General features: G+C 33.8%; 24 protein-coding genes and 1 pseudogene across 28 annotated transcripts; 12 read left to right on the plus strand and 13 right to left on the minus strand.

Annotated features, from left to right (window-relative positions):
* Positions 1–8,949: 8,949 nt before the first annotated feature.
* LOC9327047 (E3 ubiquitin-protein ligase RNF14) lies at positions 8,950–11,678 on the minus strand. The gene is made up of 7 exons (XM_002893673.2): positions 11,044–11,678; positions 10,889–10,963; positions 10,315–10,822; positions 9,848–10,233; positions 9,531–9,757; positions 9,275–9,440; positions 8,950–9,188 (listed from the first exon to the last, which is right to left on the minus strand). The coding sequence occupies exons 1-7, from the start codon at positions 11,599–11,601 to the stop codon at positions 9,060–9,062; spliced, it is 2,049 nt and encodes a 682-aa protein (XP_002893719.1). The 5' UTR covers positions 11,602–11,678; the 3' UTR covers positions 8,950–9,059.
* A 613-nt stretch (positions 11,679–12,291) lies between these two features.
* LOC9329781 (ubiquinol oxidase 3, mitochondrial) lies at positions 12,292–13,832 on the minus strand. The gene is made up of 4 exons (XM_002893674.2): positions 13,347–13,832; positions 13,055–13,248; positions 12,588–12,882; positions 12,292–12,486 (listed from the first exon to the last, which is right to left on the minus strand). The coding sequence occupies exons 1-4, from the start codon at positions 13,743–13,745 to the stop codon at positions 12,427–12,429; spliced, it is 948 nt and encodes a 315-aa protein (XP_002893720.1). The 5' UTR covers positions 13,746–13,832; the 3' UTR covers positions 12,292–12,426.
* A 4,812-nt stretch (positions 13,833–18,644) lies between these two features.
* On the plus strand, positions 18,645–21,112 carry LOC9329782 (zinc finger CCCH domain-containing protein 12). Its single transcript, XM_002890939.2, has 2 exons — positions 18,645–19,917; positions 20,592–21,112. The coding sequence occupies exons 1-2, from the start codon at positions 19,050–19,052 to the stop codon at positions 20,879–20,881; spliced, it is 1,158 nt and encodes a 385-aa protein (XP_002890985.1). The 5' UTR covers positions 18,645–19,049; the 3' UTR covers positions 20,882–21,112.
* A 52-nt stretch (positions 21,113–21,164) lies between these two features.
* LOC9327048 (RING-H2 finger protein ATL81) lies at positions 21,165–22,529 on the plus strand. The gene has a single exon (XM_021013558.1). The coding sequence runs from the start codon at positions 21,301–21,303 to the stop codon at positions 22,300–22,302; it is 1,002 nt and encodes a 333-aa protein (XP_020869217.1). The 5' UTR covers positions 21,165–21,300; the 3' UTR covers positions 22,303–22,529.
* Positions 22,530–27,008: 4,479 nt separating this feature from the next.
* Positions 27,009–28,666, plus strand: LOC9327049 (tobamovirus multiplication protein 2B). The gene is made up of 5 exons (XM_002890941.2): positions 27,009–27,267; positions 27,843–27,908; positions 27,990–28,054; positions 28,208–28,298; positions 28,388–28,666. Exons 1-5 carry the CDS (start codon positions 27,127–27,129, stop codon positions 28,391–28,393), a joined length of 369 nt encoding a protein of 122 aa, XP_002890987.2. The 5' UTR covers positions 27,009–27,126; the 3' UTR covers positions 28,394–28,666.
* A 2,789-nt stretch (positions 28,667–31,455) lies between these two features.
* Positions 31,456–34,230, plus strand: LOC9327050 (ribose-phosphate pyrophosphokinase 2, chloroplastic). Its single transcript, XM_021014260.1, has 8 exons — positions 31,456–31,869; positions 32,284–32,448; positions 32,535–32,783; positions 32,887–33,030; positions 33,120–33,287; positions 33,388–33,457; positions 33,652–33,733; positions 33,824–34,230. Exons 1-8 carry the CDS (start codon positions 31,726–31,728, stop codon positions 34,002–34,004), a joined length of 1,203 nt encoding a protein of 400 aa, XP_020869919.1. The 5' UTR covers positions 31,456–31,725; the 3' UTR covers positions 34,005–34,230.
* A 1,361-nt stretch (positions 34,231–35,591) lies between these two features.
* On the minus strand, positions 35,592–37,858 carry LOC9327051 (tobamovirus multiplication protein 2A). Of its 2 annotated transcripts, none has more exons than XM_021013731.1 (7): positions 37,745–37,858; positions 37,125–37,443; positions 36,945–37,044; positions 36,695–36,775; positions 36,508–36,612; positions 36,086–36,295; positions 35,592–35,999 (listed from the first exon to the last, which is right to left on the minus strand). In XM_021013731.1, exons 2-7 carry the CDS (start codon positions 37,361–37,363, stop codon positions 35,892–35,894), a joined length of 843 nt encoding a protein of 280 aa, XP_020869390.1. In that variant the 5' UTR covers positions 37,364–37,443; positions 37,745–37,858; the 3' UTR covers positions 35,592–35,891. The 2 variants fall into 2 exon arrangements, with proteins under 2 accessions (XP_020869390.1, XP_020869391.1); XM_021013732.1 differs by lacking the exon at positions 37,745–37,858 and adding an exon at positions 37,548–37,641.
* A 979-nt stretch (positions 37,859–38,837) lies between these two features.
* LOC110225169 (vacuolar protein sorting-associated protein 55 homolog) lies at positions 38,838–40,809 on the plus strand. Of its 2 annotated transcripts, none has more exons than XM_021014188.1 (5): positions 38,838–38,981; positions 39,541–39,662; positions 39,754–39,793; positions 39,981–40,065; positions 40,367–40,809. In XM_021014188.1, exons 2-5 carry the CDS (start codon positions 39,564–39,566, stop codon positions 40,563–40,565), a joined length of 423 nt encoding a protein of 140 aa, XP_020869847.1. In that variant the 5' UTR covers positions 38,838–38,981; positions 39,541–39,563; the 3' UTR covers positions 40,566–40,809. The 2 variants fall into 2 exon arrangements, with proteins under 2 accessions (XP_020869847.1, XP_020869846.1); XM_021014187.1 differs by having other exon boundaries at positions 38,839–38,981; positions 39,534–39,662.
* Positions 40,810–41,553: 744 nt separating this feature from the next.
* On the plus strand, positions 41,554–43,900 carry LOC9329783 (pentatricopeptide repeat-containing protein At1g32415, mitochondrial). The gene has a single exon (XM_021014185.1). It carries the CDS (start codon positions 41,565–41,567, stop codon positions 43,842–43,844), a length of 2,280 nt encoding a protein of 759 aa, XP_020869844.1. The 5' UTR covers positions 41,554–41,564; the 3' UTR covers positions 43,845–43,900.
* A 75-nt stretch (positions 43,901–43,975) lies between these two features.
* LOC9327052 (putative F-box/kelch-repeat protein At1g32430) lies at positions 43,976–45,165 on the minus strand (the record flags this gene model as incomplete). Its single annotated transcript, XM_021014186.1, is given in 3 exon segments — positions 43,976–44,326; positions 44,328–45,072; positions 45,074–45,165. Coding segments are annotated over 3 exon segments (1,173 nt in total), but the record flags the coding sequence as incomplete, so codon positions are not given.
* A 2,702-nt stretch (positions 45,166–47,867) lies between these two features.
* Positions 47,868–50,294, minus strand: LOC110224400 (annotated as a pseudogene).
* Positions 50,295–51,025: 731 nt separating this feature from the next.
* On the plus strand, positions 51,026–52,946 carry LOC9329784 (putative F-box protein At1g32420). The gene has a single exon (XM_021010787.1). It carries the CDS (start codon positions 51,054–51,056, stop codon positions 52,218–52,220), a length of 1,167 nt encoding a protein of 388 aa, XP_020866446.1. The 5' UTR covers positions 51,026–51,053; the 3' UTR covers positions 52,221–52,946.
* A 77-nt stretch (positions 52,947–53,023) lies between these two features.
* LOC110224564 (putative F-box/kelch-repeat protein At1g32430) lies at positions 53,024–54,627 on the minus strand. The gene has a single exon (XM_021010786.1). It carries the CDS (start codon positions 54,436–54,438, stop codon positions 53,203–53,205), a length of 1,236 nt encoding a protein of 411 aa, XP_020866445.1. The 5' UTR covers positions 54,439–54,627; the 3' UTR covers positions 53,024–53,202.
* Positions 54,628–55,539: 912 nt separating this feature from the next.
* Positions 55,540–57,598, minus strand: LOC9327053 (putative F-box/kelch-repeat protein At1g32430). The gene has a single exon (XM_021014121.1). The coding sequence runs from the start codon at positions 57,074–57,076 to the stop codon at positions 55,859–55,861; it is 1,218 nt and encodes a 405-aa protein (XP_020869780.1). The 5' UTR covers positions 57,077–57,598; the 3' UTR covers positions 55,540–55,858.
* Positions 57,599–58,435: 837 nt separating this feature from the next.
* LOC9329785 (plastidial pyruvate kinase 3, chloroplastic) lies at positions 58,436–61,561 on the plus strand. The gene is made up of 12 exons (XM_021011987.1): positions 58,436–58,906; positions 59,037–59,312; positions 59,393–59,558; positions 59,650–59,784; positions 59,881–59,991; positions 60,078–60,166; positions 60,259–60,321; positions 60,402–60,577; positions 60,674–60,773; positions 60,860–61,008; positions 61,107–61,215; positions 61,311–61,561. Exons 1-12 carry the CDS (start codon positions 58,679–58,681, stop codon positions 61,428–61,430), a joined length of 1,722 nt encoding a protein of 573 aa, XP_020867646.1. The 5' UTR covers positions 58,436–58,678; the 3' UTR covers positions 61,431–61,561.
* A 107-nt stretch (positions 61,562–61,668) lies between these two features.
* LOC9327054 (protein NRT1/ PTR FAMILY 7.3) lies at positions 61,669–66,384 on the minus strand. Its single transcript, XM_002893678.2, has 5 exons — positions 66,150–66,384; positions 65,308–65,425; positions 63,434–63,651; positions 62,769–63,340; positions 61,669–62,689 (listed from the first exon to the last, which is right to left on the minus strand). Exons 1-5 carry the CDS (start codon positions 66,177–66,179, stop codon positions 61,780–61,782), a joined length of 1,848 nt encoding a protein of 615 aa, XP_002893724.1. The 5' UTR covers positions 66,180–66,384; the 3' UTR covers positions 61,669–61,779.
* A 35,120-nt stretch (positions 66,385–101,504) lies between these two features.
* On the plus strand, positions 101,505–102,585 carry LOC9329787. The gene is made up of 2 exons (XM_021012377.1): positions 101,505–101,708; positions 102,146–102,585. The coding sequence occupies exon 2, from the start codon at positions 102,162–102,164 to the stop codon at positions 102,438–102,440; it is 279 nt and encodes a 92-aa protein (XP_020868036.1). The 5' UTR covers positions 101,505–101,708; positions 102,146–102,161; the 3' UTR covers positions 102,441–102,585.
* A 50-nt stretch (positions 102,586–102,635) lies between these two features.
* On the minus strand, positions 102,636–103,718 carry LOC9327055 (glycine cleavage system H protein 3, mitochondrial). The gene is made up of 4 exons (XM_002893680.2): positions 103,437–103,718; positions 103,250–103,338; positions 102,995–103,165; positions 102,636–102,917 (listed from the first exon to the last, which is right to left on the minus strand). The coding sequence occupies exons 1-4, from the start codon at positions 103,546–103,548 to the stop codon at positions 102,789–102,791; spliced, it is 501 nt and encodes a 166-aa protein (XP_002893726.1). The 5' UTR covers positions 103,549–103,718; the 3' UTR covers positions 102,636–102,788.
* Positions 103,719–103,784: 66 nt separating this feature from the next.
* Positions 103,785–105,307, plus strand: LOC9329788 (putative isocitrate dehydrogenase [NAD] subunit-like 4). Its single transcript, XM_021012375.1, is given in 2 exon segments — positions 103,785–104,621; positions 104,623–105,307. Coding segments are annotated over 2 exon segments (927 nt in total). The 5' UTR covers positions 103,785–104,361; the 3' UTR covers positions 105,290–105,307.
* A 94-nt stretch (positions 105,308–105,401) lies between these two features.
* Positions 105,402–113,053, minus strand: LOC110224853 (pre-mRNA-splicing factor ATP-dependent RNA helicase DEAH1). Of its 3 annotated transcripts, none has more exons than XM_021012371.1 (28): positions 112,929–113,053; positions 112,559–112,660; positions 112,330–112,460; positions 111,978–112,172; positions 111,807–111,875; positions 111,562–111,648; positions 111,197–111,230; positions 111,020–111,074; positions 110,646–110,705; positions 110,485–110,556; positions 110,192–110,255; positions 110,013–110,092; positions 109,822–109,889; positions 109,659–109,713; positions 109,449–109,506; positions 109,290–109,361; positions 109,041–109,109; positions 108,631–108,720; positions 108,210–108,296; positions 107,993–108,108; positions 107,845–107,911; positions 106,709–107,749; positions 106,543–106,605; positions 106,306–106,429; positions 106,110–106,210; positions 105,953–106,015; positions 105,751–105,823; positions 105,402–105,664 (listed from the first exon to the last, which is right to left on the minus strand). In XM_021012371.1, the coding sequence occupies exons 2-28, from the start codon at positions 112,653–112,655 to the stop codon at positions 105,618–105,620; spliced, it is 3,138 nt and encodes a 1,045-aa protein (XP_020868030.1). In that variant the 5' UTR covers positions 112,656–112,660; positions 112,929–113,053; the 3' UTR covers positions 105,402–105,617. The 3 variants fall into 3 exon arrangements, with proteins under 3 accessions (XP_020868030.1, XP_020868029.1, XP_020868031.1); XM_021012370.1 differs by having other exon boundaries at positions 112,923–113,044; XM_021012372.1 differs by lacking the exons at positions 112,330–112,460; positions 112,929–113,053 and having other exon boundaries at positions 112,559–112,647.
* A 75-nt stretch (positions 113,054–113,128) lies between these two features.
* On the minus strand, positions 113,129–115,487 carry LOC9327056 (protein ABCI7, chloroplastic). Its single transcript, XM_021012374.1, has 3 exons — positions 114,403–115,487; positions 113,802–114,061; positions 113,129–113,716 (listed from the first exon to the last, which is right to left on the minus strand). Exons 1-3 carry the CDS (start codon positions 115,276–115,278, stop codon positions 113,422–113,424), a joined length of 1,431 nt encoding a protein of 476 aa, XP_020868033.1. The 5' UTR covers positions 115,279–115,487; the 3' UTR covers positions 113,129–113,421.
* A 2,222-nt stretch (positions 115,488–117,709) lies between these two features.
* On the plus strand, positions 117,710–119,433 carry LOC9329789 (NAC domain-containing protein 86). Its single transcript, XM_002890948.2, has 4 exons — positions 117,710–118,182; positions 118,273–118,568; positions 118,674–118,877; positions 118,966–119,433. Exons 1-4 carry the CDS (start codon positions 118,026–118,028, stop codon positions 119,152–119,154), a joined length of 846 nt encoding a protein of 281 aa, XP_002890994.1. The 5' UTR covers positions 117,710–118,025; the 3' UTR covers positions 119,155–119,433.
* Positions 119,414–120,488, minus strand: LOC110224854. The gene is made up of 2 exons (XM_021012376.1): positions 120,097–120,488; positions 119,414–119,988 (listed from the first exon to the last, which is right to left on the minus strand). Exons 1-2 carry the CDS (start codon positions 120,293–120,295, stop codon positions 119,468–119,470), a joined length of 720 nt encoding a protein of 239 aa, XP_020868035.1. The 5' UTR covers positions 120,296–120,488; the 3' UTR covers positions 119,414–119,467.
* A 106-nt stretch (positions 120,489–120,594) lies between these two features.
* LOC9327057 (MND1-interacting protein 1) lies at positions 120,595–123,800 on the minus strand. Its single transcript, XM_021012373.1, has 3 exons — positions 123,696–123,800; positions 121,896–123,537; positions 120,595–121,304 (listed from the first exon to the last, which is right to left on the minus strand). The coding sequence occupies exons 2-3, from the start codon at positions 123,525–123,527 to the stop codon at positions 120,789–120,791; spliced, it is 2,148 nt and encodes a 715-aa protein (XP_020868032.1). The 5' UTR covers positions 123,528–123,537; positions 123,696–123,800; the 3' UTR covers positions 120,595–120,788.
* Positions 123,801–133,700: 9,900 nt separating this feature from the next.
* LOC9329790 (protein LOL1) lies at positions 133,701–136,096 on the plus strand. The gene is made up of 6 exons (XM_002890949.2): positions 133,701–133,906; positions 134,098–134,334; positions 134,647–134,769; positions 134,847–134,960; positions 135,462–135,571; positions 135,714–136,096. The coding sequence occupies exons 2-6, from the start codon at positions 134,256–134,258 to the stop codon at positions 135,750–135,752; spliced, it is 465 nt and encodes a 154-aa protein (XP_002890995.1). The 5' UTR covers positions 133,701–133,906; positions 134,098–134,255; the 3' UTR covers positions 135,753–136,096.
* The last annotated feature ends 1,379 nt before the right edge of the window (positions 136,097–137,475 follow it).

A 137,475-nucleotide genomic window follows, 5' to 3' on the forward strand; every position in this document is an offset into this window, starting at 1 on the left:
TGGCGCATAAAATCTGTCGTAAGGTAATTTTGACTTTTTTTCCTAACAAAGTAAAAAGGGTATTATGATCATGAAAATAACTAGATTAATCTTTACATTTTATGAGTTAGTTTAGTAATTAATCCCTATATTTGGGTCAAACTAGTTTTTTTGCTAAAATAAATTGTCAATTATGATTGAATTTCCAATTTAATCGTAAACTTTTATTGACTTTATCAAATAAAACACATCATCAAAGCGACATAATACGTTAACAGGATCAAGTTTTTGGTGAAAGATTCCGTTAAACCAAAAAAAAACTTTGGTTATATTAAAAGAAAAAAAAATATGGACTCGAACTATTTTTTTGTCACAACTTTTAATTAAAACTCAAAAGAACCATTCCTGAGGAATGTTGTTTACATAAGTGATTTGATGCGGTACAGTACACTTTTCGTGACAAATTATCTGCTTTTACATTTACACTTCGACGGATTTAAGATAAAGAGAAACTTAAAAATTCCTCTTTGTCGCTCTTAAAATCTTCCAAATACACTGAAAAGGCCGGTCATTCGGTTGACGAATATACCAATTTCACCAGGTCTGAACAGTCTTTATAAAAAGCTACATCTTGGTTGTCGGCTCCAACCATACACTTCATCGCCCAAAGAAGAGCTTTCACTTTTGTATGTAATGGAGAAAGACTTCTTCGGATGTTGGCATTTCCCATGGTTGGCGTCTCTGCATTTGATAATGTGCAGAACCATTTATTTCTAAGAAAAATCAAATCTTGACTTAACCACCTAAGCTAAAGTGTTGTATTGCTAATTTACACACACTAATACTTATCAGATTCATAAATCTCCATCTAAGACTCATTTAGCTCCTGTAAAGATCTACTAATAATCGTAACTACAAACTGATCAATAGCCTTCAAAGAAATAAAAAATATGGTAACAAAAAGTCTTTTTGTTAAATAAAACTACAACATAGCTATATATATGTGTGTTAGAGAGAGAGAGAGATTTTTGGTGACTAGAGAGAGAGAGTAACAAGAGTATATATGAAGCTTTTATTCAACGTTCTCTACAACTTTGATTACACATATTTATAGTAAAGTTTACAAGATTAGAGGTTGACACATGGATAATGATGAGGTTATAACCTCTTAATATAGAGAAGACATGTGTATGGTGATGGGAATTTGTCTTACAAAGACAAGTGTGATGATGATTAATCATACTTCACAATACTCCCCCTTGATTAGTCATCATTATTGTCGTGTTACGTATTGCCTCGTTAAAAACCTTATCATGGAAAAACCTTGTGGTATAAAAACCATGATAAGGGGAAAAAAGTACAATAACGTAATCACCCCCTGGAAAATAGATGTCATCTTTTCTTCATAATTCTCGTAGACTACGCATCCCAATGTTGAAGTGGGAAGCGCTTTTGTAAACAGGTCTGCTGCGTTGTCACTTGAGCGGATATATTGGATATCAATTTCTTTGTTTTTCTCGAGTTCTTGAGTGTAGGAGAAAAACCTTGGAGGGATATGCTTCGTTCTGTCGCTTTTGATATAACCTTCTTTAATCTTCGAATAATGTTGTCGGCTCTTTACTAGAGGCTATTCCACTTGCTTCTTGTATGTGGTTGGTCATAGATCTAAGCCACATACATTTTCTAAAGGCTTCATGAAGCGCAATCATTTCTGCATGGTTTGAAGAGGTGGCGACCAAAGTCTGTTTCTGAGAACGCCACGAGATTGCAGTTCCTCCGATTGTGAAAACGTATCCAGTTTGGGACCGAGATTTATGCGGATCCGATAAATAACCTGCATCTGCAAAACCAACTAGACCAAACGCAGAGTTTCTAGGATAGAATAATCCTAGGTCAATCGTACCTTGAAGATAGCAAAAGATGTGTTTTATCCCATTCCAATGTCTGTGGGTAGGAGATGAGTTGTATCTCGCAAGTAGATTAGTGGCAAATGCAATATCTGGTCGAGTGCAATTTGCAAGATACATAAGTCCACCGATAGCACTCATGTAAGGTACTTCGGGACCAAGTATTTCTTCGTTATCTTCACAAGGTCTGAATGGATCATTATCAACATTCAGAGATCTATTGACCATTGGAGTACTCAAAGGATGCGCTTTATCCATATAAAAACGCTTAATGATCCTTTTGGTATAGTTTGATTGATGTACAAATATTCCGTCTTGGAAATGCTCTATTTGGAGTCCAAGACAAAATTTTGTCTTTCCAAGATCTTTCATTTCGAACTCTTCTTTCATATTAGTTCTCGCAACATCAATCTCCTTTTGAGTTCCAATTATGTTTAGTTCATCAACATATACAGCAATGATCACAAATCCCGATGAAGATTTCTTAATAAAGACGCAAGGGCATATTTCATTATTAACATACCCTTTCTTTAATAAATAATCGCTTAAACGGTTATACCACATGCGTCCGGATTGTTTTAATCCGTAAAGTGATCGCTGTAATTTGACCGCACATATTTCATTAGACTTTGAGTCTAATGCCTCAGGAACTTTAAATCCTTCTGGGATTTTCATATAAATATCATTTTCCAATGATCCGTATAAATATGCTGTTACTACATCCATAAGGTACATTTCTAAATTCTTAGAGGCCGCTAGGCTCATTAAGTACCTGAATGTAATTGCATCAATGACCGGAGAATATGTTTCTTCATAATCAACTCCAGGTCTTTGAGAAAAACCTTGTAAAACAAGTCGGGCTTTATATCGTGTGATTTCATCTTTCTCATTTCTTTTTCGCACAAATACCCACTTGCAGCCAACAGGTTTTACATTTTTAGATGTAGTGACAAGAGGTCCAAAGACATCTCTTTTATTGAGGGAGAGCAACTCAATTTGCATTGCAGTTTTCCATTTCTCCCAATCAGGCCTTTGTTGGCATTCTGATACGGACTTTGGATCTGGATCATCATTTTCATGATCGATCTCTTTAGATACAGAAAAAGAAAATATTCCATCATCATCATTGATTTCATCTCTAGCCCATAATTTTCCATCTTGGGCATAATTAATGGAAATCTCATATTTTTCTGTATTGTCCTCATATTTTTCTTTATTGTCCTGAGGATTTTTCTCTTTATTAGGTTCTTCTTGAACCTTTTCATTTTCATCTCCCATTTTCTTTTTCTTTCGAGGATTTTTATTTTTAGAGCCCATTGGCCTCCCGCGTTTCAATTGAACCTTAGGTTCATTAGCTTTGTTCCCATCGAATTCCTCTCCAGGAATTTCAACTCTTTATGGGACATTTGCAGCGGGAATGTATGATTTTGTCACCCTTTTTGTATCTGTAAACGCATCTGGTAATTGATTTGCCAAATTTTGTAAATGTATAATTTTCTGAACTTCCAGCTCACGTTGATTTGTAGGAGGATCAAGATATACCAAAGATGGTGTAGACCATGTAATATCTTTTGGTACTTGTTTAATTCCTCCCCCTAACGCTGGAAATTCATCTTCATTGAAATGGAAATCGGCAAAACGTGCCGTAAACATATCACCAGTTTGCGGTTCAAGATACCGAATTATACTCGGTGATGCATAACCGACGTATATACCCAATCTCTGTTGTGGCCCCATTTTTGTTCTTTGTGGTGGGGCTATAGGAACATAAACCGCACACCCAAAAACACGGAGATGGGCTACGTCTGGCTCTTGACCAGACGTTAATTGTAAAGGGGAATATTTATTATATGCGCTTGGTCGTATCTTGACCAACGCTGCAGCATGCAATATAGCATGACCCCATATAGAAATTGGGAGTTTTGTTCTCAATATTAACGGTCTAGCAATGAGTTGCAACCGTTTAATTAAAGATTCAACCATGCCATTTTGAGTATGAACATGAGGGACTGGATGCTCAACATCGATTCCCATTGACATACAATAGTCATTAAAGGCTTGTGAAGTGAATTCACAAGCGTTATCAAGCCTGACTTTCTTTATGGCGTAATCAGGAAATTGTGCTTTCAACCTGATTATTTGGGAAATGAATTTCGCAAAAGCCGTATTTCGTGTTGTCAATAGACACACATGTGACCATCTACTGGATGTGTCATTCATTACCATAAAGTAACGAAACGGCTCACACGAAGGGTGGATAGGTCCACATATATCACCATGTATTCTCTCTAAGAATAATGGAGATTCATTCCCAATTTTGCTTGGCGATGGCTGAATTATGAGTTTTCCTTGAGAACATGCATCGCATGAAAACTCATTAGATTGAAAAATCTTTTGGTTTTTCAATGGATGGCCACTAGAATTTTGCACAATTTTTTGCATCATGACTGAACCAGGATGTCCAAGTCTTTCATGCCAAATCTTAAATGTACTAGTAAACTTTGAGTTTACTGTAACATATGATGCGAACATATTTATTTTTGTGCAATATAATCCAGAGGATAACATTGGCAATTCTTCTAGTATGTGTTTCCCCTCGGATGTAATACAAAGATATTCAACGCCGTTCTTATTCATAGTCTCTATATGATATCCATTTTTTCGGATATCTTTGAAACTTATTAAGTTTCTATGAGACATATGAGAATATAATGCATCAATTTCAAATTTCGTTCCCCTTGGCATTAAAAAAATGGCTTTTCCAGAGCCCATAATGATCTTTGCATTACCAGATATGGTACTCACGCTTCCAGCGGAGTCCTTTATTTTGAGAGAGGAGAAATATTTTTTATCTTTAAGTATCGTGTGCGTCGTAGCACTGTCTGCCAGACATATATCTCCATCCTCAATCTCAAAATTTGACATTTTCTGAGATAAAGCATTTATAAAATATGCATTAATAAATAACATAAAGACTTACAAAAAAACTTTATTGTATATTACAAAGAAACCATTATTCAAAAAGACTTTTAAAACAAAAAGTGCATTAAAACCGTAAAATACATAAAATACTAGTAGAACCATATCATGTCATAACGATCTTATTAGCCTGATTTCCCGTTTTCATGATCAACGAGAAAATCTGCGATATCAAGATGAGTTTCATCATTAAGGCCATGGAACGAAGGTCCTGCTTCATCAGAGATGAGATTGGTCTCAACATCTATTTCTTTTGCTTTTTGAGATGTTTGATACAGATCAGCCAAATGTTTTGGTATACGACAGGTCTGGTACCAATGTCCTTTCATTCCACATCTGTAACAAGTACTTTCATCTTGTTTCTTCAAAGTGTGACCAACTTCATTCACTTGAAGATTTTTGTTGGTTTTCTTGCCGTTAAAATTATTAGGAGGGAGACCCCTTCCTTTTCCTCGTCCACGACCTCCTCCACGACCGCGACCACGGCTATGACCGCGTCCGCGTCCTCGCCAATTATTATAACTGGATGAAGCAACATTCACTTCTAAAAGTGGAGCTGATCCAGTTGGACGAGTTTGATGATTCATCATCATGAGTTCATTATTTTGTTCAGCAACAAGAAGGACTTGCATTAAGTCAGAATATCGAGTATATCCTCTAGCTCGATATTGTTGCTGCAGGATTACATTTGTAGGATGAAATGTTTGGAAAGTTTTCTCGATCATATCATAATCGGAAACAGTCTCTCCGCATAAAATCATCCTGGAAGTGATTCCGAACAAAGCGGAATTATATTCACTTACACTTTTGTAATCCTGAAATCGCAGATTTAGCCATTCATGTTTGGCTTTTGGTAAGATCACATATTTCTGGTGATCAAACCTATCTCTGAGAGAGACCCAGAGATCTGTGGGATTTTCTCTTGTGATGTATTCATCTTTTAAACTATCGTGGAGATGGTGACGTAAAAACATCATGGCTTTTGCCTTTTCTTCCTCTAACGTCGTTTCCGACGGATCGAGGGTTTTAAGAAGCCCATTTCCTTTCAGATACATTTTTGCATCTAATGCCCATGTCATATAATTTTTTCCAGAAACATCAAGGGCAGCGATATCAAGCTTTGCCAAATTCGACATGATAACTATAAATAATAAAGCAATTTGTTAAATATAATTTTTTTTTTGAAAAACTTTTACAAAATCTTGTTTTAGAAATAAAGCAACATAAAATAAATTTAGAAATAACTATATACTATAAGCAATAGTAAAAGCATAAATTAAAACAATCATTTTAGGAGGCATAGCTATCCATATGATTGTATAAGAGGCATAGCTTTTCATAAGATCGAGGAGGCAGAGCCTACCATTTGATCCAAAAATATAGATCTGGACATATGATCGAGGAGGCAGAGCCTACCATTATGATCAAAGATGTAGATCTTATTATACGATCAAGGAGGCAGAGCCTACCATTATGATCGGGAAGAAAGCATAGCCTTTTACTTCGTAAATTAAATAACATATAATAACATGTATATAAATCTAAATAAATTTAACATTATTTAAATGTTACCTCAAAAACGATGACGGATCTAGAGTCGCTCGTGCTGATAACGTGTTAAATAAAACTACAACACAACTATATATATGTGTGTTAGAGAGAGAGAGATTTTTGGTGACTAGAGAGAGAGAGTAACAAGAGTATATATGAAGCTTTTATTCAACGTTCTCTACAACTTTGATTACACATATTTATAGTAAAGTTTACAAGATTAGAGGTTGACACATGGATAATGATGAGGTTATAACCTCTTAATATAGAGAAGACATGTGTATGGTGATGGGGATTTGTCTTACAAAGACAAGTGTGATGATGATTAATCATACTTCACAATACTTTTTAATTTATTTTTTATCAAACTATCAATTTATAAAAAAGGGTTGACGAGCAATTTCTCCACCAGAATTTTTGTATCAAGCCGCCAGATAGAATCCATACTATAACTCCGATCTATATTTCTCCGAAATTTGTTATTTATACCTATTTCTCCTAGAAACAAAAGTTTTGTATATAATCTTCACGAATCTAGATTACATCGGTTTGTACTTTAAATCCAAAGTAAACCGAATACCAAACCACTAAATTTTGATTCTAAACTGAATTAAAATAAGACCCAACCCGTAAATGATCTGATCTAATCCGATATCTTCTTCTTGTTCACTCGATTCTTCAAACAACAAAAATGATTTTGATAAATTTGATATCAAAATTACAAAATTTCATTAGAAAAATTCATTGTAATAACCAATAATCAAATTCGATGGTAATTAATTTCCACTTTTCGATTTCACTCCCTCCGCCGTCACCCTCTCTGACCATCACCGCTATCTCGACCTGTCTCTCTCTCGTGAAGACTCGCTTTTCCTCGACTCAACTCTTTCTCCCTTCAACCGTCACCACTTCGCTGAGTCAAATCGGTTGGAACACCTTTTCTACGACTCGAACAAACAACTGCAGTGGAAGAGACGTCAACAATGAAGCTGTTTCCATCTCCCTCCCCTCCTCTTCCCGTCGCAAAACGTCCAAGAAGCTTCTTCACTCGTCTCTTCTTCAACAACCTCCGGATCTCCGACGACGTCTCTCGTTTTTTTTATCCGATTGAATTTGTTCTTGATTGTTTTACAAAGTAGAGAATTTGCTTTAGATTTTGATTTGAATCATCTTGAACTACTAATTCGGGAAGATGTAGATATAGAACTTTCGTTTCGAGCAAAAATAGATATAGAACTTTTGTTCGGGAATATATAGATTGGAATCATAGTTTAGACTTTATCTGGCTTGATGCGAAAGTTCTCGTGGGAAAATGGTTAGCTTCGGCAGAGTTGGAGTATAATCGGTTTCTTAAACGAAAGAGGGAAAGGGAAGAAGAAATGGGGAATTCATAAAACATACGCTTAGGAGAGAAATCCACAAAATCCCAACAGACTTCTACCCCATCAATTTATTTTCAAAAGAAATTATAATTAATGTCACAATATGTTTTTTAAGTTTTCTAAAAGTTTGAGCCAAATAAATTATAGGATTATATTTATTTATGTATACAATTGACCAAAAAAATTAGATTTATATCCATGGTGATTTAAAAAATAGGTATATAGGAAAGAGAAAGAAAGTGTAAACCGAAAATATTCTTCTTTTTTAGTTGTGCTTCAACTAGTATAACTTTTTTTTTTTTTGACAAACTAACTACTAGTATAACTTAATAACAACAATCGAGCGATAGTATAGTAGAGATTTGAGTTTGATACCACTAAGAAGAATATCCAGGTATATGCATTTAGTAATCTTCAAATACAGTCAGTTTTATTGAGATTCCTAATATAGGAAATGTAAGAACAATTACGTAATGATTATCTTCAAAAAATGAACCAAAACCATCAATGTTTTTATACCCTGAGCAAATGAGAAGACACAATAATGACAAAGTATAATAATATTGAAACGGCAATCGAAAAAATCGAAAGACACAATGGCTTGCAGTCCACGATCGTCTCGCAACAGGAGATCGTATGCTTAAGTGGAACAGCGGAGCATCAGGGGATTGTGTTCTATGCAGCCATTGTATCGAATCACGGAATCACCTGTTCTTCGCTTGTGACTATGCCTCCGAGGTTTGGGCTGCGCTGGGCAAAGGAGTTCTTAAGACTCACTACTCCAACGACTGGTCTCAGACCACCGTCAAAGCCGTGTAGATAGCTTCCTTCTAAGATACACATTCCAAGCCACCGTTTATTCTATATGGAGAGAAAGAAATGGAAGGAGGCACGGTGAAGCATCTAGAACTGCAGGTCAGCTTATTAAATGGATTGATACTCAAGTGAAGAACCAAATATCAATGATCAGAAGAATTAAGGATCGCCGATATGAAGCATGCTTTCAAGCTTGGCTTCAAAGCCGATCCTAATCTCTTATCTATTTCAAGTTTATTCTCAGTTTTGGGTTTAATCACTTTCAAATTCACATTGCACTTGTTGTAAAAACGTTATTTTTTCTTTGAATATAATTTAACATTAAATTCAAAAAAAAAAAAAAAAAAAATGAACAAACTTATCAACATTTCTTTGGACCTTAAAACAAATGACAAACTCTGGAAAAGAAAAACAGAATCTATGTTTGATCTTTGCAGACATGCCTTTACCCATCTGTGTGTTGCTTGCAACCCTTTGGTCCATAATGCTGAGCAGATTTCTTCACCACTTTCTTACAAAGATAACAGAAATGTGCTTGACATGCCCAGCAAAACAAGTGATTGTTGTTTCCCGCCTACACAATAGCCAACTCAAGAATCATCTCATGAACCTCAAAAAACGGTAAATCTTTGGCTTGACAAAACCAAATAAGTTTCTTACCTTTGCATTGAACTGGCGGCAATTAGGACATAACTGACCGCGCTGTGGGAACTGACCGTGTTGTGCAAACAGTTGAGCTTGAATTTGTCCAATGACTTGTCTCTCATTCATCCTCTCATTCCATTCTTGGATCGCCTCTTGTGGGAACAGATCACATGTTCCCTCCCTTTTCCAAGAAAAAGACAGGATTTATTTAGTTTCCAAGATATATACATAAGTATCTATATTTTTTTTCATATATGTAAACATCACTAACCTGAAATGTTCATAACCAGTGATAGCTTTGTTGCAACGGTAACAAAAGTATTGGCCACAGTTATTGCAGACCATTTTGTTACAACCTCCGGTTCTTGAGATGGCTATTTTGCACGACGGACATTGTTTAGCGCTTTTCATTATCACCTTCACACTCATAATCTCATTGATCATTTCTTTTTCTTTCCGCCTTTGTTCCTCTCCAAGACGAGAAGAACCCTGACGCTCCTGAATAGAAATTTACATGTAAGAAAGAATCAACGGTTTAAGATCCTTTGGAATATAACAAAGAGAAGATCAAAGGCACAATAATGATACCTGCAAGATTTGAAGCCTAAGTTCCGGACTCATGCAAGCCACACCCACATGTCTCTTTTCCTTACAAAGTGTACAGAAACTGAAGTAGCATTTGAAGCATAAAGCAAGCTGTTCCTCGTCCTCAATGCACGGGGTTTCACATCTAGGACAGTAAGCGACGTCAGTCATGGATTCCAGTGTTTTCTGTAACATAAGAGTTTCCCAGCGCTCATACGCTTCTTCGCCCAACAATCTCTTCAATATACCTGGCGGAACAATTTCTCCACATTTCGAGTCTGGACACATGAGTTTGTTAACTGTGCCTTCAGAGACATGTATATCTGTATAGGTCTTCATACATTTCAAACAAAAGAAATGCTGGCATGGTAACTTAACAAAGTCAATACCTGAGAATAAATATCACACAGCTTGAATTCAACCAACCCACATTACTAAAGAAAACAGCTATGAAGAAGAACAAGTATTACCTGCAGACTCAGTGAAACATATACAGCACTCATGCAAGCTCTGAAGGAAGCTTTCATGACGTTTCTCATCGTCATAACTCCTAATATAAGGAATATCTGAATCCGGGGAACGACTTCCAGACACAGCACGTTTATCTCTTGAACATGTAACCCCATAAGGACCAAGAAAAATCTCCTTATCAAAGCCAAGGTGAGAAATTGACGAGTTCTGTAGCCAATCCGTCCATAGGTACAAGACTTCTTGTCCTGGCTGTTCCATCCATATAGAGTCCAGCATTGAGCAGAGACTTGAAATCTTATCAGGATTCATCCACTGAACACTTATTAAGAAATAAGGCGGTAAATGGCTTGGATAAGCATTTGGTAATAAACATGTCAACACAATCGGCGGAAGGTGTTGCGCCTTGAATGAGTACAGGAAATCCTCTGACTCTTTGCTTGAATCCGCTTGTAACTTAAGCTTCGCAGAGATATTATATTCACTAGTAGCTTCAACGTTTACATGAACCTGCACAATCAATACTATTAGAACATTTTGTTATGTCACATTATCGATACGAAACATGTCACTGACCTGAAAGTATCGCATATCTTTATGCCGATCAAAGATGAACATGTTTCCTCCATATATGTACCCCAATGCCAAAAGCTGCAAGAATTCTTCTATGAATAAATGTCCTAAAAGCTATTGAAACATCACAAAGGTCAAAACTTTATAGCTCCATTTACCTCATCTTCCTGCAATTGATCATTCATCTTTAGTTGCTCCTCTGTTAGCTCTGGCTCAATGACACTAGATGTCAAATCCTTCAGAATTGTCAACATAATATCTTCATTCTTCTCATACTCATCAGCACCATCAGCAATTTCTTCAATTTCAGCTCTCTTCACCTCCAATTCCTCACAATTCGAATGATCACCAGAACTGTGATGAAACTTTTCCTCCATAATCGAATTTGAGCTCTGTTTCACCTTTAAGCTACTTAATTCATCAGCTAAGCAATCTACAGCATCGGATTCAGCAAAATTCACCTCCGATTTCTCCACGGGACGAGGTTTTGAATTCGATCCACGGCTTCGCCGATTCCGGTGAGATTTCGAAGGTTTTGTAGGATGATCGAGGTTTTGGAATGGCTGAGAAGTAGACGGAAAAGCTGCAGATGATGAATCAGTGGAAGTCGTGTCTTCCGATTGTGTATGATCGTTAATTGGATTCACAATCCCAGCGTCGCGGCGGATGTAGCGGCGGTCGTGATTTCTTCCACTGCCTCCGTGGGTTCGTCTCATGACGGTCTTGCAGCGAAGTTGGGTCAAGAGAGACAACTCAACAACACTGTTAATGTACTTTTTCTGTTTATGTTTTTGGGTTTTTGATGGGTTGTGTCCGAAAATTTCCATGTTTGGTTATTTGATTGGGTATTGACCGGTTCGATGGAGGAACCGAATCCCAAATACCATGATTGAACCGGAGAAAACTTGGTCAAAGAGAAGAATAATTACGTTTGCATAATTATGGCTGTGGTAACATTATCACATAAATTACATAATGACATTAATAACATAAGAATATGATGAAAATTCGCAGAATAATCATATAAGGACATAAATCAATAATAACATTATGACATAAATCGCATTATTGCAATTATAAAATTTGTAAAATAAAATAAGCAACTATATTCACTTATTTGCATAATGAGTTTTTACTTTTATTTTTAGGCAAAACTGCAAATCATGCGTTTTAAATTTTTGATAAATATTTTGTAAATTTTCTTGATCGGTAAATTTTTTGCATAATCGCATTAAAAAATGTCAATTTGCCATTGTTCGTGTTACCTATCGAATTTTAATAATGTTTCCATGTTTTTAGGATCATTGATGGATTAGTATGATCTTTTACACACAAATAGTGTTACATAACATTGTTAAAATTCTATGTTCATAACATATAAGAGATATTTTAATAAATATACTAAATACATATATTACCAATATTGAACTAGTAATAAAGAATAACAATTCTAAATAAATATAAAACATAAAATAAAAATATCATGGAGATCAACAACATATTATGTTCATACATGTATACAAAGCTTTGTCACATGATCTTTAATGATATCCAATAGGAGCCGGAGCTTCCTTGAGTTCATGTCCTTTAAATTGTATATCCTGCACACATAAAATTTCATATTGTAACGAAATTTACATTCATACCAATATCCCAATTATATTGTTATATCATTTTGACAAACAAGTATACAACTCCTTACCGAAGCATAGTGGTTAATATCTCGGTGGTGAGCTTCGTCAGCTCGGATAACATAAACCACATCCCTAAGCGTTGCGTCTTTAGGCAACCGCCAGTAATCAATTGCGATGGCTGGAGCTGGCGAGTTTTCGAATTTTCCGGCATCAATGTCTTTGAGAAATTCGGTGTAAGAATTCACAGCCTCTTCTTCTAGGTATCCAGTGATACGATGAGCAAGTTTGGGCGAAATTACATAAGCTAAGAAATATGCGTTGAAGAAAGCGCCTTGGACCGTGAACACAATCGCCCGTTCATACCTTCAAAAACCGGTTCAAATGATAAATAAATTACACAATTCCAAAAATTTTATGGTTAGAACTTAGAACTTTGTCAATTAGATAACCGATCCACGTTAAACCAAACTTGATTAACTTAACCAAAATGTTATCCATGCCATTTAGAAATTATGGTATATGCACGCATACTTACCATTTGGGTTGTGAAAGTTCGATGAAAGTCATGAGATGCATACGCTCGTTCTCGGCTTCTTCGAGCAAAGCTTTGATCCATCCGCCGCTATGTTCGAATCTCCGGAGAGATTTCAAGTGCAAAAGCATCCCTCCGACCATTCCCGGCACCGCCGCCACCGTCTCCAGCAACATCGCATGGCACATGTGCTTCCTCTATATTCAAAAATAAATTATTCATTTTTTGAAAAAGGTTTCTTAATAAAAGTCAATGAACAAATGAAAGAAGAATTACAAATTTATGATTAAATTACCTGAAAAAATAGTTGAACCGGTATTTTCAGAGTTTGAACGGTCCAATATGCGAATTTGTCAGTGAAATTGGAGGGTTTATGATGCTTGGTTACATCAATGGATACGTCCGGTTTGTATGAATCCCATGGCTGAAAACAATTCCACTTCCAAGCTGAACCGTCCGGTTTAGTGATCTTAGCCGGAGGTATACCCCAATAAGTGGACATGACTTTGCCGTCTGCCGTTTGGACAGGCTTTTCCGGCTGGTTATTCCCACTTGCCGGAGACGACGTGTCAGAACTCAAAAATCGAACAGTGGACAAGTGGCTGATGACATGTCCTCTGATTCCTGGTCCAACACCTAAACCGGAAGACGATAGCACCGGTCGAAGAGTACGGTACATCAATTTGGAGGACATGAGTAATAAGAATTAGGGTATGAATGTAATATCGATGAATTTTTGATTATTTATTGATCTTCAGATTGGTTATGTGGCAAATGAATTGTGATGAAATGGATTTATATATGCGAGTGATTATTACTAATCTCGGTCAAGTTCAAAGTTTCTTGGAGGATGAATAAGAATGGAGGAAATGTTTGACACGTTTCGTTACTTTTTATGTTTGTGGAAAAGTAAAAGAACATGTGAAATTACTTAAGGATTGTATTTGTCACAATCAAATTATTTCTAAAATAATAATTGAATTGTTCAATAATTCATATATTCACATTACTACAATTTATCACGAGACAAGACCACCAACTATATTAACAATAACACACACCATGAAATTACAAATTCGGATCATGTTACTATCATACTAAGTAAAGAAGCATTAAACTTTTCTTATATTTAGTATATCCTTTTGACAAAAAAATAAATAAAAAAATTTAGTATATCCTTGTTATATTTTTAAACATGTTAACTTGGAGTCTATACTATACTAATAATTAATAATTTAGAAGAGTTTATAGCAAAAAAAAAAATGTGGTTCTCTCGATTCAGAATGAATTGGTACTGTATTAAAAAATGATCAGTTGTTTAAAGTTTGTTTTGGTTTTGATCCAAAAAGATGTAGGGATAGAAAGAAAGAAAAAATCTGGATTTAAACATTATTTTTTTTCTTTAATTATCTTGTATTTGTTCATGTATTTTTTTAATAATTTTGTGAATATATATAATTGACTCACAAATCCACTATTAGTCTATTAGTTTACGTTTATTAAGCAAATACAAATATTTGGCGAACTACTCACTGTACTACTAGTCTTACGTTGCCATATTTTTTTAATGTTAATAAGATTCAAATAAAATCATCCCGAAGAATCCAGAGATCTTGAACGTTGAGTATATTTAGGTTTTAATCACTGGCAAATTTGCGAACCACAAAAATTAAAAAATCCGTGTCTAGTTTTTGAATTATTCACTGTTCATATTACAAACTGGAGAAGCGAACTCGTTTACATCAAATACAAAAAAAAAAAAAAGAGATATTTTAGAATATCTCATATGGTTATAGGTCACTCTCATGTTCTTTGCTTCTTCTATCTCTCTCTCTCTCTTTAATGCCCTGCTCGAGTCTCGAACTGATCATACGTTGCACTAGTGTGTGCCTTCGCTGACCGATAGAGCTACAAGAGTTAGGCGCCACTTTCTCATCATGTAACAATAAGTATACAAAATAAGCTAACATAAACTTGAATAAATACAATTTTTATATATAAAATTAAAAGTAAAAACTAGTGTACAGAAATCTTCACATTTTTAGTCAACTAATTTCTCCAGTTTTTTTTGGTCAATTGTTGTTTTTCAAAACTGTTTCTGAATATTTTCCCACAAAATATAACGTTTAAAGGATTTCAGTTCATTAACCTTTTTACATCTAAATTTCATTATAATAAATAATCGTTGTTTATGTATATTTATTTTCAACTCTTTTAACGAGAAAAATTTAGAATGTTTGGGAAAACTGGTACTAAGAGTGAAATAACTTGTACGATATATACGAACGATAAATAATTAAAATAAAAATATACTAGTATCTTTCGAAAATACCTCGATGCTCAGTTAATTAGTATATCTTTTTTTTAAGGTGAATTTGTATGTAATAGGTTTTCTTATGAATGTGTTTCAAGATGCTTTAACTAGTTATTAACATATATCTATATTATATGGGATATTATTTATGTGGTTTATCAATAAGTTAAAAATGTCGATAAGATTCTTATAGATGAATTGGGATGTTATAATATAAAATGGTTCGTGGTTTGTGAGATTTTATGATATTGTTGTTGACATGGTTTATGAATCTAACATATGTTTGTAAACCAAAAAACATTCGCTTTAGAAAGATTTAGGCAAAAATTTCATCTGAATCTGATAATATCACGAGTTAAATCGTTTTAGCCTCAAAAACAGTAAATACTCCAACAAGAGTAATTAACAGAATTTCTTCCAAGATTTTTTTTCAGCCCAATAATTTAGCTTTATTAGATTTTATAGTATCAACGGAGCCAATAAAAATGTGTATATACAGAGATAGATATTAAGGTTTAGAGCTCAAGAAATTTAGGAAAAAATGGGAAAAAATCAGATCAATATCCATTGAATTGAATGAGCAACAGTCATTTCATATGGATGTCCAATGATCATTTAATTTAGTGTAAGAAAGTTTAAAGTTTTCAGATTTTAATTCTCAAATCTATAAAGCTATCTTCCTTCTTTTATTACAATGTCTTTAAATTGTATTTTCACCAAATATTACCAATTTTTTTTTTTTTTTTGCTAAAGATAGTACTAATGTTAATTACTACTTGTTTGCTGCTCAGCTACAAATAAATTATTGTCCTAATAAATAATTAAAAGATCGTATCCAATGTCCCACTCCACAGGTTTAGTAGTATTTTTCTCCATTTACAAAAAAAAAAAAAAAGATATTTTAGAATATCTCACATGTGGATATGGATTCGTCATCTTCTTCTCATGTCTCTCTCTCTGTCTCTTTCATGCCTTGCCCGAGCTCGAACCAATCAAGCGTTACACATTAATGTGCCTTCGCTGACCAGCAGAGCTACAAGAGCTTGGCACTGTTTATTCAGAAAATAAAGAATACATTAATTGGTGTTGTCAGACAAAAGGAATTACTTGGCTTCAAATTAGCTAAAATGTTTATAGAGTAAATAAATAATGACACATCACAAAATATTATTTTGCATGGAGTATGATCAAGAAGACAAATTGAAAATCTATATATAGTATGTGGTTAGTTTATCGAAATTATATATATATATATATATACTACCATCAAATTAAAATTTGATGTTATATTATAAAGAAAACTCGTCTATAAACAAATTTTTTAATTTATTTAGGCAGGGCCGTACTTGAGCACAGCCAGGTGAAACAATTGTTTTGGGTCCCCAAAATTTTAGACATTTTTATTTTCAAAATAGATGCCCTAATTTATTTTACTTTTGTAAAAAGGTTCCTAATTTTAGAAACTACTATAAAATCTTTAAAACTTTTTTACGCCTCCAAAATTTCAGAGCCGGCACTGAATTTAGGAAAACTAAAATTTGCATTCAATTTTTTTCCCCAACAAACATTATATGTTTTGGTGAAATTCTAAACCTTAAAAAAATGTTCCCATGCATTCTACTTCTTAGATTATCTGTTAAAATTATTTTAGTAGATGTTAACATGTTTTTTTAGACCCAAAAAAATTCACGAAAATTACTTTTAAACAAAATACTCCACTGTAACTTTATCGATTGTTGACCACTAAAACAGTTACACAAATTGTAAACGATTCTTTACAAAAATCGAGAAATTTTTTGGCCTATAGTCTTTAATTCTTAAAATCATCAATACAATTTATAACTAGTCTATTGGAAATAAACGTTTAAAATAAGGGTTTTGTGCAAAACAAACATCCAACTCGCCCATTTTTGCAACTTTACTCTTTATCTCCGAAAAATGCAGATTAATACTACGAAGTCCCAAATAATGTGCAATATAACCCTTATTCATTACCGTCAAGTTCGTAAAATTTTGACAAATAATATATCAAATCGAAGCCCTCGCGATGAAGAGTTCAACTCTACTTTTAGAATTTTAAAAAACCAATGTATGTGACCGAACAAACGTTTACAATATACGAATAAGGGTTATATTGCACATTATTTGGGACTTCGTAGTATTAATCTGCATTTTTCGGAGATGGAAGGTAAAATTGCAAAAATAGGCGAGTTGGAGGGTTTTTTTTGCACAAAACCCTTAAAATAAATATGACTTTATTTAATTAATCCTTCGATTTATAATTATCAGATTCCATGTCAACGTACACCTTTAGGAGGGGTTATTTGTTCATGGATTTATAAGGAATTAGAAATCCAAACAAAAATCATTTGTTATTCAATCATTGAATTTAAAATCCTAATTAAAATCATGTGTTATTGGTTATATGATTTATAAATACTAATTAAAATCTTATGTTATTCGTTTAGTCATTTGTTTTTGGATTTGAGAATCCAAATTATGTTTTAAATGGATTTGAATGGAATTGAAAGAAAAAAATAGAAGGATTCAAATCCATGGGTAAACACATGTTATTTCAAAATCCATATATCTTGATTTTATAATTAATAGAGATTTTCAAATCCTATATGGATTTACAAATTAATAAACCAATAACACCCTCTTATTTCTCACATTATAAATTAGGAGATACAGACAAAAAAAAAAAAGGATATTTAGAAATACCTCTAATGTTTACATGATGACATATTGACATCGCAAAGCTCTCGACTGCTGCGCTGCTTCCACTGGCTCACTCTGTTTCTCTTTTGCCCAGCTCGAGCTTCGAACTCATCACACGTTGCACACTAATGTACCATCGCAGACCAGTGAGCTACAAGAGCCAACCTCTATTGCAACTTTTAACTTAATTAAACATATTTGGTCACCTATATAACTTCAAATTTTTGTGTTTATTTTAGGGTGAAAAACATAATTCACTCCAATTAACTAAAGCTTATTCTGAGTTTTTATTTTATTTTATTTTTTATCGTCTGGATTTATTATTTATTTTATTTTATTAAAACAGAAAAAAATAAAAATTACATTTATATCTATTAAAGTTTTCATATAGATACCGAGTGATCATTAAATTCACTGTAAGAGCATTTAAAGTTTTCTGATTCCAAAATTCTCAAATCTTTTTATTACAGTGTCATTCATTTTCACTTTTACCAGATAATTACCAAATTTAGTTACTTGTCTGCTGTTCTGTTTTAAATAAATTATTGTCCTAATAGAGATCTTATCCTATGTCCACACGCTTCGTATTTTTTTTTCCTCCTTTATATTTCTCGGAATATTCTTGTTCGGTTTTTTTTTTTTTCCCCGAACATGATCTTTCAATCTCAACGACGATTAATGAGTGACTAAGTACCAATCTTTATACTTCTTCTTCTCTATCCATCATCATCTGTGATCTGTATATCTGTGTTATCTGTTCATTTTCATTTTTTCGTTTTCAATTTTTTAAATTTTTTCTTGGGTTTCTCAAAATTTGTCGTTAATCGATGAATTTGATTGTTTTCAAGATAACCCATCTCTGGAATTCACGAAATTTCTCAGCTTTTCCGTGATTTTTGGTGGAAATTTGTGAACTTTCACAAAATTAGGGTTAAGGTTAAAGCTTCTTCGAGTTTTCACACGATGAGTCATCATCACCGGCGAGATTCCGGCGGAGATGTAGTTCATGTGATACCCACAAACAATCCTCCACCGGATAATTGGTTTCCGAATCTCGGCGATAGTGCCGTTTGGGCGACGGAAGATGATTACAATCGAGCTTGGGCGGTGAATCCCGATAACACCTCCGGTGACAACAATGGTCCACCGAACAAGAAGACTCGAGGCTCTCCGTCGTCTTCATCAGCCACCACTACTTCCGCCGCGAGCAATCGTACCAAAGCGATTGGGAAAATGTTCTTCAAGACGAAGCTTTGTTGCAAGTTTCGTGCTGGGACTTGCCCGTATATAACTAATTGTAACTTTGCTCATACGGTGGAGGAGCTTCGTCGTCCACCGCCGAATTGGCAGGAGATTGTGGCGGCTCATGAGGAGGAGAGATCTGGTGGTATGGGAACTCCTACTGTTGCTGTGGTTGAGTTGCCACGGGAGGAGTTTCAGATCCCGTCTTTGGTCTCATCGACGGCTGAGAGTGGGAGATCTTTTAAAGGAAGACATTGTAAGAAGTTTTATACTGAAGAAGGATGTCCTTATGGAGAGAGTTGTACGTTTCTGCATGATGAGGCTTCGAGGAATAGAGAAAGCGTTGCTATTAGTTTAGGACCTGGCGGTTATGGAAGTGGCGGTGGTGGTGGTGGAAGTGGCGGTGGTTCTGGTGGTGGTGGTGGTGGTAGTAGTAGCAATGTAGTGGTGCTTGGTGGTGGTGGTGGAAGTGGAAGTGGAATTAATATTTTGAAGCCTTCAAATTGGAAGACAAGGATTTGCAACAAATGGGAGATTACTGGGTATTGTCCATTTGGTGCTAAGTGTCATTTTGCTCATGGAGCTGCAGGTAAAGATTCCGCCTTTTGTTTCAATTTGGTTTGCTTTATGAATGGAATGGTTAGGCCTGAAGATAAGGACTGGATTGAGTTCATAAGTCTCTAGTGGTTAGCCAAGTTTTTAGTGACTTTTCGTATGTTATTTAAAGTTTAAACCAATCTTGCTTGATGAATGGGCTAAATGTAATTAGATATTGGACGCTGAAGCTCTAAGCTGAGTGAAATGGTTAAGCCCAAATGACTAGCTTATTCGCTGACCCTGTCAGAGTGTCGGGTTTTGTATTTTATGACTCCGCTATCTTTGGGTTTTTGTTTGTCTGTGGTTGCCATTTAGTCTGTCAGCTATTTGTTAGTTAAGATAAAGAGTATAGGAGACTAACTAATGGATTGAGTGCTTGTATCAGTTCAGCTCGCTGCAGGGCTATTGAAAAGCCCTTTTTTGTTCATTTTCGGTCTGGTATTGTAATGAATCAGACGAGTCGTTGAATCTTAGGCTCAGGGTAGAGTTATAGGTTGCTTGAAATCTAGAAAGTTTGATGCTAATCTGTCTTACATTGTGAAAAAAGGGAAAATGTAGAATCTTTAATAGTTTCTTATGGGAAACAAACTCTTAGAATTGTTGAACTTTATGACCTTAGATCCGTAGTCGTGTAGCTTTAAAGTTTTGAGTCTTTATGATTAGCAGAGTTACATAGATTTGGCGGAGGACTCGTAGAAGAAGAAGGCAAAGACGGAGGATCACCCAATCCTGACACAAAGCAAACAGTACAAAACCCGAAAGGACATGCAGACACAACAACACTTCTATCTCCAGGAGTTCCTCATCATGCAGATGCCGGTTACCACAGTGGAGTCGCATTGCAACGAGCGTCTAGCGCGGTTACACAAAAGCCTGGAGTCAGAACTCATCAGAAGTGGAAAGGTCCAGCGAAAATCAGTCGGATATACGGTGATTGGATCGACGATATTGAATAAAGTTATCGCTGTCTTTTTTCAACAGATTTAGATAACTGCTAAGAAAATTACAATCTCGCTTTTTTCTTGATGTTTGGGTTTTAGTTTACCGGTTTCAAAGTCCGGTGATGATGGTACATTTTGTAGAGTTTGTTGTATATGTGTAATCCTTGTATCTCCTTTTGTTGTTGTTGTTGTTGTTGTTGTTGTAGATTATGACTTATGTTGAAATATCATCTTTCTTTCTTTGTATCTTTTCCAAATTTGATCTTTTTAATTTTCATAATTTGATTATAAAGCCATGAATTTTGATCATAACTAGAAGATCTATCACCTTGAACTAGAATGTAAAATTAAATAAAAATAAATTAATTGGTCATAAAGATAACACGTAGCTTCTCTTACCAAAGACTCGCTCAAAACTCTAAAAGCTTTGGCATATGTATGACCTTACCTTTCTCCTCATTTCTCTCTTCCCCACTGACATTACCCTTCCCACACGGCAACCTCAGAATAAACCCTTTCTTCTTCCTCAAGCTACCTATGAAACCAGTCACAATATTTCTGATCCGACCGTTTCACTACACGGTCTCAAAATGTCTTTATCCACGACCGAGACAGACAATTTCAAACCAGTACACACCCTCGTTTCCTCCCCGGTCACCATAGTTTTGACCGGTAGTCTTCTCTTCATCATTTTCACCGGTTTCTTCTCCTTCTTCTTCTGTGGATGTTTATTTAGGAAACTCATGAAGATTTGGAATAACCATCGAAACCGAAACCGAAACCGTCCTAGTAACCTAATCCAACCGTCTAATCCACCCGAAAACCTCGGTCTCGACTCCAAGATCATTGAATCCTTCCCTGAGTATCCGTATTCGGTGAAAGATCATGGGACGGATCAATGTTCCATTTGTTTAACAGAGTTTATGGATGATGACACCATTAGGCTCATTTCTACTTGTAATCACTCCTTCCACACAATTTGCATTGATCTTTGGTTTGAAGGACACAAGACTTGCCCGGTATGCAGGCGTGAGCTTGATGTAGAAGACCGGACATCGCTAGAAAAGCCGATAGAAGCTCCTGAAATCGATCTAGTTAGATCTGAAATCCACGACGAGCCTTTGCCCCGTGACACATTGACAATCATCGTTCACGAGGAGCATCCTACTACTACTATTGGTAGTTTAGAGCATACAGATGAAATCGAAAGCTATGAAAGACGAATGAAAGCATCGAATTTACGGTTTTGGAGGTCGCATTCTACTGGACATTCTATAGTAGTTAAGACCGAAAACGAACAAGAAGAAGAAGAAGAAGAAAAAGATGAGATTAAGATACATATTGAGATTTCTGGAGAATGTCAGTTTGAAGATCACAAGATGACTTTACCAAACAGAAAGTTGTATTGCGTTAGGGGAACTTACTCTGTAGGATAGAGCCTGCGAATGTGAATTGTCTTGGTTGATATATCATCCAATAGATCAAATTAAAGACCGGAATTAGATTCTAGTTTCTGATATATTCTTTGTTTCAGCTGTCCAATTTTGTAATTGTTTGATACTATAGGTTATACATATAGAAGATGTTGAAGATTGTTGTAATATTTGTACTTAAATTCTCATTATTCCATTCTATACTTCAATACAAATCATACTTTCCTTTTCCATTTTTGGACTTCATAAAATTCTAAAAATATTGCTAAATTTATGTCAAATATAACATAATTTTTTTAATTTGCATTTATAAAAAATGATATAATTATATATCAAATTTTCATGTTTATCACGGAAAGATAAGTGTGTTGGCATCGGTGGAGAAGTTGTATAATGGTTTGATAACAAAAAGTAAACATAATGATATTATCCAATAAATTCAATTTCTATTTGGGAATGGGTTATAAAAAAAAAAAAAAAATTGACAAGACGTTCTCACGGTATTGTGACTAGTTATATAACTTATAAGTAATGTAGTAAACATATAATGAGAATGTTAATCTTTAGTAAATGATGTTTGCACATTTGTAAGTAATCATTGTGAAACAATTTTTGTGAGAAAATGAAGAGTATTCATTTGACTATTTTGAAAATTATGACAATCCAAAATGAAGATTTCCATGTTCACATATATACAGAAATGTGTTATTTTTCATTACCGCTTTGCCAATCTATTTTCTCTGTTTGCGTAAAGCAAATTCTGAAACTAAGTGAACATTTTGTGATCACAAATCCAAAAAATGAAAGGACCAATTCCATGAATCGACAACAAATAAAATCAAAGAAATTAAAAACAATGTAAATTTGTACTAATAAACTAAATTACCGATTACTAAGACAATTGTTAAAAACAAATAAAATTAATTTTTGGTCATTTACCGAATTATTAAGAACCTAAGGAAATGTGATTTTGTACTCAGGAACTAAATTATTGATTAAAGAATGTTAATTACCAAATCTGAAATTATAAAATTATTAGAAACTATGAAATAAAAGAAACCATAAATTATCGAAAATAAAATCCGAGAAACTAAAAAATTAATAAAAAAAACAAATTCGAATTACTGACATTAAAATTTTCATTTTGGAAATCAGTTAGCAAGTCTAAAGTTAGTGAATCATCTATTTGGCGTGGTCAATGCAAACACTCAAAAATAGCTAAGTAGTTACCATATATTATGAATTCACGTAAAACCTGACTGTAAATTATCAAAGTCGCATTACTACCATCAAAAGTGTCACATTGAAATTATGTGCGGGATGCTCAATAATATATATAAAAGGCCACCACGTTCACTGGCTCGAGTTGTGGGGTTAGTTAAGCTATCTAGCTAGTTTCTTAATTAGATTGTTGGACATGTGCTTTTTTATATGATCGATCAGGTTCAAATTTTTTGAATTCACGTCCAAAAGGCCAAATTTAGATATTATGGAAACAATATATGGTATTCACTTTGGAGTATTAACAAGAGAAACACACAATATAAACACTTTATACAAAATACAAACAAGAGTAATCCTAGGTAAAAAATTGGAAGCTTAAGCAAAATTCAAGATAGAAAAAATAATACAGAATATATGTGAGACATTTTCTAGTTCAATAGAATAAAATAAAAAAACATGGATATAGTTTTGTGATTGTACATGGTATGAACATAGTCCATTAGTCATGCTAACACAAATGCTAAAAATTACGGAGTGATTATAAATTTTAATTCACTTGTTAGTATATATTAGTATATAAATTATCCTTTTTTAAAACAAATTATACGATCTAAATTGACTAAGAAAGTACAAACTGACTAATTAGATGTTCAAGTCATGTATTTATCATCAACTGATCTCATGATATGCAATTGAGTGGGTGATTGGGAAATGCTTTAACGGGTGTTATTTTTTAAAAAAGTTTTAAAAGCCAAAAATTTACCGATCACAATTTATCCATTTCTTTTTTCTTTACGTTTAATTTTTTAAGTCACAAATATGAGACTTTCAAACAAATAATAAAGATTTTAAATAAATAATAATTAAAAACTTTCTTTTTTCTTCTCCCCATAATAATTAGAATCTATCTACATGTTCACATATATTGTTTCACAAATATTTTTTAATGAATTAATTATTATCATTTTTCAATCTTTCTTTTAATATCTATTTCAATAATAATCATTTTATTTTCATAATTACCATTAATATTGGTATAAAAGAGTTTATAAAATAGTATTTTTAATAAAACATATATTTTCATATATGCCATTCAATTATTTCATAAATTGCTGCATCATTAATATTTTTATTAATTTTTGATTACTCAAAATTATACAACTACTCCACAAAAAAAAAACATTCAAAACACTATAATTAGCCATAACTATTATACCCTCGAAGACACGCACTGCACAGAGCATCAAAGTATATCGAGCAAGAAACGTAAGCCAAGAACGAATTAAGCCAGCAACGTTCATCATCAACAGCGAAGGACCGACGCCGCGACCATGGAACAAGTGGGCAAAGGATGTTGACTCCACCGCACCGGGACCAGTGTTCTGCGAATATCACAAAAGCAAAGCACACGCGACTGAGGACTGTCGTTATATGCAGAATCTTCTCATGGCCAAATATAAAAACGGCGGTATCACTATTGAATGCGACCGCGTCCAAGGAAGCAACAAAAACTAACGACGCAACGAAAACACAGCTTGGCAATTTCTACATAAGTATTATGCTCAAGAATCATTCAAGATAAGTATTTTAACTATTTCTACCTTCTAATTTATTTTTCAAATGCTTATTTGGTATGTTAGCAAAATTTTATGTTGACTAGTTTACCAAAATAATTATCGTAAAACATATTTTAAATATTTAAAGATCAAATTTGTCTACAATTAATCAAAAAAATTTCAGAACAAATAGTTGCATACTATTTTTAGAAGATCACTTAAACCATATTTTATTTCTAAACCTTTGTCATTATTTTAGTTAAATATTTTATTATTAATAATTTGATTTTTAGTTTACCTACTTTTTAATGCAATGTTTGGATATTAAAAATGAATGAATAATACATATTTTGTTTATTTATTGAAAATATTTTTCTATTCATTTATTTATGAATTTTTGTATTTTTCTAGATTCTTATCATTAATAAAATTATGGGGCTTTTGCAAAAATGCCACTTTTTCAATGCCACTTTTCAAAAATACCCCTTTTTTAAAACCTTATAAAAAATGCTCTTAAAAATATAAGACTTACCCAAATATGTATGTAATATTATTAAAACATACACAAACTACATTTCTATGTATCTAAAATCTTATAAATACTTTATAAATACCTTATAAATGCATTTTAAATACCCTTAAAAACCTTTAAAATATCTTGTAAAACCTTTGAAAAACCTTTAAAATCCTTTAAAATAACTTGTAAAACCTTTAAAAACACCTTATAAAACCTTATAAATACTTGGATCGAGTCTTCAAGTAGTAGTTACAATCCATAAGTACCTTATAAACCTAATAAAACTTTATAAAAATTTTAGATTTAAAAAGGGACATTTTTGAAAATGGACATCTAAAAAAAACATTTTTGAAAAGGGGCACACCAAAAAGGGTGGAGAGAGTGCCATGTGTCACATCGACATATTACTTTATTATTTTATTTTATTTAATTTAGAATTTAAATCATGCATTAATTTTTGCTTATATGAAAATTGATATATTTTAACTTATTAATTAAGTAATTTTAATTTGATTAGTTACAAAAGCATATCAAACTCATATAGAAATTAAATTATTTAAATTTAGATGTATAAATTGTATAAACTTATGCATAAACATAAAATCAATAAATTTTTTACTAAATTTTAGATTTATTAACGTATAAAAATTAAATAATATGATATTAGAATTTATTTCATGTTTTTATATACTATAGTATATGTAGGATTAGTGACAATGAATATTAGTTGAATTTATGGTTTATTTTAAGACAAATATAAGATACTAAATCAAAACTACTTTTTCGTTTATTTAAAATTACTTTAAAGATAACAAAGTGTATATATATATATATATATATATATATATATATATATATATATATGTTTTTAAGGTAAGTAATTGTAAATAAGTGTTAAACAATGTATCTAAAAAATATAATGAACTATTTACTCGAGAGTTAGAGAAATACATCAAATTGTTAGTTATTAGAAAAAACACCAAAAAGATAATTTATCAAATTAATTCAATCGATGTAAATTGTTATAACTAACAAATTATGGATGAAAAACCCGCACGTTATGCGGATATTAGCCTAGTATATATAATTTTTAAAAAATAATCGTCACATCTTATACAACTTTGTTCTACCAATCAGATTTTAACAGCCAAAGTTTCTACAGCAAAAGTTTATGCAGTCAAAGGTTTTTCAATCAAAGTTCTTAAAACCGAAGCTTTTACATCCAAAACTACCAGCCCTTACCAATCACCCAGATATCATCTTCTTCTCATTATTATTCCATACTATACTTGAATACAAATAAACTTCATTATTCGGTTTGGTTTACATGTACCGGATTGTGAACACCAATCTAGTCCCGGTTTGATATGAGGGCGTCAATTTCATAGAAATAAAAATTATTGGGAATAACTTGGTATCAATCAAAAGTACAGGGCCGCGAAGAAGAGTTTCTATATTTACAAGGGAAGACCTATATTTTCCCATTTATTGAAAAATAGAAGTGAACAAAACCAAACTTTGGAAAGAGAAATGGCGACGTCATCGGAAAATTCAAGAGGAATCGGCGGAGGTGATCGAACGGCGAAAGCAATCGTCGCCGATCAAATCTCACAAGCCGTGAATTCTACTGCTAACCTTCTACAACTGATGCGTCAATCGTCTTCTTCTCAGGTACCTTCTTCAAACACGTGCTTGCATAGTCACCGATGAAGATCGTGCGATTGGATGAAATACGTTGAATACATTCTGATTGAGCTTGTGGGAGCTATGAGTTTTGTAAATTCTCGAACCTGTGATCCAATTTGCATCCTTCATGTGTTATGTCAATATCTTTAGAGGTTAAAAATTTTAATCTAAGTTAGTGAAGTGAGGATGAGATTTTTGGTGACTTTGGCCACAAGTAGGCAAGTAAGTTTTGCTCTAGGATTGGTTTTATTAGTTTGTTTGATTATAGTCATCTTCTTCTGTATATTTTGGCAACAATGTTGGTTTGTTGGTGGTCTTTGGGTTGATTCTGATGATAGAAACTGGGGAATGTTATCTAGTATCTTACGAAAACACAGACGAATGAGTGGATGTTAACTAGTCTGCGACAGTTTCGTTGTTGTTCTAAACATAAGATGCCTTGTATTTCATTGGAAACTCGTTATCTCCTCCCGTTTTCATGTAAAAATTACTACAATGAAACATTGTGTAAGGTTAATAACAGATGTTTTATCTCGATTTTTGAATATGGCTATGTGCAGGCCCAGTTGGCAAAGCTCCCGAAGAATCTGTTGGCTAAAGCTTCGCTGACTAAGTCCACTGGACAAGTATGTATGTTATGGTGTAGAATCTATGATGACATAAATAAGGACTTGTGTGTCTTATGCATTTTTTTCCATTTTTTTAAGGCGTTGGCGCAGCTTCCTCCGGTGATTTCATCTCTGGATGCTCATATAGAAAGCGGATTGCACAGGTTTTATCTCCTTTGACATGCACTCATCAAATCTTGTATCACTTGTAGTTGAATTCTAATAGATTGCTTTAAAACCAATAACTCCCTTTTATAATGAAGAGTGCATGTTTGTAGCTCTTGTGTTCTGACCCAAGTTTCGTTTTCTCGATACAGCGGCGTTCATCTAAACACAGTAACCCAGTTACTTGAAAACATGGAAAGCACACAGCTTCGTGCTCTTCGACAATCTAATATTTCCCCTGTGGTATAAACTCTGATCTCTTTGTTCTGTTACATTTTTCCAGCAAGCAATTGAGATGATCATAATTTATTTCTGTGATTTTTTTTCGATAGGAGTAGGACAATCAATCCTCCAGCCCATTTGAAAATTTCAGACAAATGACAAGTAATGGTCTCCAAAGATAGACACATACGGCGTATCCTACTTCGTTGTTCGTTGTTCGTTCATCTTCTTCAAACGAACACGCTTCCCTAACGTTTCCTCGATAAATAATGTAAATTTTTAGGGTCTTGTGTTTCATTTTTTGGATTTTTTCAAACAAGTTATAATCGAATTTACAGTAAATGATGCATTGTATTAACAAAAAGCTATAAGGGAAGATGAAAACACACCTGAATCTTAGAACTAGTATAATAATGTTTTACTTGGGTTAGAACTTGAAAGAAACCCTCAAGTTAAAAAAAAACATTTCAACTAAATTATTTATAAAGAACCTTGGGTCTTCAACAATTGGTTTGTAGCAGTTCAGCGTTGGGAAGATTTTCCGGATATAGATTTCCTCACTACAATTAGATTTGTGGGTTCAAAGGAAAAATAATTTAACGAACTGCGGCCGTGCTGGAATGAACCGAGTGCAGTTCCTGAATGTCTGTTAACGAGTCTTGAAACTCTCCAATGGGTAAAATATGAAGGAACAGAAGAAGAGAAAGAAGTAGTGGCATTCATCTTAAGAAGCGGAAGCTGTTTAAAGAAGGTAACTATCTCCTCTAAATCCACTGACCGGGACAAGAAATTTGAGATGCTCAAGGAGTTGTCATTGTCGTTCAGGCGTTCACCTACATGTCAGATTGCATTCGACTGAAGTTTGTTTGGTTCAGTCTTTTTCAATAGTCAAGTTGGTTTGTGTTTGATCTGAATCTTATAGATGTTTGAAGCGCTTAGTAATTGTGTTTTCTCTTCTTGATGAAACTAGTTTTCTTTAGAAACTCATGTTCCTCAAGTTTTAATCTTTTGACTTTTAGATTGTGTTTTCTGATACCCTTTTGTGTTCTTTTCTTCTTTAGTTCTGCTTCTCTCTGCATATTCTTCGACAAAGCGAAGAATGGTGTTTTCATAATTTAATTTTCATGATAATTTTACTTTAACTAGTTGTTGAACTAGTTGTCAAATTCCTAAGGGGTCGAATTAGGCAAGCATGATAATCACCCTAGTTGAGATAGAAAGTTTCAAACTCGAAAGCAATGAGCTGAAGACACTATGCGTCTAGTGGAGGCTATGAGTTAAAATGGTCAATGAACTTAGAGACATTTTGGTCAATGCGTCTACCTAAAATCCGTTATGAGCTTGGTTTTAGGTAGATGGAAATATGATTGACCACATGTAATCATATAGAGCAAAATGATACTGCAAATGTTCTAATGGACTCGGATACGCAAGAGGTCGTGGCAATGGCTAATCACATCTCCTTATATATTTAATGTGTTATATGAACTCAAAGGGTTCAATAGGTCTTTTATCATTATTATTCTAAGCCGTTTGCCATTTCAGTTTCACACAAATGGCAAATCCTTAAACTTCATTGAGTTACAAATCTCTCTTTTCAAAACCCAAATTTTACTTGTATGACTGCAAATATGTTCAATTTGGCGTTCTTTGACGTGTCAAAACAAGCATTGAGGCACTCTCTATGATGTTTTGTAGTATCTTGAAGAGGTCTTTTGTAAGTTGTAACCTTTTTCATTTAGGAGAAGAATCACATCTTCACTTTTTGATTTTGACTTGTTCTTTTTCAAATGTGCACTTTTCAATTGTTTCAATGGCCAATGGCCAATGGCCAATAATAATGATGTGACCCAATCTACTTGTATAGCCCAAAAGAACCCAAAATACGAATGGTCTCCTCTCATCTCTCTTTTAGCTTTTTGCTGAAAAGATATTACTAGAACTTTTCTTTTTAGAAATTTATGTTCACAATTAGTGATGGCTTTAGTGGAATCCTAAAGTGGGCCATGAAAAATGCTTAGAAACAAGTGGCATTAGGAATCAGAGACGTATGAGAGCACTTCCATCGGTGAGATGAAGCACAGTAATTAAGAAAAGGTATACAATGACTATATTAAACTCATAAAAATGATAAGTAATTATTTACAAATAATTTGTGTTCAATAAAATGAGGGTAATTTGGGTAGTTATTGACATAAATTACATTATTACCTTAAAACGACAACTAATTTAAAACAAAAAAGCTCTAAAACGATAACTATTCGAAAACGGAGGGAGTAATAAAAAAAGTCATAAATGAAAAGAGAGAGAGACACAATTTCTCTGCCCAGAAACTTTGAGACACAATTTCTACACACATGTCACAAATTTATTGGTTGAATTATTAAAAAATAATAAAAAAACAAATAATTTAATTAAATATATATATATTTTTTTTTTTGAGAAACTCCTATCATATCTACTGATGGAGATGATCTGAGATTCTTTAGAATTTGTGTTTGGATTCTTCGATGATAAGAGTTCTATCACAACTTCTATAGTCTTCTTTTTTTTTTGGTTATGCACAAATTCTATAGTCTTGTTTTCTATATATGGCATTTAAAAAACTTTACATGTAATCAAATCAAATATCTAACATGTAACCATTTGATGTATTTAAATTAATAACATTCTTTCATATGACCTTCTCTTTTTTAGTTTTACCAAATACACCATCTCTTTGTATAGTAGATTTAAAGACACTGCTGTTTTATGGCATGTTTAATTAAAATAAAATTTAGCAAAAATTTCCAAGTTTTTAGATGTAACAGAATCTTTTTGATCAGATCAAATATATGAATATCCTATTAGATTAAATTCATTAACACCATTTGTCATTGTTTCGAAGTATTTAAAATAAAGTTAATAAAAATTCAAACATAATATTCCAAGTTAATAATTTTTAACAGAATCAAATTAAGTACATGTAAATATGTAATCATTCGATTGGATGAATTATAGTAATATATATTTCCAAAAAAAAAATACAGAAATAAGAAAGAAAGAAAAAATGAAAACAAATTCTCTTTTTTGACTCTACACGTATAAGCAGAAAGCTCCATCAGATTTAGCCATCAACCAAAACGATATCGTTTTAAACAATTTCCTATTTATTTATATATATATATATATATATATGTTTTGTGCAACAAAAATAAAATTGAAAAATTCCAAATATCGAGAAAGAGAGAAGACCATCGCCGCACCGCTTGAGTCACTCTTCTTCCCGGAGAAGAACAACAAAATTCTTCTTCTTCTCCTTCTCATTCGGTTCTCTTTCTCGAGTCCTGAAACCCTAATCTCCTTCGATCAGTTCTCGGAATTCTTAACGGCGAGGACTCTGATACCTCTGTGACTCAGAGATTCCCTGACGTATTCAGGTGTTTCCGACGTATATATATTCTTACATATGGCGTCGTTGGCTCTGACTTCTCCTCCCGCCGTTAAGATTCCGTCGTATCTGTCATCGTCTTCTTCGTCTCTCTTCTCTCGTTCCTCGATTTCCTTCAGGACCACTGAGTCTCGCTCTCGAATCTGCGTTTCTGGTTACGCGGTGAGCATTTTTTTTCCTTGTTAATGTATGAATCCAATATTCACATTTCGTTTCATAATTTGTTCTGGATTTCTTATATAGAAAACTCAAATAGTTTTTGGATGAATCTATGCTTTGATCTGTTAGATCTTCTGTTTATAGCTAATTTTTGAGAATTTGTGTGTTGAACGATTTAAGAACAGTGCCACATCTTGTTGTTGTTGCTCTTGGCTTGATTCTGTCCATGTATGTGAATGTAGAATTTGGAATTTGTGTGATGAATGCTGCATGAGTTATGCTGTGTTGAAAACGATATGAATGTTTGGTTAAGCTTATGTTTGTAGAGAGATGAAAGAGAGATCGTGAGGTGGTTAAACTTTGTGTCTAACCATTGTGAATTTGGTTTCATAATTCCTTTGCTATTGTTTTTGTTAGAAATGCAATTTGCCTAAGGCACTAAACGGGAACGCTCGGATTCCAATTATTAATGAGACGACAATTCCAAAGTTCTTTGATTCTTCACGGTTGGAGAAATCGGTTAGTAGAAACAATACCAAGCTTAAGTTGTTCTCTGGTACTGCAAATCCAGCTCTATCTCAGGTAGTTTTCTCGAGACCTTTGGTCCGTTTTTTAATTCTGGTTTTCTTCTTGTGAAAAAGTTGCTAAGTTCTTGGAAATATGTGAAGGAAATTGCTTGGTATATGGGCTTGGAGCTTGGGAAGGTTAGCATAAAGAGATTTGCTGATGGAGAGATTTACGTTCAGCTGAAAGAGAGTGTTAGAGGTTGCGATGTCTTTTTGGTGCAGCCTACTTGCACTCCAACGAATGAGAATCTCATGGAGCTTTTGATCATGGTGGATGCTTGCCGAAGAGCATCAGCTAAGAAAGTAACAGCTGTGATTCCGTATTTTGGATACGCAAGAGCTGATAGAAAGGTAGGTTCTTTTTGTGATATTCTGATCAGGTTTTTTGGTCTTCTTAATTGGTAGATACAGTATGTCAAGTAATTTCATCTGATGTATCTATTGATGTTTCCAGACACAAGGGCGTGAATCCATTGCTGCCAAATTGGTAGCAAATCTTATAACAGAAGCCGGTGCAGATCGGGTTCTGGCTTGTGATCTTCATTCAGGACAGTCCATGGGTTATTTTGACATACCAGTGGATCATGTCTATTGCCAGGTATCTCAAGTTTCTACCTTTTTGATAGACAGACCTCTACTTTTTATGCAACCTTTAAAATCTTACCGAGTTCCGTGATTACATTTCAGCCTGTGATTCTTGATTATCTTGCTAGCAAGTCAATTTCCTCTGAGGATTTGGTAGTGGTTTCTCCTGATGTTGGTGGAGTAGCCAGGGCACGTGCATTTGCTAAGAAATTATCTGATGCGCCACTTGCCATTGTCGATAAAAGGCGTCACGGCCACAATGTTGCTGAGGTAATATATAAATTTACCTTCTTTTTTTGGCCTTTTTCTAAATACTTATTATCCTTCCTTCACGCAAGTTCACATGCGTTGATAATATTCTTTCCCACAGGTCATGAACCTAATTGGTGATGTTAAAGGGAAAGTGGCAGTAATGGTGGATGACATGATTGATACCGCTGGTGAGTAAAAATTTCCAGAAATTCCAGTTTGTATCTATATGTTTCTTATCAACAAAAGCTCCCAAACTCTACTCTTTCCCACAACAATCTCTAAACACCATTCTCATTTGGAGGCCGAAAACTCTAGTCCATAGTCGAGATATCTTGCATACATTATTACTAAGAACCAGTTTTTTTTTTTTTCATATTTGCAGGAACCATTGTGAAAGGAGCAGCTCTTTTACACGAGGAGGGTGCACGTGAGGTTTACGCTTGCTGTACACATGCGGTTTTCAGGTAAACCCATTAGCTCGATTTTGCCACTTTCTTTTTCATTTTGGTATATGGAACTGAAAGACTGTTTTGTTGAATGAATCAATGTCACAGTCCACCTGCGATAGAGCGGTTATCAAGTGGTTTGTTGCAAGAAGTGATAGTGACGAATACTTTACCAGTAGCGGAGAAGAATTACTTCCCGCAGTTAACGATTTTATCGGTGGCTAATCTTCTGGGTGAGACCATTTGGCGTGTCCATGATGATAGCTCCGTTAGTAGCATTTTCCTTTGACACAAGTTGGTTTTTGTTAATCAGTTTTGATGTTCGGTTTAGGATCGGTTTAAAAATTCCTCCTTTTTTTTTTCTACTTCTTCTTCACAGTTTCTAGTCTATCTCTAACCATGTTTTTACTTCTATTTCTCACCCAAACTATGTCACTGAGTTTTATCTTTTCTTCTTTTTAGTATAGAGGAGTTATTGATATTAAAATTCTAATATTTTGATTTATTGAAAATAATTACATCATGGTGTAAACATTATTTCTGATGATTTGTTGAGAATTTATAAAATCTCAAAAAATTTGATAGTAACAATTTCAACAATTAATAATAATCTAAACATAAAATCTTGGAATAGAAAGAACATTATTTCTGATGTTTGTGGTTTTTTATGAAAAAAGTTGCTACGTTTTTTTTTTATGGTTTTGTGGTCTTTCTTCGGTTAACCAATTTAATAATACAAAGAGTTGCCAGCAATAAAAAAAAAAGAGTTGCCAAAAACGAACAAATTAGGGTTTTCTTAAACCCAGTCATTGCATATAAATAGTCTTTACTTCGCCGTTTGAAACAAATAAGTGTAATTTCTTCGTCTCTCTGGTCTTGTTTTATAGTTTTAGGTTTTAGCTTGTTTTCCTGAATTCAATTCGTAGTTCATCGCTGATGGCAAACACAACCCTCTAAGAAGTTCTGAGCTTTCTATTACAAATCTTTTCTTTTACAATTTGAGTTTTGTTTTTATGATTTGGGATTTTGTTTGCGGTCGAAGTGACGATAAACAATTCACAGTCTGTCAATCCACTGACAACATTTGAGTGATGTTATTGTGATATCTCGACAGGTTCTGATCGACCCAATAAAAAAATCCTTCCAATGATTTTTTTTTTATTAGTTTTGTTGATTGTGGGCAGATGATGAATATAAGAAAACAAATGGGTAATTTGCGACTGATTAATTACATTGATGTGTTTTTTTCACCTTGGAGAACTGATGTCCCAATCTCTCATCTTCTCTAGTCTTCTAGAGTTTTTATTTATTTAATGATGAATTCATTAAGAAATTGATTTGTTTCTTCTTTTCAAAACTTTCTGTGAACTTTTTACTTTCGGGAAAAAAAAGGCCAATTAGCAGAGCAATGGCGTCTAGTTTAAATGACGTGAATTGCCTTGAAGGTTGGCGATAACAGTCTGCGATTCTCCGTGCCTATCAAACTTTTGCTTTTGGTATTGATAATGGCCTCGAACAAGTCGCTACATTCGTTTACTTTTCAATTTCTCACCAGGATCACAACTTTTTGGAATAACGAACCAAACGCTTATGCAATGGTCTCAATTGAGATCATAGTCCCCATCATGTGGAGCAATGGTCGGATGGTTAAAAGTGCAACTATGACTAAAGCACATTTGTAAATCGGAAATTGAGAATTGGGACTAGACTAAATGTTTGGTTGGTTAAAATGCAATTATGATTAACACATTTGTAAACCGGAAACAGATAAAATGTGTGGTTGGTTACATATGCCTAATCTTTCTCATATGGATGTTACAGTTTCTAAAATAGGGCCTAATCTGCCTTGTTATGCGAAATTTCTGGGCGTGTAACATGAAGCAAGTGAGTTTTATATATAATAAGAAACATAGGACTGAATCAGACTGGGAACCAAGATGAATTACAAAAGACTAGGTTGTTACACGCAGAAGTCCTTACAAAAGACTACACAGACACAACAAATGAGTTTTGAGACCGTGACTAGGTTGATTAGAGATCTCAAGTGCTAAGAGTCATCATCAACCCAGAAACAAGGAACCCTAATTTTACTGACACTCTTTGATTGTTATACGCAGAAATAATAAAGACACTTGAAAAGAGAATTAGCGGAACTTTTCAACTTTTAAAAATGGACTCACATGATGGTGCATCGGCCCTTTTCTTCGTTTGGTTGCGCTGGCATTTGCTGGAACCGGTGTGACTCTGAGGGATTGTATGTGAACTCAGATGTGTCCAGCCCATACTGTTTCAAAAAAAGCCATCAGTTCATCTCGGTATCGTGCTAATGCTTTTTTACTTTTTTACTTCAGCACGTTTAAATCTTGTTACCTTTTCCCTCATACGTGCACTCCAAGGGTCATTGCGGCTTGGGCGTTGGTCCAAAGTAGGAGCAACTGGGACACCAGTGACAGGGGCGGCTTGGCGGTTGATGAATGGCTGCCTGATTTGTTGCCTTGGAGCTATATATTCATCATCACTGTCATACTCTGGTGGTGTATTAGCTGCCCTAACGATAAGGGCAAGCAAGAAGAGTAAAGCCTGCAAGTAAACAAATCAGCATTAAGAGTTTATAGAGGTGACATGTTTCTATTGCCATACAACAGTCTACAAACACTTCCCCATGGATATTTAACTTTCCAAGATAGTTTGCAGACAAGTTTAATTTATAAGTATTTAGCCTTGATTTTTACAATTGAACAAAAGAGAAGAGAAGAAATGATCAAAAGTTCTGAAAGTGTGCTTGCTCTTACCTCGAAAACAACTGCTCCTAGAGCTACCCATCTAACAATCTTCCAGTTCTCTCTCAGGAAATTATATATCGTATCGAAGTTTCCAGTCCTGTCAGAAGGAAGTTCCTAGAGAACAATGATACAAAATGGTTAGCTAACATGAAATCTAGCCCAAGAGGGAAACAGACAAAAAAAAAAGATAACTCACATCTCTCCAGCTGTTATCGAAGAAAATAAATGCTGCGAATCCAAGCTCCACCAAGATCAACAAGATCAGAAGGAGAGAGTACTATTCTCAGTTAAGGAAATAAAAGGTTAACACTTTAAATTTGCTAAAGGATCCTATCATAATAACCTGATCATATAACTAGAGTTCAAGGCATCAAATATAAAGCAAGGCAACATTTTATCAAAAACGAAAAGTTGGATAAGAAAAGCAAGTTAAGTAATAAGGATACACAAGATAAGCAGCAGACGCTCCTCGAACAAGTACCAACGCAGCCACAGCAAGAAATAACAAAGAGAGCCACGCCGATACCAATGAACAAGTATATGAACCTGCATTTACGTGATAAAACATAAGAACCAAAGAAGACACCCAATATATAATAACTAAGTAAAAGACAATAATCACATACCAGGCTTTGGGAAGATTATCAAACACATTAGAAGACAGTGACACAGCCATAAGCATAGGCCTCCCAAACGAAACGTAACTTTGATCGCCATTTGTGGAATCGAATGTAACAGAATTATCGGTAACTCTCTTGTACTCAACAAATAAGTAGATACCATAACCAATCATGCCAAGTCCAACAACAGCCAGCAGAAAGTTGAGTAACTTCAACAAACACTCCAAACAACCTCTAAAAGTCATCTCTTATTTGTCACGACTTAAACTGCTATATTGGTTCACTCAGCTTTTTCCCTTTTAATTCATCAGTCCGAAGAATTATCCTACAAATCACGAAAAAAACATCAAAAACTCAAATTCAATGAGTTAATATGATAAATCACAAAGAAAGGTCAAATCAAATTCAACGAAATTTTAAGGTCCTGACCAAATTCAGTCTTCTCTAATCGACATCAAAATCGATCCAATCACATGGAAAAAAACTTGTAATCTAAAATGATTTCCACGAAACTTTTTCCGTGAAACAAAAAATCTACGAAGGGATAAGTGCAGATCGAGAGAACAAAATCGAAATTACGCGATCGAAGGCAAGAGATTGAGAGGAAGAAGATAATGGAAACTTACGGAGAATTGTTGAGATGATGATTCTTCGATCTTCGAGAGGAAGGGGATGAAATCGAAGGAAGGGCAAATTTTTTTTTTTTTGTGTTTGGATTTTTGTTGGTAATACAAATGCCAGCTGGCAATTTTTATTTGAAGATGGACTGAAAAATCGAGGAGATAGGCCATTTTAGTTTTTCAGGAGCCCAACTACGTATACGTGTCGTTGAATAGTTTCAATTACAAATTTATTTATCTTTTCCGACTTCTGTCGGCAAAATTAAAATTAGTTTTGTGAATGGAATTTTCTGTATGTCTATATGTCCTAAAGACTCCAAGACATTAAAAAGCTTAGTTTTATTACTTTGAAGTTCAATTTGCAAGTACTTCAAATCTTTACTATTACTTTGAGTAGAGACAAAATATCTTCTTCTTAGGACTCTGTATAATACCCAAAATTTGTAAACCGATCCGAATTTGATCCGGAAAATCTGGTTCTGAAACCGAATCGAATAGTTAATCTCAACCCGAACGGATAATGAAATCTCCTACCCGAACTATCTGAACTGAATCCGATTTGAGCTGAAACCGAAAGGATATCCAAAAATCAGAAATAAAATTATATATCCAAAATATTAGTTATATTTAGTTACAATTTTATACCAAATAACAAAAATATCTCAAATAACCTAGGTATTGGAAAAAAATTAGTTATATTTGTTAAAATAATATATTTTTCCAAAATTTAACCAAATATTAGTATAATTAAACCAATTTTTATTAAAGTTGAATAAATTCTTACATTGTTTTTTTTTTTGAAAACCGATCCGAATCCAACATTATCTGAACCGAAACCGAACCGAATAGTCATAAAATCCGAACGGATAATAAACTCTTATACCCCGAATTATCTGAATCCGATCCTAAATCCGTATGTCACGACGTACTTCTTCTCATGGCTGGACCGGACTAAATAAGTTTCAAACCGTATCGGGTTTGGTACACACATGGCCGGTCATCGTCAAAGGGTATACAAAAATTACGATGAGCTCGACCACAGCTGATAGAAGTTCCAAATTTTACAAAAACAGAAATTCTGTATATTCTTAGTTAAAAAACAGAAGGGGTTTACCTTATTTATGATTAATGTCTGAAAATTTTGATAGTTGAAGCGAATCAACAACACTCGGGTTCGTGGAAAAAGATTTGATCGTCAAAAGGGTTTCGTTTCTAACTTCCTGCGTAAATCTAACCTTTTTCGGTATGATTCTCATCTAATCTGGTCGAAATTCTTCAAATTGTCGCTATTTTTGTGTGACTTGCCCTTTTTCTTATGAACTTTGGATCCGTGTGAAATTGATTCTGGCGATTGGGGTTGGATTCAGTAATTCGTCGAATTTCTTGGAAGTAATTGAGCTTGGCAAGTATAAGGTCATCTTTTGTAAAAATTGAACCTTCTTCTTCAAAAAAAAAAAAAATGAAGTTTCTCTTATTTTTCTGGAGATTATTTCTTTTTGTCACAGTTAGTTAGCGAATGGAGAAGTAGAATTTGAGGTCTGATGTCGAATTTGATAGGAGAGTAAAAATGAAACGAGATTCCGGATAAGTTTGATCTCTCTTACCACTGAAAAACAAAATCAGATCTTTGATGATACTTTCTTGGGATTCTTTTGATGTGTTATTCTGTTTAGTTGAAGATTGGCTCACTGATTTTATCTTTGAGGGTCTTAGAATCCCTAAAGTTTGGATTTTTATGAATGTTATCATTAGAAACTCAAAAAACTAAGTCGCTTTCATATTATTTTCTTCTTAGCATTCAGCTATCTTGTGGAAGGACTTGTTAATGGCAGACGTACCTGGATACCTGCGCACTTGTTTGGATATGGGGAAGATAGCTTTCTTAGCGATCCTAGTATCTACAGGGATCGTGTTGCAGATTCTGGTATCCCATTGATTCTTACTAGTTTTGTTATTGTCTGTTTATGCTTCTTCTTCCACGATTTTAAACCCTTTGTTTGCTACTTTTGTTCCAGGCTTGTGCTCTGTTCAATAATTGGTGGCCAATGCTAAGTGGTGAGTTCTTTCGCTCGACCTCCGGTATCTCTTTACTGGTTTGATCTTTAATCTTGACAGTTGTTTTTACTTGAAAGCTGCATTTTGTATCGATGAAAGTAGACTATTTTAGATCTTGTTTGGTTACATAAAAAGTGTCAGTGAAAGGTGATAGCTTTTAAACTCTTTCTCTACTTTTGCTTTGCAGTTATAATGTATGTGCTCCTCCCAATGCCTCTACTCTTCTTTGGTGGATCAGACAGTACATCTCTATTCAACGAGTCAGATAATAGGTGCGATACATGCCTCGATTATTTGTTTACGTTTGCATTTGCATTTACGTTACATTGCAAGTGAACGCAAAACTATAATCATCTTTAGCTATATCCATCTGTTAACTGTAAACATAAGCATCAACCAGAAACAGAAGGAGACCTCCCCTTTAGCGTTTGGCATTTCAAAAAATCTGAATTTCTGTTTGAATTACTTTCTATCGTATAAACGCGTTTGGAACAATCGATACGATATTCGACTTTCTAAGTCTCGGCATATTAAAAACTCACTGAGCTTACATGAACCTTTTTTTAAATTCAGTTGGATCAATGCAGCCAAGTTTTTGACTGGTGCATCAGCAGTTGGAAGCGTCGCAATACCATCGATTCTAAAACACGCTGGACTCATCGGTTGGGGCGCATTAGCCCTTGATCTCTCATCCTACGTTGTCTTCCTCGTCGCTATTTTGGGTTACATTTGCATAGGAGATGCCAGTGACAACTATTACAGCTACATTTAAAACACACACAAATTCATCATCATTTGTTTCAATCTCAAAGCCTCAGCCTTTATCACTTCCCGGTTCGCTTCGAAACGAAAACATCTTGTTGCTATGGAATCACTCAGCTGATTGGATTTTCACAAGTTTAGAGTTTGTGTGTCAAAGTGTATGTATGAATGAATTTTTTTACGTGGTTTTGTTTCCTTTTGATGTATATAGAACAGATTTACTATTTGGGAATATATAAAATTTTCTTTATTAATGTGTCGATGAAAAATACAAAAGCTTTACCAAAGTATATACAGTTAAACCTCTATAAATTAATAATGTTGGGACTATGATATTTTATTAATTTACAGTGATATTATTAATTCATAATATAAATTAATATTTATTAATTTATAGAAAGTTTTGTTTTCATTGTTGAATTTTTTAAAAAAAATATATGAGGAAAACAATGTGATCGAAATAAAATTAATGTTTTGGATGTTATAAATTTTATAGTTTTAGACTTAAACATTTAATATTTCGAAGAGAAAATAATTTTTTTTACAATGAATAACAAAGATTATAGAGTTTACATATATAAACGATATACATAAATTAAAATTTATAAATAATGACATATATAGTTGTATTTGAAAAATGATGCATATTCTAGAATTTGAAAACTTAAAGTAAATTTTGGCTATTTTATGAAAACCCCTAATATATATATAATTATAAATATATATATATATATATAAAAATTTACATGATTATTAATTTATGATATTATTGGGACCATATTTTTTTTTTTTTTTTTTTAACGACTTGGGACCATATTTTCATATATGGATTTCAAAAAAATTATTATCTTATTATCTTATCGAATTTAGTTAATTTTTACATTGGCCTAACTTGGGACCTACAAAATTTATTAATTTATCATATTTACTAATTTATCGAATATTAATTTATAGAGGTTCTACTGTATATAAGCACTTTTAAAAACTGAGTCTTTTAAAAATAGTTTGAATGCGAGCACTCCGTGTTAAGAAAGTTTGTGGCTTTCTCTCGAAACTATCTCTCAGTTCTTCGATATCTTGTCGTCGATTCTATGGATCGAATTATGGAAGCCATCGTCGTGGTTTCTCTAATGAAGAAGCTCTTATTCTTCGTCGCTTATCTGAGGGAGGTCTTGTACATGCACGCCACTTGCTCGACAAAATTCCTCAGAGAGGAAGTATCAGCCGTGTCATTTACTGTACTTCGCTTCTTACCAAGTACGCGAAAGCTGGATACTTGGATGAAGCACGGGTTTTGTTTGAAGTAATGCCGGAGAGGAATATCGTCACTTGCAATGCGATGTTGACGGGTTATGTCAAATGTAGGAGATTGAATGAGGCTTGGACATTGTTTCGGGAAATGCCGAAGAACGTTGTTTCTTGGACTGTGATGCTTACTGCGCTTTGTGACGATGGAAGGAGTGATGATGCAGTCGAGTTGTTTGATGAAATGCCTGAGAGAAATGTGGTTTCTTGGAACACGTTGGTTACGGGTTTGATTAGGAATGGGGAAACGGAGAAGGCGAAACAGGTGTTTGATGCTATGCCTAGCCGAGATGCTGTGTCGTGGAACGCTATGATTAAAGGGTATATTGAGAATGGTGGAATGGAGGAGGCGAAACTATTGTTTGAGAATATGAGTGAGAAAAATGTAGTTACTTGGACGAGTATGGTATATGGTTATTGTCGGTATGGAGATGTTCATGAAGCTTATAGATTGTTCTGTGAAATGCCTGAGAGAAATGTCGTTTCTTGGACCGCTATGATTAGTGGGTTTGCTTGGAATGAGTTCTATAGAGAAGCATTGATGCTTTTTCTTGAAATGAAGAAGGATGTTGATGCAATATCACCAAATGGTGAAACTCTCATCTCTCTTGCTTATGCTTGTGGTGGTCTTGGTGTTGGATTTCGTCGTCTCGGCGAGCAATTGCACGCACAAGTTATATCTAATGGGTGGGAAAGTGTGGATCATGATGGAAGGTTGGCGAAAAGTCTTGTTCATATGTATGCATCATTTGGCTTGATTGCTTCAGCGCAGTCTCTGCTCAACGAAAGCTTTGATTTGCAGTCTTGTAACATTATTATCAGCGCTTATCTAAAGAATGGGGATTTTGAGCGAGCTGAAACTCTGTTCAGGAGAGTCGAGAGCTTACACGACAAAGTATCTTGGACATCGATGATCGATGGATATCTAGATGCGGGTGATGTATCGAGGGCCTTTGATCTGTTTCAGAAACTTCACGACAAAGATGGGGTTACATGGACTGTTATGATCTCAGGTCTTGTCCAAAACGAGCTTTTTGCAGAAGCTGCATCCCTACTGTCAGATATGGTGAGATGTGGTCTGAAACCGTTGAACTCGACTTACTCTGTTCTTCTTAGTTCTGCGGGAGCCACTTCGAATCTCGACCAAGGGAAGCATTTACACTGCGTGATTGCAAAAACCACAGCTTGCTATGATCCTGATCTCATCCTTCAAAACTCTCTTGTCTCTATGTATGCCAAATGTGGAGCCATAGACGATGCTTATGAGATATTCTCAAAGATGGTCCGGAAAGATATAGTTTCATGGAACTCTGTGATCATAGGGTTATCGCATCACGGCTTAGCGGATAAAGCTTTGAAACTGTTCAAAGAGATGCTTGATTCGGGGATGAAACCGAACTCTGTAACTTTTCTCGGAGTCCTCTCAGCTTGTAGCCACTCTGGGCTCATCACCAAAGGTTTAGAACTATTCAAAGCGATGAAGGAAACCTATTCGATCCAACCCGGAGTCGAGCATTACATCTCGATGATAGACCTTTTAGGCAGAGCCGGAAAACTAAAAGAAGCAGAGGAATTCATTTCAGCCCTGCCTTTCACTCCAGACCATACAGTCTACGGCGCATTGTTAGGCTTATGCGGACTCAACTGGAGAGATAGAGATGCGGCAGGCATAGCGGAACGAGCTGCAATGCGGTTGCTAGAGCTTGACCCAGTAAATGCACCAGGACATGTGGCGCTATGTAACATGTATGCCGGATTAGGGAGGCATGAGATGGAGAAAGAAATGAGGAAAGAGATGGGAATAAAAGGAGTGAAGAAGACACCAGGATGTAGTTGGGTTGTGGTAAATGGAAGAGCTAATGTGTTTCTCTCTGGTGATAAGTCTGCAAGTGAAGCTGGTCAGATGGTTTTGTCAATCTTTTGTGGTAATGAAATGCTTGACGAGGAAGAAGAGAAACCGTTGAGTCTATTATGCCATTGCTGAGGGTTAAGCACATATGTTCACTACAGTTTGTGTATGCTCACAACTTATTTGTTAACCAAAAACAAGTAAACATAAAGGAACCATAAAAATTGTCCAAAAAAAAATTAAAAAAAAAAAGGAACCATAAAAAAGGAAAAAAAATAAAGCAACCAAAAATAAAAATTAACTTGTAATTCTGCTTCTTCTCTTTGACCTCCAGGAACCAGGACCAAACTGGGAAAATAGGTACAGTGCAAAGGCCAAGGATCAACGACAGAATCCAATTGGGTTTTACTGATAAACTTATTTTCCCCCACAACATAGATCCAAGCCCGACCAGTTTCATCACAAGAACAAATGATGATCCTTTTATCGTCAATGAAGTAACTTGGCTGAGAATGAGATTTGGTCTGTACTAAATCTGGCATGTTAGGAATTGACACCTCCATGAAACTCATCCATTTCACATCCCCACCGTACCGATTATCAACCTTGTTCTTGGTCCACCCAAATCTTTATCTTCTTTGTCACATGGCACTGCTTCAACAACGAAAAACGATCTTCCCTAAAAACCCTTAGGACAAGAGCATCGCAAGCATTGTTCTTCCCACTTGGTAGATCACAAAACTTCAAGAATTCTTCGCTAGAAAAATTGAAGCTAAGTACGTAGAACGAGAAGGGGTCAGTATCATGAGTCTTGTCATCATTATAAGCAACCCAATACAAAGTTCCATTCAACGAAACAACACTTGTTAAGTAATGGTTAACGGTAACATTAACAAGTTCACTATATTTTGCTTCGTCTAAATCTTCATCTGTCCACGTATCGGAAGCAAAGTCATGGATTTTCCACGTATCGGTAGAGCCTAAGTCCTTCATATAAACGGAAAGGGTCTTGTAAACAATTTCCTCAACTCTCTTATTATTATCATAACCTATGCCAATAAAATCTAAACTAGGTTGGTTAACCTCGGGCTCGATGCATCTAGTCTGTCTTAACCAAGGGTTCCAAACCACGGCTCCTTCACCCATGCCACAAAGCAAGAATCCACTGGTATCAACCAAGCTTATAGGTATCTGAGGTTTTAAACCGGGAGTATTTAGGGTTAACTCACGCACCTCTACCTTGGGATTGACGCTAACCGAATAAATCTTGGATCTAGTTGTTAAAATGAATTGAAACGTCATCTTGTGGTTGTTGATGAACGTCTTGTCGTCGAAGAGAGTGTTCCATCGTTTGCAAACGGTATCTTACAAGAGAAGTAGGAGAGACACGAGATAGGATCTCTTCCACCAAATCCCATGGAAGCTTCTCCTTATTCGCCATTTGGGTATTTTGTTTTCAAGTAACTACTCACTACGTTTTCAAAATGTCTATTTATAAAGTTTTCCAAATTGGGGTATCATCAACCGTTTGTTCATGAAAATCTCCAAAAGTTGTGATTTTACTCTTTTGTGTTGTTTTACATAAAAATATGGATTTCTTTTCCGTCAGAATCTAGATTTTATTAAATGATAACTTGTTATTTTGTAAATATACTAGATTTTAACCCGCGGTACACCGCGGGGCTATATTTTCTTAAAAAAATCAAAATGTAATTTGTTTGATAGATTATTTTGATTGTTAATTTTAGGATTTCACCCGTGGTATACGATCTTTTATAAATATCAACCCAAACCCGTCCCATCATATTACCCGTCCCGTGAAATTAAACATTATTTAGTTATTTTTCTTTTTAATAATACTTTTATTTAAAAGCTATATAATTCAAGTCAATTTAAAAATTTCTTTTAAATGGTTCCCATAAGATATATATACATATATATTAAATTTGTATAGAGTTGAAATAATATTAATATTACAAATTTTTTATATAATTTAAATATTATAAATATTTTTAAAAATATGTAATATATATTTTTTGTTATTGAATAAGAGGATATTATGTGTAAGAAATGTAGAAAATAAGAGTTTAATATTTTTATTATGGAGTCGCAAAAAAAATCTTTTATTTCTATACATGTTATTCATTTATTAATAATAAAAGAAAACAAATCCTTTAAATTAGATATTAACTAAAATAAACGCACCATAATTACTTATTAAGTAACAACCAATAAATTTCACCAAAAAATAGGTAACAACCAATAAATTCTAAACGCAGTAATTAAAGAATGAGATATTAAAAAAAATATATCAAATAAGATATAAGAATCTTAAAATAATTGAACATCTAAATAATTTAATTGTTAGTGTCGATTTTAATGCCTTCATTAATGTGGATTTTTTTTTTTTACAGAGAAATATTTCCTAAAGATTATCACATTAATGACTCAGAAAATTAAGGAAGATATGAATTTATGATTCTCGAAATCGTATTGGTAATATCTTTAAGTAATATTTTTCAAATTTAAATAATTAATGCCAATGGCATTCATCCGTAAATAAGGTCCAACTCCAGGATTTATTTGCTAAAAGTCATTCAAAAATGTATATATAGATATTTATGAGCTCTATATTCTCTCCATTCTTTATTACTTTTTTTTTCTTTTTTTTTTTGCAGATTGGTTTTTTTTTTCTTTCTTTTTTTTATTAGTTTCAATGGTTGTATTTGAATGGTTTTGTGTATCATGTAAACTTTTATGATATAATATAAGTGATTTACAGTAAAAAAAATTATATTTAATGAAATCATTTAATTATAGAAACTAATTTATTTTCAGTTAAATATTAAATATTTAAGTTAACTTTATACGTTCCCTCTAATATTTAAATATTTAATATTTAACTGAAAAAATCAAATAAAGTGAAACAAACTAAAACCGGTAAAACTTCTTATTTGTAGCTTTCTGAAAAACATGGTTTAAACCAGAGATTTAAATTTTTCTATTTTTTACTTTCAAAACAATTTAAAATATAATGTGGATTTTGAAATCCAATAATAAATCATTAAACGAATAACATCTGATTTTAACTTGTATTTAGAAATGATCGATGGGATGTATTCAATCAAATATTGTAAATGGTTTGTGTTAAAATAACAAATCATATGTTCAATCATGGAATTTAAGAGGTCTAACTAAATCCAATGTTATTGAACTAATGATTTAGAAATCTACTTAAAATCAACTATTATTGAAAATAATTTGAGGATTGGATTTCTAATGGATTTCAAACGATTTCTTTAGTTTAAAATACATAAATCTATATCTTCTGGTTTTAGGAGGATATTTATAATAAATCATAATAACGTCGTAAAATCATCAAAATTATATAAAACTCGAATCATTTAAAATCTATGATTGAATACACCCTGAATGACTAATACCACGTCGACAATTAAATAGAGCTGTCAAAATGGGCTGTCCATGTCCATTAGCTCGGTCCAATACTGACCATTTTAGTTTTGGACAAATAGTGACCATGTCCATTAACGACCATGTCTATTAAGGACCATGTCCATTAACGTTCTTGTCCAAACGGGCTGTCCATTGGTCATCATTAGAACAAATTTTGAAAAACGTAAATTTTTGAAAAAAAAACCTAAATCGCAAATGTTCTCATCTAAATCGAAAGAAGTTGATGAGATTGATGTGGTGAAGCCATGGAGACAAGAGATATGCGAGGAAATCGCTGGAGAAATCTCTGATTTCGATTTTAAGAAACTTAGTAAATGACTAAATGAATTTCGATTTTTCCCCAAATTGATTTGACCTAACATTTTGAATGTATTGGGCCGTCCATGTCCATGACGTCTAGTCCATTAACGACCATGTCCATTAAAGATCATGCCTACTAACATCCATGTCAAAATGGGCTTGTCCATGACCGGTCCATTAGGTGTTGGACACGAACAACCCATCGGCCTGCCCATTTTGAGAGCTCTACAATTAAAGATTTTAAAAACAAGAATACAAGAACACGTTGATTTTACTTTGGATTTCTAAATCATTTAAAATCCAGTTGTTTTTTATTACTCACAATCATAAAACTTGAAAATACCAAATAGGATATATATTTTTTTTGGACAACTTAAATATATCTATATTATTAATTGGGAAGCATTGGATAATAAATAACCTTATAAAGGGTAAATAATTACAAATAATGCCATTAAAAATTTTCGATTCTACGACTACAAAAAAAAATTTGGCGAGGGGTATAATGGACAATAAGATCTAACTGGGACGCGGATCTTGGATCCTTTAGTCGGATCTGCATTCGTAAAAACATGCGGACCCGATTTAAATGAGAAATGATCCTATTGGGCTTACGATTTGAATGAGAAATGATCTTATTGGGCTTACGATCAATAGGCCCGATATGAAGCTCTTGCCGTCTTGCGTTTATGATTCAGATCTACAGTTTTTAAAGAAAATAATAATCAGATTCAATACATTTAGATGCATTAACATTACAAGCAAATCTATTTATTCGGATTAGAAAATCACTACTCTTTTATTTCTATAACAACCCAATCCCATAAATTCCAATGATTAAAAGAAAACTTATTGATTTATATTCGATTTCATTTATTAGTTATTACCACAATTAACAAAATCCGTTTATTGAAATATTCATTTATGAATTTTACCCAAAAAAAACTAAATATATATATTCATATAGTAACAAATCAAGCATATTCCTTACCTATTCTTAATCGAGAATATGTTAGCAATTAATGTTTTGAAAAATTAGATTCAATTGCTTCAAAAATCATTCCATAACAACTAAAACTATAAATGCGAATTTAAAAAAGCATGTCACGGATAAATCTATGCAAACTCAATCCCACATATTCCCTATATTGAAAGATAACTAATTCTTCGATATTAGATTTTCTTTATTAGTTTTTATTTAAAATCACAAAATCTCTTCAAATCCATATTCAGTTTTAAATTCTACCCAAAAAAATCATAATAGCTATGCAGAAAATCGCCACAAATCAAGCATATACCTTAAAGATTCTAATTCGAAATTATCTTCTTTCGCGATAATTCTGTAAACCCTAATAAAATTATAGGCGACTTTGGATTACTATAAATATAGAGTAAAGAATCCTATTGAACTTACCTTTTAAAGCTTTCACCTTTTCTCTTCACGATCTCTCTAAGAAATTGGCAGCTGAGCAAGCATTCACCGATCTTGCTGACATCAAGCCTTTCATTTACAGGAAGCTGGGAAGATGCTGTATCAATGTCAAAGTTAATATGTTCTTCTTGCTCATAACCGGTCTGAGATACTACAAGAAGCGGATCTAGCGTTGTATCACATATCAATATCAACATCAATGTCAACGAGGTCTTCTAGCTCATTATCAACCGGAGATATAACAAGTTGTTGGTTTGGTGTAGTTTCAACATCAGAAGGGTTAAATCTCTTAGTAGATCTCGAAGATGTTGCATTAAAATCAATACCTTTTGTCTTCTCTGCATGACCACATTTTCTGACGAAATAAGAAGTGGGTTTCTCACATAAAGTCTGTCCATCGTAAACCAGCACTTCAAACTCAGACAGTCCATGGAACTTGAAGACCAATCATTCTCCTCTAGCGAATGATCTTTCACAAACTTGTCCCACCCAATGTCTTTTCATCATCTTCATCTACTCTCACACTATATGTAGCGCCACTTGGACTTTTGAGAGTCACAATCTGAGGTAGCTTCCTTTTGCAATGTGTTGAAAACTTTTGAGGTACGACCTGTAATGATTTGCAAAAAGTGGTAATTGTGATGTTAAAATGGTAATCTCAAGACTCTTAGAGCCACAAAGAAGTGATTTTGAGAGATAAAAACAACAATTGCTTAAACCCTTTAATAGATTTGAGGGTAAAATCCCCAAATTAAAACCCAGTAGAAAAAAAGAAAAGTTTATATATGAAGAAATCGAAAGAGAAACATGAATTGCTGATAAAGATGCATGAAGAAAAAGGTTATTAGAGAAAGTAATAGAGACATACAAGGCGATTGTGGAAACCAGGAAGGAGGAGCTGAGTGAAATTTCAGAAAACAAATCTATATACAAACTAATTTTGAAATCTATTAACCCATGGCTCTGAAGATTTATGTAGATAGATTGATTTACTGGTTAAATTCCAAAAATACAGTAAATCAATTTGGGATTTGTTTATAGAAATTATTGAAATCAAAATTTCATTATATAATTTGCAATACTTACTCATACAAGCTCGGGTTCTTCACATTTATCGCCAAAGGTCTCTGTTCAAACATAGAATTTCACAAATTGGAAATCGAATCGACAAATTGACCAAAAAAATAGTTCTCTAAAACTGAATCAATAAAAACCTTACCTCTTTCTAGAATTCAGAATCTGCGATGGAAACTTGATAAACAGCGATGAAAAGCTTGATTATAAGAGTATTTCGTAATTGATTCTCAGATCGAACAATAGTCTGAGATTTTTAGGGTTTGGTGTTTAATCTCACTAATAAGACAATGTTGTCTCGACATTATTCTATCCAAAAAGAAAAAAAAAATCAGTAATATATTTAATAAAATAAAAGAAACGAATAGATGGATCGATGTAAAGAGTATTATTAAGTGGGTCTCAATGTATTTCCGCCCAAAATTAAAAAACTTCTGGATTCAGTCATGGGCCACTATATTTTTGGTTTGGGTCAAACGTATATATTTATTATCAATGTATCAAGTTACAAACAATAATTTTGCATTACCAATTTAATTATTTTATATTTTTAAAAACTATAATATTCTATAAAAAATCATAATCAATATTCAATATTACAAATATTTCACAACAAGTCTGCAACTTTCCAAATAATTCACCAAAACCAAACAAAGCTATCCAATTATTCACCAAAACAAAATTACTAATTACTTACTTATCTTTCTATTCAAAATTTAAAACCAATCAAACATAAAACAAATTTCTGTACCAAATTTTATTTAAAACACAAAAAATTTGATAATACATTTAAGTTTCTAATATTACGGTATCTATTCTATTTTCTGATCCCCAAAAGAAAAAAAAATTAGTTACATACCACATAAAAACAAACGTATTGACTACATATGTTATACAACACATATCTTAAAATATGAAATCCCGCACGTACATGCGGGTCTGGGTCTAGTATATATATAAAAAGGAACAATACAACTATATTATTCTTCCATTCCTTACCAAAAAAATATATATTATTCTTCCAATTTAGGGCAAGGCTTTACACAAAAAAAAAAATAGACGTAATGGAGAGAGGAAACGAAGAGAACAACCACAAGACCTCCTCACCATCGTCTACGCAACTTCTTCGCTGCCGTGAAATCTCAACCGGAGAAAAGTGCGTCGATGTCAATATCCCTCTGGATCTAAAGGTGGAGATACTCAAGAAACTACCGGCAAAGTCTCTCTTGAGGTTTCAATGCGTCTCGAAGGAATGGTTATCAATTATCAGCAGCCGTAGAGACTTCATTGACTCGATCGTGACTCGTTCTTTGACTCAGTCGCCACCACGTGATATCAAACTCATCTTCCACCACCAAGTAGATACTGGACCTAATTTCTTCATCTTCTCGTCTACTTACCCTCAAAATACAGACAAAGAATCATTAACAACTAGAGCCGGATCGTATCACTATGTCCGTGGCTTGATTTGTTGTTGGTTAGACTTTCCTACTACGGTAGACATATATAACCCTACCACGAGGCAGTACTATACCGTACCGGATACGAACCGGTACCAATACATAGACACTTGCTTCTTTGGATACGACCCTCTCGAAAATCAATACAAAGTAATGGTCTTACCAAAGTACGATATGGAGGAGAAGCCTTGTCAAGTATTTACAGTGGGAGATCCCATGGAGAAGCCCTGGAGAGACATCCCAGGCATTGGACTTCACTTTCCATTAGAACATGCGGTTTGCATCAACGGGTTTATCTATTACCGAGCAAGTAATAAACATCGCGGTTCTACTTTTTTCTTGGTGAGTTTTGATGTAAGGTCAGAGAAGTTTAATCATGTAAAGGCTCCGGAAATACTGATGGATCACCCTTGCACTTTGATAAACTATCAAGGGAAGTTAGGATTTATGTGTTGCAAGAAGGGTGTGGAAATTTGGGTTATGGAGGATGCGAAGAGGAAACAAGAATGGTCCAAGATTATCTTTTATAAGATGGAGGGTTTAGAAAAATGGCGTATTGCGGGTGTCACTCATGGTGGTGAGATCGTTTTTATCAATGGGATGTTAAAAACTTATGATAGATTATATGTTTTCTATTATGATCCAAAGCGAAATAGTATGAGAGACGTTGAAGTCGAAGGTACAATGGTGAAGGATATAGAGGGTGAACGTAAACATTATCTTCGTGTATGGGTTGTTCCGAATCTTGTCGAGAATACAATGCGCTTGTAACTTCCTTTCACAAGGTATACTTTCTCATACTAATTAAGCTGACCTTCCGTATTAATTATGGTTAACTTGTCTTGAACGAAACATAGGTTAGGCTAGTTAAATTATTTTCTTTTTGTAGTCACTATTAATAAAGTGGGGATGTGACTTTAGTAAGTGGTTAAGTCTACTTGACTCCGCCTTCCCCACTAGAATTCGACCACTAAGTCGCGTTACCCCGCGTAGTAGGAATTATTAGTAGGAAACTTTGTAGGATTCTTTGCATTTGCTTATATGATCTTTTCTCTTATGGTCAAATTGTGGTTATCCTCTATATAATTTTGAACATACTCAGCCTTTTCTGATTTTCCAACGTACTCGGTTACTTGATTCTTTGTTCATCTCTTCATACACTTACCCTCTACAAAATACTGATAAAGAACTCGCATCTGCAGGCAAAGATGGTTATACATCAGTAGTTTCGGATCAAGTTGCTAGGCGGTGTATCAATAGGTCTGCAGATTGATCTTTTGTAGTCTTTTTAGCCTCCTTGCATTGGCTGCAAATGTGAACTGTAAGAAGATGGTTCATGTTTAATTAATTAATTTCTTCAATATGATTTTATTCATGTGGAGACAATACAATTCCTCAAACTGGGAACACATGATGATAACATGTGAAATAGAAAACATGTACAAAACTCTTTTGTTGCAAGATCTAAACATAACCATTTTAAGACTATCCCAAAAGCTTTAGTAATCCAACAAGAAGTGAAAGCTAACAAATTCTTCGAAAGAATATTATTTCCGAATCGAATACAGGACCACTAGAGTTAAACTGAGTCCACTAAACATGTTTCAATCTAGTCTGTTTTAGACTATCAAAAATAATTTATTTTGCCAAAAGAAAACGCTAAACGAAGTTTTAGCTTCCGAAACAACCAAATAAAGAACTAAAGCCGGATCCAAAGCCAAGAGAGATTACAGGCTAAGGGTTTAGAACTTCCTTATAAATTAAACCAAAAACGAAAAAAGATAAGAGAAAAAATTGTAGAAGAAAACCAAAAAAGAAACAAATCGTAAGAAAATTGAACTTGTAATTCTGCTTCTTCTCTTTGACCTCCAGGAATTAGGACCAAATTGGGAAAATAAGTAAAATGCAAAGGCCAAGGATCGGCCACAGAATCCAAGTGAACTTTATTGATCAACTTATTTTCCCCCACAACATAGATCCAAGCCCGACCAGTTTCATCACAAGAACAAATGACGAGCCTTTTATCGTCAATAAAGTAACTTGGCTGATAGTAGAATGTGGTTTGTACTAAATTCGACATGTTAGGAATTGACACCTCCATGAAACTCATCCATTTCACATCCCCACCGTACTGATTATCAATCTTGTTCTTGGTCACCCAAATCTTTATCTTCTTTGTTTCATGGCACTGCTTCAACAACGAAAACCGATCTTTCCTAAAAACACTTAGGACAAGAGCATCGCGAGCATGGTTCTTCCCACTTGGTAGATCACAAAACTTCAAGAATTCTTCGCTAGAAAAATTGAAGCTAAGTACGTAGAACGAGAAGAGGTCAGTATCATGAGTCTTGTCATCATTATAAGCAACCCAATACAAAGTTCCATTCACCGAAACAACACTTGTTAAGTCAACAATAAAACGGTTTTTAATTCCCAGAGTAATACTTCTACTATATTCTTCTTTATTAAACTCTTGGTCTTTCCACGCATCGGAGGCAAAGTCATGGATTTTCCATGTATGAGAAGAGCCCTTCATATAAACCGAAAGGGTCTTGTAAACAATTTCCTCAACTCTCTTATTATTATCATAACCTATGCCAATAAAATCCAAACTAGGTTGGTTAACCTCGGGCTTGATGCATCTAGTCTGTCTTAACCAAGGGTTCCAAACCACGGCTCCTTCACCCATGCCACAAAGCAAGAATCCACTGGTATCAACCAAGCTTATAGGTATCTGAGGTTTTAAACCGGGAGTATTTAGGGTTAACTCACGCACCTCTACCTTGGGATTGACGCTAACCGAATAAATCTTGGATCTAGTTGTTAAAATGAATTGAAACGTCATCTTGTGGTTGTTGATGAATGCATTGTTGTCGAAGAGACTGTTCCATCGTTTGCAAACGGTTTTGAATCGGACAAGAGAAGTAGGAGGGACACGAGATAGGATCTCTTCCTCCAAATCCCATGGAAGCTTCTCCTTATTCGCCATTTAGGTATTTTGTTTTCAAGTTACTATGTGTTTAGATTGATTACTTATAAAGCATTCCCAGTTGGGGTATCTACTGATTGTTCATGACATATATCTCCAAAAATCCAGATTTTACTCTCTTTTTTATTCTTCATAAAATCTGGATTTTATAAAACACATATTTGTTAGTATATTTATGAGATCCATATTCTCTTCATTTCTGTTTATTATTTTTTATTATTTTATTTTTCCATCTTTTATTTTACATAATGGTTGGTTATCATTAGATACTAGTTAAGAATCCGGTTTCATGCACATGTAAATCTTATGCTATTTAATTTTATAAATATTTTTATTTCTTATATTTCTAAATAAATCTATTTTAATATATAGGGGATGTTTTATGTTCAAATTTTAAGAGTATTTTAAAAAAATCAAAGCATTAAATATAATGGAATTTCGAAATATCATATATGGTACTAATAAAAAAAATTTAAAAATCCAAATTTGAATATTCTAGATATATTATAAATTTAGAATAAAATGAGGTGTAAAATTGTGGGTTTACCACATCCAAAAAAAAAAAACTCTTTTAATATGACTATGAAAGCAATTATAATATTTAATGAAATCACTTAACTATAGAAATTAATTTAGTTTCAATTAAATACTAGATATTTAAGTTCTTCTCAAAGCACTCTCTTTAGTTACACATACATAGGGGATGATAACACATATATAGGTTCGACATATTTCTTGGTGAGTTTTGATGTAAGGTCCGAGAAATTTAATCATGTCAAGGCTCCGGAAATAATGGATCACCATTTCACCTTGATAAACTATCAAGGCAAGTTAGGATTCATGTGTTGCAAGAAGGGTGTGGCAATTTGGGTTATGGAGGATGCTGACAAGAAACAAGAATGGTCCAAGATTATCTTTTATGGGATGGAGGGTTTAGAAAACTGGCGTATCGCGGGGGTCACGCTTGGTGGTGAGATCGTTTTTGTCAATGCGATGTTAAAATGTTACGAGACATTATATGTTTTCTATTATGATCCAAAGCGAAACAGTATGATATGCATTGAAGTCGAAGGTACTGGTACAATGGTGGTTGGTGGAGGATATAGAGCGTGAACGTAAACATCTTCTTCTTATATGGGCTGTTCCGAATCTTGTCGAGAATACAATGCGGTTGTAACTTCTTCTCATACAAATTATTTAAGTTGATCCTTCTTTATTAATTATGGTTTACTTGTGTTGAAGTAGAGTTAAACTGAGTCCAATAAACATGTTTCAATCTAGTATGTTTTAAACTATCAAAAATAATTTATTTTGCCAAAAGAAAACGTAAACGAAGTTTTAGCTTCCGAAACAACCAAATAAAGAACTAAAGCCGGATCCGAGGCCAAGAGAGATTATAGGCTAAGGGTTTAGAACTTCCTTATAAATTAAACCAAAAACGAAAAAAGATAAGGGAAAAAATTGTAGAAGAAAACCAAAAAAGAAACACAAAGTAAGGAAATTGAACTAGTGATTCTGCTTCTTCTCTTTGACCTCCAGGAATTAGGACCAAATTGGGAAAAAAGGTACAATGCAAAGGCCAAGGATCGGCCACAGAATCCAAGCGAACTTTATTGATCAACTTCTCTTCCCCCAAAACATAGATCCATGCCTGACCAGTTTCATCACAAGAACAAATGACGAGCCTTTTATCGTCAATGAAGTAACTTGGCTGATAGTAGAATTTGGTTTGTACTAAATCCGGCATGTTAGGAATTGACACCTCCATGAAACTCATCCATTTCACATCCCCACCGTACTGATTATCAATCTTGTTCTTGGTCACCCAAATCTTTATCTTCTTTGTTACATGGCACTGCTTCAACAACGAAAAACGATCTTCCCTAAAAACCCTTACGACAAGAGCATCGCAAGCATTGTTCTTCCCACTTGGTAGATCACAAAACTTCAAGAATTCTTCGCTCGAAAAATTGAAGCTAAGTAAATAGAACAAGAAGGGATCAGTATCATGAGTCTTGTCATCATTATAAGCAACCCAATACAAAGTTCCATTCAACGATACAACACTTGTTAAGTTATATTTAATGGTAACACTATATTTTGCTTCGTCTAAATCTTCATCTTTCCACGTATCGGAGGCAAAGTCATGGATTTTCCACGTATCGCTAGAGCCTAAGTCCTTCATATAAACCGAAAGGGTCTTGTAAACAATTTCCTCAACTCTCTTATTATTATCATAACCTATGCCAACAAAATCCAAACTAGGTTGGTTAACCTCGGGCTCGATGCATCTAGTCTGTCTTAACCAAGGGTTCCAAACCACAGCTCCATTACCCACGTCACAAAGCAAGAATCCACTGGTATCAACCAAGAATTCAGGTATTTGAGCTTTTAAACCGGGAGTATTTAAGGTTAACTCACGCACCTCTACCTTGGGTTTGACGCTTACCGAATAAATCTTGGATGTAGTTGTTAAAATAAATTGAAACGTCATCTTGTGGTTGTTGATGAACGTCTTGTCGTTGAAGAGAGCGTTCCATCGTTTGCAAACGGTTCTGAATCGGACAAGAGAAGTAGGAGGGACACGAGATAGGATCTCTTCCACCATATCCCATGGAAGCTTCTCCTTATTCGCCATTAGTTTGTGTGAGTCACACTATTTTTTCATATAGACTACTCTTTAATGATAAGTTATCTTAACTAGGGTTTCCAACCGATTTGTTCACATATAAATCTCCAAAAATCAATATTTTACTTTCTTTTTTGTTTTACTACATAATATCTGGATTTTACAAATCTAAAGATATTGATGAGATCTATATTCTCTCCGTTCTTGTTTATTATTTATTTATTTTTATTTTTCTTTTAAAAAAATATAATTCTTAACTAATTTCTACACAATTATTAACCAGGGATCGAGCATTACAAATTACAATGCATCAAGATAGTAGATCATCGAGGATCTCAACTCTGCCTTTCACTCTACAGTCTATGGCGTATTGCTAGGCTTATACATGCAGGCTCAACTGGAGAGATAGAGATGCAAGAGGCGTAGCGGAACAGCCTACGATGCTGTTGCTGGCGCTGGAACCGGTTAATGCACCGGGAGAAGTCTATGCGACGTGTATGCGGGTTTAGGAAGGTATAAGATGGAGAAGGAGATGGGGTTAGGTGTGAAGAAGAGAGCAGTATTTTAGTTAATGGAAGCTCATGTGCTTCTCTCTGATAATAAGTCAGCTTGTGAAATTTCTCAGTTGATTTTCCCAACCTTTTGTGGTAATGAATTTAGGAAGATGAGAAACCGGTGACTCTCTCTGTCATTGCTGAGAACTGAAGTATACACTTTAAGCTTTAGTTTGTCTAGTTGTATTTGTTTACTAATTTGTAAATACAAATTAAATTTCTTCTTCTTTTTATTTTTTGGAAAATTGCCGACAGAAAAAGGTTTAAATATCACATCAATTGCATTTTTTTTTAATCTGGGTATAGAATTGGAGTTGTATGTAAAAACTGATTTAAATTACCCAAATTTTTACTAATAAGATTGAAAATATACTAACTCTCATAGACGTTTGATTTCCTAAACGAAATCGATAGATTAAAAAATTTTGTCTGCTTATTGGTTAGTCATTTTTTTAAAACAATATAAAATGAAAGAAAAAAAAAATCATTCTAGTTATGGTCTAGTTACTAAACTCTTAACTACGTAATTTGTGTTAATTATCGGCGTTGTGTCACTATGCATTTTAAAACTCGCATATTTAAAAACCTCATATATTTCAAGTAAAGTATTGATGTTGATTCACGAATATTTTACTGACCAATTTATCTTACCACAAAAATCACAAATTCAATACCAGTAACAGAGAAACGAATAAATCTGTTATAGAGGAGACAAAATTTCTTGGTTTAACACCAAAGCATTTAATCTAATTTTAGACCGACAGTATAATCTTAGCTTTTTACTTAACAAATTCGTCTAATTTCATCAAAATTTTATTTCCATTTCATAAAAACTTTATGGTATATATAATATACGGACAAGGAAGATATAAAAACTTTAGTATATGCGAATGTTGTTGAGAAAATATCAGAAATTATTTGCTGTTTCTCTCTGAGTCAGAGGGTTCAGTGTAACTGTCTACCAAACAAAACAAACAATACAAGAAAACAAAAACCCTCTCTCTCTCTCTCCGCCCCTCCTTCTCTGCATCTGCTCTGTTCCTCAGATTCTCTGCTAATGGCGGCTTTAGGTCAAATCTCCTCGGGAATGACTGTAGATCCTCAGGTTCTCTCCTCCTCCAGAAACATTGGAGTTTCACTATCACCACTCCGGCGAACACTAATCGGCGCCGGAGGTAGGTCTACTATCTCCCTCCGTCAATGTTCTCTCTCCGTTAGATCGATTAAAATCACCGAAGATAACCGCAAAGTTAAAGCTTATGCTGATAACGGCGCTTTCGATATGGTTAGTGGATTTGTTTTTTTTTTTTTTTTTTCCCTAATTGCTAATTTTTGTTTTCTTGTTTGTCACGTTCTGTTAGATTCCTTATTGCAAATGTTTCCGTAGGATTTTTGAATTTGGGGTTTATTTGTAGGGAGTGTTGGATTCTTCAGTTGATTCATCGTATAGATTGGCGGATTCAAGAACAAGTAATAATGATTCGAGGAGGAAGACGAAGATTGTGTGTACGATTGGACCGTCATCGAGTTCTCGGGAGATGATTTGGAAGCTCGCGGAAGCGGGAATGAATGTGGCTCGTTTGAATATGTCTCATGGTGATCATGCTTCTCATCAGAAGACTATTGATTTAGTTAAGGAATATAATTCTTTGTTTGTTGACAAAGCTATTGCTATTATGTTGGATACAAAGGTATAATCTTTTTGTCTCTTGTGATTGAAATGTTATGAAAGTTTATGTTTTTTGAATTTGTATGGTATTGTTTTGTGAAGGGTCCTGAGGTTCGAAGCGGGGATGTACCTCAGCCGATATTTCTTGAAGAGGGTCAAGAGTTTAATTTTACTATCAAGAGAGGTGTTTCGCTTAAAGACACTGTTAGTGTAAATTATGATGATTTTGTTAATGATGTTGAAGTTGGGGACATACTTTTGGTGGATGGTAAGAGTACTGGTATCTTTGTGGTTGTTGGAGTCTTTGTTTTGGTTCATCTTGTAACAAGAGGTGGCTTCTTGTGTTCTTTATTACTTAGGCGGAATGATGTCATTAGCTGTTAAATCAAAGACGAGTGATTTGGTGAAGTGTGTGGTTATTGATGGTGGAGAGCTTCAATCTAGACGTCACTTGAATGTTCGTGGAAAGAGTGCGACTCTTCCTTCCATAACAGGTTGATACCAGCTGATGTTTTCCCAGTATCTTGCATCAAGGAGCTTTTTTTAATTCAATGTTTTGGAATGATTATATTCTGGTAACTCCACTGCAGACAAAGATTGGGAGGACATAAAATTTGGAGTGGACAACCAGGTCGATTTCTATGCCGTCTCCTTTGTTAAGGATGCTAAAGTTGTCCATGAGTTGAAGAACTATCTCAAAAGTAAGTCTCTCTCTTTTTCTTCAATCTCCTATGGCAGTCTGGTGAATTTTCTGTTAAACTTATGAAACTTCCAAATGTTTTGATAGCCTGCAGTGCGGATATATCGGTAATCGTGAAGATTGAAAGCGCTGACTCTATAAAGAATCTTCCTTCTATCATATCTGCTTGTGATGGGGTTCGTTTCAAAGTCTTTTCTATCAGAGTTATTATGTTGATGCTTAGTGCCGAATTTTTCCTTAGCTTATATAATCATCAATGCATTTTCAGGCAATGGTTGCTCGTGGAGATCTTGGAGCTGAACTTCCCATTGAAGAGGTCCCATTGTTACAGGTAAATCCAAGGCTTGGTTTACGAAACATTAGTTTAGACTCTGTTGGTATTAATGCTTTTACATTGTGTCTTAATTTTAGGAAGAGATAATCAGAAGGTGTAGAAGCATCCATAAACCAGTGATTGTCGCCACAAACATGCTAGAGAGTATGATTAATCATCCAACGCCTACAAGAGCTGAAGTCTCTGACATTGCTATTGCAGTACGTGAAGGTGCAGATGCTATCATGCTTTCTGGTGAAACCGCACACGGAAAGTTCGTATTTCTAATTAACCTTACCTCTTCCATGAATAGAACTTACATGTCATGCGGTCTTGAAATGTTCTTATTTTAAAAATTCTCTGATGTCAGGTTTCCGCTCAAAGCTGTTAACGTAATGCATACTGTGGCGTTGAGAACTGAGGCAAGTCTACCTGTCAGAACCTCTGCAACCCGTACCACTGCTTACAAGGTACCCTCACACATTCCGCTTATCGGAAATAGTAAATATGGCTCGTTAGTCAAATGAGAATGTTAATAACGACATTCTTGCTACAGGGTCACATGGGCCAAATGTTTGCTTTTCATGCTTCTATAATGGCAAATACACTGAGCTCACCGCTAATTGTATTCACGAGAACCGGATCCATGGCAGTGCTTCTAAGCCATTACCGCCCATCCGCAACAATTTTCGCCTTTACAAACCAGTAAGTGTTTGTTTATCTGTCAATCAGAAAATGTCCTATGTATGCAACTTTTAATTGATGAAATGATTTTGATCGATTTACTGATTTCTTTCCTTTAGGAGAAGGATAATGCAAAGGTTGGCTCTTTATCAAGGTGTCATGCCTATATATATGGAGTTCTCGGATGATGCAGAAGATACATATGCCCGGTCTCTGAAACTCTTACAGGTACATTAACCATGTTCCTTCTCATCTATCAAACCTTACATTTTCTCTAATTGCAACGCAGTTTTGCTAACACTTAACTGTTATAAATCACTCAGGACGAGCATATGCTGAAGGAAGGACAACATGTAACTCTTGTCCAAAGCGGCTCGCAACCCATTTGGCGTGAAGAATCAACACATCTCATACAAGTCCGTAAGACAAATATAGGTGGATGATGTTTTTACTTCTTGAGCTACACAACATCTTGATTTTACTCAGCTTTCTTTCTCTTACACACTTTTATCCATATTTTTTTGAATCACTCACAGTGAATCAAACAACCATATATATATTTTAAGTTATTGAAGCTTTTTTTTTTTTTTCTAGTTTTAGTTGAGTACCTAAATGCTTCATATGTCATGGAGGATTTCTGTCTCACTCATCTTATTACTTATTTGGTTAGAGTAACCCATATAACACAAAGAAGAAGTCTTTTCGATGAAAAAGACTAATCCGTTAGCCTTTTATTTATGAATCAGTTTGTTGTTACATTACTGGAAAACTGAAAACCAAACACACATTTTGTTAGACTTTAGAATCCTTCTCTCGTTCCTCTTCGCTCTCGGTGTCATCGTCATCATCACTCATGTCTTGCATCTCATCTTTTCCTTCTAGTTTTATAGGTTTGTACCACTTTGCACAGGCAATGTATACCACCAGGTCAATGCTGGTCAACGCAGCCAAGAGGAAATAGAATCTGTCTAAGTGACCTTTGTTGAGGTTCCTTGGAATCCAACCAGGCATGTGATCCTCTGTAGAGATCTTCACCACCATTGTCACCAACAAGCTGCTCACAAAGTTTCCCATCGACATTGACATCATACACAGAGCGCTCCCGAAGCTCTTTAGTCCGTCTGGTGTTTGCGCGTTGAAGAACTCAAGCTGACCCACGTACATGAACACTTCTGATGCCCCAATTAGCGAGTATTGTGGAGCCTGCCAGAAGATGCTTAAGGAGCTTGAGCCATCACAATGAGTGCAACTTTTGTCTGCATACTTAAGCCTATAGCATTCCACAATCCCGGCTGCAATCATAGCTATGACAGCAATCACAAGTCCGATACCCATCCTGTGAAGCTCGGTGATTCCTTTTGATCCGTTCTTCTTGAATCTGTTTGCTACTGGCTCGAGAACCCTGCGGTATAGGAATATGAACAAAGCGACACTAAGGATGTCGAAGCTGGACATACTTGCCGGGGGGATTTTGAAATCCGAGACAGAGGTATTCATCGCAGCGCCTTGCTCCACAAATAGAGAGGCCATTTGGGTGAAGACGACTGAGTAGATTATAGTGCAGAGCCAAATTGGCATCAGTCTAAGAATGCACTTGACTTCCTCGACTTGCGTCACTGGACAGAGCCTCCACGGATTCACTGCGTCTTGTTTCTTGTCATCAAGATCTCTCGCTGTGATGTACGCTGCTTTGTCCAAGAACCTGCAATTCCAAAAGAAACATGTTAGAACAATTCATGGCATTGACATATATGGTAAAACTGCGATTTTTGGCAACTTACTTGAATTCATCGGTGTGCACTATCCTTCTCCCTGTATTTTCTGAAGCATTTTTCCCTTGGCTGTCTCCATCATACATCTCCTCTCTCCCTCTTAGTGGCGCCTCCACCGATGATTTCTTCGTTGCAGCGACCAAAACTTGACAAAACCTCGATAGAGGATTCCCGGTGGGCATAAAATATCGGTATCTCGGTGTTCCAACGAGGAAAAGAATCAAACCAATGATAGCAGAGCCAGTGGACGCCCAAAACCCGAGTGCCCACATTCCCTCATCCTCAAAATATCCCAAGATGGTGTTTGAAAAGAGTGATCCGAGGTTCAAAGCAAGGTAGAAGTAGCTGAAAAACGCAATCTTTGAGTACCCTTCTTTTGGATGCTCCTCATCGAATTGATCCGCTCCAAGCGTTGCAATGTTTGGTTGGTAACCGCCATATCCCAATGCGATCAAATAGATCGAAAAGTAGAACATTGTGATCTCCATCATGGAATGCGAACCACAAGGAGTGACTTCATCCCCACAACCTCGTGGTCTAATCAAGAACATGTACGATGACAGCGATAGCGATGAAAGTCCCTGCGTTTCACATCCAAAAAAGCGTTCTTATTAGTTCAAAACGTTTCAAACTTTTAAACGATGAATCACATTTTGATATTTGCTATTACTTACAATGACAAAAATGACTTGAAATATAGCACAAGTCTTGTAACGACCCCAATACGAATCACTGAGAAACGCTCCAACCAGTGAGAAGATATAAACAGTCCCTGTCCATTTGCTAACGTTGTTAGCTGCGTCTGCGTTATTCTGCTGCAAAACGCGCGTTAGGAAGAGCACCAAGTTCACTCCAACTCCAAAGAAGGCTAGTGTCGCCAACCCCTGGTTCACTGTTAACCGGAAAAATTAGATTAGAATCTGGTTTAGAGAGAGTTAACCAAATAATTATTGATTTGAAAGAAACCAGAATAGATGAAAGAATGGAATGAATGAATGATTGTTAATAATAATTGTTCCGTGTTCGTCAAGATGATGTTAACATTTCTTTGGTTGGATTGTATTTAATGACTACTTCATTATTGTTCCACCTTCTAACGAAATCAAATAATTAAATCATACAAATAACAAAATTTTAGCAAATTGAATTCCACATGCGAAATACAAATCGTTAACTAATACTCTTATGAATTAGTTAACTAATAATCTTATGAATTACGTGGACTCTACTAACTAAAAATCATCAAACCAAAAAGAAAACCCACTTAAATCTCTTAAATTCTGCTTTGTATATAAATAGATGCTTTGTGAATTATTCTAATTATATAATTTAATATCAACATAATTTATAAGCAAAATTTGAATGTTAGGAGAAAAATGTGAAGAAGTGGACGTGGCATAAGCCAACGTCATGGAGAGACGAGATGGGTAATTACGTGTAAGGCAACGTAGTTCCACTAACACATGCTTTCCTTGCACTTATGTTAATTTATTAGTGTCGTCTTCCTCAAAATAACTTTTTTTTCTTTTTTTGGTTAAATTTCATCAAAGTATCTTTAAAAAACCTAAATATCTATCTCTTACAAATAGAATCACTTACAAATCTGAATGTTTTATTTTTCAGTTATTTTCTAAAATGACAAACTAGATCCAAAACTTTAAAACCAAAACATTCAATCATTCAGATCTTTTACATCATTTTAGTTGCGTTTGAATTATTACTATTTTGTTTTTTTTTTGGAGAAAATGATTGAAAAGTACACATAAGTGTATTATATAATAACTATTTCCATCATAGATATATATATATATATATATTTTTTTTACATAAGTAATAAAGAAATGGCAAGAAAATATGGGAAATTAGTCTGGTTCTCTTTTATGATGTACCCGTTATAAAAAAAATTTATATGCATTTGTCATGTGGTTGGGGTTTTTCTACCAAAACATGCAGCCTACGTTCGAACACATGGATATGTCTTGACACGTTCACGTAAAACTCGAAGTTAATTCTAGTCATTTATGTTCGTTCTATTGTCACTTTCCTAGTTTCTGATAACTTATTACCTCAAAGATAAGTATGCATATCAATCAATCTACACACTTTTAGATATACATCATATCGGTATCTAGTTTTTTTTTTTTTTCTTGTAAGTATCGATATCATCAACCTATACGTTTTTTGTCGGGATCTATATCTCTATTTATACGTTACATATATTATATACAGGATAATGTAAATATGTGTGTTTCTATATACAAATCATGTATTAAGCCATAATAATGATATGAATCCATGAATTATATAGGGACCGGCACTGAATATAGCTATGTAAAGATGCCATGAGTTTGCATGTGGTATCTTTGAGAAAAGGACGTGAAAAACAAAATAAAAATAAAAAGATTCTATGTTTTAAGGTTTCATAAAATTACTATCTATTTGGTTTGATTAATATATTACAGTTGATTTCCTAGCAAAAAATGCATATTTATATTTCAATTTGATGTGTTGTTAAATTGTAATTTTGAATTAGGGAAGAGGGACATACGGAGAATGACGATGCCAGCAACCCATTGGCCTGAGTTAGAACGAATAGAGGGACGACCATAGTAATCCACTGTTCCATCTCTTGTTTCTTCTTCTTCTTCTTCTTTCTTCTTCATTGTCTGCATTTTTCATTTAGTTAAATTTAATTAGTTGATACACACACATCAATTTATCTATAAATATATAGAAAGATGCTATATATGTTTAATTCTCTACTAGTATGTACCACCTTTTTTGCTCATGTTACGGAGAAGATTCATAAGTTCCATGGTTTTTGTTTTTCCGGAACTTGACCAAAAACAAAAAACGATTTTTTCTTTTAACTCTAATTTTCTGCATTGCCACGTAATTCTCGTTTTGTATACACTACTTTCAAGATTATATTTGGATTTATACTCGACTTTAAATTGGAGCACTAAAAAAGAAAAATACTTACATCCATATATATAAAGAAGATTAGATATAATATGCCAATATTATAGAGCTTAATTTAAAAGCTTGTCTATTAAAAATATTTTTTTGAAGAAAAAGAAAAGATGTTGAGCTAAATGTTTGTTGCACATAAAGATCGTGACTTTCCATTGCACTAAGCATGTCCTTTTGATCATGCTCTTATTGAGCCACCAAAAGCTTATAAAGTTTTTACTATAACAATGAGTTACTTAACAAGAAAAAAATTTCCTTTTGTAGTCACATATGAAATTCAAGAAACAAGAGCCTTAATCAGATAATCAAAATCTTATAAGGAAGAAAAGTAAAGGTCCATTACTCCAAACTCTGATTAATATATCAAAGCAAATAAAGAAACAATTGAAGGGACAAGCTTAATTAAATATTACTTACGTCTTTGTTATAAATCTCTAGGCAAGACATTTGTGATGATATTGGATTATATGTATGTGAGTTTTGGGAAGAGAGATAACGAAATTTCTCTTTAGTTTTGGAGTTTTTTTTTTCTTCTCTTAAGTGATATGAGAGAATTATAACAAAGGGCGAAGAAGGGAGAAGCAGAAAGCAAGTTTAAGCTTGGATGTTGTAGAGAAGAGAAGATTGAGAATAAATAGAAGTTTGGAAGATGATTTGAACGGTTCTGATTTTACATGGGACACTCACATGCCCAATATCTATTTTTAATTATATTTTTTCTGAACGAAATACTTTAGCACGATGACAAAAAATAAAAAGCTCAAAAGCACAATTTTAATTATTTAGGAAATCAATATTTGCAATTTTCCACCCAATAATTTTATTTTTCTGGCGCTGAAAGGCTTCTTGTGCTTTCGAAATTTGGGGATGTGGCTAAGGCCGATGGTCCGAGAATATTTATTTTCTTCTTATGCAAAAATTAAAATTTTGGTAGAAATAGATATAATTAAATTAATGATTCAAAAATATTACTATACTGGAAAATCCCATAAAATTTGTTGTTAGAAAAATCAAGTACCACATTATATTAAATAAGTACGTATAGAATGAAAATTTTGAAGGTTCGAATAATTTTCTTATATCCAATATAGACTTCAAATTCTAAAAGAGAAAATATTATTTCTATATTCGTGAAGTTACATTATATTTAAAGCTGACTAGTCCCTCGTGATTACATTTATGTTAAATTAGAACATCTATTTATTTAAATGATTAATTCATCATTAAATATAACTAACTTTTTTTATTAGAAAACTATACCAAAATTTAGATACTACCTTGTTTCTGGAAACGAATAGTTTACATTTCGAGAAATTACATAACTTTTAATATTTTTGGGCACTACTAGTTCGTCTATGTACAACCTCTTCATCTTGATCCCCAAAAAAACACTGATCATATATATATTAGTAAAAAAAGATACATACTAATTTAATATGATCAGTGTTTTTTTGGGATCAAGATATAGAGAGATTTCTACCGACAAGGAAATGAAGGAATATCGTCTATGTACAACCTAACTAAACGCAAGTATGCCTGCAATTTTCTATATTTTCTCTTTTTTTTTTTTTGTTCAAATGAATTTTGTTTTGTTAATGTTACTTTAAATCAGTGACATTGACATTACTTTCTCTTTTTTTTTCTTTTCTAAGATTTTGATTTTTCAGCTTTAGTTTCCATTTTTCCTTGTGTGGACCAAACAAACGAAATATCAAAAGCATTATAAATTAACATCGAATGGAAAACAGACAAAAAAACAGACTTGAACAGGATGGTATATATGCATTTATACGTGTAAATTCTGCAACCAAGTGGTTTTTCAATTTTTTTTTGTTTTGTGTAGGAGTAGTTTTTCAATTATTTAGTTTTCAGTGTCTTGGTTCTTAAAACTGCGAGTCGACACATACTTTTTTTTATTTAGTACATGGCACAAAAAAAAGAAATGAAAATAGTTTCACTTTCACCACAACTATTCTATGACTTTCGTTTATTCAAAATCAAATTAAAATAAGTAAAATACTATACTGTTATAGAACTTGTTGTTCTTATTCATTAATGAATGAGGTTTCAATACATATTTATACATGACAAGGGGAGACAAATCCCCATTGGGCTAGTAAACCCTAAAGCCCAAAAGCCCACTAAGATAAGATAGACCGTCATAAGGAGAATCTTCTAGAACATGGACATGGGCCTTCTAGAATATGTATTAGGCCCAACGGTTATGGAGTCCATCCGACCATGCGGTCTACAACACTCCCCCTTGGATGACATAACCGTGTAGATGCCAAAAGGATCTCAGTAATACGCTCGGGGATGCTGCCTCATTAAAACCTTACCAGGAAAACCCATTGGGACAAAACCATGGTTAAGGAAAAAGAGTACAGCACGTATTACTCCCCCTGTTTTGGTCATCCCTGTAAGTCCTTAAGTCTCCGCATTCCAATTTGATGCGTGAGCTTCTTCAATGTCGATGTTGGTAATGCCTTGGTGAAGAGATCGACTGAGTTGTCGCTGGATCGAACTTGTACCACTCGAACTTCTCCATCCCTTTGCAAGTCATGCGTGAAGAAGAACTTTGTTAGAATGTGCTTCGTCCGATCTCCCTTGATGTAGCCGTCCTTGAGCTGAGCGATACAGGCTGTGTTGTCTCCTCATATGATGGTCTTTGATGTTGTAGTAGCTGCGCCTTGAAGAAGGCTGCCTACGTACCCTTGGAAGGGATCAAGCCACACGTAGTTCCTATTTATTGACCATGCCATAATCTGATTTTACCTGCATTAGCAAAACAAACTAAACCAAAGCAAACTAGACCTTCTTTGGTTAGATCAGTATAGAATAAAACCCAAATAAACAAACATAGGAAGAATAGAATTTAAAATTTAACCAAACCTTCCTTCAAACCTTTCTAGTGCCTTTGGGTTGATCATGAACTAAATTTAGACAAAGGAGGTTCACGGCAAAACATATGTCTGGTCTAGTGTGGCTAGCCAAGTACATTAACGCTCCTATGGCACTAAGGTATGGCACTTCAGGATCGAGAACTTCTTTCTCATCCTTCTTTGGACCGAATGGATCACTATCCAATCCGAGGCTTCTCACCACCATTGGGCTGCTCAATGGGTGGGCCTGGTCCATATTGAATCTCTTGAGTACTTTTCAGTATATGCCTTTTGATGCACAAGGATTCCATTATTCACGTACTCAAGTTGCAATCCCAAACAGAATTTTGTCTTGCCTAGGTCTTTCATCTCGAATTCTTTCTTTAGATATTTGACTGTTTGGGCGATTTCCCCAGAGGTTCCAAGGATGTTTAAATCATCCACATATACTGCTATTATCACAAACCCTTTGTTTGCAAATTTCTTTATGAAGATACATGGACTGATGGGATCATTCTTATAACCTTCTCTGACTAGGTACTCGCTTAATCTATTGTACCACATGCGTCCACTTTGTTTCAGTCCATAAAGTGATTTGTTCAGCCTTATGCAGTATTGGTCTCAAGACCCTTTCTTATCTTTATCTTTGAGCTCAATACCCTCTGGTAATCTCATATATATCATCCAGTGGACTTATATAAATATGCAGGCATTACATCCATTAGCCGCAAATCAAGTCTTTTTCTTTATATAGCCAGACTTAGCAAAATTTAAATGTCTTAGCATCCACCACAGGGGAGTATGTTTCTTCATAATCTATCCCCGGTCTTTGTGAGAATCCTTGTGCTACAAGCCGTGCCTTATATCTCACGATTTCATTATTCTCATTTCTCTTCTTCACAAAGACCCATTTGTGTCCTACTGGTTTTTACATCGAATGGTGTCCTTAAGGTCGGACCAAACTCATTCCTTTTCTTAATGATTCTTAGCTCCACGTTTTATGGTCTTGTACCATTTAATCAATCAAGTCTTTGAGTGCACTCTAGTATAGACGTGGGCTCTTGATCCTCATTTATATTCATAAATTCAAGTGCTACCTTGCATGCAAAATCATCTTATGTCGACATTTCTTATATGTTCCATTATGTTCCAGACATGATATAATCGATTTGAGATTTATTATGGTCAGGACCTTTAATACTTTGCAGCTTGGCGTCCCAAGCTACATTATATGGTACCTGTACCTTAGAGCCGGCCGGCCTTATCTCCATGTCTGGGATGGTTTCCTTAGTAACCTCGGATTCCTATTGCACCTTTCTTTGATTTTCGAGGATTTTTATCTTTGGAACCTATTGGTCTACCACGTTTCTTTCGTGTGTTAGACTCGGTAGCAATTTCATTGATTCCCTTTTGGATATCAATACGTAGTGGTGCATTACAAGCTGGTATGTACGTTTTTGTAACTTTCTTTGGGTCAGCAAAGGAATCTGGCAATTCATTAGCTAGCTTTTGCAAATTTATTATTTTCTGGACCTCTGATTCACATGCCAGAGTCCGAGGATCTTGCCAATTTAAGGATGTTTGATTCTATTATATTTCTTTTATTGCTTTACCCAGCTTGTTCGTCTCTCCACCTATAGTAGGAAATTCGGATTCATTAAAATGACAATCCGCGTATCTAGCCTTAAATAGATCACCCGTAGTTGGCTCTAGATACTTAATAATGGTGGGAGAATCAAATCCAACATATATTCCCATCCTCCTTTGAGGTTCCATCTTTGTTCTATGTGGTGGAGCAATCGGTATATATACGGCACACCCGAAAGTCTTTAGATGGGATATGTCTGGCTTATGACCCATGAGTAATTGGGATGGTGAATATTTATGTTCACTAGATGGCCTTATGCGTATAAGCTCTGATGCATGTAAAACAGCGTGTCCCCAAGCGGCTACTGGAAGCTTCGACCTCATGAGTAATGGTCGAACTATCAATTGAATTCGTTTAATGAAGGATTCCGCTAATCCATTCTGTGTATGTACATGTGCTACGGGATGTTCCACACTTACCCCCATGGACATACAGTAGTCATTAAACGCTTGGGACGTGAATTCACCGGCATTGTCTAGACGTATAGTCTTAAGCGGAAAATCTGGAAAGTGGGCTCGCAGTCTTATTATCTGGGCCAATAACCTAGCAAACACTTGGTTTCTAGTAGATAGGAGACAAACATGCGACCATCTTGTCGATGCATCAATGAAGACCATACATATATCTCCTTGTATCCTTTCCAGAAATTTTAAGGTCTCTTTATTTACCTTAGCCGGTGATGGCCTTATAATGAGTTTCCCTTGTGAACATGCTTCACACGTGAGATTCTTAGGGATAACTCTTTTCTCTTTTAGGGTGTGCCCCTTTGAATTTATCATAAGCTTACGCATCATACTATGACCCGGATGGCCAAGCCGGTCATGCCATAAAGTGAATTTCTCGATGAACTCTTTGTTCATTGCCATATTAGCTTCGATCATATCGATTTTAGCATAGTAGAGACCAGTGGATAATGCGGGTATAGTCTCTAGGACTTTCTTATGTCCTTGGGTGATCTCTTTGTTCCCTTCACCCTTTGTTTCAATATGGAAACCATTCAATCTTATATCTTTGAAACTTAATAAGCTCCTCTTCGAGCTGGGTGAATATAGGGCATCGCTTAGTTCAAGATGCGTGCCATTTGGTAATAGAATATGGGCTTGGCCGTAGCCCTCAATAAGATTTGCTATACCCGCTATAGTGCTAATATTGGCATTTTTATTATGAGATTTAGGAAAATATCTCTTGTCTTTTGTGTGGCTCCACTATCCACCACAATTATGTTCTTGTCCTCGGCCATTTTTTATATGGACAAGAATCATGTTCTAAACATAAAATAATATAAAATAAATTCAAGCAAATAACAATCAATAAACACATAAAATGCAAAGAAAAACATAGAGGTTTTGATGTCGAAGTAAGATTTATCAACTTGATTCTTTTATGCAATCAGAAGTTTCATACTCTATTAGATCATCTTGATCATGTTCACCATCTTTATATACCAAATGGGCTTTAGGATTCTTCCCTTTTACACTCTCTTGATAGAGGTCACAACGATGTTTGGAAGTCCTACATATCTTAGTCCAATGGTTTCCCATTCCATATCTATGGCATACTCATTTGGTCGAGTGTTGTGGTTTGGAAATACCACATCGTCCTCGCCCTCGACCACGGCCGGAATTGGGTCTACATCCACGGTTATAGTGGTTCCCACGGCCGGATGAGTTATAGTGGCCACAACCACGTCCTTTCCATCCACCACGGTCACGGCCGTGTGGTCTATCACTTTAGACGTGGTTAGATTCTTTGGATTCTTTCTTATCCTCTGCGGCCTTATTGGCATTAGGTAATGGGGTTAATCTATGAGGTCGTAATTCACTGTTTTTATCTGTAAGTCATTATTTTGCTCATCTAGCAATAGACTCATCCATGGACTTATAGTCCTGATTATGAGACTCTCAATAAGACGGTGGCTAATATTGCCTTATATCTATCTTTCTTTCTTGGCATTCTTGCCTTATTAGATACATTTACCAAGTCCTTTTGACTTTAGGATAATCTTAGTATCCATTGCCCATTTTAAATAATTATCTCCTAAGAGATTTAGGGCAGTAAAGTACAAGTTGTAATTCAACATCTACAAGGATAAGTTTTGAGTCAAAATCATGTAATCGTTAGTGTCATGCGGTATTTGAGACCGAACCATGAATCGATTTACTTAGGGATTTGACTTTCCTTTTTTGCTTAGGATTAGATTTCCTCTTTTGATTAGGATTAACTTTTCCTTTTCCTTTTAGGATTTACTTTCCTCTTTACTTTAGGATTAATTTTCTTATTTCTAAATATTTCCTAATTTGATTAGGGTTTTAAGCATGTAATCAATCAAAGGAGCAAATAATCTAACAACCTAAACAATCTCAATCAAGCCGATTTAAACTTATGGAATTTTCGGATTTGCGATTATAGGTTTAGATAATTAAAACTTCTCTAGCAACTTAGGCGAGTTTTAGCTTAAACGATAATCAACTTTTTCTAGCAACCTAAACGAGTCAAACAATCGAGCAAACAAGCAATCGGATCAAGCAAGCAATCGAATCATACAAGCAAAGCAATCACTTAATCAATCATCATTCGTTTTAGGGTTTCTCTTTGCTTAACTTTCAAGTTCAATTGTTGGTTCTTTAGCTTTAGGGTTTTGATGTTACCTTTCACCTTATGGGGTTGTATGGTAATGAACTGGGAGCTAAAGACCTCAGTTTTCAACTTGTCACGAGCGTATGGTCCTTGGAAGGAATCGCCGAGCAAAGGGGAAAGCAAACGGACGGACGAGCTAGGGTTTTCAAAACAAATCGGCGCACACTGTATCTGTGCGTGAGGGCGCGTCGGTGGTTAGATCGACAAGCCGTTTGCACTGATGGATTCGTCTCGGCGAGGGCTTCGATTTGATATCTTGCTCGTTTTCTGGGTCCTCACGATTTGAGAGAACGACCTCTTTGAAGTTCCGAGGCAGATTTCTTTGCGTTTTAGGGGTTTGATGGAGATAGAGAAATCGTGAGATTAGGGTTTATGTGTCAGATCTTTAGCTAAGGGATTTAGAGGCTATCGTGCTGATAACGTGTTATAGAACTTGTTGTTCTTATTCATTAATGAATGAGGTTTCAATACATATTTATACATGACAAGGGGAGACAAATCCCCATTGGGCTAGTAAACCCTAAAGCCCAAAAGCCCACTAAGATAAGATAGACCGTCATAAGGAGAATCTTCTAGAACATGGACATGGGCCTTCTAGAATATGTATTAGGCCCAACGGTTATGGAGTCCATCCGACCATGCGGTCTACAACATATACATCATTATGAGTTAAGTAAGCCGGTTAAAAAAAAATTAATCGACTAGTAATCCACATGATTGACCATTCAGTAACCTTTTAGTTGATGAACCAACAAATTAGCTCTTTTAGACATTCGACTAGCCAGTGAATTAGTTTACTGGGTTATAGAACTACTATATTAGTTGGGGGAAAAGAGTCCCAAGATTTTTTTTCTTAAACTGAATTTCTGTTAGATTTTTACAAAAACGCCAAACAATACAAAGTATAATTAAATTGAGTCAAAAATATTTAGTGGTTCTTAACATGCCGGGCTTAAGGGTTACGGATACCAAAAGCACTTTTTCAAGTTTTAATTCCTATAAGTATAAGTTTCTAATAAAAAGGCTTCATTATTCATTTTCATTTTTGATGATATATATGGTGAAATCAATCAGGGTAGTTTTTATTGCAGTTGAGCTGATTTGTGGAAAAAAGGTGTATGAATCCACACAGAGACACATATTACAAAAAAAATATAGGTGCATGTTCTTGGTCGAAATGCTAGAGTTAGACAATGACATTTGATTTCTAGATAAAAATATGTTTCTAACTTTTAAAAGAAACCAAATGGAAAATGTGTCATGTTACTATGATCAGTTGATCTTACCTATCATAGGAAAAAATAAAGGAAGTTCTTCAAAAGCAATCATCTTCTCCTTTACAATTGTGGAATACAATGAGCACCGTTTGAGTAAAACACAAAAAAAAAAAAAAAAAAAAAAATCCAAGTAAAGTTAATTATTCCCATTCTATTATAATAAACTAGATATAGATCCGTGCAACAATGCACTACCGTTCGAAATTACCACATGTCACGATCCTATGAGTTATTAACTTTGAAAACCATACTTTATATAATAAGATCACAAATCACTTTCCAAATAAATGCAGCTCTCTCCATTTGACACATGTTTTATGTCTCAAATTCTACTCTTTAACTTTTTTAAAAACCAATTTATGACAAAAAGAAAAAAAAACAAAAATTAAAAAAAATTTCTTCTTCCTCATATCCCCACGATCTCTACAATATTTTTTTCGAAAATCTTTTTAACTCAATATATATACAAAATACTGTTACACAAATTTGTAACTAATTGCTAAAGAAAAAAAATACAATTTGCTAATCATTTGAGTAAAAAATAAATTACTACACTGATTTGACCGCGCAAAGCGCGGACTATTAAACTAGTTGTACTTATTTTTTGTTTTCCATATAGTAATTGTAAGTTTTTTTTTCTTCTACGTCAATATATATATCGTAATTTAGTTTCATTTGACTTTGGGGTAGTTAAAAATATCCTACAATAGAATGATATACATAATAAACAAAATTATTAAAAAAATCCGACGAAAGTTAAGTATGCCCATAAGGAAAAACAAAATGGGCATACTTAACTTTACTTGGAATTTTTTAATAATTATATATTATATATTGTAAGTTTTGTTTTTGACGTCAATATATATTATAGTTCAGTTTCATTTGACTTTGGGGTATAGTTAAAACTATTCTAAGTAATAAATAATTTTTTTAAGTATATAAATATATATATATATATATATATATATAATTGTTAGGAAGTTCTTCAAAAGCAATCATCTTCTCCTTTACAATTGTGGAATAAGATGAGCACTGTTTGGAGGAAAACACAAAAAAAAAAAAAAAAACTCCACGTAAAGTTAATTATTCCCATTGTACATTTTTTTGTTTTCAATATAGTAATTGTAAGTTTTTTTTCTTCCACGTCAATATATATATATATATATATATATATATATATATATATCGTAATTTAGTTTCATTTGATTTTGGTAGTTAAAAATATCCTACAATAAAATGATACATAATAAACAAAATTATTAAAAAATTCCAAAGTAAAGTGAAGTATGCCCATTTTGTTTTTCTTTATACTTAAATTTACTTGGAAATTTTTAGTAAATATATATTAGTATATATTGTAATTTAAAACTATTCTAAGTAATAAATAATTTTTCTTAAGTATATAATTGTCAGCAAGTAATTTTAGACCAAAATATAGACTCGTTGTGAAGTTTGTAGAACGCCAACTTTAAACTACAATGGTTAAAGAAAACCACAAATGGAAACGCACTAGGGGTGGTTCCAAACCTCCACCAAGTTTATTTTTTAAAATATTGGATAAATATAGTGTTTTTTTTTCTAGATAAATTTAGTGTTAATCTATACTAGTTTTGTATTAGTGCTAAAAACCGAAATTTATCAAATACAGTAAAACCTCTTTAAATTAATAATGTGACCATAATATTTTATTAATTTATCGTGATAAAAAGTTTTGTTTTAGTTGTTAAAACTTTAAATATATATATGAGTTAAAATTTTTTGACTAAATATAATTATGCTTTGGATGTTATATATTTTAGACTTACACATTTAATATTTAGAAGAAAAAATATTTTTTTGACAATGAGTAACAAAGATTATGGAATTCACTTATAAAATCGATATACATAAACTCAAATATATAAATAGTGACATCAATAGTTGTATTTAAAAAACCTATACGACGATTAAAATAAAAATTATGCATATTCAAAATTAAAAAACTTACAGAATTTTTTTGCTATTTTTTAATTAAAAACACTAAAATCATTATATATATTTACATGATTAATAATTTCTGATATTGTTGGGACCATATTTTACATATAAAGATTTCAAAAAAATTATTATCTTATCATCTTATCAAATTTGGTTAAGTTTTACATTATCATACTCGGGACCGACATAATTTATTATTTTATCGTATTTATTAATTTATCGAGTATTAATTTATAGAGGTTGCCGTTCGGAACATTTTCGAAATCGAAAAATGTTGATTAACTAATAATTAATTAGTTATTAATTTTAGTGTTATTGTTTGTTTTATAGACGATGATTTTTTTCCTGGTCAAAAAATTTGTTATGTTTCTTAGTCCGAAGAGAAGCTAAGTAAACGTCAACAACTCATAGTTTCTAGGTTGAGGATTAATATATTAACGAATGATAACATATATATATATATATATATATTAACGATGATACATATCATATCGAAAGTAATCAACCAGTTGAACAATCGAGTAATCAAGTACAAGAAAATTGTGCAAAACTTTAAATGACAAATTAACAGTAAAGCATTGGGTACAAATTGAAAAGCAATTGCTCTTATTACGTCCACCCACTTACTTATCACATTGTCTCTCTTACGTAACCAAATCACCTTTTTAGTTTTTAAATAAAACAACATCCATTCAAAAAAATCTGCTTTTGCTAAGAATAAATTAAAACAGTAGAGAATCAAGAACAAATCACTTATCAAGAGGCTTTACTAATTTCCCCCATCGTCACAATAGCGCAATTAATTAATAAAAATGTTCTTACAAAACTTCATATAATATATAAAAAGTCAGCTTGAGCTCGAGTTGGATCCCACTTCACTTGTATGTCTATATGTATTGGTTTATTTTGTTTTATTTTATTTTACTTTATTAATTAAGACATCAACATCCGTACCAAATTAATTTAAAAATAATAATTTTTTTGATATACGAGAAAATATTAGGTTAATAAATTGTGGTGAAATTCGGTCATAATCACTCTATTTGCCTTTGAAGGAGACAATAACCTGAATTAGCCCATTATATTGCTTAGCTCCACTTTAAATTTATTTCATTGGTCCAAGTCATATATATTCACACGCTCCATAACATATAGCTGGATAGATTTCATTTTTTTCTATCTTGTGTGTGCTTTTTATATAATATTTTCACGTTCGACTTCATTCTAATTAATGCCTAAGTTCGGCTCGAATGTTCGTCGTAATAAACTAGGTGATTATGTTGCTTTTTTTCTGGACTATGTTGCTTTTTATAATTATTACCAGTGTTTTCAAACTAAACGACACATGAGAGCAAATTAAACCATATTGTTTTATGAATTATAGAGACGGTGGTTCTAAATGCAAACTGCAAACTAAACTTTAAAAAAATGTGGATGTTATTCATAAACAAAAACAGTCGGAACATTACAAAAATGATACTTTTCCTTTCAATGTTAATATTACAATGGCATGAGAATGTATCCATCGGATACCGTTGAGAAGATTAGTTAACTGGGTCAAGTTATAAATATATGAAAAAAAACATTATGATAGAAATTTTAATTTGAAAGCATAATGATTGTATAAACAATAGGACATTAGTGAAAATTGGGCCAATAGAAACCCTAGAAAATAAAAAGGACATCACAGTCCCGTCCACTATATACTTACTCCATCACCCACAAAGGGTCAGGTCCACACATACTGTTCATGTGTGATAATTTACATCATCGGCTTCACTATAGTAGACTGTGGACTAAAAAATGAGCATTGGACTGTATTACGCTGCAAACAGACGGAACTGGTCTAATCTAAAGATAATTGAAGTCCAAAACCATATATGAGAATTTGTGGTTTTATTTATTTATTTATTTATAGAATTAAATTAAATGACGTTATTAATTTGCTCTACTTTTGTAGCAAAAGAGCAAAACGACGTGGTAAGGGTACAATATAACTTTTAAAGAGATTTTTTGAAGTTCTATAGATTTGGTGTGGCCAAAATTGTTTGGTTCAGACAAACATTAGACGGTGCAAGCTGATTAAGATAGATTTGGAAGATTTCAATTATACTAAAGACTAGAAGACACGAAAGGTTTTCATGTTTATTTCGTTTTCTTTTTTAGTTAGTTTAATCAAAGACTCCATCCTCTATATTTTGTGAACCTTCATTCTCATCACATAAAAAGTACATAGCAATTATAAAATTTGGTATGGTATCAAACCTATCTTTGATCTGAGATCGCTCGATGATTCAAACCCTAAATTTTAATTGTTAAAGAAATGTTATTCCACACTTTGAGAACCTACATTTTTTTTTTTTGATAAAAGTCTTTAAAAATTATTAGTCTGTAAGTTTAATACATTCATGTATACTAGAATGTTAAATATGTATGACTAATTAATATATTTTTGTTTGTTTAAATATGTATGACTAAATTATCCACTAATATATAAGCAAATCATTAGAGCTTAGAGGTGACTCAAACGGATCAATCATAGTTAAAGAAACAATTAATTATCTTGTATAGATATGATTACGTTTTACTATTTCAGACATTTGTTAATCACTAGATTATGTACACGCACGTTGCGCAGATTTTTAATTTAATTTTTTTTATTAATATGAATTTTTGAATTATTTGAATTTTAAAAAATTTTACTTACTCATTTTCATTATCTTTACATAGTAGTAAATATATATTTTTGCACTTTTTACAATAATTTTTTTTTTATCTTATATGATTCACTCGTCGTCTTCCGACATATATTTTTTTTCACTTTGTAGGTTCTCACATATAATATACTCGACTATGAATTACTTCTCAAGATAGAGAGTATATATTTTTTCATTCTTATCTTTCACTACTCAAATTTTTTTTTATAAGTTGCATGATCTTTTTATTAAAGTGAACATTAAAAAATCTCGGAAAATATTTGTCATAAAGTTTTTTTGACCATGTAAAATTGCTTTATAGACAAAAAATTTCATATATGGACGCATTCCTAGTCACAAACATCAGATTTCAACATCAAATTTTGCACTATATCTTGACCGTTTGAAAAATACAAAAAACAAATTCACATATATAATTTGACGTATATTATGATTCTATATAGTATTCTTAATATAAATTTATGTAAAATTCGTAACTTACGAACTCATATAAATCACTCTAATTTTGAAATACATTTTTTTAATCCTTAATTTTTACTTCTAATTAAAGCTCTTCAATATGCCATCATTATTCTAATTTCCAAATAACATTCGCAAATATTATTATTACACAGTTTCTTATTCGATTGGATTATTTTATTTTTATTTGTGATATTTAGGATAGTTTTTGTTTTATTTCAAATCACCTAAAATCTTTTCGATCTATGTTAAAATTCCATAAACACTGATTAATATTTAGTTTTTATTTTTTAGGTATTTATTTGATTTTTTTAAAAAACCCACCACTTTTTAAATTAGAAAACACAGATGATATAAAAAAAATTATTAGTGTAACTACTTATATTATATTATAATTATAAATAATAATATGTATTCAATCTTTCTTATTTATAATCAGTATCATGAATTGATACTTTAATATTTTAAATTTTAAATGTGTATTTTTCAAAATGAATTAATTTTTATTTTCGGTAAAAACCTTTAAATTTAGTATATTTTTAAGTCTTATTTTTTTATTATACTAAATAATAGTAACTCTCAAAAATGACTGTTTTATCATTAAAATATATGATAAGTTCTTTTTTTCATATCTATAGTCATTTAGGAATATTTACTCATTATATGTTAAGATATAATTATCTAATTTTATATTTATCCAATCTTTATTCAAAAATTTCATATTTTGTGTTATAAATTTTTTTTTTTTCGTTTTTAATATTTAATTTATTTTTTTGATAATTATTTTTTTTGTTTATTGAAATGTAATAATATAAATTACAAAATATGTGAATTAATTATAATTTTAATGTTTTTTTCTAATAAATAAAATATGTGGAACCCACACAAAATTAAAATATGATGAGTTAGATGATGATGTGGACACCCTAGATGGAGAAACAACTCTCCCATTATATAGATAGATTACGTATTACATTATCGACTTCGAATTTGGAAAATAATTAAAAAATAAAGCAAATCATGACCTAATTCTTCCATATATACTACAATGCTTTTTGTTTTAGTTTAGAGTTCTAGTTGTTTTCAATTAGTACAATTGGCTCTTTTGTCCACGCCACTAGATTTACATTTTTCACATTTAAATTAATTACTAATCATTAGACAAGTTTTCAACTTATGCATATGCACCATCCATTATATCATAACCATAGATTATTTTATATAGTTACTTTAAATTATCAAACTTTTGCCTCGCCAGACTTTGGTAAATTTGCACCACTTATAATTTTTTTGTTATTTTATCAATACATATATATGTACATTGACATGTCTCGTTGCGGTCGACATGAGCTGTCTATAAGATTATAAATTATAGTAATTCAATGGTCACTATAATCGCAATTATGCTTCTTAAGTGACCATTGGGAAATAGATTATGCTTCTTTAAATGTTTAAAATGACTCTTCACGTACGGCTCTATTCGTCCAAGTAGTTAATGAAAGGTCATTTTAATTACTTTTCAAATGATTGGTTTATTGGTTCACCAAGCACGGAACCAGTTGCATACGGCTCTCAAACTATTTTTTTTTTTTTTTTAAGAAACTAATTACTATTCATTCAAATATCTAAGAGAAGATATAACTTAGCCACAAGAAGACGAACAACCCAAAACATCAACCAACATATTAGACAATCAAGATCACGTAGTAAAGCTAAAAAACTATAACAATGCTCAAATAGAGACTTTTGGATAAAAGTGAACTCACAAGCTCAACTAAAGTAGCCTACAAACGAATGCTATCGATAAAGAAAACATCTTTAGCTTGGTAGTCCTAGTAGAAACCACATAGGAGAAAACAAAGCCTCCACGATCGTTAAGACCAAACAATAGCATCAACTATTGCTGAACGAGAAATGATTGGTAGCCCTCGCTTCTACTCCAAGCAGAATAGCCTTCAACACAATGCTCCATGTAACAATACCACTAAACACAAGTAAAATATTTGGGAGAATGATAAGGTTCCTAAAGGAGAATTAGGATTATGAAAGCCCAAACAAACCAGATTCACTTGAAGGGTGAAAGACAATGATTCTCCCAAATATTTTATACTAAAAATCTGTTTTGAATAATTCATTGTTTTATTCAAAACAAACAATGAAATTTTTCATTGTTTGTTTTGAATAAAAAACAATGATTCAATCAGATTGTAAACAAACTTGGATTCAGTTTGGTTTCGATTCAACTCTTAAGATCAGCCATGAGTTAGTACTTAGTAGCCTACTTGTCCACTTGGCTCATGTGTATGTGGTTATTATTAAGTACGGGCATGGCAATTGCAGTTTTTAATTCTTATAATTTTCCTTTTAAGCTTTTCAGTGGATAGGATTTTTAGTGACATTCTTAAACGTTGTTGTCAATGTCGTCTTATTGTAAATTCTTGCCTATTTTTGTATGGTCTCTCGAAAGTATGTCCAATTACTGTTCATGTTATTTATTGTTTTTTTCTACAAATGTGATGTCATTTTGCATAAAAACCTCGCATTCACATATTAATTACTTTTTAATTAAGACAAATAGAAATTTAGGTCATGATTTGACAGCAAACCTTTAAAGCTAGCTATTACTGGTAACATCGAATCTGGAAATATGTGGATTAAAACGTACGTAACTAAATAGAAAAAAAAAAAAAAGGAAATTTAAGTTGATTCCATTAAAAAAAAAAAACACAGTCTATTTTTTTTTTTGATAAAAAAAAAACATGTTCTGTTCAATAATTTATTTTACTGTAACTGACTGCTAAAAATCTCAATGCTAAAACACAATTATTTGCGTTTCGATGTTTTCTTTCGCATTGTGTTCTAGGTTATCTAACATATATTACGATCAAAAATCTTATGATTAATATTCAAAAAAACTGCTAAAATATTTGTTAGCATCCTCCATGAGGATCACATTTCAAATTAGTCATAACAGCTGTTAAAAAAAAATTGCTAAAATATTTATGTGATCTTATATGATATAATTTGATGATGTATTTACATTAATTTCTTTATTATATATAATCTATTATCCTACGGATGATCAACCAAAATCAGAACTTCTATTTTGTTTATAAGTAGTGATCAGTGATCATAAGAATATATATTTGGTATTTGAAAATTCGAATATAAATGTTTATATTAACCAAAAAAGTACGAGCCTTCGATCCATAGTCTCATTTGATTACAGACAAGATTAGAGTAAATAAATTTTGTTCTCCGACATTTTGCTAACCTTCGTGTGACCTTAGTTTTTTTTTTCCGTCAAAAGGTTATAGAAGTTTAAATCTGTAGAGCAAAAATGCAAATCCAGGTAAACTGGAATCTATATATGGTTAATAGATTTTGCATATTCTATAGTTTATACTTTATCTCTGACGTAACTAAGTTCCTGATCTCTTAAGCCAACGCCAAAAACACTGCTTAGTGTTATAACTTTTTTTCCTGTTTGGTTATTTTATATCAATACTCTTAGGATCGTTTTAGGTATCATTTCAGCATTATATATCCTTTAGATTTCCGTATCTCATAAGTATTAAACATCTAAAAGCATATATTTAAGATTGATTTGTTTTTAGGTAGAAAAAAAAAATGATTTAACTAGCATAATTTGGCTTAGAAGTTAGAGGAAATATATTATAGAGTCCATGTTTCATCAAGCACTAAACTAGTACCATTTTCCAAGTTGCGATTCATTATGGGGCTTTTGCAAAAATGCCACTTTTTCAATGCCACTTTTCAAAAATACCTCTTTTTAAAAACTTTATAAAAAATGCTCTTAAAAATATAAGATTTACCCAAATATGTATGTAATATTATTAAAACATACACAAACTACATTTCTATGTATCTAAAATCTTATAAATACTTTATAAATACCTTATAAATGCATTTTAAATACCTTTAAAAACCTTTAAAATATCTTGTAAAACCTTTGAAAAACCTTAAAAATCCTTAAAAATAACTTATAAAACCTTTAAAAACACCTTATAAAACCTTATAAATACTTGGATCGAGTCTTCAAGTAGTAGTTACAATCCATAAGTACCTTATACACCTAATAAAACTTTATAAAAATTTTAGATTTAAAAAGGGGCATTTTTGAAAATGGACATCTAAAAAGGGCATTTTTGAAAAGGGGCACACCAAAAGGGGTATTTTTAACAATTTCCCATTCATTAATATCATTTACATATCTGTACTTTTTAATTATATAATACTTTATTCGTTTTACAAAAAGTGTCATTTTGACACATTTCACACAATTAAGAAAACATTGAATTATAAATATATACCCCTATTTATAAAGTGATTAATGATTTAAATTTAATGAGAAGTAGGTTTAAGTTAAAGGTAAATCAAGAAATTTTGTGTAAAAATCACATTAAAAATGTATAATAACACTCTTTGTAAAACAAAAATAAAAGTTTATAATGATACTCTTTGTGAAAAAACTGAGCATCTTAGCCATTTAACGCATACAAAATAATCAGTCATGATTGATTTCTCAATGAGAACACATTAAACCAAAGTATCAACATTACAACAATCATTGTTTAATAAATCTTTAGTGGCTGTTGATTGGATTATGTAATCAACTATATTATATATACGTGGATATATAATTATATTTTCCCAATATAATGCACTCTAAATAAACTATTTCACCATAAGAAACAAAAAAAAAGGCCACTATTAGAAAGTGTCATGTTACTTCGATATGGTATCGTAATCGATGCGACTTTACATGTTACATAACTTACATGCATATATTATATAATCATATACGACGCGACTAGCTAGCTGTCTACCAAAAACTTGTTAATTAGTGGATTTTGATTGGCTTAGGTAAGCTCATACATCAATGGGATATACGTCCTTTTATCACGTCACATATATTGATTACATTATGTTTAATTTCCTCTCTTATTTTATCAAATATGTCCTCAAACGTGGATGTAGAAGAAAGAGTGTCTTCCATGTTCGTGATAAAACTCCAAAATATATTCAGGATCATTCATGTGTAAGAAGGTTCAAGGAGTGTTTATCCTTTAAAGGGTTGGGGACACTTTCGGATTTTCGCAGATATTCCTACTCCATCATCTTGATCCTCCTATTCCTCATTGTTATTACAGAACAAAGAATTGGTAGGAGCAGAAGGTCAAAGACGTATAAGAGCTGTGCTTGCTACGATTTCGGGGAACAATTTCTCGATATAGAATCTCTATATTCAGTTGCACCCAAAACAAAAGAAGAAAAAAGAATCTCTATATTCGAGTAATGAAATCTTTCAGTTTGTGTTTATCAATTTGCATTTTTTATTTTCCTCGAGCTCGAGCAAATAATCACTTAGGAGATCATTTTTGAGAGAACTTTGCAAGTTTGCGATGTCACGCAACAAAGATGCAAAACCTAACGTTGTAGTTAATTTACAAGAGTTTTATCATTGTCTAAGAAACTGTGGGCTATATAAAATATTTTATAATCAATGTTTTTTCTTTATATATAAGCGTTACATTGTTTCAATTATGTATTTCTTTATCGTTTATTTTTATTTTCTTAGTATGTTATTTTTGACAGAAAGAGAAAGGTGAGTTTCCCATATTCTAATATACAGAGAGCCAACATTGGCACACAAAAAAAAAAGTGACAAAGTCACAAAACTGTAAATATGTAATGGTAAAATATCATGTGAAATAATGTATCATCGAATAAAATACCATAATATTTGTAGAAAATATGCATTATCTCCATGCTATTTTTTGAAAATACATGCATTGTAAGTAGACCATTTTATTTACGATTTGTCATTACTTGTTTCTGCAAATAAATGACCATATCATAACTGCAATTACTTAATACTTCCTCCTGTCTTTAATAAGTGATTTTTTAAGATTCTAATTTTGTTCTTAAATAAATGATGTTTTCAGTTTTCAATGCAAAATTAATTACTTTTTTATTGATTTTGATGATTTATATTCCGTAGATTTTTTATTTATTGGTTGATTAGATAATAAATGATGTTTTAGTTTAGAAATAAATAAATATTAAATGATTTTTTAATCGATGTGCATTCTCCTAAAACATCACTTATAAAAGAACGGAGAGAGTAATAAATATAATATTATTATTTTTTTTTAACAAGCAAACAACATGCATTATGTCAGATTTAATTTAAGATGGCCACTCCACCTTCAGACCTTCTTGTCACAAACCATTATATATATTATATATAAGATCATGTTTTGATTTATATTTAAATACTTTAAATAATGTTTTTAGATATAATATAAATTTAATAGCTAATTAGTACAAGCTGCATGGATATAAACCGGTTTTGATATATGGTTTATAAAAATGTATGTAAATAAAATAATAAATCTTTCTTGTGCCCTTCGTAACTTTATATGATATTAAGAAATATGGCACGAGAAAAATATGTAATTATCCATTTCACTACTATACACTAAAAATAAAAATAAAACATATATTACGAAGACTTACTGTTTCGCTGGAAATTAAAACAGTGTGACCCAAATTCTCATGTTCCCCCTTAATTAATCTAACTTAAAATAAATCATTTTAAAGTTGAAGATTTTATCTATTTTGTCGTGTGGACAGCTAACAATGATATATCTACATATACATTTTTATAGAGTTTTTTTACATTAAATTCATTTGGATCCGGGTTTTACCCGGGTTTAATTCTATCCGGATTTTGGATAAGGAATTTTAGGAATGTTGTCTTAATTTCAAACTAATAAATGAAGCCATGTTGTCTTAATATCTTTCATATTAATGACCCTAATAAATAGCCGATTTTAATGGAAAATCGTTTTCATATTTATGCTCATAATAAATGTCCAGATTTTAACAATATATACATATATTATGAAATTATAAAGAAAGAAACGTATTTATTTTTTTAGCAGTATATATATATATATATATATATATATATATATTATGTTAATAAATTTGTTTAATATTCTAATAATAAGCTATGTCATTTTTTTTTACAATAACAGATTAAATATAGGCAATTGCCCATTTAAATTGCAATAAATTTAAAATCAAAATAACAATCTACATATATATTTTTACAGGGTTTTTTTACTTTTAATAATTTGGATCCGGGTTTTACTCGGTTTTCTATATCCGGATCTTGGATAAGACATTTAAGGAAATCTAAAAAAACCCGTCATTAATGTAGATAATTACACGTATATTTCGGTATAAGCATATTCCAAAAATCTCTCCCAAATAAAAGATGTTACGTTCAAAAACTGTTGCCAAAAATCTCTCGCTTTCCTTCTAAAATCTCTACCATTGGCTGTCATCCCAACTAATTACTCATAATTATCTTTCCTATATTTCTTTTTTTTGTCGAGATTTGCAAGAAAATTACTCAATTCCAAAAATAAAAGATTTTGAAGATATTGTGTACTTGATCAGCAAGATTTTAGGAACTCACTCACCCAAAACCCTATAGTATTCTCAAAACATTATAAATACCTTTCATTAGTCTAATAAAAACTCACCAGTTTTACAGAAAATGAGAAATCGCAGACGTGATGCAATCTGTACGGACTCCGGGAAGAGCTAGGAGACAGTGGTGAACCGGGATCTATACCTCGCCGACGATGTGAAGATGGTGACGAGGAGGAGATCGTAATTCTTTAGGTTTCGATTGGCAAAACAAGACGATCGGCGATCCAAAGATCCACCGCCTGAAACGCAACATCGAATTGATCACACCGAATATCTTCAGATTTCAGATATGCTTTTCCGGTGGTAGCTTCAAAATACACGCCGGGAACTCCTTGATACGCTACACGGAGAGTAGATCCATGCGTTTTGCTGCAGCTTTGAAGAAACAAGGCTCAGATCGACGGAGCCGTTACTGTGACCGTTAACGACGGTGACTTCATCTGCTAAACCACCGATGATTGAGTTTGAACTTTCCGTTTCTAAGTTTTTCATTTTGGGTATATGAGAGAGTTGAATAAAAACAATTTTGGCTTTTGTTTGCCAATTTAGATATGGTTTTTGAGTTTTTATAAAATAGTTTTAAATATTACGGGACGAATTGTATGACACGGGTTTGGTTAGGATTGATATTAATATAAATTTAAAATATCACTAATACATCGCTATAACACATATTAAATCCTCATTTTATTATTTAAAATTTAGCATACGGTATACCGCGGGTAAAATCAGTATAAGATGAGTTAAATCAGCATCTTATTCAAAATCATACAATTGAATCTATTGTTTTTATACTACGTCTATCTATAAAATTTCAATTTTTGTAATAAAATTTCGTCTCACGGTGTATTATACATTTAAATTAAACAAAACAATAGTATATATCTATAGAGTATCTTAAAACAAAATTTAATAAATTTTTCTAATAAAAATATAGACCCGCGGTGTACCGCGAGTTAACATCTAGTGAACTTAACATTTTATTTTCTTATTTAGAAAATAAAATTATACATAAAACCAATATATACAATGAACTAAACATGCAATAAATCAGAGTATTTGCAATTTATGGCGATGACAAAGATACATTTCTAACTAGCTAGCGGACAAAAGTAAATTTCAGCAAACTTCGATGATTTTTTTATTTATTATTGATATATATTTCTGTGCATAAACATATTATCAAAGCCCAGCCGAGGTAATTCATTTATCCAACTTCTCAATGTTATGGGTCTGACTTATTTGCTATTCTTAATGGTTTGGAAGGCTCAATAAAATATTTTGACTACACAATTTCGTTCATTTCTCAAATCTCGGTAATAAGATCGATTACTTGGTGTTTGTTAATCAAGAAGACATTTAACCCTTGGGTTACTCGGGTTACTCGGGTTACAGGTTACAGGGTTAAATGTAGGTTACTTGGGTTACTCGGGTTACAGGTTACTTGGGTTACTCGGGTTACAAGGCTGAATGAGGGTGCTGTTGGTCTTTGTGCACAACCCATCTCAGACCTAGATTATGTTCTCTATATAAACGTGTGTGCCTCCTCATTGTGTGATACACATCTTTATTCAACACATTTTAAGTTTCTCTCTATTCTTAAATCATGTTTCAATCAATCTTTCCTACTTAAATATTCTCATGGTATCAGAGCACGTTCTTAATCTTTAATCTTCATCTTCTGGTTCTTCAATAATCTGTTTCGATTTCCAAATACTCTGTTTTGGTTCATCGGTTCTCTGTTTTCTCTTTGTCTCTGTTCGAATCTGGCTTCTAAACAAGTTGTTCGATTTCTTCTTCTACTTCTTCACGAAAAGGCATCTGTTTGTGAAGGAGAGTTACTACTGGTCTGTGACAGAGCTATTCATCGTAAAAGCCTCAACCTTTCTGAGTTCTTTGTTGATTAGTGTCAAAGCGGGTTGAAGAGGAGAAGTTTTCAGGCGTTTGGTCTTGTGTATCCAAAGGTTTGAGCTTTTATCTTCTTTAGGTCGAGATTCTTAGATACTTTCAGAACTAGGCTCAGAACTTAAGCTTCGGTAGAGTAGTAGTTGCTGATTGGTTTGTTTGCGGTTGCTTATTGGGAAGAAAGTCGACACCTTTTCGGTTTATTTGTGGTTATTACATCCTGAAACTGTTGAAGATGGCTCTCACAGTTCAGAAAACGAGTGATACGTTCAAGGACTTGAAAGACTTGAAATTCGCAGTCACGTTGAATGGTAACAACTATCTGTTGTGGAAGAGAACCACAACAAATGTATTGGGAGGAAGGAAACTCACTAAATACATCGAAAATACCTATGAAGAAGCAAAGGCTAAAGAAGAGAACTTGAGTGAAGATACTTGGAGGCAGAATGATCTGAATGTTTTAAGCGCTCTACATTGTTCTCTAGACGCTGCGATCTTGGAAAGGTATTCGTATTGTGAGACTTCAAAGGAGTTATGGGAAACTCTAGCTAATGTCTTTGGCAATGAGACTAATCTGACCCGAGTGTACCATATCAAGAAAGCTCTTGGTGAGCTAAGTCAAGAAGAGAGTGATTTCAACACTCACTTTGGAAAGTACAGGTCGCTTGTAGCTGAGCTTGAGATGTTAAGACCCTTCACTACTGAGGCAAAGGCTCTTAAGGATCGTAGAGAGCAAGATTTGGTCTTCGGTTTGTTGCTGACACTAAACTCGAGCTACACTGATGTGATTCAGCATATACTAAGAGATGACAAGGTGCCAACTCTAGAACAAGCGTGTGCGAAGATTCAGAAAGAGTATGGAGCTCAAGGACTGTTTAACAGCAAAGGAAGTCTCCCGACTGCAAACAAGGCTGGAGTTGTCAAGCAAGAAGACAAGAAGACATGGGTTTGTGACCATTGCAAGAAAAAAGGTCACTTGAAGGAAAAATGCTGGCTTCTTCATCCCCATTTAAAACCAGAAAAATTCAAGAACTTCAAGCCAAAGGCAAATGCGGTTAATGGAAGTGATGGTGGGTCAGAGAATGAAGAAAGAGCTATGGTTCAGTACGGGCAAGAGAAAGCGATGCAGGCCATTACACAAGGCAAGAGTGGCGCATCTACCTCACAAGCTCAGGAGACTATTGTCATGAACAAGGCTGAACTCGAGTCTCTCCTCCAATCCATTGCATCTAAATTACACATTGGCGGTATTTCTTTCTTAACTTCTAATACTCGTGATAAAGATTCATTAGTATTAGATTCAGGGGCTTCTCACCATATGATTAGTAACCCTAGGTTGTTAGAGAACATTAAACCGGCCTTAGGTAATGTTAAAGTTGCAAATGGACATAATGTTCCAATAGAAGGCATAGGTTGCATAGATTTGTTCAATAAGAAGTTATGCCTAAGTTCACTTCAAATCTTCTCTCTGTTAAGAAAACGACTAAGGACTTGAATTGTTTAGCTATTTTTAGTCCTAATGACGTGAAGTTGCAGGATATTGAGAGTGGAAAAGTGTTTGGGCAAGGAAGCACCAAGGATGACTTATATGTGTTTCAAGACATCTCTTTAAATTCTGTTTCTAAGAATAATGTTTCTTCTATCTTTGTAAACTCTGTTAAAACTTCGGTTGTATTGTGGCATGAGAGACTTGGCCATCCACATTCTCGAGCTTTAAGTTTATTAATGCCTGGTTTTTCTTATGATTGCGCAAATTGTGAAGCATGCATATTAGGCAAACATTGCAAAGCTGTTTTTCCTAAGTCTAGTGCGATTTATGAAAAATGTTTTGACCTTGTGCATTCTGATGTGTGGTCTTCACCTTGTGCATCTAGAGACAATCATAAGTACTTTGTCACTTTTATAGATGAGAAATCTAAGTATACATGGGTAACTTTGATGCCATCTAAGGATAGAGTTTATGATGCGTTTATAAACTTTCAAAACTATGTGACTAATCACTTTGATGCAAAGATTAAGATTCTTAGAACAGATAATGGAGGTGAATATACAAGCAACAAGCTCAAAGAACACTTGGAGAAATGCGGAATCCTTCACCAAACTAGTTGTCCATACAATCCACAACAAAATGGAGTTGCTGAGAGGAAGAATAGGCATTTAATGGAGGTGGCAAGAGCTATGTTATTTCAGAAGCATATGCCAAAGCGGTTTTGGGGAGATGCGGTGATGACAATATGTTATCTCATCAATCGAATACCGACACGTATCCTTGATGATAAATCTCCATTTCAGATTTTAAACAAAAGTATCCCGAACATTGATCATTTGAGGGTCTTTGGAAGTCTTTGTTTTGTGTTTGTCCCAGGTGACTTGAGGAACAAGCTGGAACCCAAGAGTAATAAGTGTGTTTTTATTGGATACTCAACAACTCAGAAAGGTTACAAGTGCTTCGATCCAGCCAACAATCGATATTATGTATCAAGGGATGTCAAGTTTATGGAAGACAAGGCCTACTTTGAAGAGAAGAGCTGGGAAAGCGTTAAGGACCTCTCTAATTCTACTTCAGATCGTGCTCAGAGTCTTCGGCATATTCTAGAACATTTGGGTAATGTAAGCTCTCCACAAGAACATAAGGAAGCTACACCAAATGATGGTAACAATCAAGCCCAAGAAAGCGGTGATAATACACCACAAGAGTCTCTGGATAATCAACAAGAAAGTGGTAGAGAAGAAGGGTTAAGTGAAGAAGTGGAAGAGAAAGATCCATCTAGTGAAGGTGACATTATTGAATCATCAAGAGGAGATGAGACTTATCAAGCTCCACCAGTAACACGAGATCCTATCTATACTCGGGAGAATCCAAGAAGGAGTACAAGAGAGAGAAAATTGAAGAAGTGCCTCTATAATTGCCAAGCCGTGGCTCATCCAATTCAAGCAACATTTTCGATTGACCTTCTTCCTGAGGAACATAAAGCTTTCATTAGTAAGCTAGATGTGGAATTTATCCCACAAAGCTATGAAGAAGCTAAAGAAAGAAAGGAGTGGACGAATGCGGTAGATGATGAAGTACAAGCTATGATAAGGGAACCATACATGGGATGAAGAAGAGCTACCAAAAGGAAAGAAGTGTGTTAGCTCAAAATGGGTATTCACCATTAAGTACAAGAGTGATGGTGAAATTGAAAGATATAAGGCTAGGCTGGTTGCAAGAGGGTTCACACAAACCTATGGTGATGATTATAGGGAAACATTTGCTCCGGTAGCTAAGCAACACACGGTGAAGGTTGTTCTATCTTTGGTGGTTAATTTGGATTGGGAGTTGTGGCAAATGGATGTCAAGAATACTTTCCTTCAGGGGGAGTTGGAAGAAGAAGTCTACATGTCACCTCCTCCAGGTTTAGAAGACATAGTGGCTCCGGGAAAGGTCTTAAGGCTTCGGAAAGCAATCTATGGTCTCAAACAGTCTCCAAGAGCTTGGTATCACAAGCTAAGCTCCACCTTATTGGCTAATGGCTTCAAGAAGTCACATTCGGATCATACTTTGTTTACTAAGCAAGATAATCAAGGCATAGTAGTGGTATTGGTCTATGTTGATGACTTGATTATCTCGGGAAGTAACAAAGAAGGGATCCAAGCGATTAAGTCTTCTTTACACTCAGCCTTTGATATTAAAGATTTGGGTGTGTTGAAGTATTTCTTAGGGATTGAGGTGTGTAGATCCAAGGAGGGACTGTTTCTCTCACAAAGGAAATACGCCCTCAATCTCCTAAAGCTTACAGGGAAACTTGGAGCTAAACCAGTGGATACACCACTAGAGCAAGGATACAAGGTCAATCGAAAGGGGGAGAAGGATGATACTCCATATCATTGCCCGGAACAGTATAGAAGACTTGTAGGTAAGCTCATATATTTGACATATACTCAGCCTGATCTCTCTTTTGCCGTGAATCAGGTGGCTCAGCATATGCAAGCCCCTACGGTGTACCATTGGAGTTTGGTGGAGAGAATTCTGAGATATATCAAAGGAAGTCCCGGCAAAGGCATTTGGATGGGAAGAAACTTTAGCACGTAAATTGTTGGGTACTGTGATGCAGACTACAATGGAGATCGCAACACAAGGCAGTCCACAACCGGCTTTTGTACTTTCATTGGTGGCAATCTTGTAACTTGGAAGACAAAGAAACAGAAGGTGGTGTCCTGTTCGAGTGCTGAAGCGGAGTATAGGGCTATGAAGAAGCTCACAAACGAATTGACATGGCTGAAGGCTCTACTAAAGGACTTTGGGATCGAGCAAAAGACGCCAATTACCTTCCATTGCGACAACCAAGCAGCCATCCATATTGCTACTAACCCCGTGTTCCACGAGAGGACCAAGCACATAGAGACGGACTGCCACAAGACAAGAGAGAAGATCGAAGACGGTACAATCCTTCCTTGCTACACTACGAGTTCGGACCAATTGGCCGATATCTTCACCAAGGCAGCAAGTAACCAAGTTTGTCAATTTATCCATGGCAAACTTGGTCTTGTAGACCTCACACATCCTTGAGAAAGGCTCCCTAACTCGTTGGGACAATACTCTTTTTCCCTAGGCTTGGTTTTGTCCCACGTGGTTTTCCAAGCTTAGGTTTTTAATGAGGTTGTTCTTGCGAGTGCCAAGTTTATACACAATAAGTATTGTAGTATAAACTTGAGGGGGAGTGTTAATCAAGAAGACATTTAACACTTGGGTTACTCGGGTTACTCTGGTTACAGGTTACATGGTTAAATGTAGGTTACTTGGGTTACTCGGGTTACATGTTACTTGGGTTACTCGGGTTACAAGGCTGAATGAGGGTGCTGTTGGTCTTTGTGCACAACCCATCTCAGACCTAGATTATGTTCTCTATATAAACGTGTGTGCCTCCTCATTGTGTGATACACATCTTTATTCAACACATTTTAAGTTTCTCTCTATTCTTAAATCATGTTTCAATCAATCTTTCCTACTTAAATATTCTCAGTGTTGATATTGCTGATCCGTTTTGTCTCACCCTTGTGGAGAGAACTCTATCACTCTTCTCCCTCGTAGAGAGAACTCTGTCACCATTTCCTCCCTTGTGGAGAGAACCTCATTACCCTTCTCCTCTATGGAGAAAACCATATCAACCATTTTCTCTTTTGTGGAGAATTAATGTTATTAAAAGAACAATCTTGATGGAGTCACGAGCTCGAGTTGTTCATCCGCCTTCATTGGCTAAAGAACCGTTGAAGACCATCTTTAACTCAATCAAATCTGAAGCCTTCTTAATGGATTTTACTCGTGATTTTATCTCTATCTTTTATTTTTGTGCATCTACTACTCGACTTGTTGTTAGCGAGAATGTATCGAGCTCAAAGAAACTCTTAATGCTTTGTATGTCTCTGGATTAAGATTGATACAAGTATGCTTTTGCACCAAAAAAAGAAAAAATCATATTATCATTTCATTACATTATTATTTGAAACGTTAAATATATTAGTATATCTATGTATGGTAATACAAAATAAATATACTTTTATTTAAGAAATAAGAAGTTACATTTTCGACCACAAACATTCTTACATCTATCATTTTGACATTTTCTAAAAGAAAATCTAGCAATTGCAGTTTACCTAAATTCACTCCTTACCTAATTCATGTTCCCAAAGTTTTGCATGGTAGCAAAGTCCGCCTTGAGCACACTAAGGAAATCTTGGGCATTAAGGCCACATACATATTTTAAAAGCCACATAGAGAAGACACATGCTTCAAACCAACTAGACAAATGCACATATATATCTTTGTGTTTTTTCTCAAATGTTCTTCCAAAAATCACAATATTACATAGTCCTTTACTCTCTTGGTTTGTACTCCACCAAAAGTTAGTAATGACACTACTCAATTTGGAGAAAATTTTATTCAGTAGAAGAAAATACGGCCTCACATACATCTAAAGAGATTGGCTACTGATTCGATTAGACTTTCTTCGGTAGAAATGAACACGACATGACATATATAATTAATTTATTGTTAGATAAATTTTTCTTCAAATCACTTTTGTACTGTTCTAAAAATCTCCGCCTACCTCGATTACTCCCCGCTTAATCGCTAGGTCCACCCTATCCGCCTCGATTAATGACTAATCCCCTAAAAAATCAGATACCCGATTACTCTCCGCCTAATCCGATTACTCTCCGCCTAATCTTACATATTGTTAGAAGTGATAAACGAAGAAAAAGAAGAATCGTGAATTTGTGTTAATCTTCTTAATCCAATCTTGTTACATGAGAGGCTCTTATATAGCCGATACAACTGATTTTACAATGACTAAACCAATATAAACCAATACTAAACCGGTACATATTTGATTACTCTAATACATATCCCGATTATTTTTAGATTCCAAGTAAAAAAAAGGGAATTTTGTTGAATGTGCCATGTTCTGTAGAAATCTTTTGATTTACGCCACATTCGTTTATTCCTTTCAAAATATGCCACATTTCATCTTTCTGGCATGGGTTGAAAGACAAAACTGCCAATGGTGATGTTTCAACGGGAGTTTGAAATTGGCAGGTGGGGGATTTGACGTGTTAGAGTTTTGTTTGGAGTGACATTTAATGCTGCCATGTCACGCAGAAGACAACTAGGTTGTTGTTAAAGGGGAACGCAAATTTTAGTTATGTTGTAGGTAAAACAATTTTTAAAAAATATATAATGTGTAGACAAGCTATTTGGTATGATGGTAGCTTCCTAATATTGTCCATTATACAATGACAGGCAACAGCGAGTTGAATATAATAATTAATAGGGGACAAGTTATACGTAGACAAGTTATTATGTATCATCTTGTCCATTGTATGGTATAAGTTATTAGTAGAAAATAAGTAGTAAACAAGTTTTTATGTATCATCTTGTCCATTGTAGCGAAGGAAAAACATTGACAACAATATGAATGTGGATCTGATTTCAACGGATCTGAGGGGAGACGGTGAAGATTGCCGGGATTCGGCTCGATGTGTTTCTTTATGTGGACAAGAAATTGGAATCATACAAATTGATAGACATTCGAAATTTCAATTTCATTTCTTTTACACAGAAATTATTGAAATTATGTCCATTGAGGGAAACGAAAACAAAAACTTACAAGCTGGGTTGACCACCGGCTTGCTTCCCTTCGTCTGTACCAGAATCAGATGGACATGCCATCAACCCAGATGCCATTGACGGATAATGAACAGTAACTGGATTCAGATCTGCAACTCCAAGTTGGCCACTAAAATTATATACCTAAATTAATTTAACAAATTGGGCATAAAATTTAAGTTGTCCACTAAATGTTAAGTTGTCCACTAAAATTTTGAGATCGAGATCCCATAATTTAATATTGAATAGACAAAATAAATCACAAGGAAACGGTAGACAAGATGTGTGAATTTTGTCATATTGTCCACCACAGATTTTTGTGATCGAGATGGAAAGATTTGGTAGTCTCTAGAGATTATTGATGATAAATGTTGTCCACAAAATTTGCAAAATAATGTCTACGAACATGTTCTAGATCGTGGAATGAGTTTCCGTTAGAGATGTTAAAGTCTTTGTGGGAAACGATATTAGAGAGTGGAAGCTCCGAAAAAAGGACGTGTTGGGTAACTCGCAGGAGAAATCATTGAAAAAGATTATTGAAACCGGTTAGAACGATTAAATTTTTGGTGAGTTAGTTCTTTCTTTGTTGTCGTTGGAGAGAGAGAGAGAGAAAAGAGATCGAGAGAGAAAGGAGAGGAGAAGACTAGAAGAGAGTGAAAAAAAAAAAAAAAAAAAAAAAAAAAGATGGGATGCTTGTCTCTGTCCCCCTGTACTATATCGTTTCAACTCGGTTCCTCCTGTACTTTTACCCTCTACCTATTTCCTCCTATACACATGATATTCTTCACAATTCCACCCATTTTTATAAAATTCTACCTAATTCCCCAAAATTAATTTAGCTCCTTAAATGCGTTTTAAGATCACTAAATCGCGTTTTAAAATTGATTTTCTCTGATCAAACCGGTAATCGATCCAGATTTACTAACCCAAATTGAACCTTCTGTTTCAGAAAGAGGGTTCGATTTTTCTCTTAAAACCCTAACAAAATTGGGCAAATCTTCTTCTCCACCCCGACACCTGCGAAGACATCGATTGTCTTCTTCTCCGACTGAGACTGTCGAAATCCTCCGACTGAGACCGTTGAGCAAGAGCTAAAATTTGGGGAAGGAGATGGAACAAGAGATGAACAAGAAGATCATTGAGCAAGAGCTAAAATTTGCAAAAGAGAATATGAAGAAGTCTCAGTTGGAGGAGGCTATGTCGAAGGAGTCTTTGACGGTCTCAGTCGGAGAAGAAGAAGCGAGTGTCGGGTGGAGAAGATACTTTTCCCCAAATTGATTTTGTTAGGGTTTAATGCAAAAATCGAACCCTCTCTATCAATTAGAATGTTCAATTTGGGTTATGAGATCTGGGTCGATTACCGGTTTAATCGCTGATAATCAATTTTAAAATGCGATTTAGTGATTTTAAAACGCATTTAAGGAGCTTAATTGATTTTGGGGAATAAAGTAGAATATTATAGAAATGGGTGAAATTGTGAAGAATATCATGTGTATAGGGGGAAATAGGTAGAGGGTGAAAGTACAAGGGGAACCGAGTTGAAATTAAGTCTTTTAGTGAAGGGTAATTAAGTCTTTTTATGTGGTGGTATGGCATCACAGAGAAGAAGAAAGTCAAAGTGGCATTTCTAATAAGTTTTTCTACAGTGTGTGGCATTATTCTTAGTTTTCTCTAAAAACAAAACTTTTTATTTTTGTTATTCAATCATTTAAATTGGGAGTTTGTGATGGTTTACAATAACTTATGTTCAAATTTTAATAAAAATCATAAATTTGTAATAAAAATAATAAAATTTATCTCAAAAATACAGTTTTATGTGTATTCTGCAATTATGAAAACAATATTAGATTAATATGTTTTAAAAATATTAAAATTACCATAAAACTAATCTCCGATTAATCTCCGATTTTAATCCGATTTTCTTATTAATCGCTAGGCACATACCGAACGCCCGACTAGCACATAGCGATTTTTCAAACAAGGGTTACGACACATAAACTATGTGAAATAATTATAATTGCGAAACGACAACAATTTTTGTTGAAAATCTCTATAGCAGGGATAACCCTCTTTTGTTTTTATTTTCTAGTTTTTTTTTTCCTCTTTTTATTTTCTAGTTATGTCTTCTCAGATAATATATAAAAGATTTTTTCACTTTTTTTTAAGAAATTGTTAAGGGTATGTATTACTGCCCATTTGCATTTCTTATATTTCTACGCATATCGTAAGCTATTTATATAAGATCTAAGACTCACCTTCCTATGAACTATAATAATTTTAGTAGAACCAAGGGGTAACTAATAAAAGATGGGTACTAAAATCTATAATTTTAAAGAGAATAAAGTACTGGTTTTCAAGAATTAATTACAGAATTTATCCTTTTTTCGTGTGGCGTTTGTAGATTTAGTCCTTTTCCAAACAGTTTGTGAATTTGCCATTTTTACTCCAATTGAAAAGACAAAATTACCCTGCCTTCAAGATTCTGATTTTTGATTGAGAAAATGGTTTATCGTCGTCACAAACCCATCTTCTTCAATTGAAGTCCCATTCGTCAATTGCCATCAGAGAAATCTTCCTCCGTTGAAGCCCGGGTGAACGCCGTCCAAGCTCTCAAAGCCTCCTTGGCAGCCAAAATATAGACCCGATGATGCCTTGCTCATCAACAAATTGAATCTCGAGATCGGATGTTACCCATGGCCTCTTCGATTATTTTCGTGGCTATATTGGTTGTTCTATTTGTTTCTTTTTGAGCTGATCTGCCTCCAAATCTACAAGGTCTGTTAATTGTTGATATAATGAAGAGAGATGTTGCTTTATCTTCAGCGCACACAAGATGTTTGATAAAATGCCGCAGAGAAAACTAGAGAATAACATTCACTAACCCTAACTCAATTGGTTAATCTATTGGTTCTAGCAAGTGTTTGACGCTTCCTTTGCTCGAGAAAGGAAATCTGAGTTGCTTTATCGCCATTAGAGTTTAGTGTATTATATAAAATTTGCGTTATACTCGTTTGCTTGGGTTCCCTTGTTCCCATTTTCTTTAGGGTTTAGTTTTTTTTTTATATCAGTTATGCTTTATCTAAGTGTTATGTGTTATACCAGATTCTTGCATGTCGTATCGATATTTGTAATTAATTCTTGTGGATACATGTACATATTAGTTTAGATTTCAGTTGCAAGATATCTTACTCTGACTCAGTGTTTGCGTTGTGGTGCTGGATGGCAAGGATGGATTTACATATTTTTGTGGATATGTGAAGGACAAAATTGTCTTTTTGTTGAATGAAAAGTGGCAAATCCACAAACCCAAATGGAAAATGGCAGATCCATAACTTCTTGCCAATAAATGGCATTATGAACAATAAGGCCGGTTTTCAATTAAACCCCACTTGCTAATTGCATATCGTTGCCGACGTGTGAATTAGCTGGCACATAATATTATAATCTAGAACCATAAAAAGAAAATGGCCACACAAATATGATTGATCATGACTTATAATTTTATGATCAAGAAGTCTCGGTCTACACTTCTTGTTTCCTTCCAGTTAGGTTTTCTACGAGAACTTTCAGCCATTTTCCGGGGAGCTTTGCGAGGATGTCGATATCACCCCTAGGCCCTAGTCAGCTTGACCTTTGATAATAGGGTTATTTGAATGATCTCCAGGTTTTGTCAAACTTGTATGGTATTACTTTTATTTCTTATTTATATTGTTATTTATTTACATTACTTCTGTTTCTGAATCTTGATGGGTATCTTTGGCATGATTTCTACACCACTCTTGATTTTGTTATAACTTGTTCAATCTCTCACGACACATTCATGTTCTTCATTTCTTAATTCTTACTGAAACCCGAATGCATCAATGATAGCTTTTTGGAGAGGTTTAGCTGATAAATACCTATTTTGACCACCATATTATGTAAGTGTCTTATATAATGGTGGACAATATTGCCGCAATGCCGTATAACTCTGCTCTATGAGCTTGAAGGAGTTGAAGTAAAGCAATGACACTAAACAATTCACTACCTAATCTAAATACAAGTAAGTGAGTAACAATTCACCTAATCTAAATACAAGTAACGCTAAGAATAAGAGATTCGTCTAGTAATTAAGAGACAAAATTTCACCCAAACATATACTATTAATACATTAAAACCTGTAATAACAAAAATTTTTATATTTTTTTTTTTGGTAAGCATATGATTAGTCTATAAATTGAGATATTCTACTAATATTATTTGATAAGTATATTTATGAACATAACCTTAAATTTCTAGTTTATTACTTGATGTGTCACTGAAAATAAATAAAGAGATTCAAGTTAAGGTATAATATATTAGATTTACAATTTATATAATTATATCATATTCTAAAGTTTTAAAATTCATATTAGTATGAAATAAATAGAGTATTTTTTTCCTTCAAGTAGTTTACTTTTCCCTTTCTAATATTTTTTTTTCAATTTCCCTCTTAAACATCTTTTTTATCAACTTTCCTTTTTGATATACCCATTCCCATTTTTGGTGGTGTCAACTTTCCTGTTTTAACATCTTCTTCATTGTCGTATTTATGTTATTAGTTTACTTCTAATATTTAGAAAATAAAATTTTCAAATCAATTACTCCTTCTGTTTCAGAATATATGATGTTTTAAAGTTTTTATTTTGTTTCAAAATATATGATGTTTTACAAATTTATATGCCGTTTTAAATATAGATAATATTTTATAACTGTTTGTATTTGTGCAGTCGTTTCTCTAATTAGTTAAATTTTTAAAACCAAATATCAAATGATAGTTTCAAGAGAACAAAATAAATTTTCTTAAAATGTGTAATTTAAAACAAAACATCATATATTTTGAAACATAGGGAGTACAATTTATAATTGATATATTCGTTTTACCATATTTTCTTAGGAGACTATTCTTTTTTATTCTTTCATATTACAATTTGAACAATTGCATATCCTATTATTACACTTTTTACATTCTAAATTTATTTGTTCGCTATTAAGTTCTATTTGTTTTAACACTATCCCATCGTTTATTCAATTGTGAGTTTCTCATATTTCTAAACATTTATACACATATCATTTTTTTTTGGTGTGTCTTATACACATATTATAATCTAAGAAAATAATAATCAATTTTATATTAACTAATTTTCAAAAAAATATCTTAGGCGGTGCTGTTAGGCTGATGGTTAGATTTGGAGGATTATACGGTAATTAAGCGGGTTAGACGGATTAAGCCGTTTTATATGTATAATATTTTTTTATTCTTTAAAGTTCAAAACTGTATCTAAAAAAATAATATTTCTTGCTTTTTTCATAGTATTCTATTTCACATGTAAATTTGAATTCAGTTTTTAAATATGAAAATTTTAAATTTTCTTTTAGTATTATTATATATTTTTATTATATATATTATGATTTTATTTTAAAACTGTCTAAACTCCAATTAGGTTTTTTAGGCGTTAGAAGGAGACTCGCTGCCTACTTAACGCCTAACACTTATCTTAACCATTGATATTAACCCAGGACTAATAAAGATTATTTAAGATTACGATAGATAATCCTAAATATAAGAGAAAAATAAAGGACCTAGTTGTCAATATAAATCCCCCACTTGCTAATTGAAGATCATTGTCGACGTGTGAACGAGCTGGCAAAGAATATTTAACTCTTTAACGTCAAATAAAAAACGTGGAAACAAAACTCGGCAATAAAAATCAAAATACCAAAAATATTATCCAATTTGTCTTTTTTTCATTACCGTACGAAGACGAATCATCAACCCAAGGTACCGATTTCTGCTCCATCTCTTTCTTCTTCTGATTTTCCGATTTCTTCTCTGTTTTTTTTTCTTTTCGTATGTGTAATTGAATCCGAAAGTTTCGTTTTTTTTTCCTGGGAAAATCTCGAGAGTTCGGAGAGGAAGAGAGAAACAAAAAAAAACTAGAAACTGCGTTGACTTTTGGGGGCTAATTTTGAGAATTTAGGGTTTTTTAAAGATTAGTGATTGATTCGTTTTTTGATTTGTATAAATTGTAAAGTTTTAATTTTTTTTACATGGATTTGTCTTTGTTGTTGTTGATTGGAGAATTTGGATTTTTAATTGGGTTTTGTTTCAATGTGAAAATGATTAGAGATTTTGAAATTGTTGTGAAAACGTAATTGTTGTTTTCATATAGAACAATGTAAGATGGGTTTTGTTTCTCTGGTCTAAAAATTATGCAGAAGTTTAAAGGTATTGATGGAACAACCGAGGAACAACAAGACCTCTCAAGAACAAGCCCGTGAATCGCTCATCGAAATCTCTTACACTTCACCGGAGGAAGACGAGGTTATAACGTACTCAGATGTGAAACCTGTCACCAATATCTCAAACGGAGGTACCAAAAGAAACAAGCATGATGAGGAGAAGCTCAGAGATGAGCTGATTTCGATATCCTACGACGAGTCACCGTCACCTTCACCGGATGTGGATGTAGCTGTTTCGCCGACCCTGCCTAACGGTATATGTCGTGGATAGGAAGTTTGTGTACAGCTTGAAGAAGTCTTTACTTTCTTATGCAAAAGACTTTGGTTTGGTCTAAAAGTGAGACCATTGTTATATGTTAAAACGTTTCTCCTCAACTATATGATTGAAAATCAATGAAGTTTCTGTTTTGTGTGTGTGTGTGTGTGTGTGTTTCTTTGACATGTCTTATATAAGCTAAAAGCTCTGTTGAGTCGCATTGGATGATCTTTCAATCAAATTAGTATCACACTGATGCAAGCTGAGAGTGGTAAGAAACATTGAGAAATGAAAGATTGAAACTTTAAGCATGGACTCTCTTGTTTTGTTGAACATTCGGGAAAGATGAAAGCCGAAGAAACCCTAGTGAGCAGCATCTTCGTCTTCGCAGAACTTGGTGTATTCCTTTGGACCCATCAAGGCTTCCAGCTCCGCGGGGCTGCTTGGTTTCACCTTTATCATCCAACCTTCTTCGTAAGGGCTTGAGTTGATCTACACAAACGAAAATAGACTAATCAGATTGATCCGCACCACACCACAAACAGAGGTATTTTGTAAAAAAAACTTACCAAACCAGGTGACTCGGTAAGCTTTGTGTTAACCTCAATGACTTCACCGGAGATGGGAGATAGAATCTCACTTGTGGCCTTAACACTCTCAACAGCTCCAAAGCTTTTTTCTTTGCTCACTGAACTGTTTGCTTCTGGTAGCTCCACAAACACAACTTCTCCTAAATGGTCCTGCACATTATCAACATGTAGATAATCTCTCTTTCAGACACTAAAACTGATCTAAACTAGTTCTGAGGGTTATGTCTTAATTACCTGGGCATGGTCAGTGATACCAATTGTAGCAACTGAGCCATCATGTTTCACCCACTCATGTGAATTTGCATACTTAAGTCCTTCCAACACTTAAAAAACCAAACACCCAGTACAGAGTTTCAGACAAGAGTCGTAAAACAGAACCAATGCAACACACAAGTTGTGTCAAAAGATGTTGTTTTCTTACCTGAGGAGAAGCATCTGGAGATAGAGAAAGCTGGCAAGAGATGAGATTTGGAGGCAGAGGAAGAGAGCTTGAGAGCATTTGCTGTAGAAGAAGCCCACATTCTCAATGCCATTTTTTCTTCTGGTTTCTTTTTTTTTTTTGTGTGTTTTGTCAAAGGAAAGTGGGAAAATAGTAAAGAGAGATCTTAATTTGCTTTTATTGACGTTTGTGTTCTATCTTTAGATGTATGGCAGAAAACAAAGGCCTCATCTTAATGTTGTCGTCGAAAAAAGTGTGACCCAAACCTTCTCCACCACTCAGAAGGTTTTGAACAAAGTCAAATAAATATATAAATAAGAACAAAAAAATTAAACGGGCTTATTTTGGGCCGATAAACATAATAACTTGGGGTTTACGGTACCTTACGATGATAATAGTGTCGGTCAGAAATCGAAATTTCCAAACAGTAATGAGTAACTAATCCCACATCGGAGACAATTAAGAATCTAATCTAGTATATAAGAAGCATGAGTTAATGTATTAATTAACAATTGGCTTTGGGGTTGCTGCTCATGAAACTTCATCTGGTATCATAATCCTCGACCCAATAGGGTTCATTCAAATTACGAAAGGATAAATACATGATCCGAGATGATGGATCTATTCTCTGCAAGGGGAAGAAGAACATGAGCCAAAGCCAATTGTTTTTTTTGCTGTCTATACGAATTAATAAAATCGCCGGTCTAAGTCATGCTTCAATCGAGGACATGTGTTCCATAACTTCCATTATGTTCTAACTCTTACTTTAGTCAACTCTTTAACTTGGACATGTATTTTTACTTTTCCAAGAACATGTCATGGATCAGCATCAGCTAATGTTTTGTGATCGTTTAAAATTCATAACTGACCAAGTGGATCATCTTCCACCCAAAATTGTAGGTGGATCATGTCTCACCGATACATATCTATCATGAAGAATCTCAGTAGTATCACTACCGGGTCTGGAATTCAGACCCGATCCGCAACTTATTTGGCCAGACCCGTGACGGTTATCCACGGTGTTTTGACAAACGCGGTGGAGCAGGTGATGGATGCAATGCATGCGCCGGTCTACTTCGAGACATACTACATAAAGGGGAAAAATATGAATCATTTGCCGCGGGAAGTAGTGGACTCGATACGGAAGAACAAAGTGTGCTTGAATGGCAGAGTCAATAACTCCTTGTGTGGTGGTTATAGAGAACACGAAAGGTGAATGTGTAGGGCGGGAGCACGAAGTTGTTCCCGGTGTCATACAGAGCTTTCAGGTAACAATGACTAAGTTCTGGTCTGATCGTATAGCAAAGTATGCTTTTGAATATGCTAAATTAAGCAAGAGGAAGAAAGTTACAGCAGTTCACAACAAGGGAAAACACGAAAAACTGGCTGATTCATTCTTCTTGGAATCTTGTCAAGAAGTTGCTAAAATGTATCCAAGTATCACCTACAACGAAATCGGTATTGATAAATGCTGTTTGCAACTTGTAGAGAAACCAGAGCGATTCGACGTCATTGTAACTCCAAATCTCTATGGGAACATAATTGCAAACATTGCTGTTGGTATTGCTGGAGGAGGCAATAATGGGGAAATTATACCTGGAGGAAGTTTTGGTTCTGAGTATGCAATCTTTGATCAAGTTGGATCAGTAGAAAACCATAAAAATCCTGTGGCATTACTGTTCTCTTCGGTTATGATGCTGAGACATCTCCTGCTTCCTTTATTTGCAGATCGGCTTGAAACCGCCATGAAACGTGTTGTCTCTGAAGGAAAGTGTGGAAACAGTAATACTACTACACAGGAGGTTGTTGATGCTGTAATTGCAAACTTGGATTGACTTCACACACCGAGAATCTCAGTTTTCTAACCACATTTTTTCCAAAGTAAACTCGAAATGTTTTCCAAATAAGTTTGCTTGATACTTTATTTGAGAGGAAACGAAGTTATTATTTCAGACATAATGTAGCTCGACCTTTCACTATATAACAACAGGAATAAGTTGGTCATTTGAACTGTTCATAACATTTTAAATATATTCGAACAAAAACTCAGGAGGCTGACCAAAAATGAGTTAATGTAGTAAAGAGAGCTTTTCTAACAATTTGTCAAAGTCATATTTACTCACATCTCTTTCCACTATTCTTTTGCCAATCCAATCTGAGTTCTTACATTGCAGCTTTTCCAGCTCCTTTGGGCATTTTCTTTGATGCAGCTGAAATAATATTTAAGATCGGTTTTGTAAGATTCGATTTTACAAAAGACAAATTATAACTGGACAGAGAGAAAAAAGGTACATACCATCTTCAACGTCCTTGAGCTGGTAGTAGTGAGGAGCTAACTCAATCAACCACTCTGGTTTCAACTCCGTTACCTGCATTTTCGGGTATACGAGTATTTTAGCATACAAACAAACCGATGAATGAAACCAAGAAGTTAAACCAAAAGTAATTAAAAATTTCCAATTCTGGTTAAACCTTGCAGTATCAAACATATTAATTACCTGCCGCATGTATTCCTTGGAAGTAAGCACTAGTTCGTGATATACAACCCATCTCGGCAATACCTACAATACGCATTGACAATATCAATATTCAAAGTTTTAAGATTCTGTCAATAGTCAGATATTTCTGGTTTATGTAGAGTGAGAATTCATTAACCTGAGATAAGCCTGAATTGGGATGTATGTGCACTGTCTGGGGATGCTTCACTGTTCGATATGATCCATTCTTCTGTAGCTTTGCAGTGTGCGGAAAAAATCCTGAGTATAAGTAAGAAGTTCATTAGCAGAGGCATACTTGTAGAGAATTATACATTCCAAATCAACAAAAAAGAGAATGAGAGTAAGAATATTACCGGCAACGATGGATTTCCTAACGGAATCCAATTCATTCAGGTTTGAGCTGATTTCTATTTCCACTCTTTCGAGAAGTCCCTCCAATTGGTCGCGGATATCTCTGGCTCTTTTCATGCTCCGGACCTGAACACATGTTTGACCCAAAACAAATGTCAATTGGATCCACATGAGATCTGATAAACATAAAGAGACAACTTGGTATTTTGACCAAAGAAAAAAAAGAGACAACTTGGTACCTGAATGTAGTTCTCGTAGCACCACTGAGTAGAGTAGTTTGTTTCCTTCCATGAACTGTAAACCTGAAGAGAAAAACGAAGACAATGTTAAAACATACAGAGAATAGCAGTGTAAATTAGTGGAATGAAGTGGAAAAAAAAGGAATACAGAAGGTTAGGTTCAAACCTTTAGCAAAGCAATATGGTCACCGACATTACCGGTGTGGAAATTCATTCTTGCATTGTCGGCATGAACCTGTTTGTCCTTAGGACGGTAGAAGATAGAGCCACCAATTGACAACATAGCAGCAATTGATATTATCTCATCGGAGCACTTATACTTGTCAGAAACAACAATCATCTTCGACAGCATAGGATCAAGGGGAAACTCTGCCATCCTTCTACCAGCTTTAGTCAATTCCCCGAGCTTATTTAGAGCACCCAGAGCAAAGAGCAGTTCTAAAGACTTCACAAGTGCTTCAGCAGGTGGAGGATCCATGAAATCAAAGTTTATGAGATCATGAATTCCAAGACTCTTCAAAGCAAGTACCACACTAGCAAGATTCGTCCTCTGTACTTCTGGCACCGTGTTTTCCTCCAAGTCATTATTATAATTAAACGCTGTGTACAGACGATAACACTTCCCTGCACTTGTTCTTCCAGCTCGACCAGCTCGTTGAGTTGCAGAAGCCTTGGAGATAGGAGTAATAAGCAAAGATTCCATCCCTGTTCTCGGGTTGTATGACTTCATTTTGCTAAAGCCTGGATCAACAACATACTTTATACCATCAATGGTTAATGATGTTTCAGCGATATTTGTTGCTAGGACAACTTTCCGTGCCCCCTCTGGAGTTGGCTCAAATATTTTTGCCTGGAGTTCGCTTGGAAGATTTGCGTAAATCGGGCATATGATTAATTCGCGGATCTTTGTACCTAAACCCCTTATCCTGTGCTTCAAGATCTCTTCTGCAGTTTCAATTTCCTCTTGACCAGTGAAGAAGACCAATATATCTCCAAGTGGCTCCCTCACATGGATCGTAAGGACGGTAACTATCGCTGCGTCCATGTAATCAGCTTCAGGTGCACTTGTATAGTTGATTTCAACTGGATACCTTCTTCCAGGAAAACTAAAAATCGGGGCTGTGTCAAAATAATCAGAAAATTTTTCTGCATCCATTGTTGCACTAGATATCAACAACTTCAAATCAGGTCGAAACCGCGCTATATCCTGTCAAATATAAGTAGAGTCAATCAGAATGTATCCAAGGATTTAACCCTGGTTACACAAGTAAGAAGAGACATTGTACGAGAAAATCTACTTGCCTTAACTAATCCAAAAAGTATATCGGTTGACAAGGTCCTTTCATGCGCCTCATCCACAATAACGACACTGAAAGGTTTTGCAATCAGTAAACAAAAACGGTTAGCTTTCCAATAGTAGTAATAAAAAATGTGCAAGAATATTCATTACCTGTAGCTGGCCAGATCTGGTTCGCCAAGTAGCTCACGCAAAAGCATTCCATCAGTCATATACTTCAGAACTGTTTTATCTGAAGTACAATCCTCAAATCGAATGGAATAGCCAACCTGTGACAAGTACCAACCGAAGTTTAGATTCTGAGACTGAACCGACAATGTGAAACAATCAACTACCACCAGAAAAAAAACGAAAAAAGAAGCCAACATACCTCATGTCCAAGTTTGACACCCATCTCTTGAGCCACACGGGCAGCAACACTCATAGCTGCAACTCTTCGGGGCTGCGTACAACCAACCTGAAATATAATAGAAAAGCATTATGGTACTTTATTTGGTAAAGGAACTACTTTACCGTTACTCTATACTTTTGAACTCATCCAACCACAAAGGTCATGAACAACGGCTTTCTTCCTAATCCAAGTATACCTTTAATAAAATAGCTTTGGAAGAAAAAACAGACAACTTCACAGGAAAATAAGAAATGGCTAAGTTTGTTCTCAGCAAACTAACAGCTCTCAGTTAAAGAAATAACACCAAATTGTTAGTGACTTCTACGCTAACCGTCCCTTTTTGAAGGAAATATGTGTGTTTAACTATATCCTGCAATTTGGGACAAGCAGTAGGTTGTACCTTTCCACGCTTTGTGTAACCAGCTTCATGGAGATATTGTGGTATTTGTGTAGTCTTTCCTGAACCAGTATCTCCCACAATGACAAGAACCTAATATATTGAAGAAAAAAAGTTGAAAGAAAAAGGTATCAAATTTCAATTACATATAGCAGAGAAAACCATTTACTGGAAAAAGAAAAAGCTATGCACAATTTCATAATCAACATTTCAATCTAAATCTTCATTTGCACGTAACACAGAAATTTGATGCTTTCTTTTATTTAGAAGTACTTCCTTCTCTATTGACCTTGTATCAGTTACACATACTTATATACTATAACTGAAAAATACTGTTTTCGATAGGGATTGGTAAAGTAAGCTTCTCGTTTGTTATTAGATGATTTCAAAATTGGCATGAAAGCTTAAATTACCTGATGCTCTTCCACAGCCTTAAGCAGGTCATCACGATACGTATAAATCGGCAGACTTCTTCTGACTTCCTGATTCACAAATAAACAGATGCAAGAACATGTCAAGATGAGTTTTAGTTTTTGCTACGGATATTAATTGAAAGAAACATACAGTCTTAACTTATTCTGAATTACATCCTAAAAAGAAGATGTGGTGGTTGACTTTGATCAAACAGAGTTAATGGAGAAAAAACAGAAAAAAGCTAGCACCTGAAGTTCCTCTAAAGCTGATTTCTCTGCCAAATCTTGAGATTTTTGTTTTGCATCCATATCATCTTCATACTGCATTACAAATACAAGTATTCAGCTACAACTCTACATATGACAGAAGGTATCATCAGGTTTAATAGACATCATAGGCAATAATACATTTTCACCAGCCATGACAGATTCCTTTATGAAATTTATTTGGTCCTCAAACACAAACCTGCAAAAAACAAAAACATTTAGAATCCCCAGATCATGGGTCTAATCCATGTTTAAGAGCTAGCAAGGACGATTTCTCAAACGAGATAAACAAATTCCAAAGGACAAAGCAGTAGAATAAGAATAAAAGAACAAATATACAACAGATCTTACTGATAATCGTCTGAGGCTTGCTTATTCTTTGCACCAAATTTTAATGTTGCTTTTCCTGCATTACAATGTCATTTAAATTAGCATACAAGTAAACAAAGTCACTTAAACCAGTGGGTTGTAAAAAATGACTGGTCCACAGAAATAGAGTTAAAGCAGAAATTACCAATCTGATGGTCCTCCCAAGCTTCTTGCTCTGCGAAGGGATTCATTTTCTCTGTTGAATCCAGGTCCCTAAACAAAAAGTATGATTTAGGACGCCCAAAAGTATTTTGCAAAATAATAAAGATAGATATTGCGAGTACAAGCAGATAACAATGTGTTGGATCACTAGCAAAGCGCTCTTTGTCAACTCACCTGTATCGTTGTACAGCAACAGAAAACCTCTTCTCCTGATCAACACCTCCCTCTTGATCATAAGCATCTGGAATTCTATACTGAACTCCGAGAGGTAGAAGTAAAAGGGAGATGCGTTAGATATATAGAAATTCTACAGAACCAGGTGGGAGAAGGGTCCAGAAAGATGACAATGTTACCTCCTCGACGTTATCTTCATCTTGTGTTCTTTTCTTCACGAGGTCATAAAGCTCTCTCTTGTACCTAACAAAGATAACAAATCAACCCAAGCTCAATCAACTATAAGTGAACATACTTTCTTATGTATGAATACAATCATCTAACTTTTCAATTGCAAAAAGAAAAGAATAAAATAAATGCACTACTAATTACAATTGAAAATGCTTTTTACTCATCAAAAGAAGCAAGTTGGGTCAAATAGATGTTGGCAATGGCAACAACCACCTTGATACAATAAAGATTTAACAATTACCTAAACTCACGAAGCTCTGTTTCTGTGAGCTTTTCACCTCCGAAAAGATATTGTTCATCTTCTATCTCATCCCTATGGAGAAAAGGAAAAAATGGGAGAAATCAATTATAGAAGAGAGATCAATAAAAGAAAGAAAAATGCAAAATCTATATGTCATGTACCTTAGTTCATCCAGTTTCTTCTGTTCTCTCTTCTTCAAGTATTCTTGTCTCGAGACTTTCCTGTATTAGACCCACCAAAAGCTGATCAATAACATGGACAGCACAAAATAGCCTCCAAAGAGATTATTTCAACAAGAAAGAACACCCTGAAGAGTACTTAACAAGGAGATGATTGACATAGTCAAGAATTGGTAACTGGAACTCAAGTTTGCAACATCATATAGTATTTTAACAGTGGGATTTAACATACAATACCCAGGCACATTGTTGACTACTGTTCTTGTCAATCATGCTAGGCAACTAAACTTAATTACTTAAAATCACTGTCAAAAAGCCATTATCAAAAACAAATAAAGAAGGAAAAAGTTTATTACCTTAAGGAATATAAATCATCCTTCTCCAAAGCATTTGCTCTTCGAACAACCTCTTCTGTTTTGCAATAAAACATAAAACCAAAATGAGACTATCTGGCAAAAAAGACTTATGTCTAGATCACAATGTATCATAGAAATGTTAATATACATCCATGCACGAATTATAACAGATTGTACCTTGCTCTTTCTTTGACAACTTTTGCTCTGTTAGCTGATCAGTAAACAAACGAAAAGAACATGTCATTAACTCACATGTACAATACATTGATAACAATGATAAGTAAACCATGCTAACTATATACATCTCGCTTGGTTAGAGAAATCGTCTTAGCATAAAAGATTGGATGACATATGAATGTGAATGTTTTTGCTTAATTCATCTTCCCTACTCTAGATTTTTCAGTTATGAATTACGAAAAAACTCATTCATTAATAAGTTGTACATAATTGCCGACAATACTTAGCCCCTGGTTGGTTACAAAAAGGGGACCTATTCAGAGCACAAAACAGGAAAAACATATCAAGATCAGATTGAGGCATACCTTTCGTGTCCGTGCAGTATCACGATCTTTTAAATGCTGCTCCAGTTCTTCTCTCTCCTTTTGGTCACGCACTCTTTCCTCTTCTGACTGTGCCGAGTGGACAAGAACGAAGAATATTATAAAAGCACAAGTGTTATCTACATGTATATCTATAGAACATCTCCAAGTTATTGGATTTCCATAGCAAAAGACTAGGACACAGAAAATAGTTCAAATGCAAACACCCTAAGAGAGTCCAGATATACCTCAGAACCATCATCCTCTTCTTCAGAAACCTTTCTTCTAACGTGTCTACTGTCCTCTCTAACGGCCACCTACATATATGTTCACATTTTTATCAGATCAGATGCCAAGCTATATCTTACCATTAAGAAAAAAAGAAACTGGAATCTGTCAATGAGGAAAAGAAACTATGCCTCGCCATCACTTTCATCTGACTGCCCACTTTTCTTTCTAAATCTTTTCTTGCCCTTATCTGATTTTCTAGATTCAGAAACTGAAGATTTTTTCTCCACAACGACTTCGTCTTCATCATCATCAGCATCTAAAAGAGCATATGTTTTCTGCTTCCTCACTAGCATCGCTGCCTCTGCTTCATGTTGTTGGTAGAGCTGATAGAGAAGTAAAATAAATTAAGAAAAGCAACCAAAACTACAGCTAACCTTATATCCATACATACTTCTCCCGGAAACAAAAACTAAAAAGCACCTATTTCCAAAAGCTTCAAAAGAGAAAACACAAGAGCGATAGAGTTTACAGCAAACTCACATTCACACCAGCACTTTTACGGGGAACTCTGGCAAAAATTTCTTCCGCAAACGAACGAGTATCACCAGAAGACGAAAACCCGTAATCCACCAACTCTCCCACAAGTTCAGTTGGTGATTTTGTTTTTTTAGCTGCACAAAGATAATAACCCCATATGTTAAATTTTTGGGACAGTAAAGCAAAAGTTCTTCATAAGCTCTATGATCCAAAAATCGAAACATCAAATTACCCATTGCAATGAGATAGTTAACAACAGCTGCTTGAGAATAGCCAAGTAGCACCATCAGCTTATCCGAAACCCATGTCTTTAAATCATTGCTCACCATTCTCACTGCATTTGAATAACAAAAACAACACCACCAGTTTCACATCAAAATCCACTAATTCAAAGTATCTAACCACAAGATCCTCAATTTTAAAATTCACTTCGCAGCTTGAATTCTTTTAGCTAGCAATCTACCGTACGCAGCAATATCTCAGATAAAACCGAAAGTAACAAACCCTAACTAATAAGCAGACACAAATTATCCTAATCATCGAGCTAACGAAAAAACCCTAGATTTCGGTAACGGTTTAGGTTTCTCGAAGCTTACAGAGACCAGAGTGAGAAGATTTCGAGAGTAAGGATCTCTGTTTTCGAAGCTACAGGTAGGCGCGAGAATATTGGTGAAATCTATCGAAGTAGTTTCACCGGCGACGGTGGAGAAAAAAGGCGGTGAGAGTCTCCGACGTTGATGAAGGAGAGGCGGTATAAAAAACCAAGTGTTTGTTGTTTATCAGATTTCAAATAAAAAGCGTGTGGTTTTCAAGTTTCACTTAAATCCATAAAAATCGCGTCGTTTTACTTATACAGATGCCAATAGAAACCTTTTCCAAAATTTAAAATAGAGCTGCACGCTATTTAACTCACATAGAAGCCAACTGTTTGTTGTTCTTCTTAATTTTAATTATATGGGCCAAACTGGACTAGATGGGCCTCGCAAGCCTTTAACAGTAATGAACAGAGGATAAATTGATGAATCGTAAGTGCAATACCGGCACGTGAGTACCACGCGATCGGTTTGGGATAATCTTTGTCTCTATGGAGATCCATCAGAGCAAGCCTTTGACATGATTCCTGGCTTGATCTCGGATTTCCCGATTTGGAAACTTCTCGATAACCTCTGATCCAAATGACGATATGAGAGCTCTTCTTGCAGTCTCCAAGTTGATCCCACGAGCTTGGAAATAGAAGAGCTGGTCTTCTTCGAGATCACTGATAGCAGCTCCATGCGAGCATTTTACATCGTCTGCAATGATCTGAAGATTCGGCTTTATGTTCACAGTGGCTCGGGGTTTCAGAAGGAGGCTCCGTGTTAGTTGTCCCGCGTTGGTCTGTTGAGCGAATCTGTATATTACCACAAAGAATGTAAACCGATGCTAAGCACACCAAACAAATGACCCGAAAATCATAACCAAACTGAAAAGCTTACCTGTTAACTCGGACATTGCCATCGAAAACAGCTTGACCAGAGGAATGAGCAACAATACACTTGTGAAGCTGTCGCGAAGAGCCTCGTGGATGGTCTAAGACAATTCTGCTATGAAGATCGAGAGTCTGCTCGTTGACACACATATGAAACGTGGTTAGCTCTGTGAGTGTATCAGGCCCAAGCTGCTGCACATGAACATTGTGCCTCCCCAATTTCCCACCAGTACTCACTTCCACAAGCTCATATTCACTCTCTGCCTCCTACAATGATCACCACAGAACAATTCAGCATAAAACATTCCGAAGCCATACCAAAACATCCTAAGCTATGAAAAAATCAAAACTCACATGAAGCTGAAACTAAACTATTCATCCTCATCAACAATTCAATCATAAAGGTTACAACTTTCTCCAACTCCAGCAGCAAAACTAATCTAAGACACTCTACTGAAACATTCAGCAATAAGATTCAAACACTAATATAAGCTATTAGCAATTTTAACTACAAGAGTATAACAAAACCAACCTCAAGTAAACTAAGATTTTCAATAGAATTTGTTTCTTCACTAAACCAATTTGTTGAGAATGAGCAAAGATGGAACCTGTCGGACGAAAGTCCACTTGACATGAGCAGAAGCCATGGACTCTTTCTGCAAATATGAATGCTTCAATTTCCCATTCTTTTGAACAACAACTTCCAAAACCGGATTCGTCCAATAAAACCCTTCTTCATCTTTACCAACAAATTCCTCCACTATACCAATCTCTCCTCCTTCCTCCACTAACACAAAACCCCTAGGATTCGATACCGGTAACCGTTTCGATTCCCGGTCACCAGTTTCACCAGAAAAGTACCTCAAATAGATTGGATTCTCCACCTTACACCCTTCAGGAACATAAATCACCATCAAATCCGGTGCTCCCATACCATTAATCGACCAAAACAAATCACCAGAATCGAAATTCCCTATGAATTCAGAAACCCGGTTCGTTAACTCATCCGGTAAACCAGAGAAGCTCCCAAAGTAAACCCCATCAGGCAAATCCGATGGACCAATCGTCAAATTCGACACGAACCCATCAATAATCACAGCGTTTGGGAACTGGGTTTCCGTCAGATTATCCAAAATTTCAGAATTTCGTTGATGGGTCGAAACGGGTTCGATTTGAGAAAATCGGATGAAAGATGTATCGGTGAATCGGAAAGGCTCGTCTTTTCGTGACGGCCATGGAGTAGATAAAAGAGTCTCAGCGGAAGAATCACGGATTCTTTGGAGAGGTAAAGAAGACGAAGAAGGAGAAGCTGAGAGAGAATCTTCGAGAGATTCAGCTAATTGAAGTACAAAAGGGTCAGAGAACGAAGCTTGTGCTCGTATAGAAACACTTGTAGAAGTTGTTCTTCTGTTTGATTTCAATTTTGGTTTAGAAGATAGATTTGGTATCAGTGATAAGCGACCGAGAACTGTGGCAGCCGCCATTAATGGATTCTCTTCGTCTCTTCTTCTCTCTCTCTCTCTTTGCTTTTCGCAGCGATCCGACAAGTACTTTCTCCAATAGAGTTTTTTTTTTTTTTTCCTTGTCTCTCTTCTTTTTCTGTTTCGTCTCTATTTTTTTTTTTATTTGTAATCTTGTTTAGTTTGGGCTAATGGGCTTGTATAGTTGTATGATAAGACTCATTTTAACTTACGACCGGCCTGATTATATCTATTTCCTTTTTTTTTTTTTTTATATCGATTACATAATTATTTCGAAAAATCTTTGAAAAGGAAAACAGAAACTTAAGGTTTTAGAAAAAAAAAATTATCAGTTCGTACTGAACCGCATCATATCACATATGTAAATAATTTTTGTTCACATTTTTATATTAATTATTGTGTTGTTTTTTTATTATTTCATCAACGCTTGTTAATATTTTAGGTTCTTTTTTTTTTTGTGAATTCTTGTTTTGCTTTAATGAAAAGATAACAATATAAACGTATGTGGTCATGTGGATTAGTTGAGTTAATGTTCTTATTTTTCTTTACACTATATGATTAATCGGATTAAGTGTGTGGATTTCTGTGTTTTTGAATAAAATATTTCCCTTGAATTAAATAATGGGTTCAATTTTCGTATTTTTGTCATTGTAGATAGAGATGTCCATTAGGTGAAGAAACTACCTTTACATCTAAGAACAATTTATGGAGGAAACAAAAAAAGAATAATTAATGTGAAACTACTAGTGTTTTGTCGTGTCCAAAAAGTGATAACGCGGTAGAAGAAATAATTTAACACTTTAAAGGTTTTAGTTAATGGAGATTTATTTGATCACATAGGCAATTGTTTTGCTTAATCAATGAAAAGTTGTTCATTAAATAGATTTTCCAAGTCACTCTGAGGTGGAAGGAAAGCTAATTGACTCGTGTTCGGAGTCATGTTCACATTTTCAGTTCAAGTGTTTATAAGTCAGTCATTATTGATAAATTGCAAAATATAAACTTAATTCTTTTCAAACACATCTACGTAATGAAACTAGTTTGTTAATATTATAGACAAGAATTCTACAACCTTTAAATTAACGAACTCTAGCGTTATTAATATACGTAATGTAAAACTGAAATTTAATTATTTATTCTTTTTGCCGGAAATAATTATTTAAAGTTGAGCACAAACTGATTATTCATTTCGAAAATAAGTAGACTAAAAACGGAAGGTTTTGTTTTTAATTGACATCGAGTCAACTACTGAACTACATAAAGCCATGAAGGCATGAAGCCTAAGCCATGAGCTATATTGGTACGGGGAAAAATGTCATTTAAATCGTCACTTTGCCATTTGTGGAGGTTTAAAACATGAACTTTGAGCTTGGTGCTTTTAATCCTCAATTTCTAGTTGACTTTCAATTTAATCTCTAACTTTCGTTGACGATGCCGATTGAGGCACGTCTTTAACTGGACAAACGGAGGATTAAGACGCTGTTATCTGTCCGTCTAACATATCTGTTAATAAGCTAAACGATGTCGTTTAATCAAATGAAAACCCCCAAATTCGATTAAGCTCGAACCCTAGAATACCAAATCGAAATTAGAAATACAAAGTCGAAGATTCTCTCTCGTTTTCTTCTCTAATCAAAACTTCAAGATAGCTATGTTGAGTTTTCGATGTAAAGATCCTTACACCTAACCCACACACACACTTTGAAGGCACTCCACGGGCAGCGAGTACTATCGATGTCTCGGAGCTAGAACTCATCGAAATCGAGACAACAGATCTTGAGGAATAAAGATGAGATCGAGATTTGAGAAGAAATCGAGATTAGAGAAGAAAACGAGAGAGAATCTTCGATTTTGTATTTCTAATTTCGGTTTGGTATTCTAGGGTTCGAGCTTAATCGAATTTGGGAGTTTTCATTTGATTAAACGACGTCGTTTCGCTTATTAACGGATATATTAGACGGACAGATAACAGCGTCTTAATCCTCCGTTTGTCAAGTTAAAGACGTGCCTCAATCGGCTTCGTCAACGAAAGTTAGAGATTAAATTGAAAGTCAACTAGAAATTGAGGATTAAAAGCACCAGACTCAAAGTTCATGCTTTAAACCTTCACAAATGGCAAAGTGACAACAAGGTGTTTGTAGACATAAATTACAGACGGCAAGATGTCTATATGTATTAAGTACAGACGGCAATAAGTTTTCAAGTCACTGAGTGTGAAAGCTTTTTGGTTCAGGTGGGCCATTGTTGTGGAATTTGTGGGACGTTCAGACAAGTAAGTAATCTTCGAACACTTTCGGTCTGAATTATTTTAAATGTAAAATACTAATATGAATAATTATAACACTAGCTAGTTTATTTAAGTTTGTGTTAATACTTTAATCAACCTTTAAGCCTTTTAATCTTCTGCTATATATCTATAATCCCTACCAAACGGTCCAAACTTACATTTTTTCCCTCTTCCTCTTAAGTTTCAGCATCAGCAACTTCCAAACTTGAATATTTTTTTCAAAGATTAAATCTGGTCTTCTTGTTTTGCTTGGTTTCTGTCTTTCTGATATCATATATACTCTGTTTTTCTACTGTTCCTTGAGCTTTAAGAAACAAAACAATAGGACTTAGGGTTTTTGTTTTGTGGAAGTTTCACTCTGTTTTCGACAAGAAAGTGAGTGAATCAAAGGGCATATAGTTCTGGAGTTTCAGAATTAGAATACGACTACGTAAGTCATTTAAAGAAATTATAGATATAGACGATGGTGGGATCCTATTTACCACCTGGTTTCAGATTTCATCCAACAGATGAAGAACTTGTTGGTTATTACCTGCACAGAAGAAACGAAGGTCTTCAGATCGAGCTCGAAATCATTCCATTAATGGATTTATACAAGTTTGATCCTTGGGAACTTCCAGGTTTGTTGCTTCTTGAAACTCTCTGACTGAAAAAAGATCAATTTTTTCTAATCTACAATATAAAAAATAATAAGATCTTGTTGATTACAGAGAAATCCTTCTTGCCGGATCGAGATATGGAATGGTTTTTCTTCTGTCATCGTGACAGAAAATACCAGAACGGATCTCGGATAAATAGAGCAACTAAATCTGGATACTGGAAAGCCACGGGCAAAGATCGAAACATCGTTTGTCACTCTTCTTCTTCTTCTTCCTCTGTCACCGGGTGCCGAAAAACCCTAGTTTTTTATATGGGTCGAGCCCCTTTTGGTGGTAGAACCGAGTGGGTAATGCATGAGTATCGCCTCTTCGACAACGATACTTCACAAGGATCACTAAACTTTAAGGTAACAACAGCATAAACCAAAAAGATGGAAAGAAAAGAAAAAAACTTGATTCATAGTTTACCATACCAATTGATCATTTTCATTTGGTTTTCTTCCGCTCTATAGGGAGACTTCGCGCTGTGTCGTGTGATAAAGAGGAATGAGCATACGCGTAAGAAATCTGAAACCAACTCACCAGAGGTTTCAGATGAGCTATTGAGCAACAATGTTAAGATATTTTGTCAAGCAAGTGACCTAGAAAAGGGTTCTTGTGATGCAAGTAACACACTCTGGTCTTCACCTGATTTCATCCTTGAATCATTTTTTCAGGTTTAACTAATTAAATCCAAACTCTGAGAAAGTCCCATTCGTTGATCAATGTCACTGTGTCTCAAACTTCATAACATTTTTTTTTCAGGGAAACTCACAATCACAAACAGAAGAAGATTCTGGTTCACAAGTATTTCCACTTCCTGAACTCGAAAATCCGCCAGAGGTTTTCGCAGATTTGAATTTCGACTGGGAAATGGATAATCCATTCATGTTTGATTATCATCCAGAAGCTCATATGAACAATGAAGTCATGAGCTATCACATTCTTGGCTAAAGAAAAACATTATTGTTCACTAATCTCAAAACCAAACACTCCAGTCTCCAGATGGATCAAGATCTAACTATAATCCCATTTATTTAATATATAGGTTTGTTTGTGTGTATAATCATATAGTGTAGTTGCATATTATGTAATTTGAAAGTACAAGATTCTCCACTATCAACTAGTAGTTAGAAATACACTTTTCAAAGACCTTTTAGGTCTCAAAAGTATGTATAATCAAGGTTGTATATCTACCTACAAATTACATAAATAAAAATGAATAATTGGATACTTTATTGGAATTTGATGAGATTGGTTTTGTGATTTAATACAAAGAAGCAATATAAGGGCTACAAAAGACCAATACATCATCAAGACTAACCTTATTTTCATCTCCAAAGATAGATTCCTTCCCATCTTTCCTCTTAGCATATGACAATCCCAATCTTGATTTAGCCATCCTCAAATCACCAATCCCCGAGTTCGTATCCGGACCCGCAAATCCGCCCATCACGGGAGCTAAAGGCGGTCCGATAAGAAGCCCATCAGCTCCAAATTGAGGCCCTCCACGTGCATAATCAAAAAGAGCCGCTCCACTTCCTCCAACCTTAGAAAGGACGATTGGGTCATCGCAATCGTCGAGCCAATAGAAGAGGAAAGCATCAAATGTATCGTAGTAATCATCGGTACTTCTATAGCCTTCTGGACTAAATCCACCAAACTTGAAAGACTTCTCTTTGGTGTAAGCTATGATAACGCATGGACCTTTGAAATCACAACGCTCGTGGAACTTTGTTGCACTAAACCCATCAATGCTTGCCTTGTAGCAACATTTCAATTCTCTTCCTAGTCAAAAAGAATGTTACAGAATTCGAAGAATTTAAGATAAGACATACTTCTTCACATGGATGGATTCTATGACTTGGATTGAGAAGAAGGGAATAAAATGTTTACCTTTTAAAAATGTTTTGTTTACCAATGAAAGAGAGAAAGGAATTTGGATGTCCTCGTGGTAGACCGGTTGCAGCGGCTGCCGGAGATTGTCTACTTTTTTGTCGGAGTTCCAATCAAATAGACCGTTGTAAGGACTTATTCTCTTCGAGGTCTTGAAGGTTACGGTGTGAATTGTGTTTGAGATGGCACACGAAGCCATTTTCTTGCAAATAACGGCCACACAACAAAACCCACAAGAAGGAAACTATGCAAAGCATTAATAATTGTGGTTTTTAAGAACTTGTGGTTGTCATGGTTTTGCTAACAAGTAACAAGTGTCCAATCCGGTTTAACCAAACAAAACCAGATCCAAAAACCAATTCTTCTCTTTGTCTATATACACAAAACCCAAACCAAAACCAAACCTCATAATTTTAACCAAACCAAACTATAGTCGATTTTTATTTGGTAAAGAGGCCTGTTTCCTCCAAATCGAATTCAAGATAATCCTTAATAAGATTAGCTCGAAAAGTTTTGATCACGATAATAAGTTATTTTACATCGTGCAAAGATCTTTTGTCGAAAAAAAATCAAATTTCCCGAGTTAAAAAGCTTTTGAGGAAGAAGCTAAACATTTATTTTTGTACTTACAAAGTAAAAAACCTGAAGTTGTGATGATTTCCTTGAAACCCAAAGAGAAGCTTTTTCGGCTTTTATGAGGTTGCTCCAAAGATACGGATTCGCTGCTGAACCAAACCTCGGCAACAAGGACAAGTGACTTTGCTTCCGCCATTGTTGCTCGCGAAGAAGCTATCACTGCAACTACCACACACAACTTGATGCGCACAAGGAAGAAACACCACAGAGACTTCATCTTTCATACAGATTATGCATTCTCGATCGTAGTTTGCTTCATTGTCATATGACCCTTCAAGCTTATCAAGTTCTTCAAGCAGTTTAGCAATGTTTTCTCCTTGAGATTTCTCGGGTTTCCAAGCGTTGTTGGATAAGTGGCTTGGGTCAGTATCTGAAGAGGCTTGGAGTCGAGAGAGTTCTTGCTCTAGTCTTTGGTGATCGTCTTTGTGTCTTTGGAAGTCTAGTTCGATTTTTAACCGTAGAGTCTCGAGCTTTCTCTTGTTGTGACCCTCAGCTGCTTCTTTTGAGCGTTGTTCTTCCTCCATTTGAGCCAGAGCCTCCTCCTTTGCTTTCTGCTCTTGTCTCCATTTCGCCTGCAAATAACATATGAACGGAAATATAAAAGAAGTCGATAGACTAAACATTCCATGTTTAATTGAAGTAAAGTAATTTCGATTATCAGTCATCCACCACAGTCCAAGCAAGCAAGCGAGCAAGCAAATCTAGAGCAATTTTTTGAACACAATGCGCAGCAACATAGATAATGTACCCGCAAAAAGGTAAAACGTCAAAAACAAAAAGAAAATATAGACCACCGTGTAGAGAGAAAAAAACTATTCCATGAAACTTATCAATAGATATAGCAAATCATTTGGCTGGGTTCTACAACTCAAAACTGATTCTCCAAGATGATATTCATATCAAATCCAGGTTCCATATACCCTAGCAAAAACATGTGGCAGACGCAAAGTCGCAGACTATACCTCTTGAATGATCTTTGAAGTTTAATGGCATACTACCATCTAAGACAGGACCAGCTTGGCAACTAGATGTGTGCCTCAAATGATAAGTGTGTAAATATTTTGAATCCTAAGTAAATGTACTTCCCACAATTCTCGAGTTAAAAGTAGTGAAGATCTAGAGAATTTTCACGGTATAAATGAATATAATATAACCCAACGTACCTCAATTTCCTTTTCATCCTGTGTGATCTGAGCTAAAGTCCTATAAAGGGCCTTAATATTTTCTTTTTCAGCTGCGATATCATCCTGCACCTTCAATTTCTGTTTCTCCCATGCCACAAGCTTCTTCAAGATTTTTTTCTCCTTCTTTGATGCATCCATGCACGCTTTAAGCGATTCTGATGCACTTAATTTGGATCCCTCCCGCTCTGCTCGAATTTCTGCATTTTGATTCTCAAGCTTTCTTACAATCGCATTGGCCCTATCGTTTTGACCACTAGCTTTTCTAAGTTCATTTTCCTTGTCGGATAATCTTTTCACAGTTGATTCTTCAACAGCTTGTTTCCCCTTTTTCAGCAGTTGGATTCCTTCTCTTTCGCTACTCAATGATTTAAGCTCGGCCAATTCCTCGCTGACCTTTTGAGCAGCTTGCATTGCCTTCTTCTGAGCCCAGTCTTTCCTTTCCTTTAGTTTCTTCTCGAGATCCTTAACCTGATGAAGCAGATTGACGATCACACAATCCTTATCATCCTTACCCACCGATTCCAAATTATCATCAAGGTTCAGATCACGAAATTTCTCCAACACCGAACTAACACTTTCTTCACTCCCTGACTTACGTGGCTGCTGCTCACAAGCCTCCACACGTGCAAGATCATTACAAGATAAGCTATCACCACTAGTTTCCGACTTTTTCTGCTTCATACTAGCACGATACCCAGCAGCAACCGCTGCAACATTCCGATTCAACAAGGATTTCATAGATGGCGAAAAATTAAACCTCTTCGGACAATCAATCTCTCTCTGCAGCTTTAACTCAGCACCGTTCATAGAAAACCCGTTACCAGAAAATTCAGGTCCTCCCCCATTCCCAAAATCCCAACCTCCATGGAATCGACACAATGCTGGTGCCATAAAACCAGCAATATCTAGTGTACCACTACCAACATCTTCTACATTGCTATCTTCCTTAGTACAACTAGACCTATTCGTTGGGACATCCATAGTACTTGCCCTACCAACATGGAGCTCACTCATTAACAAACACCACATTGCATCACCTTTACTCAAATTAGGCTTAACTTGTTGCAACAAGTAAATCATACCCGCAAGCGAATACTCCTCCAAATCTCTCAAATCCGTAAAACCAGTCTCCGAATGATCCTCACCGTTCCCGTTATTACTACCACCGCCACATCCACCTCCACCGCTACTGCTATTCAAATAAGATAATGAATTATTCACTATATTTGTCAAAACATCCAATTCACCATAACAGTGTCCAGTACTCAAAACCGCTTTAATCGCGACACGTTCCTCATAACCCAATTCGAGAAGCTTCGAAACAGCTTGATTATACAAAAACTCCAAATGTTTCAGCAAAATCTCTTCCAAATGCTCCTCTGTACAATAACCCCAAAGATTCTCCTCCAAATTCTCATTACCAGAATTCGAATTCACAGAACCAGAATCAGTAACACCTGGATGATAAACCAAGTTTTTGAGACTTGATTCAACAATTGATTGCGATAGAGCAATCTTCTCAATAAAACATAACGGTGGGTCGGATCTAAAAGCAGCGGTTCGGATCCTCCGGTTCGGTTTCACATGCTTCTCCCTCACAGTACAACCCATCTCTGAAAATCTGAAAGAGAGATTGAAACAGAGTCAGATAAAAATGAAAACTTTACCAAACAACAAACATGGTTTTGAGGAAATGGAATTAATTTAAACGAAAAATGAATGATTTGATATAAACAGAGATTCGATGATAGAGACGGAGGAGGAATACGAAGAACTCACTGATCGGTGGTGGCTGAATTGTCTCGGCTGAGAAGAAGATGAGAGTTTCGGCGAAAAAGGTTATGCGAGAGAGAGAGACTTTTGTTTCGTCGGTTTCTTCCATTTCTGGCGGCGCCAGAGAATATATTTATGGGCTTTGGGCCCATTACATGATACGGGTTTGTTTTGGCCCATATATACGAGATTGAACGACAGCGTTTTAATTGATATTATTTCCGGTATGGCTAGAAAATCCCGGTCTATTTGTTTGGTTTTTGCTCAGTGTTATCGGTTATATAGAAATTGAAAAAAATATATGTATGGTTCAGTTTGATTTGGTTTTGATTCGGTTTGGTTTTAGTCAGAAAATTTAACTTTATAATATATATAAATATAATGATTGAACTAATAATATTTATATCTATATATATATATATATATATATTTTTCTTTCTTATATATATTAACATCTATTGTATTAATGAATTAAAATGTACACTATGATAATATTTGCTATTTAGCTCATTTACTTTAGTTCAGTTACATTAAAGTCGGTTTCAAATTCGTTGATATAAACATTCAATTCAGTTTAGTTTATGTGATCCTTTCGTTGCTTATCTAATCTAGAAACCCTAATCTATGACTATGGATTTGAATTATTGTCGAAACTTTGTTTTGGCATGGCATGGGCTCTTAGATTTTGGTGATATACGTTTGGATGCGCAGTGGTACGTATAGGGATGTCAAAATGGTTAATTCAACCCAACTCAACTCATTACCCAATGAGTTTGAAGTTAAATGAGTTCAGTTAACCCATGAACTCATTTAATTTGATGGTTTAGATGGTTAAATGGGTTGACCCATTAATGTAATAAATAAATTAATAATTAAAATAAATTAACAATAAAAAGAAATTAATAATAATCACGGATTTACGTTTTTAGCGGGAAAATCACGAATTTATGTTTTTGGTGGGAAAATAACAGATTTACGTTTTTGGCGGGAAAATCATTGATTTATGTTTTTTGCGGAAAAATCATAGATTTACGTTTTTGGCGGGAAAATCACGAATTTACGTTTTTTTGGCGGGAAAATCATGAATTTACGTTTTTTGGCGGGAAAATCATAGATTTACGTTTTTGGCGGGAAAATCATAGATTTACGTTTTTGGCGGGAAAATCACGAATTTACGTTTTTTTGCTGGAAAATCACGAATTTACGTTTTTTGGCGGGAAAATCATAGATTTACGTTTTTGGCGGGAAAATCACGAATTTACGTTTTTTGGCTGGAAAATCACGAATTTACGTTTTTTGGCGGGAAAAATCACGAATTTACGTTTTTGGCGAGAAAATCACAGATTTATGTTTTTGGCGAGAAAATCACAGATTTATGTTTTTGGCGGGAAAATCACGGATTTACGTTTTTTGGCGGGAAAATCATGGATTTACGTTTTTGGCGGGAAAATCACGGATTTACGTTTTTGGCGGGAAAATCATGGATTTACGTTTTTGGCGGGAAAATCACAGATTTACGTTTTTGGCGGGAAAATCACGGATTTATGTTTTTGGCAGGAAAATCACAGATTTACGTCTTTGGCGAGAAAATCACGGATTTACGTTTTTGCCGGGAAAATTATCCATCCTCATTTTTGGTTAAAAATTGTAAAATATTTTGGCGGGAAAATTATGGATTTACGTTTTTGGCGGGAAAATCACAAATTTATATTTTTGGCGGGAAAATCACGAATTTATATTTTTGGCGGGAAAATTGTGTATTCACATTTTTGGCGGAAAAATTAAGGATTATATTCCATCGGTTTAGAAGTTTTGGTTAGACTCAAATTGAAATCGGTTTAGAGATTTGGATTGGTTTAATTCAATTTAACAAAAATTGTTGGGTTAAATGAGTAAACCATTGACCCATTACAACCCAACTCATTTCACCCATCAACCCATTTGACTCAATAACTCATTTGATCCATCAACTCATTTGAGTCAAAAATTTCAACTCATTAGGGTTCATGGGTTGAGTTGAGTTGAGTTGACCCATGAATCTTGACCCATTTTGACACCCCTAGGTACGTAAATGTTGTTCGTTTGGGTGATTTACCATTTGCGTTTTGGATGTCGATCGAGTTTTTTTTTTTTTTTAACCTTTTAATGTAGAGTTGGGGTAACAATAGTGAACAAATAGTGTGCTTCTTCCATTTGTAATATAATTACTAGATCATGGCTTGTGCTATACAGCACGGGATTTAATATTTTTTTATGAATTAAATTGTATATTTTGTTCGAAAAAGATAAGAAATAATATAGTATAATAGTATAGGATAAAAGGGAATATATCATAATATTTTATTTTTATTACTATTTAGATATAATATTATATATTTCATTTGACGATGGTTGTATATTTGTTTTTAGAATTAAATAATAGTATATGATAAATTTTAAATCTATATTCTATATCATATTGGGTTATTTTATGTAGGAATTAAATGTTGTTTAATCTTAACTTGGTTGAAAAACATGACTTGGTAATAAAGAATGAGAGAATATTGTATTGAATATCAAATATATTTAGCTGCATTAGATTTGTATTTTTGTTTATATGAGATTAATAATTTATTTGGTTCAATTAGGTATTCATAATTGCATTGTGTCATTGAGATCAAAAAAAAAAAGTTGTATAGGATCTAAGTTTTTACGTGGTCTATATTGGGTTTTGTTTGACCCAGTATCATGTTGTTTTAAAAAAATAAAAAATAATATTTGATAAGAATTTTATCTCTTCTTCCTTGATTACGGAATAAATCTACGAATTAACAACGTCAAGACGCAATATAAAACGCAAATATCAGTTAAAAGGAATTTTTGTTAGTAAGTCTTTCAAATATATTTTTGTTAGCAAGTTTTAATATATTTGAAAGTAAAAATCTAAGCTTACAAATCTTATCATTTTTTTGTTGTAATTTTATAGTTTTCAATCTTGAAATCTGGTTAAAACATCTATCAAAGTAGCAGCAATGGAAAATTAAAAATACTGTACCTTGAACTTTTAAAATCACATCCCAATCAAATGTGAATTTTGCTTTTCTATTATCAAATATAATATGCACCTGCATGTAGAAAAAAATTATATTAGAAGAGGATATTAACATCAATGTATATGAAATTATATATAATCTGATAATAAGAGAGCTAAACTGAAACAAATAAATTTGATTGAGCAAAATTAGAAAGAAAAAAAATCATATAAAACTGTGGAAAAAAAAAGATGTCTTATTCAGAGAAATAGATAATCTTATATAATGAAGAGGAGATGTCGATTTAGGGTTAAGAAATTGAAAATCTTCTAGTGGAATATTCTTTTAGCTTGCAGAGCAATCTTAATAAACTGAATGATAATCTTTTGATTAAATCTTTTAATATTTACATATTCAAACTAAAATAATTAACTAAAGATAGAATATTTTTTTTAACAAAAAAGCCTTATTTAAGGAAATAAAAAGATTTGAATATTATCTGGACTTATAGAATATTAAGCATTAAATATATTTAAAAATTTTGTATTTATTATGAAAATCTTGGAAATTTCTTTTACATTTGTAGAAAATAAATGGAAAAATAGATTATGTACCATTTATTTTTAAATTGTTTTAATAAATACTAAAAATAACAAACGAAAATATAGTTACCAAACTCGGATTAGTTAGCAATTTAGTTTTTAAATTTTAGATGTACACCACAAAATTCGTAAAATTTTTATTAAATAAATTTTAATATATAGCACGAATTTATACCTAAATCTAAAAAAATTATAACTACCAATAATATTTTCAAAAGATTTTATGGAAACTGAATAACAAAAAATATTTGATGCGTGATTAAGGTAAATAAAAATGATCTATTTCTATTTTTGATTAGTGAATACTTTTACATACGTGAATAACAACATTTTCTTTATAAATTTTATTTATAAAAATTATAAAATCTAAACAAAATCTCTTTAATATCTTTAAACCCGTTTGACCCGTTAATATATATTAGTGACATGGAATTAAAATTATTATGATTAGAGATCTCTAATGGCATATATTGTAATTTTTTTATAGAATGTTACGACTTATAGAATGTACTTCCCAAATAATAGTATAAGATTCTCTATAGCTTGTGTTACATTTATAGGATTTACCACATTCTCATATAAGGAAAAACGAATGAAAACAAAAGAGGTTTTTGTATGCATCTTCTTAAGCTGAGCCATCACAGTTTGATGTCAGACGTGGACAACTCCATAGCCGCACTTTAATGGCTATCCAAGCGTCTCTAGAGACGTCAATTTCCAAAATGTTCTAACATGACTCTTTCCTTTGTCCTTTTATTCTTTCTCTCCCATTCCTCCAAATCCCACACACATACATGCACATTAGCACATACATATACACACATACATACATGTATTGGCTTAGTGGTTATGATAGAATGAGATTGAGAAATTCTACTATGTTTGCTTGCTTCTGGAACTGGCATCTTCTGTTGAAGTGTCTTTTACAATTTCTTTGGACAAGATGTTTGGATTTTCTATTGCGACCTCAAATCTCTTGTTCCCTAAGAAAATCGACCATTTTCTCACATCTCATACCCATATTGCCTCCTTTTGAAACAGAGCATTTGTTTATAATGGTAATGAATGGCATAGTGTTTCTTTTTCTTATTCATAACATTCTTCAAACTTTCATATTTTCATTCTTCTAAAGCCATTATATGCTAGCTATGCAAGTATTAAAAATTGAACTAGTAAATTTTAAATGGTAGTAGCCTCTATTAAAATTAGTTTTTTTAGAAAAAAACATTTTAGTAATCCATTAAAATCAAGTTTCAACGTCTCATATTAATTATTCTGAATAAACTATATTCAGTTCAAATGTTTTTGATGTTTCATCACTTTATAATTATTATGCTATAAATTTTCAATGTTATTTTTCTAATTATATCAAATCACTTATTGTCACATGTATTATTTACTATGATAATGTTTTCTTTTCCAATATACATTGTCTTTTGTGTAGAGATATTAAGGCACTAGTTATGGTTTTACCCAGCCAACTTTTGGATTTTTTATGTTGGATACAAATGATTTTTCTTCTTTTTAGCTTTTTAGATTTAAGTTTTTAGGGGGTGTATTCAATCAAAAATTTTAATTTGTTTCAACAAATTATTTGTTATTAAATTATGAATTTTAAAAAGTCTTCTAAAATTTAGTGTTATTGAACTAGTGATTTGAAAAAGTACTTTAAAATTCATTGTTGTTGAAAACGTTTTAAGCATTGGATTCTTAATAACTTCAAGAGATTTTAAAAAACTTTCCGAGTTAAAAACACACAAATCTAATGATACGAGCCAAAGCTTCTTTTGCCTTAGCTCGAATAAGAGGACCTAAATACTCTGAATCCGTGATGTTTAAGAATGAAAACGATAAAGCTAGCTTCCTTTAAACCAAATCTCTCTTAGAAAATTAGGTTAATTGTTGGAAGTTGTTTCTTATTGATGATCAGAGTCCTTTATATAGACCTTACAAACCGACCTATTCCTAAATTAAGAGGAAATTAACAAAACCATAATAATAATTCTATAAAACACCAATAACCGTATCATTACTCTCCTCCTCGACGTGGAGCTTGTCCTCAAATTTAAGTTTATTACACAAATTTAGTAGTTTTTGTTAACATTAGATTGAAGATGTATTTTCATTATTGATTGTGCATAATAAATAATTAGAAAGAAAAAAATCTGAATCCACTAAAATATTATATTTGGTTCATTTGTAACTATTGATTCAACCAAATGTTAGTATAGTAGAGCCAAATATTGAGTTAAACAAAATTTAGGTAGAGGAAAGTGAAAATCTCTAATGGAGAGAGAATACCCGTTTTACTTCATTTTGTTCTCTATACACAATGCATGATGGATGAGTATGAACGGAGTTTGATGAAAGTTGAAACTTCGTCAAATTAATCATACTTTTACATAAATTCAAATTCTCTATTTGACTTCTTAGATTCACTTATACGCCTTTTAAATCACAATCAACTTCTTCCACTACAAGAAAACATAGCCATTTCCGAGGAAAATTTCTGACGAAATGTTTGGTCGGAAATTTTCCGACAGGTTTCCGACGAGTTTCCGAAAAGATTCCAAGGAAAAATAAATTCGTCGGAAAATTGTCGGAAAAAAAGAAAAATTTCCGACGATCACAAATTCGTCGGAACTTTGTCGGAAGGATTCATCGGAAAACATGGAAAATTACGACTATTTAATTTTGTCGGAAATTGGTCGGAAATTGGTCGGAAACTTGTCGGAATACTCGTCGTAAATATTAGGTGAACACATGTTTATTCACTGCACATTTTCCGATAAAATTCCGACGCTTTGGTCGGAAATATAAATCGGAAAAATCGTCAGAAATTATTAGTTTAAACCTTTAATATTTCCGACGAAGTTCCGACGAAATTTAAGTCGGAAAGTTTTGTTAGTCGGAAATTTGTCGGAAATATGTCGGAAATTATTTCTTTAATCATTTTTATTTTCAAAAAAATGAAAAAATAAATAATTTATAATAAATAAATAATTAATTTCGTCGGAAAGTCGTCAGAAATATTATTTTGAATTTTTTTTGAAAAAATTAAATAATTTATAATTAACTAAATAATTAATTAATAATTAATTTCGTCGGAAATTCGTCGGAAATTTCTACGTTCGTCGGAATTTTGTCGGAAAATTTATGATTTTTCATGTTCCCGCCTTTGTACATTCAATTCAAATGAATTTACCGCGTTTTGTAGTTTCCGACAAATTTCCGACGATATACATCGTCGGAAATTTTTTCTATATATAGCAAATGAGTTTCCATCCTTTCCACAATTCCAAACACAACAATCTCAATCTCTATTAACAACTTCTTCTCTCTACATCAAACATCATTCCTTTGTTGACAAAAAAAAACAAAACATCATTCCTTTTTTTTAAAGTTCAACATTTTTATTCTCTTCTTCAATTAATAGAGACATTTATGTATTTATATATTTATTCATTTTAATTAATTTAATTTTAATTCTCATTTGTTGATAATGAAAATTGGTTATGTGACGATTAATCTATTTTTGTAGATATTCAATAATTATTTTAATTTTAAGTATAATACTCTTATTTGTTTTTTTTTGTTTTTTTTTTTAAATAGAAAAGTTGTCGGAATTTTGTCGGAACTAATTTTGGTATATATTTATTTTTATTTTAAAAGTGGTCGGAAATTTCTGACGAATTTCCGACCACTATATGAATAGTCGTCGGAAATTTGTCGGAAATATCCGACAAAATTCCGACAAATATTTCCGACAACATTTCCGAAAAATAGTTTTCGTCGATGATTTCCGACGAATTTCCGACAACTTATGGTTTCCGACCAGAGAATTCCGACGAATGTGATTTTGTCGGAAATGTGTCGGAATATGCTATTTCCGACGAATTTCCGACCAATATCTTTGTCGGAAATTGTGATGTTTTCTTGTAGTGTTCAGTTACAATCCAGGACAAGAGGAGATGGTGTTGGCGGCAGAGAGGTTTTGTCTTTCGGAGGCGAAGGAGTTGGTGTTGAAAGTGACAGGGATGGTGTTGATGGAGCACGATGGTGAGAAGTGAGGGTTATGGTTGAGAAAGTAAGGGTTGTGGTCGGGAGAAGAATGAAGGAAGATACATAGGGAGGATGTAAAATAGTCACTTCTCCATCTCTGAAAATACCTAATTTGTAATCAGTGAAAAATGTTCATTTTCTCAAAGATTTAGTCCATAAAAAGCCCAAACAGCAATAGTTTCTTGAAATTAATGCAGGTTAGTTTTATAATTACTGATGAAAGTCTTTGTTAATCGCATAATTAGCGTAGGATTAATGCCATGAAAGTGAACTAGTTTACATTTATATTTTAAAACCAATGGATTAACATTGTTAGATTGATAAAACATTTTGCATTAATTAATAATTACCCTAATCTAGGTCCAAGGATTTGTTCTTTATCTATAGCTTAAATTATTTCCCGCTTTGTTTACATTAAAACTTGTTAGTTTAATTAGATGAAAACCAAAACAAATCTTTATTAGCTTAGATTTAATGATTACATGTATTCCTAATGTGTTAATGATTTGTTCGTTGAGGTTTGATACACTTCTATTGTAATGATTTGTCATATATTTGTGGCAAGAGTGATTAAGGATTAAAACTTAATAGGTATCACATCTTAGATGTAAGGAAAGAAAGTTCTGAAATTTTTATATTGTAACTAAATATAATAAAATTATCATTACTATAATATTATATACAATCCATAACAAAACAAAAGAAGATTTTACGATGGAGATCGTGACTCACACCATGTCACATGTGAATTGTAGTTGACATAACAAACAAATAAAAGACGAATGAGAAAAGTAGAAAACAGAAATGTTACAAAAAGGAAGAAGCATAAACATAATAGAAATTGGCCCCATCAAATAATTAAACAAACCAAAACTAAAGCTGTTCTTGATATGATATCCAACCAAATAATCACACTTATTGTTAACCCTTACCCATTTTTATATCATTCTTTTGTGTATATGCATATAAAAGTTCACGTTTATGATTTAGCCTATAGAATTGAATGAACTGCCAAACAATAAATTGTCGGTTTGGTACGACAAAAGAGATAGAAACTAAACTTCCACTGATTGGGTAACTGAATTTCCTGTGTGCATGACCCATAGTAAGTTTTATTTTATTAGTTTGGCCCTTGATAATTGGATTAATGGCACACATTTTTTTAACTAAGTTTTAAACTTAGCATACCTCTTTCTTATATGAAAAAGTTAAACAAATGTGATGAATTTAATAGAGAAAAAATATTGAATATGATAGAGAAAAAATATTGAATATGATAGTGAAAAAGATTGAATTAATTTGATCGCATCGTTTACTATATTGTCTTCGGTGTTCATTTTTTTGTCGACCAGCGATCAGCGTTTATAGTATATTAAATTAAAACATCATCGTTACGTTTCCATATACATGTAAGAGTCCCGTTTTGTGGGATCAATAACATGCATTAAAATCGATACTTAAATTTTCAGGATATCGTCAAAATTAAAAGATAACTCACGTTTAAATCATGAATTTTTTTATAAAAAAAAATACTTTCCCTGATTCTAAAAGATAGAGTTTCCAGATTTTTTTGTTTCTTAAAGATAGATTTTTTTAAGTTTTTCTATGTATTTTTAAAAATTTAATAATAACAAATCGTTGACTTTAAAACTATTGAATGAAAAAATAAATTTCTAAAATTACTATTGGTTTAGAGTTATAGGTGGTTGCTTAGTACAAAAATGATTCATTTATTTAAAATTATATTTTTAATATGTGTGAAAACTCTATGAACTTAATTATTTTCTTATAATAGTCTTTTAATAGTAATACTACAATTTGCTTCTAGCAATGATTAATAAATAAGTTAAAATTATTTATTTTTCTTATTCTTCTAATATTTGTTTTTCATTTACTACATTTGTTTAGTTTAAGTGGATCCCTTATAATTTAGTGGTATATTTGTATAATAAACATGCCTAGAAAACCGATTCTCCATTCACATAAAAGATAAAACTATACTACATATAAATGATTAAGTTACAATAATACATCATTTTCTAGTTTCAATTTGATTTCTGTAAATCTTTTTGTATACAACAAAGTTTTAGTATAAAATAAATTCACATCAATATTAATGAAATATTCATTTATTATAAGGAAAAAGTAAATAACCTTTTACAAGAAATTTGCCTCTTTTCCCAGTGTACAGATTCTCCATTTTAATTTTTTGTTCTTCTTTATCCATGTTTTTTTTTATATCTCTTCTTAGGTTATTTTTTTTTTCAGTTTTTCGTTAATATACTCTCTATTTAAGTGATAAAGGCAAGTTGCAAAAGAGGGTGTGTGTTTGCCCCACTCCTCACATAATGTTATAATACTACAATCTTCGAAGTTTTCGCAATTCACATTCCTTTTTTCCAAGTCCCAATACATACACATATACATATATACATACACATACACACCCAAACGTTATGTAACTGCAAAAAATATATCAAAACGAGATTCCACAATTATAGTCTCTAGTCAAAGAGCTTCATGGCAATGGTGTGACCCCAAAGTTAGTCTTCACATGTTTCTTAACTTTCAAACATTGAAATTTTTTTCCTTTTATAAATAGTTAAGACTTATCTTCATTTTCTAAAAAAAGTTAAGATTTATTTCCTTAAAAATTTATTATTTTCCTTTCTAAGAATAATTGTTAGATTTATTTTCTTTTTTTTGTTATCATTATTCTGTGTGCTTGTATAGATTGATGTAAGTGAGGAATTGGGAGAAGAAGTGAAGAACACAAGATGTGTCTTCTTCTTCTAAGTCACTAAAAACATCAACAAAGAGAGAAAGCAAGCCATTATTAGAGAGAAGAGATTTATCCAAAAAGTTTTTTGCAATTATTCTTGGAGTTAGTAATGCCAGTCCCTCTTGCACCATATCCAACACCTCCCGCACCGGCACTGGTCCCGTCGTACAGTCCTCCTCCGGCTAATGGTAATATCTTTCTTCAATTGAAAAACAAATTTTAATCCAAAAAGATCCTCTGTTTTCATCTTCTTTGACAAAAGCTTTAGTGTTTTTGTAAAAGAATTAAAATCATTTTGGATTTTTTACTTTATTAAATAAGATTGTTTTTGTTCATCGATTTTTCTAAAGATCAAATATTTTCAGATTCTCAATTTGTTCACCATGTTGATAAATTATTTTCCCAGAAACCCATTTATTTATTCCACATATATTCAATAATCCATTAAATTTTATTTTATTTTTCCCAAAAAATATAAATAAACAATTTGAGAGTTGTAGGAAGTACAAGTGGGCAGAGCCAGTTAGTGTGTTCAGGTTGCAGAAACCTTCTGATGTATCCCGTCGGAGCAACCTCCGTCTGTTGCGCCGTCTGTAACGCCGTCACGGCTGTTCCTCCGCCTGGTAATAATCCGTTAAATCATAAAAACGTTTGGTTAAAGAGATCTTTGAGTTTTGTAATAATAGATTAGGCAATGCAGGAACGGAAATGGCACAGTTGGTATGTGGAGGATGTCATACACTTTTAATGTACATTCGTGGAGCTACAAGTGTTCAATGTTCTTGTTGTCACACTGTTAATCTTGCCCTCGAAGGTTTCATTAGAAATACATGCATATTGATCTTTATATTTGGTGTTTAATCAGATTTCTTATTGATTGTTTTTTTTTTTGGGTGTCTGCTTTAGGGAATACAACATTAGAAAAAACGAAAAACATATATAAAATTAGTTTTACGATCGAGTTCGTTATATATTAAAGATTTATTACATGTTGTCGTTTATCGACAATGTGTATTATACGGATTTAAACCCAGATTATATTGTACACTAGGAAAAAATATTATATTGTATGTTCTAGTTAATTTTTTATGTTTTTATTAAAAAAAAATTAAAAAAAATTATATTTACTTTTGGTTTTTACGATAAAAAAACACCAATTTTGTTTATATGTGGGTCTAGTTTAGTTTCGGTTTTGGAATATAAAATAAAACCAATTAATACCGAATTTTGTTTTTTTGTTTTTTTTTTTTTTTTTTTTTAAGTCTAGTTTAGTGTATTAGTATTACTAACTTTCATGTCTTGCAAATGTAATCAGCGAACCAGGTAGCGCATGTGAATTGCGGAAACTGCAAGATGCTACTAATGTATCAATATGGAGCAAGATCAGTGAAATGTGCCGTTTGTAACTTTATCACCACTGTTGGGGTTAGTTCTCTTTGTCCAAAAAAAATTAGTTTTAAATCCGTCGCAAAACTAACCAAATTACAAATATATTTTTTAACATCAGAATGTTTCTTTATATAATGTTTTGTTCTTGGTTGCTGTTGTTTTAAATAATTGCTTGTAGGGTTCGACGAGCACGACTGATTTGAAGTTTAACAATTAAAACAATTGGGTCTACCTATCAATATATTGAGTTATGAGCAATATAGAGGAAGCATCAAATCTTTTTTTTTTTTTTCTCTCTCTCTCTCTCTTCGATCAAGAATCCGGCATTGAGATGTTATGAGTTTGAAACCATCTTCGGAAGTAAATTAAATATGTAATTCGTCGAAATTTCTGACTTTGGTCTCTTTGTCCGTTTGTATAGAGCTATCTCTCTTCTTTGGTTTTTGTTTTGTAGTTATTTTCTCTCAAGAAAAATTTGATTCACCAGTTTGTAATTAAGAGTGATTCAGAAATCAAAGCTAGACTTTGTGGATGAAGGAAATAGATTGTTTTAAATGCTAATGCATATAATATGAAGGCTATTTTCCTTTCAAGCATTTTAAAGCACAAAGGACGTCGGTGCCCATAATCTAGATTTTGAATAGAAATATATAGTTTGATCACTAATGAATATTTTCATCAAAACATATTTACAGTACTAAGAAAATTTAGAAATGTGAAGTGAACTTACAAATGAAAATACATGTAAGAAAACTTTATACCAAAAAAAAAAACGTAAGAAAACTTGTGGTGTACATCAATTCACAATATATTACCAACGTAAGAAAACGTAAGAAAACTAACCGCTGATTCTAAATTTAATACGTTCAAATTTTGCAACTAAAGTTTTTACTTGCTAGTCCTAAAAATAAATTGTTTAACCAATAGCTATAAAGTATTATTAGAATGTGGTTTGGAATGAAGAAACCCATAAACCTTATATATATTAGTGTAGAATTATCGAGGTGGGACATTCTAAGAAGTATAAACCAAACAAAATTTAATCGTATTACAAAACAAAACAATGGGACGAATATGTAATAAATAAAACAGAACTCGAAAAGGTTTTGTCCCTCGATATTGACTAAAGTCTGAATAATTCCACGCAATCTGTCTATGGATAATTGGGGTGGACTTCACTCACGGGTTCATATATGATTTGATATTTGGTTGGTTTAAGTGTCTTTCGACTGTCTTTTCGTTTCTTTGGATCACGGCAAGATTTTTGACATAGATATATTTGAACATTTGCTTGGAGATTTTTTTAAGGATAAGCTTAATTTCGTTTTCTTGTCTGATGTTCTACGTAGAAGAAGATGCATGTGACTTTGAGATAGATATCGCTTGATTTCCTTTTATAATTTAATGCTCATTTTTGACTAGTCAATTTATCTGGATTAACCAAAACTAAGGCTATGATCGGTAACCAATTTTAAAGCTAGCTGTACAAGCTGTACAGCTTTGACAGTTACCAATTACAAAAATTTTATGAAAAGCGGTATACTATAACATGAACTGTTTTTTGGACAAAAACAAAAATAAATTAAAACGGTTACGGTTAAATACAATTATAGTTAAATACGGTTACGATTAAATACGGTTATAACGGTTACAGTTAAATACGGTTATACGGTTACGGTTAAATACGGTTACGGTTACGGTTACAACGGTTACGAATAATTACGGTTATAGTTATTTGATGACTACAATACGGTTAATATCGGAGGCGAAATCTTACGAGTTACCTAACTTATTATAATACTTTTCATAAAATCAAAAAGTATGTTACAAACCAAATTTTCTTCATTTCGAGCAAAATAACAGTATAACATATTTGTTTGAGAAAAAGACCATTTTTTATAACGTAAATTTTTTCATATGCGGTATCATTTACTTTTTTG

Source organism: Arabidopsis lyrata (genome assembly GCF_000004255.2).
Source record: "Arabidopsis lyrata subsp. lyrata unplaced genomic scaffold ARALYscaffold_1, whole genome shotgun sequence".
Lineage (NCBI taxonomy): Eukaryota > Viridiplantae > Streptophyta > Magnoliopsida > Brassicales > Brassicaceae > Arabidopsis > Arabidopsis lyrata.

What these genes read in the sequence shown, in the direction of transcription:
- LOC9329785 (XM_021011987.1), top strand. Translation starts at nt 58,679, where the DNA reads ATGGCGGCTTTAGGTCAAATCTCCTCGGGAATGACTGTAGATCCTCAG. An exon ending in CCCGTACCACTGCTTACAAG is followed by an intron (nt 60,774 to 60,859) that starts GTACCCTCACAC and finishes TTCTTGCTACAG; the next exon opens with GGTCACATGGGCCAAATGTT. An exon ending in ATTTTCGCCTTTACAAACCA is followed by an intron (nt 61,009 to 61,106) that starts GTAAGTGTTTGT and finishes TCTTTCCTTTAG; the next exon opens with GAGAAGGATAATGCAAAGGT.
- LOC9329781 (XM_002893674.2), bottom strand. Translation starts at nt 13,745, where the DNA reads ATGTCCTCCAAATTGATGTACCGTACTCTTCGACCGGTGCTATCGTCT. An exon ending in CGGTTCAACTATTTTTTCAG is followed by an intron (nt 13,249 to 13,346) that starts GTAATTTAATCA and finishes TTTTGAATATAG; the next exon opens with AGGAAGCACATGTGCCATGC. An exon ending in ATATTAACCACTATGCTTCG is followed by an intron (nt 12,487 to 12,587) that starts GTAAGGAGTTGT and finishes TTATGTGTGCAG; the next exon opens with GATATACAATTTAAAGGACA.
- LOC9327054 (XM_002893678.2), bottom strand. Translation starts at nt 66,179, where the DNA reads ATGTCTTGCCTAGAGATTTATAACAAAGAC. An exon ending in TAGAGATTTATAACAAAGAC is followed by an intron (nt 65,426 to 66,149) that starts GTAAGTAATATT and finishes TGAAAAATGCAG; the next exon opens with ACAATGAAGAAGAAAGAAGA. An exon ending in TTCAAGTCATTTTTGTCATT is followed by an intron (nt 63,341 to 63,433) that starts GTAAGTAATAGC and finishes TGTGAAACGCAG; the next exon opens with GGACTTTCATCGCTATCGCT.
- LOC9329783 (XM_021014185.1), top strand. Translation starts at nt 41,565, where the DNA reads ATGCGAGCACTCCGTGTTAAGAAAGTTTGTGGCTTTCTCTCGAAACTA.
- LOC110225169 (XM_021014188.1), top strand. Translation starts at nt 39,564, where the DNA reads ATGGCAGACGTACCTGGATACCTGCGCACTTGTTTGGATATGGGGAAG. An exon ending in GGATCGTGTTGCAGATTCTG is followed by an intron (nt 39,663 to 39,753) that starts GTATCCCATTGA and finishes CTTTTGTTCCAG; the next exon opens with GCTTGTGCTCTGTTCAATAA. An exon ending in TTCAACGAGTCAGATAATAG is followed by an intron (nt 40,066 to 40,366) that starts GTGCGATACATG and finishes TTTTAAATTCAG; the next exon opens with TTGGATCAATGCAGCCAAGT.
- LOC9327053 (XM_021014121.1), bottom strand. Translation starts at nt 57,076, where the DNA reads ATGGCGAATAAGGAGAAGCTTCCATGGGATATGGTGGAAGAGATCCTA.
- LOC9327047 (XM_002893673.2), bottom strand. Translation starts at nt 11,601, where the DNA reads ATGAGACGAACCCACGGAGGCAGTGGAAGAAATCACGACCGCCGCTAC. An exon ending in AAGATATGCGATACTTTCAG is followed by an intron (nt 10,823 to 10,888) that starts GTCAGTGACATG and finishes TTGATTGTGCAG; the next exon opens with GTTCATGTAAACGTTGAAGC. An exon ending in ATGTTTCACTGAGTCTGCAG is followed by an intron (nt 10,234 to 10,314) that starts GTAATACTTGTT and finishes ATTTATTCTCAG; the next exon opens with GTATTGACTTTGTTAAGTTA.
- LOC9329790 (XM_002890949.2), top strand. Translation starts at nt 134,256, where the DNA reads ATGCCAGTCCCTCTTGCACCATATCCAACACCTCCCGCACCGGCACTG. An exon ending in TGTTAATCTTGCCCTCGAAG is followed by an intron (nt 134,961 to 135,461) that starts GTTTCATTAGAA and finishes AAATGTAATCAG; the next exon opens with CGAACCAGGTAGCGCATGTG. An exon ending in ACTTTATCACCACTGTTGGG is followed by an intron (nt 135,572 to 135,713) that starts GTTAGTTCTCTT and finishes AATTGCTTGTAG; the next exon opens with GGTTCGACGAGCACGACTGA.
- LOC9327051 (XM_021013731.1), bottom strand. Translation starts at nt 37,363, where the DNA reads ATGACTTTTAGAGGTTGTTTGGAGTGTTTGTTGAAGTTACTCAACTTT. An exon ending in TAGGAGCAGTTGTTTTCGAG is followed by an intron (nt 36,296 to 36,507) that starts GTAAGAGCAAGC and finishes GTTTACTTGCAG; the next exon opens with GCTTTACTCTTCTTGCTTGC. An exon ending in GTGCACGTATGAGGGAAAAG is followed by an intron (nt 36,000 to 36,085) that starts GTAACAAGATTT and finishes TTTTTGAAACAG; the next exon opens with TATGGGCTGGACACATCTGA.
- LOC9327056 (XM_021012374.1), bottom strand. Translation starts at nt 115,278, where the DNA reads ATGGCGGCTGCCACAGTTCTCGGTCGCTTATCACTGATACCAAATCTA. An exon ending in AGTGGACTTTCGTCCGACAG is followed by an intron (nt 114,062 to 114,402) that starts GTTCCATCTTTG and finishes TGATCATTGTAG; the next exon opens with GAGGCAGAGAGTGAATATGA. An exon ending in GGCAATGTCCGAGTTAACAG is followed by an intron (nt 113,717 to 113,801) that starts GTAAGCTTTTCA and finishes GGTAATATACAG; the next exon opens with ATTCGCTCAACAGACCAACG.
- LOC110224854 (XM_021012376.1), bottom strand. Translation starts at nt 120,295, where the DNA reads ATGGCTTCGTGTGCCATCTCAAACACAATTCACACCGTAACCTTCAAG. An exon ending in AAACAAAACATTTTTAAAAG is followed by an intron (nt 119,989 to 120,096) that starts GTAAACATTTTA and finishes CTTTTTGACTAG; the next exon opens with GAAGAGAATTGAAATGTTGC.
- LOC9327048 (XM_021013558.1), top strand. Translation starts at nt 21,301, where the DNA reads ATGTATGACCTTACCTTTCTCCTCATTTCTCTCTTCCCCACTGACATT.
- LOC9329787 (XM_021012377.1), top strand. Translation starts at nt 102,162, where the DNA reads ATGGAACAACCGAGGAACAACAAGACCTCTCAAGAACAAGCCCGTGAA.
- LOC9327049 (XM_002890941.2), top strand. Translation starts at nt 27,127, where the DNA reads ATGGCGACGTCATCGGAAAATTCAAGAGGAATCGGCGGAGGTGATCGA. An exon ending in GTCAATCGTCTTCTTCTCAG is followed by an intron (nt 27,268 to 27,842) that starts GTACCTTCTTCA and finishes GGCTATGTGCAG; the next exon opens with GCCCAGTTGGCAAAGCTCCC. An exon ending in TGACTAAGTCCACTGGACAA is followed by an intron (nt 27,909 to 27,989) that starts GTATGTATGTTA and finishes CATTTTTTTAAG; the next exon opens with GCGTTGGCGCAGCTTCCTCC.
- LOC110224564 (XM_021010786.1), bottom strand. Translation starts at nt 54,438, where the DNA reads ATGGCGAATAAGGAGAAGCTTCCATGGGATTTGGAGGAAGAGATCCTA.
- LOC9327055 (XM_002893680.2), bottom strand. Translation starts at nt 103,548, where the DNA reads ATGGCATTGAGAATGTGGGCTTCTTCTACAGCAAATGCTCTCAAGCTC. An exon ending in CTCCAGATGCTTCTCCTCAG is followed by an intron (nt 103,339 to 103,436) that starts GTAAGAAAACAA and finishes TGGTTTTTTAAG; the next exon opens with TGTTGGAAGGACTTAAGTAT. An exon ending in GTATCACTGACCATGCCCAG is followed by an intron (nt 103,166 to 103,249) that starts GTAATTAAGACA and finishes GATAATGTGCAG; the next exon opens with GACCATTTAGGAGAAGTTGT.
- LOC9329784 (XM_021010787.1), top strand. Translation starts at nt 51,054, where the DNA reads ATGGAGAGAGGAAACGAAGAGAACAACCACAAGACCTCCTCACCATCG.
- LOC9329782 (XM_002890939.2), top strand. Translation starts at nt 19,050, where the DNA reads ATGAGTCATCATCACCGGCGAGATTCCGGCGGAGATGTAGTTCATGTG. An exon ending in TTTTGCTCATGGAGCTGCAG is followed by an intron (nt 19,918 to 20,591) that starts GTAAAGATTCCG and finishes TATGATTAGCAG; the next exon opens with AGTTACATAGATTTGGCGGA.
- LOC9327050 (XM_021014260.1), top strand. Translation starts at nt 31,726, where the DNA reads ATGGCGTCGTTGGCTCTGACTTCTCCTCCCGCCGTTAAGATTCCGTCG. An exon ending in ACGGCCACAATGTTGCTGAG is followed by an intron (nt 33,288 to 33,387) that starts GTAATATATAAA and finishes TCTTTCCCACAG; the next exon opens with GTCATGAACCTAATTGGTGA. An exon ending in TGACATGATTGATACCGCTG is followed by an intron (nt 33,458 to 33,651) that starts GTGAGTAAAAAT and finishes TCATATTTGCAG; the next exon opens with GAACCATTGTGAAAGGAGCA.
- LOC9329789 (XM_002890948.2), top strand. Translation starts at nt 118,026, where the DNA reads ATGGTGGGATCCTATTTACCACCTGGTTTCAGATTTCATCCAACAGAT. An exon ending in TGATCCTTGGGAACTTCCAG is followed by an intron (nt 118,183 to 118,272) that starts GTTTGTTGCTTC and finishes TGTTGATTACAG; the next exon opens with AGAAATCCTTCTTGCCGGAT. An exon ending in AAGGATCACTAAACTTTAAG is followed by an intron (nt 118,569 to 118,673) that starts GTAACAACAGCA and finishes TCCGCTCTATAG; the next exon opens with GGAGACTTCGCGCTGTGTCG.
- LOC110224853 (XM_021012371.1), bottom strand. Translation starts at nt 112,655, where the DNA reads ATGGTGAGCAATGATTTAAAGACATGGGTTTCGGATAAGCTGATGGTG. An exon ending in GATGATTTATATTCCTTAAG is followed by an intron (nt 110,706 to 111,019) that starts GTAATAAACTTT and finishes GGTCTAATACAG; the next exon opens with GAAAGTCTCGAGACAAGAAT. An exon ending in GTTACACAAAGCGTGGAAAG is followed by an intron (nt 108,297 to 108,630) that starts GTACAACCTACT and finishes ATTATATTTCAG; the next exon opens with GTTGGTTGTACGCAGCCCCG.
- LOC9327057 (XM_021012373.1), bottom strand. Translation starts at nt 123,527, where the DNA reads ATGGGTTGTACTGTGAGGGAGAAGCATGTGAAACCGAACCGGAGGATC. An exon ending in AGGATGAAAAGGAAATTGAG is followed by an intron (nt 121,305 to 121,895) that starts GTACGTTGGGTT and finishes TGTTATTTGCAG; the next exon opens with GCGAAATGGAGACAAGAGCA.